This window comes from Oncorhynchus masou, chromosome 21 (genome assembly GCF_036934945.1).
Source record: "Oncorhynchus masou masou isolate Uvic2021 chromosome 21, UVic_Omas_1.1, whole genome shotgun sequence".
Classification (NCBI taxonomy): Eukaryota; Metazoa; Chordata; class Actinopteri; order Salmoniformes; family Salmonidae; genus Oncorhynchus; species Oncorhynchus masou.
This window is the reverse complement of record NC_088232.1, coordinates 27,797,677-27,941,855: the sequence shown is the minus strand read 5'-3', so window position 1 is coordinate 27,941,855 and position 144,179 is coordinate 27,797,677. Positions and strand designations below refer to the sequence as shown.

Below are 144,179 nucleotides of genomic sequence, written 5' to 3'. Positions count from 1 at the left end.
CAGCCGTTTTCGCCACCCTTTGGTAGAGTTTTCTGTCTGTGGCTATTCTTGTTATGTCGGATTTGGCCCACTCAAAGTAGTCACGCCACCGAGCGACCCTTTTACAGAAATAATTTGACCATTCACCAAGGTCTCGGCTTTTCTCATATTGAAAAAGAAGTGCGGGAGCGTCGTAACAGGCTATCAAACAACATACTAAGTCCAAATAAGTCGGGACCAAGCCAGGTAACCTAAGAAGGAAATTATTATTATTATTTCAAGGATATAGTCTGCCATTTAAGAAACCAATTGTGAAGCATTTGTGACACAGTACAGGCTGGCAGGAGCGCTTAGTATTTCAACAACTTATTAAGAACAGCACTTCAACTACATGCCTATGCATTTAGGCTATATAACATTAAATACTTAGAATGGCATAATAATTAAATGAAAATGCCTTATTAGGCCATACGGTCATTCTACAGTGCCTTTGAATTCACTTTTAGAAACACGAGTGTGGCCATCCTGGTTTGAGTATCATGTGGTGAGCTATGCATACCTAGTTTGTTCATTTAGCCTAGCAGGTGTTCTTATATTCCCATACCCTAATCACAGTCAACACAAATCTATTTTGTAACAACAACATATTGGAATAAAATATAATAAATTAGAAAATGATAGTTTCCCAAATGTTTTTTCCCCCACAAGTGCATGTAGGCCTATCTGAGGATATGCGTCTGCTGTGTTAAACAATGAATGTCCTTTTCTTGAATTCATTGATGATCAGATACCTCAGTTGCAACTGGTTCTGTTGCCTACATTTTTACAGTTGATAGACAACTTTAGCACTGTTAAGACTATCCTCTTTTTTAACAATAGCCAATGGCCATCCATTTTCATTTCAGAGAGATCCGATTTTCTCCAGGTATCCGTCATTATAAATAATGCACAGTCCATTAGACTACTAAGTATTTTTGAATCCTCCCGCTTTGGGCTTCATGTGTCAATGTACAGTTCATACATGCATAATCTATGATCAGAATTACTGTGTTACCTTTAATTAGCCAAGAAATCCCAAGTTTGAAAGAGACTGTTTTTCTGAAAGCTTACATTTTACCCCACTTGGGCCAGCCCCCAATTCGAGTTCTAGTCAATGAGCTTCAGCCCCTCGCCATTTGAGTGACAGCTAGCAAGATGCACACACAGCAGAGTGAGACAGAGAGCAATGACGTGGTGCACATATCTGCACATATGTGATGTAGTATGCAATTGTCAGGCACAACTTTTGGCTCGTCAGACTACTTTCAGAACTACTGGCTAAAAAGTATACAAAAGTATCAGAGAATCTCTTTAACCCATAGGAAGTTCAACCCTGATGAACATGTGTTGTGAACTACATTAGCATGAGCAACAATAGTGGAATCGGCAGTTCGCCTTCCAAATAAAAGCCCCTCGTTAAAATTGAAGCAAACTGATAAAAAAAATAGTGAAAACATGCCACAATTGGATTTAGATCATGTCCTAAACAAGGTTGGAATGTTGCTATATAAATTCAACAAAAGATAATTAGGCCTATTAGGGACAGAACAAGGGAAGTGCGTTTTTTCTCTGGTTCACATGGGGGGGGGGGGGGTCTGTTTGTCGAGATTTACATAGTCTATTTATTGTGGTGTTGAAAACCCAAAACATGACATTGAAGTGTCCAAAGTCGGTATGCTTTCTTTATTGGTTGTGTGGTGCATTGGCACATAATTTTTTTGTTGGAAAATTCATTGCATATATTTTATACACTTATTAATATGGCATCAAAATGTTGAAAATCTGATTTCCCCCTAGCTGATCAATGTCTGCAGCTGGCTATGATCGAAGTGTAAGGAAAGAGGCAGGGAGCGTGAGCTCGTATGTGGAGGCCTGCGAACCCTCAACCTTCTGGCCTGTATCCCTGTGTAGCATCAACTGTGCCACAAAAGCAAGCTGAAGAATTCCACGTTTTTAAACACAGGGTTGCTACAGTTATTGCTATTTTTGGTCATAAACATTATTTTGAGTTAATTATATGAGGGGAGAGGGTGTTCGATTTATGTTACAGTACAAGGGGGAGGGTCATTTTAAAGTACAAGGAGAGTTGGACCAGTAGGCTATTATCCCATTTCATGGGTGCACAATCCATAGGTTACGCTATACAGTGCATACAAGTAAGCCTCCAATGCAATTCTGAAGCCAAATACATCCACAGTGCGATTTAAACAGATTTTCTTTGGTCTGATTAACTAATAATTGTATTTTCTTTCATTTATATAACAACATGCCAGTCTTGTTTAGCCTTATCTTGTCCAACTGTGGCATGTTTCCATCAGTTTGCGTCAGTTTCAATGGGGGACTTTTATTTTAACAGCAAATCAGCGATTCCCCTATTGTTGCTCATGCTCACGCTAATGTTATTCATAACACACTGGTCCCACCTGACTACTTCAAAACCCTTCTCATGCTAAATCAGGCTTTTGGGCAGTAGAGTCCTCTATCTATCTCTATGAAGGGAACACACTGAGCGGAACAAAAGTAACCAACATGAATGTTCCACTACGGATTTAATTTCCGTTACTTCTGACTCTCGGGATGGTTTTAGCTAGCCGATGAATTAAGCTAATAATGTATGTTTGTGTCTCACAATGTCAATACACACACGTTTATATCGGTTACATGTATAACTTTGAAGGAATCTGCTGAAATTGTTGTCTGCCACAATGGAACGTGATATTTTAGATGTTCTGGAACAAATCGGGTAAGCAAACCACACTCCGCCATCTGATGGCATCACGGATTACGCTGCTCAATCAGCGATTAACCGCTAGCTAGCAAATGTACATGGGTGTTGTCAATATAGTGTATTCGTCCTAGACAGTGGTATTCAAAGTATATGCTCATTAGTTCGCAAATGCATCCATGCAAAATCCAAGTCCTATCATGATTCGATGCTAGCTTGCTTTCATGCATGTTCGGTGTGCTAATACTAGCGCATTACGACGTAAATTACGTATGTATGCCGCCCTGGGTTCTCGAGCTAAATTTGTATTTTTGTGCGCAGGTATGACGGACCTCTGCAGGAGGAGGAGACGCTTGTCAAAGCATGTGAAGGTGGACTGTCATCACCTGAGTATATCAACCTTTGCATGTGGTTTAAATCCCGTCTGACACCGTTATGTGACCTGGAAGAGAGCAGTACATCAGGTTATGGTGAGCCAAAATACCATCAGACATCATCACCTCTCACTGTTTTGTTAAATCACATACTACCCAGTTAATGTAACCAATTGGCCAGGCTTCCGGTCTAGAACCGTGGTTTCGACTGCATATACGGTCTTGCTCAGTACTGCAGTTTAACTGAAGTTCGACCCAGAAAGACAATTTCCATAGACGACCACATAGAGAAGTCAGGTTTGAAAATTCCAAATTAAACACTTTAGTCATTACCTTTGTGCACTAAACATCCATTGATTTTTTTTTAAAATTCCCCTGTCATTCACAGCCAAAGATATACAATTTTTATATTCATCCAATGTCTCCCATGTTTTTGGATGACATGAGCACGTCAGTGCTGCTCCCTGTGCGCACTGAGTGCTAGTGTGTGTGTGGAGTTGAGCCGTGCTAACCGGATGCAACCCGGATATAGACGGTCCATGAATCGCTTTATGCGATCATGAGTAGATTAGGTTGAAAACAATCAGCGTCTCCAGTTATTTCATACTTTAGTGATTGCCATGTTAAAGGAACCCCCCCAGAGGAAGTTGGCACCACCATTTAGATGTAGTTTCTTGTCCAAGAGAGGAAATGCATGTTTAGGTTCCACCTCCAAAGAATGACGAAGACTACTTCACAAATAGGGTGTGGAAATTTCCAGGTGGAATTGATAAACACCAACAAATAGGGCACTGTCAGTGTAGCTAGCATGCTAACCATATATAGCTACCTTATCTAGCTAGCTAATGTAGTCAATGAACAGTGTTTTTACATAGGAATTCCTTTTGTCCAGATGGGATAGGTATTCCTCTTGTCCACTGCCCTATGTAAAAATGCTGTTCATTGCCTCCAGCCCAATACTCAACACCATAGTACCCTCCAAACTCCTCATTAAGCTTGAGACCCTGGGTCTTGACGGGGGTAATACATAACCCTCATGTATTAACCAAAAAAGTGTTTAAATAATTTAACTGAGAGATTCTTCAAAGTAGCCACCTTTTGCCTTGATGGCAGCTTTGCACACTCCCAAGATTTGAAAGACACACGCACATTATCTGGCAACTCCCTTTTTCTATATTTAAAATTTAGGTCAGCTTATGCTGGTGTATGGAGTTTTTGGGGAAACCCAACTACTAAACCATCTAATGATGGGATTTCTAACTAAATTATCTGTGCTCCCAAAAGGACTGATCTCTATAATATATAAACAACTTTTGAAAATCTCATATTCTGACCTAAAGTATGGTCCACAGATCTAAGTGAATCTGAACAACCCTTTAACTGGACCAGAAAAATCAGAAAATATGACCTTGGCATCCCGTAATCTGAACCATCAACTCACAGCTCCCAACTGTTCACTGGATCTACTATGTTACTTAACAATGACAGTTTATTGTATCTCTCACGATTACTGCTGGCAGGCAGCACTGCAGCAAAACATGTATATGGGGGGTTGGACGGAGACATGTTGGGCTTGGGGAAATGTGATGGGGAGTTTATATACCAATTTTATTATTACAAAATCCTGTGTGGTCAAAATTATAATTTCTCTATTTACAATAACAGTCAAAAGTTTGTACACAGCAACTATTTCAAGGGTTTTTCTTTATTTAGACTATTTTCTACTTTGTAGAATAATAGTGTAGACTTCAAAGCTATCAAATAACACGTGGAATCATGTAGTAACCAAAAAAGTGTTAAACAATGTTTGAGCCACACTTTGCCTTCTCTGAAAAGACCTGAAAATAGTGTGCAGCGACGATAACCAAGCTATCTGTTCTTGTTGTCTTACAGCTGAAGCTATCATCAATTCACTACCCTGGTACTTTGTGCAAACCATAATGCAAAATACGCTGATTTCAAAGCTGATTGCCACCAAAACTTTATTAATTCACTTAATCTGTCTCTCTCTGACATCTCTCCCAAAGATGATCTATTGCCTCAGCAAACTGACTCCGTGCCGCCACCCCCCCCCCCTCTCGCCCCATGAATGATGTCATTGCTGTTTAAAGTTTAGCTACTTCTATGTACAGTTGAAGTCAGAAGTTTACATACAATTTAGCCAAATACATTTAAACTCAGCTTTTATTTCTTTCATCACATTCCCAGTGGGTCAGAAGTTTACACTCAATTAGTATTTGGTGGCATGGCCTTTAAATTGTTTAACTTGGGTCAAACGTTTTGGGTAGCCTTCCACAAGCTTCCCGCAATAAATTGGGTGAATTTTGGCCCATTCCTCCTAACAGAGCTGGTGTAACTGAGTCAGGTTTGTAGGCCTCCTTGCTAGTACACGCTTTTTCAGTTCTGCCCACAAATGTTTTTTAGGATTGTGGTCAGGGTTTGTGATGTCCACTCCAATACCTTGACTTTGTTGTCCTTAAGCCAATTTGCCAGAACTTTGGATGTATGCTTGCGGTCATTTTCCATTTGGAAGACCCATTTGCGACCAAGCTTTAACTTCCTGACTGATGTCTTAGGATGTTGCTTCAATATATCCACATAGTTTTCCTTACATTTACATTTAAGTCATTTAGCAGACGCTCTTATCCAGAGCGACTTACAAATTGGTGAATTCACCTTCTGACATCCAGTGGAACAGTCACTTTACAATAGTGCATCTAAATCATTAAGGGGGGGGGGGGTGAGAAGGATTACTTTATCCTATCCTAGGTATTCCTTGAAGAGGTGGGGTTTCAGGTGTCTCCGGAAGGTGGTGATTGACTCCGCTGTCCTGGCGTCGTGAGGGAGTTTGTTCCACCATTGGGGGGACCAGAGCAGCGAACAGTTTTGACTGGGCTGAGCGGGAACTGTACTTCCTCAGTGGTAGGGAGGCGAGCAGGCCAGAGGTGGATGAACGCAGTGCCCTTGTTTGGGTGTAGGGCCTGATCAGAGCCTGGAGGTACTGCGGTGCCGTTCCCCTCACAGCTCCGTAGGCAAGCACCATGGTCTTGTAGCGGATGCGAGCTTCAACTGGAAGCCAGCGGGGTGACGTGAGAGAACTTGGGAAGGTTGAACACCAGACGGGCTGCGGCGTTCTGGATGAGTTGTAGGGGTTTAATGGCACAGGCAGGGAGCCCAGCCAACAGCGAGTTGCAGTAATCCAGACGGGAGATGACAAGTGCCTGGATTAGGACCTGCGCCGCTTCCTGTGTGAGGCAGGGTCGTACTCTGCGGATGTTGTAGAGCATGAACCTACAGGAACGGGCCACCGCCATGATGTTGGTTGAGAACGACAGGGTGTTGTCCAGGATCACGCCAAGGTTCTTAGCGCTCTGGGAGGAGGACACAATGGAGTTGTCAACCGTGATGGCGAGATCATGGAACGGGCAGTCCTTCCCCGGGAGGAAGAGCAGCTCCGTCTTGCCGAGGTTCAGCTTGAGGTGGTGATCTGTCATCCACACTGATATGTCTGCCAGACATGCAGAGATGCGATTCGCCACCTGGTCATCAGAAGGGGGAAAGGAGAAGATTAATTGTGTGTCGTCTGCATAGCAATGATAGGAGAGACCATGTGAGGTTATGACAGAGCCAAGTGACTTGGTGTATAGCGAGAATAGGAGAGGGCCTAGAACAGAGCCCTGGGGGACACCAGTGGTGAGAGCGCGTGGCGAGGAGACAGATTCTCGCCACGCCACCTGGTAGGAGCGACCTGTCAGGTAGGACGCAATCCAAGCGTGGGCCGCGCCGGAGATGCCCAACTCGGAGAGGGTGGAGAGGAGGATCTGATGGTTCACAGTATCGAAGGCAGCCGATAGGTCTAGAAGGATGAGAGCAGAGGAGAGAGAGTTAGCTTTAGCAGTGCGGAGCGCCTCCGTGATACAGAGAAGAGCAGTCTCAGTTGAATGACTAGTCTTGAAACCTGACTGATTTGGATCAAGAAGGTCATTCTGAGAGAGATAGCGGGAGAGCTGGCCAAGGACGGCACGTTCAAGAGTTTTGGAGAGAAAAGAAAGAAGGGATACTGGTCTGTAGTTGTTGACATCGGAGGGATCGAGTGTAGGTTTTTTCAGAAGGGGTGCAACTCTCGCTCTCTTGAAGACGGAAGGGACGTAGCCAGCGGTCAGGGATGAGTTGATGAGCGAGGTGAGGTAAGGGAGAAGGTCTCCGGAAATGGTCTGGAGAAGAGCGGAGGGGATAGGGTCAAGCGGGCAGGTTGTTGGGCGGCCGGCCGTCACAAGAAGCAAGATTTCATCTGGAGAGAGAGGGGAGAAAGAGGTCAGAGCACAGGGTAGGGCAGTGTGAGCAGAACCAGCGGTGTCGTTTGACTTAGCAAACGAGGATCGGATGTCGTCGACCTTCTTTTCAAAATGGTTGACGAAGTCATCTGCAGAGGGGGGAGGAGGATTCAGGAGGGAGGAGAAGGTGGCAAAGAGCTTCCTAGGGTTAGAGGCAGATGCTTGGAATTTAGAGTGGTAGAAAGTGGCTTTAGCAGCAGAGACAGAGGAGGAAAATGTAGAGAGGAGGGAGTGAAAGGATGCCAGGTCCGCAGGGAGGCGAGTTTTCCTCCATTTCCGCTCGGCTGCCCGGAGCTCTGTTCTTCCTCATGATGCCATCTATTTTGTGAAGTGCACCAGTCCCTCCTGCAGTAAAGCACCCCCACAACATGATGCTGCCACCCCTGTGCTTCACGGTTGGTATGGTGTTCTTCGGCTCTTTTTCCTCCAAACATAACTATGGTCAATATAGCCAAACAGTTCTATTTTTGTTTCATCAGACCAGAAGACATTTCTCCAAAAAGTACGATCTTTGTCCCCATGTGCAGTTGCAAACCGTAGTCTGGCTTTTTTTATGGCGGTTTTGGAGCAGTGGCTTCTTCCTTGCTGAGCGGCCTTTCAGTTTATGTCGATGTCGGACTTGATCTACTGTGGATATAGAAACATTTGTATCTGTTTCCTCCAGCATCTTCACAAGGTCCTTTGCTGTTCTGGGATTGATTTGCACTTTTCGCACCAAAGTACGTTCATCTCAAGGAGACAGAATGCGTCTTCTTCCTGAGCGGCTGCGTGGTTTCATGATGTTTATACTTGCATACTATTGCTTGTACAGATGAACTTGGTACCTTCAGGCATTTGGAAATTGCTCCCAAGGATGAACCAGACTTGTGGAGGTCTACAGTTTTTTTTTCTGAGGTCTTGGATGATTTTTTTATTTTGATATTCCCATGATGTCAAGCAAAGAGGCACTGAGTTTGAAGGTAGGCCTTGAAATACATCCACAGGTACACCTCCAATTGATTCAAATGATGTCAATTAGCCTAACAGAAGCCTCTAAAGCCATGACATCATTTTCTGGAATTTTCCGAGCTGTATGTAAACTTCTGACCCACTGGAATTGTGATAGTGAAATAATCTGTCTTTAAACAGTTGTTGGTAAAATTACTTGTCATTTACAAAGTAGATGTCCTAACCGACTTGCCAAAACTATAGTTTGTTAAAAAGACAAAAGACAGTTTTAATGACTCCAACTTAAGTGTATGTAAAATTCCGACTTCAACTGTAAATGCTGTTGATCCGTTCAATAAAATAAGTCCCAAATGGACGCAATGCATGCACACACTCCTATTAAATATGCAATCATAAATATGCAATCATAATAGGCCTAGGTTACAACTTGATTTACCAAGTTTATCAATAGAGATCTACCATTCAAATAAATTATTACGATGTTATGTAGTTCATTTGGTAAAAACTAGGAATATACAATATATTGGAATCAGACAAATTTTAGCTAGCTAAGTCAGCCATTGGCTAGGACATCAGAAACATCCCCACTGTATTTGGGTTAGTGGCTCTATTTTTAACCTTTCTGAATGTCTAAACAATCCATAAGTTCTGAAATATGAACACCGACATACTGGACATTTTGAACTCTTTATTATGGTGGTGATTTGACAAAATTACAATCATGGTCTTGAATTAGTCTCGGGACCCCTCGGCCTTAAATCTCTCTCGGCTCCCCCCTCCGTTGTTGGCTCAAACTCGATTTGCTCTGGTCTTGGTCTGGAATCGGTCTGGATTTAGGTGGTCTCCAACACAACACTGCTTATTGGCTCATCTCAGCCGCAAATAGGAATAACGTTCCAGCTGTTTCTGATTATTAAACAATGCCATGCTAGTGGGTGGTAACATTTAAATAAAACCCAGCCCTGAAACGAAATATAGGCTGAAAACAATTTGTAATACCATAGGAAAAGACACCACATTCACAGATTTGCACCAAGTGATCAGTTCAGATTTGTCACTTCAAGCTCAAATATATCATACTTTGACTACAACCCAGACTTATTGACTTAAATTGTTGTGCAACATCATGGGTAAGCTCCGGCCATCGTCTTTCAGCTCGAAAAAGTGGATTTCTACTAAATGCCCACAACATTTCACGTTGTGTTTAGGTGATACTGATGGCCTTCGGTTTGAGATGAGTGGTATGCTGAAGGAGTTGGAGTGCCCCTATCAAGGCCTTGTCTCCGGGATTCTACAGGGAGGGCTGCAGAATAAAAAAGACCATCTAAAGCTAGTATGTAAGTACTGACGTGACCATTTGTTCAGAAAACGGGTCTGAGTACCATCATGTTATGATACCCTTTTGGTGTGTTGCTGATCTGCCATGGTTCTGCCATATATTTTACAGTTTCCATTTTACATGAATGCGATTTTTACCTGTGGCTCATATCTTTATTCTGCAGTGTTTTTAAGCTCAGAGGTACAAGCTGCACAGATTGTGAAGAGCCGACTTGTTGAGGACAAACAACACAAAGACAGAAACGATCTCCAGGCAATCTGTGAAACACTGAAGCTCCCACAGCCAAGAGGGCAGGAAGTAGTAGAGCTGTTCTCCGGGATAGAACAAAAGGTGTGTCTAAGTTAGTCTTGCACACCCGATACTTCCTCCCTAGGCTCAGGTCTGGTATAAAAAGGGCCTTCATTAACCCAATAGAAAGTCTGTGAGAAAGTGCCGCATGCATAGCCTTTGATTTTATCATTATCTTTGTTTTCAACAAATGCATTATCTGTATTTCCAGATAAACGCAGTGCTTCAAGAGCTTCCAAAGGATCACATTGGAAAGCCTGTGCTGAAGAACAATCTCGACAGTGAACAGTGGGTAAGCAGACTGCATTCAGACTTTAACCCATTTATGTGCAGGCAAAATTCAGAATTCCTGCTAAGGCATGAGGAGATGTCAAGTGTGTCCATTGACTCTGGGCCTTGTCTGTATCTACAGGAAAGGCTGGAGGAGATCAACACGGTCCTGTCCTCACAGTATGAGTGTCGGCGGAGGCTGCTGATCAAACGTCTGGACGTCACTGTGCAGTCTTTCGGCTGGTCAGACAGAGCCAAGGCAGGTGGAGTCTTTGGGTGCATCTCAATAGTCTAAAGCAGGCATAGTCAACTTTGATGGGGGTGGGGGCCACAAAAAAATCTGAAGTCATACCCACACATGAATATGTGGACAACTACAAATACCTAGGTGTCTGGTTAGACTGTAAACTCTCCTTCCAGACTCACATCAAACATCTCCAATCCGAAGTTAAATCTAGAATTGGCTTCCTATTTCGCAACTCATGCTGCCAAACATACCCTCGTAAAACTGACCATCTGACCGATCCTCGACTTCGGCGATATCATTTACAAAATAGCCTCCAATACCCATCTCAATAAATTGCATGCAGTCTATCACAGTGCCATCCGTTTTGTCACCAAAGCCCCATACACTACCCACCACTGCGACCAGTACGCTCTCGTTGGCTGGCCCTCGCTTCATACTCGTTGCCAAACCCACTGGCTTCAGGTCATCCACAAGACCCTGCTAGGTAAAGTCCCCCCTTATCTCAGCTCGCTGGTCACCATAGCAGCACCCACTTGTAGCACGCGCTCCAGCAGGTAAATCTCTCTGGTCACCCCAAAAAACAATTCTTCCTTTGGCCGCCTCTCCTTCCAGTTCTCTGCTGCCAATGACTGGAACAAACTACAAAAATCTCTGAAACTGGAAACACTTATCTCCCTCACTAGCTTTAAGCACCAGCTGTCAGAGCAGCTCACAGATTACTGCACCTGTACATAGCCCATCTATAATTTAGCCCAAACAACTACCTCCTCCCCTACTGTATTCATTTATTTATTTAGCTCCTTTGCACCCCATTATTTATATCTCTACTTTGAAATGGTAGATTTGCAGTAGAAGAATGTGCAGTGTTTTACTTGCTATATTGTATTTACTTCGCCACCATGGCCTTTTTTTTACCTTTACCTCCCTTATCTCACCTCATTTGCTCACATTGTATATATACTTATTTTTCTATTGTATTATTGACTGTATGGTTGTTTTACTCCATGTGTAACTCTGTGTTGTTGTATGTGTCGAACTGCTTTGCTTTATCTTGGCCAGGTCACAATTGTAAATGAGAACTTGTTCTCAACTTGCCTACCTGTTTAAATAAAGGTGAAATAAGTAAAAATGCAATCAGAGCCGGCCCTAGCCTATTGGGGGCCCTAGGCAAAATTGCTGCTACCCCCCCTCCACTGCCTGTGAGCAAAGCATTTTTAATGGCCCCCCTCTTGACAGCGGCAAGAACAAACAAAAGCATGTTTTCCACTTAATTTCCTGTAATTTTACACATTTTGCCATGGTGTGTAGAGAAAATGTTAGATCTAAAGCAAGTTTCTGCAATTCTGCACTTTGCCATGGGGTGGAGAGAAGATTTTGTAATTTTATAACTAATTGACTGTAATTATACACATTTTGCTAAAGGATGGAGAACAATGTTTGCAGTTTTTAATATAGCTGAGTGACCATGACTAAGAAAACCAATGGTTCCCCCCCGAGTCAGTAATTTGACCATGATTACTACAAGTTTAGCTAATACCGCGGCCAGCTAACTTAACAATCTACAAAATGTTAGCTGAAATGGGCTAATACATTTTCCCAAATGGTGTTACATTACAGCCTTATTCTAAAATGTATTAAATAAAACAATGTCCTCATCAATCTACACCCAATACCCCATAATGACAAAGTGAAGTTTTTTTGCAAATATATAAATAATAATAAACATCTTATTTACATAAGTATTCGAACCCTTTGCTATGAAACTTGAAATTGAGCTCAAGTGCATCCTGTTTCCATTGATCATCCTTGAGAAGTTTCTACAACTGGAGAATTGAGGGAAAGATGAACGGAGCAAAGTACAGAGAGATGCTTGATGAAAACCTGCTCCAGAATGCTCAGGACCTCCGACTGGGGTGAAGGTTCACCTTCCGTCAGGACAACGACCCTAAGCACACAGCCAAGTCAATGCAGGAATGGCTTCAGGACAAGTCTCTGAATGTGGCCCAGCCAGAGCCCGGACTTGAACCCGATCTAACACCTCTGGAGAGACCTGAAAATAGCTGTGCAGCGACTCTCCCCTTCCAACCTGACAGTGCTTGAGAGGATCTGCAGAGAAAAATGGGAGAAACCCCCCAAATACAGGTGTACTTGAAGAAGACTTGAGGCTGCAATCACTGCCAAAGGTGCTTCAACAAAGTACTGAGTAAAGGGTCTGAATACTTGCCCTACCAGTCAACAGTTTGGAGTGGACACACCTACTCACTTTATTTGTACTATTTTCTGCATTGTAGAATAATAGTGAAGACATCAGAACTATGAAATAACACACAGAATAATGGAGTAACTAACAAAGTGTTCAACAAATCAAAATATATTTGAGATTCTTCAAAATAGCCATTCTTTGCCTTGATGACAGCTTTGCACACTCTTAGCATTCTCTCAACCAGATTTACCTGGAATGCTTTTCCAACAATCTTGGAGTTCCCACATATGCTGAGCACTTGTTGGTTGTTTTACCTTCACTCTGCGGTCCAATTCATCCCAAACAATCTCAATTGGGCTGAGGTTGGGTGATTTTGTAGGCCATGTCATCTGATGCAACACTCCATCACTCTCCTTTGTCAAATAACCCTTACAAGGCCTGGAGGTGTGATGGGATGGCGTATCGCTGCAGAATGCTGTGGTAGCCATGCTGGTTAAATCAGACATTGTCACCAGCAAAGCACTCCCACACCATCACACCACCTCCATGCTTCAAGGTGTGAACCACACATGTGGAGATCGTCCGTTCACCTACTCTGTCTCACACAAAGACACATCGGTTGGAACGAAAAATCTCAAATTGGACTCACAAAATCAAAGGACAGATTTCCCCTGGTCTAATGTCCATTGCTCGTGTTTGTTAGTCCAAGAAAGTATCTTCTTATAATTGGTGTCCTTTAGTAGTGGTTTCTTTGCAGCAAGTCAACCATGAAGGCCTGATTCACGCAGTATCATCAGAACAGTTGATGTTGAGATGTCTGCTACATTAATTTATTTTGGCTGCAATCTAAAGTGCAATTAACTGAACTTATCCTCTGCAGCAGAGGTAACGTAGGGTATTTCTTTCCTGTGGCAGTCCTCATGAGAACCAGTTTCATCATAGCGCTTGATGGTTTTTGCGATTGCACTTGAAGAAACTTTCAAAAGCCTTCCAGGTGAAGCTGGTTGAGAAATTGCTAAGAGTGTGCAAAGTTGTCATCAAGGCAAAGGATGGCTACTTTGAAGAATCTAAAATATATTTTGATTTGTTTAACACTTTTGGTTACTACATGATTCCATATGTGTTATTTCATAGTTTTGATGTCTACACTATTATTGTACAATGTAGACAATAGTAAAATAAAGACAAACCCTTGAATGAGTAGGTGTCAAATCCCCCCCCTCAAAAGTTTGATGTTCAGGCCAAAAGGGGCGCCTTCTGCACATCCCTGGTCTAAAGTGATGCCCTTTCCCCATCAGGACACAGTGCTACTGGTGATACTGTCCTTAATCGGCAGGCTACACCCTTTCTGCCCTCTATGAAGAATCTCATTGTGCATGTCCTATGCTCAACAAACTACCCATCTGTCTTTTCTGTTAGGAGAGAGTTGACTGTATGGCCAGGGCCTACCAGCCTAAGAGACACTCCCTGGCCCAGATGTCGTCTGTGGGCATGGCTCACCTGCTGGCAGCCAGGGAGGACATATGCAACGTGGTGAAGACCAGCAGTGGCTCAAGCAGAAAGAATACTGCCTGTGCCGTCAATAAGGTACTGTGGAATGGGACCCAAAGTTCATTGTGTGCAAATGTCTGAGTGTTGTCTTTAGGACAAAGCATTGTAACTGACCAAATGAGGGTCCATGGTCCCCAGCCATTGTCCTGTCATTGACCTATCATTTGTATTTCACTTCTATAGATCCTGATGGGAAGGGTGCCAGATCGCGGTGGTCGGCCCTCTGAGATAGATGCCCCCCTCCCTGAGATGCCAGCCTGGCAGAAGAGACAAGATGGAGGTTTTGGCGGTCGTGGTGGTGGTCGGGGAGGTGGTGGTGGTCGGGGAGGTGGTGGTGGTAGTTGGGGAGGTGGTGGTAGTTGGGGAGGTGGTGGTAGTTGGGGAGGGGGTAAGGGTGGCTGGCGAGGAGGGGGTGGAGTAGGAGGGGGCGTTGGTTGGGGTCACGGAGGAAAGAGAGGACGTTATCAATACTAACAATGATTTATTTTTGACTGAAAGCCAAACAGTGTTAACTGAAACCTACTCATGTGTACCTGCTTCGCTAAGGGCAACAGTAAGGCATTGTTTATTTGGAGTGATGTGGACTTGACTGAGATTTACAGAATACTACTGTAGGAAAACTCCAAAATATTTGTCACCCATTTTTGTGTTCATTTTCAATACTGTTATGAACTGTGCTGCTGAGGATCGTTGTAGAAGCAACGAGTCAAACTCACTGCCCATTTTTTTATAGATTTATTCTATTATTTTGGTAACACTTTACTTGATACCCAGTGTTAACACGTTATGACACGGTCATAACCTGTTATAATACTGTCATGATGCATATATTTACACCAGTTGTGACATTGTTCTATTTTATTGCTGGTTATGACACCTACATAAGTGTCAACCCACATTTATTGAAATTAGATTTTCCCTGCCAAGAAATGTCCTTTCATTTGAAAGTTTCTCTTTAAATCCTTTGTTTTTGTTTAGTCATGTATTTTTTAATAAACGTTTTAACTTGTAGAAAATACTCTTTATGACAGTCATGAAGATTTAGGACCATCCTGTTTTTTTTTTTACTTGGACTAAGAAAATACACTTTATGACACTGTCAAGAAGCATTATGACCATATTATCACACAAGCCAGATAGGCCTATCACGTACATGCCCTTATATCAGTCAAAAGGAGGGTGTCTTGTCCTGCTCCTGAAGTCATCAGCAACCGAGCATGGGGCTAGGTGCATGTCTGACGTCAATGTGTGCACAATTACAATGATCATTTAACATGGTAAATATAAAATAATATACATCATAAACATACTGTTACATACAGCACCAGTCAAAAGTCTGGACACTCCTACTCATTCAAGGGTTTTTATTCTTATTATTTTCTACATTGTACAATAATAGGGAAGACATCACAACTATGAAATGACACATGGAATCATGCAGTAATCAATTAAAGTGTATATATTTTAAATTCTTCAAAGAAGCCACCCTTTGCCTTGATGACAGCTTTGCACACGGTTGGCATTCTCTCAACCAGCTTCACCTGGAATGCTTTTCCAACGATCTTGAAGTAGTTTCCACATATGCTGAGCACATGTTGGCTGCTTTTTGTTCACTCTGTGGTCCATTCTAAATAAACCACAGACAGTATCACTAGCAAAGCACCAAAACACCTCCTCCATGCTTCAAGGTGGGAACCACACATGCAGAGATCATCCGTTCACCTACTCTGCGTTTCACAATTACAATGATAATTTAACCTGGTAAATAAAATAAAAAATAAATACATAAACATACTGTTACATAGGCTATGGTGTAATGCAATGTTTTGCCTTGTGTGGTAGGTTTGGTGTGTTTTGACACATATGTCATAACCGGCCATAAAATAACGCAATATATGTCACGACAGTGTTATGACCAACTATAACAGGCTATGACAAGTTGTCAGCTGTTGTGACATGTCATGGTTATGACCGTGTCATAACGTGTTATGACGCTGGGTGTCAATTAAAGTGTTACACATATTTTCTATACTGATGTTATGTTGGTAGATTAAGCTAATTAAAATTGTTGGAAATTTGAATCATGGTAATTATTTTTTTGATTTGAAGACAATTCCATCCATAATCGCAGATGTTCAGCACCATAGTGTCATTGAAATTGAAAGATCATTTCAGATTGAGCTGACATACAGTAGGCCTACGTGGAGACTGTGAATGCAGTCTCCACGAACACAGGAACATGGCCTTTACCATCTTAATCGTGCTATAGCACTGTACTTCCGCAATCCAATTGAATCTAATCCTTAATCTGATTGATTTGAAAAATAAAATGTTTATCAGTTTAAAATGTCTAGGTTCCCTGTGTGTGTGTGTGTGTGTGGGGGGGCGACGACTGGATCTGCCTTTGTACGTTAGTCACACACGATACCTCAGACAGCGCTAGCCCGATTTTGACAAAACGTGGGTGTATGAAGTATGACACTGATTGGCCCAATGGGGGTGCTGTAGTAATCAACTGAAATTCCAAACGTTGAACAAGTATATCTCCTGTCCTGTTTGAGCGATAGTCGTAACATTTTGTACATACCACCAATTGGCCCGGGAGGAGACATGTTTAAGGTTACCTTGTTTACTTTAAACAAGAGAATGTACAGTATGAGTAATTATATACTGTACTGACTCACGATAGAGAGGGCTCTCCATCAATTGAGCTGAGTTGCCAAAATCCACAAGACCAAGTGTGCTAAAGGCGCCTGCAGATTAGGTTCTTACTGCTCCTAGTAGAACTCAAATAGGCAAAAGCTGGCATACTCCCTTAAAAGACCTTGAAAAGCAAGAACAAATCTCTATCCTTCAGAAAGACACCATAGCAACAACATAGCTAGAACACTTCCTCAAAATAGTCAGAATAATCTGTAATTTTGACATTTTTGCAAAGGAGGTCTTAGTAGTGCAATTTTATATATAAGATATTTGGTGCAGTATTCCTCAAGTGAAAGAATTTGCATGAAAACAAGTCTTATCTCATTGAATGACAACAACACTATGGATGGGATTCTGATATTAGAAACAACGTCACAAAATGTCATAATATAGGCCTATGTGCACACTTTGTAGACTTGGAAGCATACAGTAAACTTTAGGGAGTTTTGTAATGAGCCAAGAAAGCCAGATGGAGCAGGAACAATGAGTTCGCCTGCTAACTTTAATAAACAACCAGAAATACCAGTTGATTTTCTGGTTCCTTAAGAAAGCTAAACATAGGTATGTGTGTTTGGTTGTTAAGTCAATTAGAACATTCTCATTTCAAGCTTATCTTTCTAAAACACTAAAATGTTATTTCAGAATATTCAGGTAAGTTAGCTTGCTAACCTTGATCTTCCCCTCTGCTCCCTGGGAAGCCAAACACATGAAGCCCCGGGGTTAAACTGCATGAGAGCGGTAGGACACCAAGAGCAATGGAAAGTGTTAGGGACAGTTTAACATTTACTGAGGGGTGGGCTTTAGCCAACAACACAAGTATTTCAGCAGATTTTGTCTTTGTGTGGTTTAATTTGTGTGAAAATACACACATTTTTGTGCAACTTCATTCTTTTTGTGCAACACATTTTTGTGCAACTTCATAGGAAAACATTTTTGGGGGGTGGCAAACTTCGGAACAATCTTTTGAAAGTTATTGGAGCAATGCATTTTGGGCAACGGTGTTCTACACTGCTTTTTTTTGTGTCCCACTTTTATTTATATCAAATAGCAAATTTGTCAACATCCCAATATTTTTAATCAAACAGAAGATAACAAAGTTATAACATTTATGCAACTGTTTGAGGGGCTGAATCAAGAATATGAATGACATGTCATAATCATCGTTTTGATCGTCTGAAGTCAATGGCACGCAAATCCCTCAAATTGTCTAATCCACCTCTCCATTGTTACAACCTGTCTCAACTGAGATCATGGTTTTTACCCTGAGTTATCAGTGATCTGCACTGGTCTGCTGTACTCTATAAACTGGTGTTAATGCAATGTCACAGTTCTTTACCATCTGGGGGGGGGGTTCAGGGTTGGACTGACACCCATGATAATGTGATGTATCGTAGAATAAGTATTGCAACTGTGTATTGCAACAGTGAGTTGTTTTGTGAACAAGAAAACTGCCATACTGAATGAGACAAATGTACTTTTTTTTTTTCTAAAGGACATCATACCACTTTCCCCCAATCCGGCATTCATTTACGCCTGGCTTAAACTCAGGACCTATGCCTTGCAAACACACGTAATCTGAAGCTTCCAACCCATAGCACCACAGAAAAAGGCATATTTCAATGGCGAGACGGGAGACACTTCAGGCTGGGGAGGATGGGCTTGTTTCAATCAGTAGGGCTGAAGATCACCGTTGTTGTGTGATTGACATTTGAAGGCAATGATCCTGCGTTAGCGGAGACTGTATTCATGGTAAAGCTGCTTATGTCGGCTCAATTGAAAATTTGCTTTATATTTAAATTGCGCTATAACGCTGAACTTCAGCGATACAGATTGAATCAAGCCCTAAGTTTCACAGATCTGCAAAACATATGCATAAAATCCATTTTGGACAGTTTGTTGAAGACACACATATCAGTGCAGTTGACATGGAAATGTTGAGTATGCTGGAAAGACCAAAAATAATTTCTGATGAGATGTTTGTCAACACACATATTCCATTATGTGGAGCACTCAAAGCGTGTCTGTTGCCCAAACTCAGTTTCCTTGTTTCCGTAATGATGCCAGGATGAGTTTGCACTTTCAGGGTACATGTAAAACACTTAATTGTGAGACTAAATATAAGGGCTGGACATGCAGATAAATGAAAGTCAGATAAATAAAAAGTAGATTTTTCTGGGGTCGCTGGACTGATATGGTTAACCGTTTGACCGTGGCCAAAAGGCGATGGGATAGTGCTAGGGGTTATACGGTGAAGGTGAATCATGGTTAATAAATCATGTTTGTTGATGTGGAGTGTCCACTATACCTGAATATGTCAAATATTAGAGCTGCGCTTGATTTTGAGTTTTCCCAGTAGTCAACTTTCTAGTATTTGACATATTTGACCCAGGTCTGGTGTGCATATGGCACAATGAACACTTTTAGGGTTAGTGCTGTGATTAGTGGAGGCTATAAGATCCAAGTTGATACAACAAGCCACGGGTAGACAATGAAGTTACGCTGTTTGTTTTACGTTTTGTGCCTTGAAGGTGACCAGGCCACCTGTTGTCTTTCCTCAGGACCCATCAACAACCCCCACGATGCTTCACTTCTCTTGTTAGGTCAACAGAAAGACTTGTCACAGTTTCCATAAAGTGGACTATATTGTCACAACAAGGTTACCACAGATGTCATCTCAGCGAAAGTCGTGGCATTCAACTTCTGTCTTATGTGACAGGGCCAGAAAGGCCCCTATGAACTTTTTGTACCTTGGTTGTTGGTGGTGGTGGAACCACCTACTAGCATATTTCAAGGTGCTTCATGGTCATTCTATAACTGATCTAGCTAGCGACTGCATATTTGTTTTTAGTTTGAATTTGAGCAGAGGAAATGAGGGGTTGGACTGTAAATACTGGCGTGACAGGAATATGGAACAAATAATGAAAGGCCTTTGATAACGTCTCAGGCTGAAATATTGATAGTAAATGGGCAGAGGTAAAATCGCATGTACGGGAGTTATCTTTTCTACAATATGAATTTTGGGTCTAACTCCCTACAGCACAACAAAGGAAAGCATGGTAGTGTGTCTATTAACGCTTCACTTCTGGAGAGGAGAAGTGGACTTGAAGATGTTCAGTACTGGCTCACTGCAAACGTGTTCATCTGTATACCTTCCTCATTCACTTCGCTGTAATGTTCAAGGAAAAGGGATGGGTGATACAGAAACACATTCAGGTTGACTGATTTGTGTGACACAATAAGATGCATCGCAATTCAGTTCACTCACCTGATTAAATCACTATTTCGAAATCAGTGAATTCCCTATTATTTCCAATGAGAATATTCTCAATATAACGATTGATTTTCCAAATAATTCCCTGAATAAAATGGCCTCAGCCCTGGTACAGTATTGTACCATGTACAGTACACTTCGGATGCATAGAATGGTGGCTGTCTCAAACTCATACAATACCAACACACACCTAATGCTCGGAAAAAAATCTTTTGAATAGATTTGTCAGAAATTACTTTTAGAGGGAAACAAAGAGGGTCACAGAAAAACAATGTGTACAGTGGGGCAAAAAGGTATTTCGTCAGCCACCAATTGTGCAAGTTCTCCCACTTAAAAAGATGAGAGAGGCCTGTAATTTTCATCATAGGTACACTTCAACTATGACAGACAAAATGCGAGAGAAAAAATCCAGAAAATCACATTGTAGGATTTTTAATTCATTTATTTGCAAATTATGGTGGAAAATAAGTATTTGGTCAATAACAAAAGTTTATCTCAATACTTTGTTATATACCAGACAGAGGTAAAACGTTTTCTGTAAGTCTTCACAAGGTTTTCACACACTGTTGCTGGTATTTTGGTCCATTCCTCCATCCAGATCTCCTCTAGAGCAGTGATGTTTTGGGGCTGTTGTTGGGCAACACGGACTTTCAACTCCCTCCAAAGATTTTCTATGGGGTTGAGATCTGGAGACTGGCTAGGCCACTCCGGGACCTTGAAATGCTTCTTACGAAGCAACTCCTTCGTTGCCCGGGCGGTGTGTTTGTCATGCTGAAAGACCCAGCCACGTTTCATCTTCAATGCCCTTGCTGATGGTAAGCTTTGTTACTTTGGTCCCATCTCTCTGCAGGTCATTCACTAGGTCCCCCCGTGTGGTTCTGGGATTTTTGCTCACCATTCTTGTGATCATTTTGACCCCATGGGGTGAGATCTTGCGTGGAGCCCCAGATTGAGGGAGATTATCAGTGGTCTTGTATGTCTTCCATTTCCTAATAATTGCTCCCACAGTTGATTTCTTCAAACCAAGCTGCTTACCTATTGCAGATTCAGTCTTCCCAGCCTGGTGCAGGTCTACAATTTTGTTTCTGGTGTCCTTTGACAGCTCTTTGGGCTTGGCCATAGTGGAGTTTGGAGTGTGACTGTTTGAGGTTGTGGACAGGTGTCTATTATGAGTTGAGTTTTTACAGGGACAGTGCACATTAATCAACGTTTCAGTAAAAGTGCCGGTTTTAGCCAGCCGGCTAACTTTCAACCGCAGTCCCTGGGCAGGTTATTAAAAACAATTACAATATAGACAATAGCAACATAGAACAAGCAAGACATAGCAACATAGGACAAGCAAGACGTAGCATACAGACAGAGCAACATAGAGCAAAAAGCAGCAAGACAAAATTCATAAAAGCAACAAAGTGTTTCCACACCTCACAAGCTACAGACAACAGACAACATGGAAAGCGGCAACACACAGCTAGGGACCATGTTCACAAATCTGATTGACCTTTAGCCATGTCTTCAAGCATTTTGTGAAAGTGTGATATGTGGTGCAGTTATGTGTGTCTGATGGCAGTGTATTCCAGACATGGGAAGCTCTCACAGAGAATGCAGATTTACTAAAGGTGCTTTTCCTTAGGGGAACTATACAGTCACCTCTCATGGCAGACCTTGTGGATCTGCTGCCATATGTCTGGGTTTTCTGTTTAACAAAAATATTGAGTGGAGTGGGAGCCAGGCCATTAAGGATCTTGAATACAAGACATGCGTCGGTGTATTGCACAAGATTTTCCCAACTCAAGAGCTCATGCTTTCTAAGGATGTGACAATGATGATGGCTATTGGGCTTCCTATCAAGCACTTTGAGAGCATGTTTGTAGACAGACTGAATAGGTTTTAATGTTGTACAGCAAGCTTGGGCCCAACTAGTCAAGCAGTATTTTAAGTGGGGGAGTATCATAGAGTTGAAGTACAGTTTTGCTACCTCTGTAGTCAAACAATTTCGTATAAATCGGAAATTAGCTAGGTTGAATTTAGTTATTTGAATTACCTTTTTCACATGCTTTTTAAAAGAGAGGTTGGAATCAAGTATGATGCCAAGGTACTTAAAATCGGATACCACCTGGAGCTTCTCCCCTGACACATAGACATCTGGCTCAGTAGCATCTGTTGCCCTCTTTGTGAAGAACATGCAAACAGTTTTTTTCACATTGAGATGCAAACACGAGTCACTGAGCCACTTTGTAACCTGGACCATTACAGTAGTGAGTTCTTGTGCAGCTTGTTGTTTGCTCTTTGCATGCACATATATCACTGTATCATCTGCATACATTTGAACTTCAGACCCAGTACAGACAGAAGGCAGATCATTAATGTACAGGCTGAACAGGAGGGGCCCCAGTATTGACCCTTGGGGCACGCCCACATCATAGCTACGATAGGGGGACAGCTCATTGCTCACTCTGACACACTGAGTTCTGCCTTCAAGGTATGATTTCATCCATCTCAAGGCATCAGGGGAAAAGTTGAACTTTGACAATTTTGTGATGAGAATCTCATGGTTAACAGTATCAAAAGCCTTCCTTAGGTCCAGAAACACAGCCCCAACAGCACCCCCTTTGTCCATCTTGGACTTCACATTTTCCAGAAGAAAGCAGTTGGCCGTTTCTGTGGAGTGTTTCGCTCTGAAGCCAAACTGCATGGAGTGTAATGTGAAGGGGCTGTTGTTGAGGTGGGCAATCAGTTGTTCTGCTACACACTTTTCAACAACCTTTCACACCACAGGTAGTATACTAATGGGCCTGTAGTTACTCACGTCAGCAGGGTCGCCTGATTTAAAGATGGCCGTTATTATGGCCGACTTCCATACCCTTGGAAACACACCGAGACCAATAGATGTGTTGGTGACCTTAGTAATGGGGCCAATGAGTGACTCTTTGTAGTTTTTAAGAAAGGTAGAGTCCATCCCAAACACATCTTTGGCTTTAGAGTTCTTTAGTGAGCTAATCACCTTGTTCACCTTTGACTCAGAAACCTCCCTGATGATGAAGACAGGTTGAGTGTCATTCACTAGCACTGAGCCCAAGAAACCGGTGGAGGGGTTCTGTGTCAGTGCCCTGACAGAGTCAATAAAGTAGGAATTGAAGGCTATTGCTATTTCGACTGCATCCTGTGTTAGATTGTTATTCACCATGATTTCTAGTCTTTTTGCAGTGTTACTATGGTCTTTCCCTGTTAACTTTTTTAGATTCTCCCATATCAATTTAGAATTTCCCTTTGCTTCACCAATTATGTTAATAAAATTTTGCCTTGGCCTGTCTGATTTCTTTCATCACCTTATTTCTCAACATGGTAAACCTATGTCTGTCATGCTCTAATTTAGATTTTAGGGCTATTTTTAGAGCATAATCTCGTTCTTTCATCAATTTCCAGATTTCTCCATTTAGCCAAGGAAGAGTGCTCTTTTGGCTAGGTTTGGATTTGATTTTCTTTAGGAAGCCATTTATTGTAGTCTGGATTGTGGATAGAAAAACCTGACTATCAGCTTCCACATCTGTATAGGACAAGAGATCAAGAGATCAGTCCAGTTTATTCCCTTAATTGCTTTTTCAAAATAGTTTAATTCACTCTTAGGTATTCTGAGTTGATCCGGCTTTCTAACAGTAGAGAGGTTAAACCTGCTGATTATACTGATAACAAGTTCAAACAGGTGCCATTAATACAGGTAACTAGTGGAGGACAGAGGAGCCTCTTAAAGAAGGTATGTGAGAGCCAGAAATCTTGCTTGTTTGTAGGTGACCAAATACTTATTTTCCACCGTAATTTGCAAAGAAATGCATTAAAAATCCTACAATGTGATTGTAACTTTGTCTGTCATAGTTGAAGTGTACCTATGATGAAAATTACAGGCCTCTCTCATCTTTTTAAGTGGGAGAACTTGCACAATTGGTGGCTGACTGAATACTGTTTTGCCCCACTGTATATGTGGCTCAGTCTTTAGAGAATATCATGGACACAGAAATGTTACAGGGCAAGTTTATTTTTCCTCCTTCAGGTTTCATCCCATCACAACCTTCAAGTAATTTCTTCTCTCCATAGCTGCTGGAAGTAGGGGTGCTGAGGGTGCTGCAGCACCCCCTGGAAAATCTGAATAAAACATATAAATACGCCTCCTGGGTGGCGCGGTGGTCTAAGGCTGTTCCCCAAAGATTCTGGGTTCGAGCCCCGGCTCTGTCACAGCCGGCCGCGACCGGGTGGACCATGGGGTGGCGCACAATTGGTCCAGTGTTGTCTGGGTTACGGGTGTTTGGCCAGCAGGGATATCCTTGACTCATTGCGCACTAGCGGCTCCTGTGGCGGGTCGGGTGCAGTGCACTCTGACCAGGTCGCCAGGTGTACGGGGTTTCCTCCAACACCTTGATATGGCTGGCTTCCGGGTTGGATGTGCATTGTGTCAAGAAGCAATGCGGCTTGGTTGGGTTGTGTTTCGGAGGACGCATGGCTCTCGACCTTCGCCTCTCCTGAATCTGTACAGGAGTTGCAGCGATGAGACAAGACTGTAACTACTACCAATTGGATACCACGAAATTGGGAAGAAGAAAGGGGTAAATAAATAAATAATATGTATAAATACATTTCCCCCCCCCAAAAAAAATAAATGTATATTCCATTTTTTTCTTATCAAAAGTAGCGCTCTGGGCCTTTACAACTTGTGTATTAGCAGACCGATATAGCCATCTGCAGTGGAGGGGAAAACATTTCTCACAAAAGTTGTGGACTGGGCCTTTACTACTCCTGTATTCCTAGTCATTCTGCAACCCTAGGCAAGACAAAAAATATTGCACCCTGGACAAAACTAGAGTAGAATAGTCCCAGTAAGTGAAATTACAGAGAAAATATGTTTTAAAAAATAGGTATTTTCCAGACGTTGAGGTTAGATTCAATTTAGGTTCTGAATGAAAAATGAAAATACCTATTTGCAGGAAGTTAAAATCAGGTACATTTTCGATTCTGAATGAAAGGGTTCCTGGGTGGCACAGCGATCTAAGGCGCTGCATCTCAGTGCACGAGGTGTCACTACAGTCCCTGGTTCAATTTCAGGCTGTATTACATCCGGCTGTGATTGGTAGTCCCATAGGGTGGCACACAATTGGCCCAGCGTCATCCAGGTTTGGCCGGTGTAGGCCATCATTGTAAATAAGAATTTGATCTTAACTGACTTGCCTAGTTAAATGCAGGTAAAACTATTTTTATATAGAATTAATCTCTGGTTTGACAAGTGGAAGAGCTCATTTATTCGTTTGCTCATCTATCACTGCTCATAAACATTTAGCATGCAATACTGTAGCCTAAATCAAGTATATCATTTATCTATTGACTCACGTTGTTGCCTTTTATAGCCTTATATAGAGCCTGTACTATTTTCCTAGCGTCCCAATCCCACTGAAACCCCAAATCCTGACTCCTGTCCCGATTCATAACTTTATTCTGCAATACATAGGTTACATTATCAAAGCACATGTCGCCTATGTATGTAAAAATATGCTTTAACATTTCCCCCGTTTCTCTGCGCTGTCTTGTATTGCTTCCCATGAGAGCTTCTGTAGAGAATGTGTGATCAGTGATCAACAAACTGTATGAGAGTAGATATGTTTTTTTTTTAAACAGAGTTGGTCCTCGTTAAAATACCTTGATATTTAAACAATTTCCCTTTTTCAAACCCCCCGTTATTGATGAGCTGATCTGCTATCTTTATAATCATAAACTCAAGTCAAATAGGATATATTCTCTAATTCGTTGGAGGTTATCTAGCAATTTTAGCAACTGTAGTCATTCGACTTTAAAAAATAAACTTTTGTTACAAAGTTTGTATGATTCGCTATAGCGATAGCCTACTCTGGGTGCGCTTAGAACATGACGGTACAACACACCCTCCCTTATACATTTTACACCATTTAGCAGATACTCTTATCCAGAGCGATTTACACAAGTGAGTGCATACACTTCTCACACTTTTTCTAACTGGTCCCACGTGGCTATCGAACCCACAACTCACGGCGTTGCATGCGCCATGCTCTACCAACTAAGCAACGCGTCGTACATTACAATAGGCTCTATCAATTAGATATCTATCACCGATCTATAGATAGATAGGAAACATGATCACAGATTACAGCAATGGAAAACCAATGATCTTGCCCTCGTGACAACCAACGGTTCTAGAGCGTTTGACTTGGAAAGACGGAGAACGAACAGGTCTATCGGGATGGGGAGCGTCTTTTACGGGTGTCTGTATGGCACTGGTTGCCCCAGTGGAAGAAGTTTGCACCGGGTGATAAGTGATTGCATTCGTTTTGGAACCTCCCAGCCATGAGCCATCAAGGCAAATGGTGGCTACTTTGAACAATCTCAAATATATTTTGATTTGTTGAAAAACAATTGGTTACTACATGATTCCATATGTGTTATTTCATAGTTTTGTTGTCTTCACTATTATTCTACAATGTAGAACATTGTAAAAAATAAAATAAAATAAAAACCTGGAATGAGTAGGTGTGTCCAAACGTTTGACTGGTAGTTTATATATAGTTTATATTTATATATATACAGCCTGTTCTGTTTAGTGTTTATACCTTTGTACTCATCCCTGCTCCCTGCCTTCACTCCTCCCCTATATATATATATATAGGGGAGGAGTGAAGGCAGGGAGCAGGGATGAGTACAAAGGTATAAACACTAAACAGAACAGGCTGTTGTGGTGGGCATGGAAACAATGGAAGTCTACAAAGCACTCTGTTTGATGAATCTACTAGTTATATTCCTTTCAAAAGGTAAGAGACACGATTCCCATTATTCCACTGCTTTACATCTATGGACAGTTCTACAGGTGACTGGAGTTAAAGGGATAGTGTGATTATGCTAGTTGTAGGGGAGACCATGCTAGCTGTTCAGCATCACTCCATCATGGAAAAAATAATAGGCCTATTCTTTCTAAAAAACGATATCTACTTTTATATCAGGTAGTTTTGTATCCCTGGAAATAATTGGAATGCATGTAATCTCGAACACAAATTAATTTGACTTGTTGAAAATCAATTTTCTTTTTTACCTAACTTGCTTACCACTTTTTCCATGTGGTTTCTTCCTTCACAGACTTTTAGAAACAAGGGTAGCTGAACTTACCCCTTTGGCTCAATTTACCCCACTCTCCCCTACCTGTAGACTTACAGTCATTGTGCTAACCTAGTGGCTTGCAAAACGACCTACAACTTCTTTCAAACTGTAGAGACATAAAAACGGTATCCATGAGTTAATCTGACGCTTGGTAAAATCTTGCACTATCCCTTTAAGGAGTTGGTCAGGTTATGGAATGGTGATGGTGGTGAGCATAGCCAAACAAGACAGTCAAAGTCAATACAATGTCATGTGCCTTATGACACAGGAGAGAGACCTGTTAGACTGTTTTGGGCCTTGAGGGTGCTGCAGTGCGTGCAATGAGGCAGAACGTTGACATTTGTCTAACATGAGCATCATAGCAACACAACAGAAATGGTATTGAACATGACTGAAGAACACTGCAAAAGGTTCAGTGTGTATAGTGTTGAAGTGGACCAGCTGAAGTCATCTTTCAAAGCAGTTAAAGGGACAGAATTAGATATTTAATGAGATGAAAGTTGAATTGTACAAGGAACTTAAGTTAGGAACATAAAAAAATACAAACCGGTGAGTAACAGAGTAACTCTTGGCCAGGTCTTCCTCGTAAAAGAAGACTGACTTCATTGGGACTTCTAGGATTTAAAAAAAAAGGTTAAAAAAAAAGACCTCCAGTAAAACATTTTAAAAGCATTCCTCATTGATGTAATGAGTCTCATTAAACTACAATCTGACGCTAAGTAAAATGTTTATGAGAGAGAGAAAGAAAGAAACGAAAGGAAAAGGGTCTGCATGAAACCTCACTTTGATTATAGGGTGTCATGACAACTGATGATGGCATAAAGGAGAGACGCAATCCCTGAAATAAAAAAGACCACAGGCAATGTTCCTTTACATGTCATGTGTATACCTTTATACAAACTAAGATTCTCCCAGCCAGCCAGACAAATGCACACTGTATTTTGCATGAGAATTTGCATTTCAGAACAGCCTAAGAAAAAAAAAGCTAAAGCACTGTCAAGTAGAGACACCTACAGTTGAAGTCGGAAGTTTACATACACCTTAGCCAAATACATTTAAACTAAGTTTTTCACAATTCCTGACATTGAATCCTTGTAAAAAATGCCCTGTCTTAGGTCAGGATCACCACTTTATTTTAAGAATGTGAAATGTCAGAATAATAGTAGAGAGAATGATTTATTTCAGCTTTTATTTCTTTCATCACATTCCCAGTGGGTCAGAAGTTTCCATACACTCAATTAGTATTTGGTAGCATTGCCCTTAAATTATTTAACTTGGGTCAAACGTTTCAGGTAGCCTTCCACAAGCTTCCCATAATAAGTTGGGTGAATTTTGGCCCATTCCTCCTAACAGTGCTGGTGTAACTAAGTCAGGTTTGTAGGCCTCCTTGCTTGTACACGCTTTTTCAGTTCTGCCCACAAATGTTCTATAGGATTGAGGTCAGGGTTTGTGATGGCCACTCCAATACCTTGACTTTGTTGTCCTTAAGCCATTTTGCCATAACTTTGGAAGCATGCTTGGGGTCATTTGGGTCCATTTGGAAGACCCATTTGCGACCAAGCTTTAGCTTCCTGACAGATGTCTTGAGATGTTGCATCGATATATCCACATAATTTTCCTTCCTCATGATGCAATCTATTTTGTGAAGTGCACCAGTCCCTCCTGCAGCAAAGCACCCCCACAACATGATGCTGCCACCTCCGTGCTTCACGTTTGGGATGGTGTTATTTGGCTTGCAAGCCTCCCCCTTTTTCCTCCAAACATAATGATGGTCAATATGGCCAAACAGTTATATTTTTGTTTCATCAGACCAGAGAACATTTCTCCAAAAAGTACAATCTTTGTTCTCATGTGCAGTTGCAAACATTGGTCTGGATTTTTTTATGTCGTTTTTTTGAGCAGTATCTTCTTCCTTGTCAAGCCTTTCGGGTTGTCAATATAGGACTTGTTTTACTGTGGATATAGATATTTTTGTACCTGTTTCCTCCAGCACATTCACAAGATCCTTTGCTGTTATTCTGGGATTGATTTGCACTTTTCGCACCAAAGTATGTTCATCTCTAGGAGACAGAACGCGTCTCCATCTTGAGCAGTATGATGGCTACGTGGTCCCATGGTGTTTATACTTGCGTACTATTGTTTGTACAGATGAACATGGTACCTTCAAGCGTTTGGAAATTGCTCCCAAGGATGAACCATAACTCTGGAGGTCTACAATTTGTTTTGTTTTCTGTTTTCTGAGGTCTTGGCTCTTTTGATTTCCCCATAATGTCAAGCAAAGAGGCACTGAGTTTGAAGGTTGGCCTTGAAATACATCCACAGGTAGATCTCCAATTGACTCAAATGATGTCAATTAGCCTATCAGAAGCTTCTAAAGCCATGACATCAATCTCTGGAATTTTCCAAGCTGTTTAAAGGCACAGTTAACTTAGTGTTTGTAAACTTCTGACCCACTGGAATTGTGATACAGTGAATTATGAGTCAAATAATCTGTCTGTAAACAATTTTTGGAAAAATGTCTTGTGTCATGCACAAAATAGATGTCCTAACCGACTTGCCAAAACTATAGTTTGTTAACAAGACATTTTTGGAGTGGTTAAAAAACGAGTTATTGACTCCAACCTAAGTGTATGTAAACTTCTGACTTCAACTGTACATTCTAAAAAAATACATATATGTATATTGACACTTGCACCACATATGTGGCCTGTATGACGGTGGTTAGTTCTTAGATCTAATACAGCTGTAAAGCCAGTGCACCTGTAAAATGATGGACACTTCTTCCTGTTTGTGCCAGTGGAACTGATGTGAAAAAGGCACCTTTAATTAATTAGGCCTATCACTGATGTGTGCGTATGTGTGTGTTTTTGTGTGCATGCAACATTCCCTCTGAAGCGTATGGAGAGTTGAGCAAGACCATAGAATGGCTTTTCAACACGTCAAGGAAATGTTTCACCTTCAGCTGACAACTCCATCTTACTGGAAACAGTTAGCTTGAGTCACCAATGTAATCAATGCTTGTTGTCGTTATCTTAAGGACAGAGTACAGGGAGGAAATTGAGGTTCCAAAGTGTATCAAAATTGGTGTCGACAGGAAAGTTGTGCCTCAAATCAAAATGTTTGTTCTCACACACAACAGTTGGATGGAATACAATATTTGATATGTTCATTATGTAATGCAATATTTACTGCAATGAATTTGTAGAAATGTATAATTTTGCAATAGAGAAGTCTGATTTGTCGATTGTTATTTGCCTCTTTGTGTGTTGTATGCATTTATAAAAAAAAAAAAACATGACCTGATTTTAATTTAGTGGGTGGGGACTGAATGTGAAGCCAGCCAGCCAGACACACCCACAGAGCACACAGAACTAGGGTGCTTATCAGTAGTCCACAAGTCTCTCACGGTTCTGGTTGCCAATATCAGCAGTCCAGTGGATCCCTCACCTTGTCTGTTCTCCTTTATGGGTATGAAAAGACAGAGAGGTTGAAGTGTGAAGGCAGACATTTACCAGGGTTGCTTTCACATTGTCCAGGTCTTTCAGATCCCAGGAGAGGAAGCCACTTGGGAAGATTCAAAACATTAGAGGCAATAGAAGGGCAATTTGGGTTACGTTCTTTGTATTATTTTTGGTGAAATCCCCATATAGTCCTACAGCCACGATGACTCTGTTGTGACCACAACGCTTCCTTTACTGGATGATTGTGATTTTTTTATTCTTGTTATTGTATTGTTTGGATGAAATGTTTCCAGACGAAAATCCTGAATGAACAGTTTGGCACAAAGTTAACCATAACATTAACACCACTTTTAAAAAATATATATTTATCCTCCTAAAATGTATATACCGTGCATTCGTACTCAGACCCCTTGACTTTTTCCACATTTTGTTACATTACAGCCTTATTCTAAAATTGATTACATTGTTTTTTCCCTCATCAATCTTCACATAATACCCCATGATGACTAAGCAAAAACATTATTTGTATATATTTTTTTCAAATGTATTAAAAAACAAAACTGAAATATCACATTTACATAACTATTCAGACCCTTTACTCAGTCCTTTTTGATTCACCTTTAAGCTGGGCACACCTGTATTTGGGGAGTTTCACCCATTCTTCTCTGCAGATCCTCGCAAACTCTGTTAGGTTGGATGGGGAGGGTCACTGCACAGCTATTTTCAGGTCTCTCCAGAGATGTTTGATCGGGTTCAATTACGGGCTCTGACTGGGCAATTCAAGGACATTGAGACTTGTCCCGAAGCCACTCCTGCGTTGCCTTGGCTGTGTGCTTAGGGTTGCTGTCCTGTTGGAAGGTGAACCTTCGCTTTAGGCTGGGGTCCTGAGCCCTTCGGAGCAGGTTTTCATCAAGGATCTTTCTGCTCCGTTCATCTTTCCGTCGATCCTGACAAGTCTTCCAATCCCTGCCGCTGAACCCCCCCCCCCCACAGTATGATGCTGCCACCACCACCATGCTTCACCTTAGAGATGGTGCCAGGTTTCCTCCAGATGTGACGCTTCGCATTCAGGCCAAACAATTCAATCTTAGTTTCATCAGACCAGAGAATCTCGCTTCTCATATGTTCTTCTGCATTGACTTATTATTACGCACATCTGCACCTGCTTCCCGACTCACGGTGTTTTCTGTTACAAACGCACATTCGGGATGATGTTAAGTGTACAGTAATGTTCGGTAACATACGCAGTGATTAAATTAGTTTTGACAGATGGCGTTTTGTCAAACAATCCAATGACTCATGACAAGCATCCAGCATACAAAGTTCGCTCACATGGAAACTATGGAACGACACTAAATACACTGACTAATTGATTGACTGGCTTGCTGGCTGTGGTCTAAGACTCTATGTTACTACCATAGAGATCCTGTTCAATTATTCTAATTCCTTATGTGGCTGCAATTGTAAAACCAGTAGGGTGCAAAGAGTTAAGTTACATGTTGTCCCACAGTGTGCCAAAACCAAACTGTTCAACTGTTTTTCTCCTCTCCTGTTTTTAGGGTCTCACTCTCAGTTGGATGGTAAGTATTTTTCTCATTGAATGACATTACCATGCACCTATTCACTAACTAGTGAGGTTTCAATCTCTTCACTTCCTTTGTGTGCTCCATTTTGTAAACCTTCATCCATATGTGTCTCTGTTAGTATGCGGAACCACTCTCAACACTAGGATTGTGGGGGGTCAGGATGCTCTTGCAGGGAGTTGGCCATGGCAGGCCAGTCTGCACAGATTTGGCAGGCATTTTTGTGGGGGATCCCTAATCAACAAAGAGTGGGTGCTGACTGCTGCTCACTGCTTCTCCAGGTGAGGAATTGCAGGATTGCTAGAATCCCAACATTTATCTCTTACACCAAACCTAATCATAACTCAATTGAGCCTCCTTTTACAGCATTTCTGTTATCTTTTTATATATATATATATATTATCTCAGCCCCAGTACATCAAATTTGGTGGTCTACGTTGGTCGTCAGAACCAGAAGGGCTCTAACCCCAACGAGGTGGACCGCGGGGTCACTCAGATCATGTCCCACCCCAACTACACCAGAAGTACTAATGACAACGACATGTGTCTTCTCAAGCTCTCCTCTCCTGTGACTTTTACCAACTACATCCGGCCAGTCTGCCTAGCTGCACCAGGCAGCTCTTTTCATGCCGGCACTACTTGCTGGGTCACTGGCTGGGGCACCATCCGCAGTGGAGGTGAGATCTGATGGGAGAGACTAAATCTAATGCATGGGCAATAGACAATATGTAAAATATATTTGTAATATAATAGGAGTGATCAATTGTAACAAAATACATTTTCCTCAAATAAACCTTCAAAATGAATCGATCAAGTAATGCATTTCAAATCATGTTGTACTAACTGTACTTGTCTGAATGTGTCTCCCATCTCCTCAGTGTCCCTGCCCTCACCAAACACCCTACAGGAGGTGGATGTGCCAGTAGTGGGAAACAGGCTGTGTAACTTTAACTATGGAGTAGGTTCAATCACAGACAACATGATCTGTGCTGGTCTAGCAGCAGGAGGAAAGGATTCCTGTCAGGTAAAATCTCTTGGTTATTCTTTTTGTTTATTACATTGTGGGTCAATTACATATTGGTCCGATTCCCCGGACACAGGTTATACCTAAACCTAGTCTAAAAAGCATGTTCACATTGTAAATGGTTTCTCATCTGAGACTGTGCTTCATCTGGGAAACCTGTTTCATAATCCTGTGAAAATGCAATCTCAGTGACACTGTAAATCTGTCTATGCATAGGGGGACTCCGGAGGTCCGATGGTAACCAATCAGGGTACTCGCTGGATCCAGTCTGGTGTTGTGAGTTTCGGCAAAGGCTGTGCCCTGGCAAAATTCCCAGGAGTGTACACCAGAGTGTCCCAGTACCAGACCTGGATCAACAGCCAGATCAGCAGTGACCAGCCTGGCTTTGTCACCTTCTCCTCCAGTGGGACTGACTCTGACCTCAGTGTCTTCTGTACTGGTCTTTCAGCCCCTACAACCACCACTACCACTACAACCACCACTACAACTGCCCCTACAACCACCACTACCACTACAACCACCACTACCACTACAACCACCACTACAACTGCTCCTACAACCACCACTACAACTGCCCCTACAACCGCATGTACATACCTACAGTGCCTTCGGAAAGTATTCAGACCCCTTGACACTTTCCACATTTTGTTACGTTACAGTCTTATTCTAAAATTAAAAAAAATTCTCCCTCAATCAACCCCATAATGACAAAGCAAAAGCAGGTTTTTGGACATTTTTAAATAAAAAACGGAAATATCATATTTACATAAGTATTCAGACCCTTAGTACTTTGAAGTACCTTTGGCAGCAATTACAGCCTTGAGTCTTCTTTGTTGTGACGGTACAAAGCTTTGCACACCTGTATTTGGGAAGTTTCTCCCATTCTTTGCAGATCCTCTCAAGCTCTGTCAGGTTGGATGGGGAGCGTTGCTGCTATTTTTAGGTCTCTCCAGAGATGTTTGATCAGGTTGAAGTCCGGGCTCGGCTGGGTCACTCAAGGGCATTCAGAGTCTTGTCCGAAAGCCACTCCTGCAGTGTCTTGGCTGTGTGCTTAGGGTCATTGTTCTGTTGGAAGGTGAACCTTAGCCCCAGTCTGAGGTCCTGAGCGTTCTGGAGCAGGTTTTCATCAAGGATCTCTCTGTACCTTGCTCCGTTCATCTTTCCCTCCATGTCTCCCAGTCCCTGACGCTGAAAAACATCCCCACAGCATGATGCTGCCATCACCGTGCTTCACCGTAGGGATGGTGCCAGGATTCCTCCAGACATGATGCTTGGCATTCAGGCCAAAGAGTTCAACCTTGGATTCATCAGAGCAGAGAATCTTGTTTCTCATGATCTGAAAGTCTTTAGGTGCCTTTTGGCGAACTCCAAGCTGGCTGCTATGTGCCTTTTACTAAGGAGTGGCTTCGTCTGGCCACTCTACCATACAGGCCTGATTGGTGGAGTGCTGCAGAGATGGTTGTCCTTCTGGAAGGTTCTCCCGTTCCACAGAGGAACTCTGGAGCTCTGTCAGAGTGACAATCCAGTTCTTGGTCACCTCCCTGACCAAGGCCCTTCTCCCCCGATAGCTCAATTTGTCCAGGCAGCCGGCTCTAGGAAGAGTATTGGTGTTTCCAAACTTCTTCCATTTAAGAACGATGGAGGCCAGTGTGTTCTTGGGGACCTTCAATGCTGCTGAAATGTTTTGGTACCCATCCCCAGATCTGTGCCTCGACACAATCCTGTCTCAGAGCTATACGGACAATTCCTTCGACCTCATGGCTTGATTTTTTGCTCTTACATGCACTGTCAACTGTGGGAACTTATATAGACTTGTGTGTACCTTTCCAAATCTTGTCCAATCAATTGAATTTACCACAAGTTGGCTCCAATCAAGTTGTAGAAACATTTCAAGGATGATCATTGGAAACAGGATGCACTTGAGCTCTCTTTCGAGTCTCATAGCAAAGGGTCTGAATACTTATGTAAATGAAGTGTTTCTGTTTTTTGAAAACCTGTTTTCACTTTGTCATTATGGGGTATTGTGTGTAGATTGCTGAGGGAAAAACATGTATTTAATCAATTTTGGAATAAGGCTGTAACATAACAACGAGGAAAAAGTCAAGGGGTCTGAATACTTTCCGAAGGCACTGTATAGACTAACTTGTGCTTATGGCTACAACTTAATGTAAATCTTTACTTTTGTAACATATCTGACTACTGAATTATTCCCTTTAATTTGTCTCTCAAATGTTTCTGTCTCTCTCTCCTTCTGCAGCTGTGGTGTGTGGCAGCGCTAGCTCCTCTTTGAACTCTCATGTTGGTGGCGGAAGCTCGTTGGCGACAGCAGGTTTGTGGCCCTGGATAGCCAGCATACAGACTAATGGAAGGCACGTCTGCGGGGGCACTTTAGTGGCGGTAGACTCTGTCATGAGTGATGCCAGCTGCTTTTCTAGGTAAGTTAACTCTACCTGTATGTCAAAGTGGGAGAGTTAGTAGCTGGATTGAAATGTCAATCCTTACATGATTCTAATGAAATCTAGTCATAGAAACTACCTTTTGATTGGATTTAGATTTTTTTACAGTGCCATTACATTAACAGACGTTTAGAAACGTTTCCTTTTCAACCCTAATGCAAAGGTTAACCAAGATTAATACGTATGACATTTGTACAGTCATTGTGCTACTGAAAATTCTAGGAGGGGTAGCTGTCTATAAACAGCACCCATGTTTTACACAACCTTGGCTTCAGAAAGCATGGTTATGGTGTTCATCATCATGTCAACCAGTGTCTGGGTGACTCCATGGGCTCAACAGGCACTTACTGTGGTAGTTACTCTAGTGTACCAGAGGGGGGAGCCACCAGCCAACATCTCTTCCACACTACTGTTTTACCATCATAATCAGCTGGACAGTTTAACGTTTTGCTACCTTCACTAGGAATTTAGTGGCCCATTCAGACTTAGGATATCTATGACTTTTTACGTGTTTTGATTTAAGCACTTCTCAGTAGTTGGTATTCAGACTTACACTACATGGCCAAAAGTATGAGGATTCGACTGACACGTGTATAACAGAGCACACAGCAATGCAATTTCCATACAGTAGAATGGCCTGTACTGAAGATCTCAGTGACTTTCAACGTGGCACCGTCATAGGATGCCACCTTTCCAACAAGTCAGTTCATAACATTTCTACCCTGCTAGAACTGTCACGCCCTGGTCTTAGTATTTTGTGTTTTCTTTATTATTTGGTCAGGCCAGAGTGTGACATGGGTTTATTTATATGGTGTGTTTAGTCTTGTTTTTCTTTTGTAGATATTAGGATTGTGGTATAGTGGGGTTTTCTAGAAAAGTCTATGGCTGTCTGAAGTGGTTCTCAATCAGAGGCAGGTGTTTATCGTTGTCTCTGATTGGGAACCATATTTAGGCAGCCATATTCTTTGAGTGTTTCGTGGGTAATTGTTCCTGTCTCTGTGTTAGTTTGCACCGGCATAGGCTGTTTAGGGTTTTCACGTTGTTTGTATTATGTTTGAGTTTTTCCTTTATTAAAGAACATGAACACCAACTACGCCGCATTTTGGTCCGATCCTTGCTACACCTCCTCTTCAGAGGAGAGAAAACCGTAACAAGAACGGCCCCGGGTCATCTGTAAGTGCTGTTATTGTGAAATGTCAAGGAGCAACAACGGCTCAGCCACGAAGTGGTAGGACACACAAGCTCCCAGAACGGGACCTCCAACTGCTGAAGCGAATAAAGATCATCTGTCCTCAGACACTCACTACCAAGTTTCAAACTGCTTCTGGAAGCAACATCAGCACAATAACTGTTCGTCGGGAGTGACAAGAAATGGGTTTCCATGGCCGAGCAGCCGCACACAAGCCTAAGATCACCACGCGCAATGCCAAGCGTCGGCTGGAGTGGTGTAAAGCTAAATGATGCCAGGAGAACACTACCTGACTGAATGCATAGTGCCAACTGTAAAGTTTGGTGGAGGAAGACACCTGAAACCCCACCTCTTCAAGGAATACCTAGGATAGGATAAAGTAATCCTTCTCACCCCCCCCCCTTACATGATTTAGATGCACTATTGTAAAGTGGCTGTTCCACTGGATGTCATAAGGTGAATTCAACAATTTGTAAGTCGCTCTGGATAAGAGCGTCTGCCAAATGACTTGAATGACTTAAATGGAATAATGGTCTTGGGCTGTTTTTCATGGTTCGGCTAGGCCCGAAGGGAAAATCTTAAAGCTACAGCATAAAATTACTTTCAAGGAGATTCTGTGCTTCCAACTGTGTGACAACAGTTTGGGCAAGGCCTTTTCCTGTTTCAGCATGACAATGCCCCTGTGCACAAAGCGAGTTCCATCCAGAAATGGTTTGTCAAGATCTGTGTGGAAGAACTTGACTGGCCTGCACAGAGACCTGACCTCAACCCCATTGAACAGCTTTGGGATGAATTGGAAAGCCGACTGCAAGCCAGGCCTAATCACCCAACATTAGTGCTCGACCTCAATAATGCCCTTGTTGCTGAATAATGCCCTTGTTGCTGAATGGTAACAAGTCCCCACAACAATGTTCACATCCAGTGGAAAGCCTTAACAGAAGAGTGGAGGCTGTTATAGCAGCAAAGGGGGGGACCAACTCCATGTTAATGCCCATGATTTTTTTGAACGAGATGTTCGACGAGCAGGTGTCCACATAATTGTGCAGGTGGGTAGTGAGCTCTGCTGGTGTGGCTCCCTTGTTCGCACTGAATAAATGTAATTCATTTAAAAAGTTTTGGTTCAATTACTTTTTCTGTTTATCTTAAACAAATCCCTTGTAAATATTGTGTAGCTTTAATTTAATTTAGATCTGCACTAGACTAATTCATGTCTGAATTTCCCTTTAATTAATAATAACGTCAACTTCAAGACAAAGAAAAGATCAACTTAGTACAATAATGAATTATATCAAATGATGATAACATGAATGAAGAGTTGAGTATGAAGGGTGCCTACCTAGGGCATAACACATACATAACCCATACATATTACATAAGCAGTAAATAAACATTTAATAAGACACTTGGAATGAAGAGTTTAGTATCCCTCAATAAAGTAGCAGGGTGAGGCCGCTTGATGTACACCCCTTGGACAGGACGCTAGTCTGTCACAGGCAATGGAGGCTCCACAGAGAAGGGAGGGGAGGACCATCATCATCAGTAAATTTCATAATGTAAATTGTAAAACATTAAAGTTGTAATATTTTTAGATGAAACTATACTAAATATAATCACGTCACGTTCTCACCCCCTTCCATGGATATACACAGTAATTATGACAGCCTGGAGGACACCATCTTGAAGTTATCAGAGCTCTTGCAACATGTTGTCCACCCAATCAAAGGATCAGATAATTAATCTAGCACTGAAACCATAATCTACAGTTTGCTAGCACTGCAGTGTATAAAATGTGGTGAGTAGTTAACTCGGAGAAAGGCAATAGTTGAAGAGTTATTTTAACAAATGAATTTATTCTTAAATGAAGGAAGAGAAAGAGATTGAAAAAGACAGTTTCACTTACTTAGCTAGCAAATGCAGCTAGCTAGTTTAGCCTACTGAAACATCCTGATCAAACAGAGGGATGCTATGTTAGCTAGCTGGCTATGACTATCCAACACAACACTGGAACTCTTCCAAGTCAAGGTAAGCTTTTGGTATTACTAATTTATTGTCACCGGGGCCTGTCGGTGTAACTGCTTACTAACTTCACTGCATGATAGTAGCAGCTATACGAACGCATTAGTTCTATGAACTATGACGATACTTTAGCTAATATGGTGACAATGAAGTAGGCTGTGTGTAGAGTATTGGCTTGTAAACTCTTGTGTGCAACTGTTGGAACCTCTTTGGACTAGGGGGCAGTATTTTGACGTCTGGATGAAAAGCGTGCCCACAGTAAACTGCCTGTTACTCAGATATGCATACAGTGAGGGAAAAAAGGTTGAAAAATGTTTTTAATGCTTTTGTGTGCGGGGTGCTGTCCTCAGATAATCGCATGGTGTGCTTTCGCCGTAAAGCCTTTTTGAAATCTGACACAGCGGCTGGATTAACCAGAAGTTAAGCTTTTTTTCTGATGTATGACACTTGTATTTTCAAGAATATTAAATATGACTATCTGCCATTTGAATTTCGCAATCTGCAATTTCACCAGATGTTGTTGAGGTGGGTCGCTAGCACCACGTCTAACCATAACAGGTTTTAATGATTGCACCGAATATCAGCTAGGTGCAGGTAAGCGTGTGAAAGGCGGTATTTAATGTCACTGTCTGTCACCTCAAATTGTCTCTCGACCTGTGTGCACCTAAGTTGTAAACTTTCATTCATGAACTAGGTTGTAGCAACCTCATGATGGGTATAGGGAAAATTCCAGTATTATGTGCAGTTGAAGTCGCAAGTTTGCATATTCCTTAACCAAATACATTTAAACTCAGTTTTTCACAATTCCCTGTCTTTGGTCAGTTAGGATCACCACTTAATTGAAGAATGTGAAATAAGAGATTTATTTCAGCTTTTATTTCTTTCATCACATTCCCTCTGGGTCAGACGTTTACATGCACTCAATTAGTATTTGGTAGCATTGCTTTTAAATTGTTTAACTTGGGTCAAACATTTCTGGTAGCCTTCCACAACAAGTTGGGTAAATTTTGGCCCATACCTCCTGACAGAGCTGATGTAACGGAGTCAGGCTTGTAGGCCTCCTTGCTCGCACATGCTTTTTCAGTTCTGCCCACAAATGTTCTATAGGATTGAAGTCAGGGCTTTGTGATGGCCACTCCAATCCCTTGACTTTGTTGTCCGTAAGCCATTTTGCCACAACTTTGGAAGTGTGCTTGGGATCATTGTCCATTTGGAAGACCCATTTGCAACCAAGCTTTAACTTCCTGACTGATGTCTTGAGATGTTGCTTCAACATATCCACATAATTTTCCTTCCTCATGTAGCCATCTATTTTGTGAAGTGCACCAGTCCCTCCTGCAGCAAAGCACTCCCACAACATGATGCGGCCATCTCCGTGCTTCATGGTTGGGATGATGTTCTTCGGCTTGCAAGCCTCCCCCTTTTTCCTCCAAACATAACGATGGTCATTATGGCCAAACAGTTCTATTTTTGTTTCATCAGACCAGAGGACATTTCTCCAAAAAGTATGATTTTTGTCCCCGTGTGCAGTTGCAAACCGTAGTCTGACTTTTTTCTGGTGGTTTTGGAGCAGTGGCTTCTTCCTTGCTGAGCGGCCTTTCAGATTATGTCGATATGACTCTTTTTACTGTGTATATAGATACTTTTGTACCGGTTTCCTCCAGCATCTTCACAAGGTCCTTTGCTGTTCTGGGATTGATTTGCAGTTTTCGCACCAAAGTATGTTCATCTCTAGGAGACAGATCGAGTCTCCGTCCGAGTGGTGTGACGGCTGCGTGGTCCCAAGGTTTTTATACTTGCTTACTATTGTTTGTACAGATGTACGTAGTACCTTCAGGTGTTTGGAAATTGCTCCCAATGATGAACCAGACTTGTGGAGGTCTACAATCTTTTTTTTCTGAGGCTGATTTATTTTGATTTTCCCATGATGTCAAGCAAAGAGGCACTGAGTTTGAAGGTAGAACTTTAAATTCATCCACAGGTACACTTCAAATTATGTCAATTAGCCTATCAGAAGCTTCTAAAGCCATGACATAATTTTCTGGAATTTTCCAAGCTGTTTAAAGGCACAGTCAACTTAGTGTATGTAAACTTCTGAACCACTGGAATTGTGATAGTGTAATCTGTCTGTAAACAATTGTTGGAAAAATGTCTTGTAGATGTAGATGTCCTAACCAACTAACCAACTTGCCAAAACTATAGTTTGTTAACAAGAAATGTGTGGAGTGGTTGAAAAATGAGTTTTAATGACTCCAACCTAAGTGTATGTCATCTTCTGACTTCAACTGTAGTAGCCTAAACCTATCGCTGTTACATTGAACTGGGTGAATGGAATATGAATGAGTCATCCAATATGCTGTAATAGAAAAATAAGGCCATGCTCATGAGAAGAAAATAGCCCTCCCTCATTTTAAAGGGCACTGACCGCCAATGATCACAGGACATCACTAAACAGAGATGCAACTCATTATCTCTCCAGCCAGGCCAACGCCACTGAGTGGACCGTGATTCTGGGTCGCCTGAAGCAGAGCGGCTCCAATCCCCACGAGGTAACCCAGAACGTCATCAGCATCACCATGAGCAATGTGACAGGCAACAACGTGGCCATCCTCCGACTGGCCAGCCAACCCACATTGTCTGACTACATCCAGCCTATCTGTGTGGACAAGGGAACCAGAACCTTCAGCACAGGGACTCCGTGTTGGGTAGCTGGCTGGGCAACAGGTCAGGGTGGCGGTGAGTGGAAGGACTACTGTCTTTGTGTGTTAGTGAGAAATGTTCCCTGTTCAGAAACAAACGCTATAGCACCAAGGCATTTGTGTAGATCTGAAATAATTGGGTAAGCAATGGTAATAGGTCCACCTGTCTTCTGATAGGATAGGTGAGATTTTCACCATATTGCTTATAACCTATCCAGGCCTCTCAGATCTACACAAATGCCTAGGGTAGGAGCTGGCTGCACTGTAAGACGTTTCTGTAATTTCAACAGTAAAACACTGTAGAATAATACACAGTAATTATCGTGCATTGTGGGAAAATGTTGTGGGCAGGGAAAGTGTCTTTGGATCATAAATATATTGAAGGCGTGCATTGTAAGAGGCTATGTTTGTTGCACCTGTGAGTGAGAATGCTGTACACAGAATACAGTAATATACTCCATTTTAGAAATTTTACAAATCTTGTCCTGAAAATGGACAGTTATTTACTGTAATTCAGAATCCTGTACCATACATCATTTTTGGTGCGCCAAAAACCTTTTGAATAATAGTGGGTGGATGGTATTGTGTTTCTGACTAACATATTTTTAGGTGTGTCTTGTAAGAGCTATATTTGTTGCACCCATTAGGGTGAATCCTGAACAAATTTAACTGTATGTCTTAGTGGTCCCCTAACAATTTAATTTATATAGGGGACAAATCAGTGGCAGCAAGTCTCAAACCTTTAATAGTTGAATGGCTAGCCATGTCATTTTGATCTGTTTTGGCCTGTAGTTACTGTCAGCATAGAAGCCTTTGTTAAGGCATAAAGTGCAAGTGACATAAAACACCAAATATAGTGTGTTGTGTTTATTAGGTACACCAATCTAGTACCGGGTCAGACCCCTATTTGCCTCCAGAACAGCCTGAATTATTTGGGGAATGGATTCTACAAGGTGGGGAGTTCAAACGTTGCTCAATTGGCGTCAAGGAACCGAACGTGCCAGGAAATAACATTCCCTACACCAGAGCCATCAGCCTGTAATGTTGACACCAGGTAGGATGTGGCCATGAACTTATGCTGCTTACGCCAAATCCTGACTCTCCCATCAGCATGACGCAACAGGAACTGGAATTTGTCAGACCAAGCAATGCACTCAATTGTCCAGTGTTGGTGATCATGTGCCTACTGGAGCCGCTTCGTCTTGTTTTTAGCTGATAGGAGTGAAACCCGGTATGGTCGTCTGCTGCAATCGCCCATCCGTGACAAGGACAGACGCGTTGTCCGTTCCGAGATGCCGTTCTGCACATTACTGTTGTACTACGCCATTTTATGCCTGTTTGTGGCCTGCCTGTTAGCTTACACGATTCTTGCCATTCTCCTTCGACCTCTCATCCACAAGCTGTTTTCACCCACAGTACTGCCACTGACTGGATGTTTTTTGTTTTGTTACCCTATTCTTGATAAACCCTAGACACTGTCGTGTGTGAAAAGCCAAGGAGGACGGCCAGTTCTGATATATTGGAACCGGCGCACCTGGCATCGACGATCATACCATGCTCAAAGTCGCTTAAGTCACTTGTTTTGCCCATTCTAAACGTTGAATTGAACAGTAGCACTGCCTCTGCCTTCTTTAAATAGCAAGCCACGGCCATGTGACTCACTGTCTGAAGGAGAAAAACATTTGTGAATGGGGTGGTGTACCTAATAAACTGTAAGTTCATATGCTGTAATATCACTGGATTCACTATTAGCAATTGCAGTTTTTCAATACAATTCAACAAATTACTGTATTGCTGTATATTTAATGCAGCACACTGGTAGTGATGGTGCGTTGCATCCAGGTCTTGGACCCTCCGTCACTTGTGGTGTCCCACAAGGATCTATTCTTGGACCCATGCTGCTCATCCTGTACATGGTCATGTCATTAGCCAGAATGGAATCTCATTCCACTGCTATGCTGATGACACCCAGCTGTATGTAAAAACTACCCCAAGTCCGTCTGATGCATATTTCTCATGCCTTTATCTCCTCAAGCCTGGACTACTGTAACACACTCTTCATTGTGATCCCTGGCAGGAGTCTCCAAAAGCCCCACTACATCCAGAACAGCACTGTCAGGATCCTGGTGAGAGTGAAGAAACATCACCCCATCCTGGCATCTCTGCGCTGGCTCCCCGTCTCACTACGGATGTAATTTTAAAACCCTCTTGCTGACTTTCCAGCGTAGTCATGGATATCCCACTCCTTATCTCAAATACCATAACCCCACCCGCACCCTCAGGTCAAGCGATGGCCTGCTCCTCCACGCCCCCAGGACCAAGCTCTGCTCCTTGGGGAAAAAATAAATTAAAAAATGGGCTTTCAGCTCAACGATCCCGAGCCTCTAGAATACCCTCCTGGACCACCTGAAGGCACCACAGACTCTGAGCTCCTTTGAAAGGGCCCCAAAGACTGTTTAGGAAGGTCATTCTGTTGATAGCTGTGCTCCTTGGTGTCCTTGTCCCTTGTAGCGTCAGCTGGGTTCTTTGTACCAGTTGCCCTGTCATTTTGTTTTTTATTTGAAGGCAATTTGAGATTATTCTGTATAATGAAACACGCTTTACAAAGGTAATACATTCATTCATTCATTGTAATACATTCAATTCATTGCTGGAGGGGAATGAATCCCTGTCTCATGAACATATTTTAAGGCATGCCTTGTAAGTGGCTATAATTGTTTCACCCATTAGTGAGAGTCCTGTACTAATTTAAGTGATATGTGGTAGTAGTTCCCTAACAATTTAAAGGTATATTGAGGACAGATCAGTGACAGCAGATCTTAAACCTTTAATGGTTGAATATTTAATCATGTCCATTTGATCTGTTGCCCTGTAATCACAACCAGTTTGGAAGCCTTTTGTTTAGGCCTCTGGGCCTCATTTAATATGCTGTAATATACAAATGCCTAGCAGCCAATCTACTTACTCTAATCCCTTGTAATTACAGTAAAATACTGTAAAAATGACTTTCCTACAGTTCCTTACAGTATTGTACTGTGTTTTGTATTGCTTTGACGTTTTAGTAATTTACAGGAAGCTGGCATCAAGTTACCGTGAATCTCAGTAATGTATTGGTACTATCCAGAGATATATCATCATAAGATATCTTGTTGTAATTACAATTATTTTAAAGACCAGTATATCCTTAACTACAACAACATTTTCAGTAATGGTTATAGAAACATTTACATGTTATGACTGTGATATATATATATTTATCAACCTTGGTTGACTGCACCGATTTAAAGAGCGCCACTAAATGACCAAAATGAAAACACTGGGTAATATGCAGTAATTACAATTGGTACTGTAAATTAGTAACTGACGTGGTACTGTAAATTAGATTTAAGTAACATTTTCGGTACTGTTAAATTAATTACAGTAGCTGTAAAATAAATTACAGTACCTTTCTGGCCAATTGCTGCCAGTAAGTTTCTGTTCATTTTACAGGAAATGTTTTACAGTGTCGGTATTGTTTCCAGACAGGACAGTGGGGGTGGGTATGATAAGTAATAAACCCATCTCTCTTTGTCCTTAGCTGAGGAAGTTCTGCAGGAGTTCCAGACCTCTGTGGTGGAATGTGTAAATGTTTCATCTACGGACAACATTTGCACCAGAGCTGTGACACTACTGCAGGTTTAGTACAGATCTGTCTTACTATTTAGCTTGCAACATGTTGTTATAAGCACATAACATTATAACCATATTAAACCTAGTGTACTTCCACCCACAGGGTAATGCCGGTGGTCCTTTGATGTGTAAGCATGGCAACTCATGGTTCCAGACTGCTGTGTTGACTGTCGACAGCAGCAGCAACACCACTAGCAATAACAGCACCTACAAAGCACGTTGGAGTAGGGATCCCCGCACCTCCCCTATCCAAGTCTTTACCCAAACCTCCCACTTCCAAAACTTCCTGGCTGCCAATTTGGGAACCTTCCTATCCCCTGCCACCTCAGCTGGTGGCAGCAGTGGAGCTTCCCTGGCCCACTCCTCTCTCCTCCTCTTCTCCCTCTCCTCTGTCCTACTGTTGGGTTGGTACTAGGAAACTCCACGGCTATCATTGACAAGCCCTCTCTAACTTCCAACCAAAAGTATATATTTTTTGAGGAATTAATCCATTTTTGTCAGTGCCTGGTAGTGTGTCAAAGCCAGGATTCTAGTTTTGAACTCAGGGAGCCTTAATTTCCAGTCATTTGAATGATGAATGTTTCCAACTTCCTTTGTCTTTTTACTATTTTTGCTGTCAATGTTTTTGTATCAGTAGCATTTTCTGGATACTATTTTGTTATGACACTTACAGCATTGCTGTTTGAGACGCAATATGCAAGATTGTCTGTTAACTGTCTGGGTATGTGTAACATTGTAACATGACAATATCCAGATACCATGTAAAACAATGGAACATTATAATGTTGCCAGAGTTGACCCTTTCTAGCCTGAGCAAAATGTTCCATTTCTTGCAGGATCAAGACCTCTGCATATATTAATGGGTATACTTTGCTGGTGTAAAACCATGATAGGCATTTTGAAAGCTGAGAAACAGCCCCTTGACTGATTGCTATTGTATGTCACATTTCAAGAAATAACCTGTGAAAATATACTTCTTATACAAAAATCTATGCTTTCTCCCAAACAACTGCCATTCCCACAACTTTTTAATGAAGATGAGGAAAGAGAGCATATTGTCTTTGATAAGTGTTGAACATTTGAAATCAGAATAGAAATACCTTTTACTGATGTTGTTTTCAAAAGTTCTATGGAATATTCCTTGATCAGACACCATCTGGTTAGTAAATAAATAAAAATCTGCATCAAAACAAATTACAACTAACATTTAGTCTTACATAAGGAAATAAGTAATATAATATTAAAACAACTTTATTCTTTCAATGAAGTTATGGGGAATAGATTGTCATAACATTAAACTGATTTTTACCATAAAAATTGATCTGGAATTACAGTGCCTATAGAAAGACTACGATCCCTTAACTTTTTCAAAATGTTGTGAGAAAATAAGTATATATTAAAAATACAAAACTGAAATATCATAACTGGATAAGTCTCCACCCCCCTGATTTAATACTTGGCGGAAGCACCTTCGGCAGCAATTTCAGCTGTGAGTGCTGAAATAGGTTTCTACCAACTTCATATTTAGAACTCTTGACTTTTTCCACATTGTGTTACATTACAGCCTTATTGTAAAATTCATTCAATTCCTCAATCTATACACAATAACCCATAATGACAAAGTGAAAAGATTTTTTTAAATTCTTGTAAATGTATTAAAAATAAAAAACAAATTCCTTATTTACATAAGTATTCAGACCCTTTGCTATGAGATGCGAAATTGAGCTCTGGTGCATCCTGTTCCCATTGATCATCCTTTTGATGTTCCTACAACTGGATTGGAGTCCCCATGTGGTACATTCAATGGATTGGACATGATTTAGAAAGGCACACATCTGTCTATACAAGGTCCCACAGTTGACAGTGCATATCAGAGCAGAAATGAAGCCATGAGGTTGAAGGAATTGTCAGTAGAGCTCAGACAGGATTGTGTGGAGGCACAGGTCTGTGGAAGGGTACCAAAACATTTATGCAGCATTGAAGGTCCCCAAGAACACAGTGGTCTCATTTTTAAATGGAAGAAGTGTGGAACCACCAAGACTCTTCCTAGACCTGGCCGCCCGGCCAAACTGAGCAATCGGGGGAGTAGGGCCGTAGTCAGGGAGGTGACCAAGAACCCAATGGTCACTCTGACAGAGCTCCAGAGTTCCTCTGTGGAGATGGGAGAACCTTCCAGAAGGACAACCATCTCTGCTGCACTCCACCAATCAGGCCTTCTATCTCAAGGCCATCAGACTGTTAAACAGCAACCGCTAACATTGAGTGGCTGCTGCCAACACACTGACTCAACTCCAGCCACTTTAATAATGGGAATTGATGGGAAATTATGTAAAATATATCACTAGCCACTTTAAACAATGCTACTTAATATAATGTTTACATACCCTACATTATTCATCTCATATGTATACGTATATACTGTACTCTATATCATCTACTGCATCTTTATGTAATACATGTATCACTAGCCACTTTAACTATGCCACTTTGTTTACATACTCATCTCATATGTATATACTGTACTCGATACCATCTACTGTATCTTGCCTAGGCTGCTCTGTACCATCACTCATTCATATATATTTATGTACATATTCTTTATCTCCTTACACTTGTGTGTATAAGACAGTAGTTTTGGAATTGTTAGATTACTTGTTGGTTATTACTGCATTGTCGGAGCTAGAAGCACAAACATTTCGCTACACTCGCATTAACATCTGCTAACCATGCGTATGTGACAAATAAAATTTGATTTGATTTTATGGTAGAGTGGTCAGACGGAAGCCACTCCTCAGTAAAGGGCACGACAGCCCGCATGGAGTTGGACAGACCATGAAAAGGACAGACCATGAGAAACAAGATTCTCTGGTCTGATGAAACCAAGACTGAACTCTTTGGCCTGAAAGCCAAGCCTCACGTCTGGAGGAAACCAGGCACCATCTCTACGGTGAAGCATGGTGGCGACAGCATCATGCTGTGGGGATCCTTTTCACCGGGAGGGACTGGGAGGCTAGTCAGGATCGAGGGAAAGATGAATGGAGCAAAGTACAGAGAGATCCTTAATGAAAACCTGCTCCAGAGCACTCGGGACCTCAGACTGGGGGCGAAGATTCACCTTCCAACAGGACAACGACCCTAAGCACACAGCCAAGACAACGCAGGAGTGGCTTTGGAACAAGTCTCCGAATGTGCTTGAGTGGCCCAGCCAGAGTCTGGACTTGAACCTGATTGAACACCTCTGGAGAGACCTGAAAATAGCTGTGGAACGATGCTCCCCATTTAACCTGACACAGGTCGAGAGGATCTGCAGAGACGAATGGGAGAAATTCCCCAAATACAGGTGTGCCAAGCTTGTAGCATCATACCAAAAAGACTCAAGGCTGTAATTGCTGCCAAAGGTGCTTCAGCAAAGTACTGAGTAAAGGGTCTGAATACTTATGATATATTTTCTTAGTGATATTTCAGTATTTTCTTTCTTCACATTTGCAAACATTTCTAAAAACCTGTTTCTGGTTTGACATTATGTGGTAGTGTGTGTAGATTGAGGAAAAACAATTGAAACCATTTTAGAATTAGGCTGTAACGTAACAATGTGGAAAAAGTCAAGAGGTCTGAATACTTTCCAAATGTACTGCAGATTTGGCAATATATGATATGATATACAAAACCGTTCAAGCTAATTACAAAACCTTTCAAGCTAGGTCAAGTTCCTTGGGGAGTGTTGATGGACAGCAATCTTCAAGAAATGCCACAAATTTTCAATTGGACATGTATCTTTTTATTCCTTAGCAATTCCACTGTAGCTTTGACTGTGTGCTTCGGGCTGTGTGCTTCATTGTCATGCTGAAAGGTGAACTTCCGTCCCAGTATCAGCGTTCTTGCAGAGGGCAGCAGGTTTTCCTCAAGGACTTTTCTGTACATTGCTTTATTCATTTTCTCTTCTATCCTGATTAGTTCCCCATTCCCTGACAATGAGAAACATCCCCAGACCATTATTCCTCCTCCACCAAACGTGAGAGTTGGCACTATGCATTGGGGCATGAAGCATTCTCCTGGCATCCACCAAACCCAAATTTGTCCATCCATAGCTCCAGAGTCCAATGGCAGCGAGCTTTACACCACTCGAGCCGATGCTTGGCATTGCGCATTGTGATCTGAGGCTTGTGTGCGGCTACTCGGCCATGGAAACCCATTTCATGAAGCCCCAGAAGAACAGTCATTGTGCTGACATTGCTTCCAGAGGCTGTTCGGAATTCAGTAAGTGTTGCAACATAGGATTTTTACGCCCTATGTGCTTCAGCACTCCGTGGTTCTGTTCTGTGAGCTTGTGCGGCCTACCACTGAGTTGTTGCTCCTAGATGTTTCCACTTCACAATAGCAGCACTTACAGTTGACAGGGGCAGCCCTAGCAGGGCAGAAATTTGATGAATTTACTCGTTGGAAGGGTGCCATGTTCACAGTCACTGAGCTCTTCAGTAAGGCCGTTCTACTACCAATATTTGTCTCTAGAGATCGCATGGCTGTGTGCTCGATTTTATACACCTGTCTGCAACGGGTGTGCCTGAAATAGCATAATACGCTAATTTGAAGGGGTGTCCACATATTTTTGTTTTATATAGCGTAGTCTAGGAAGGGACGTTGCAGGCCAGCTCAGTGCTGGAATTGGTGGAGCCACCTTCAAGATACTGTGCCTACCCAAGGATTAAACAAACAACTAGAGCTAAACTGTTTACTCTAGTATACATAGTCCTTCCTAGATTTACCAATATATTGTCTTTTGTGTATTTCATTGTTCTGAGTTTTTGATAATCGCCAGTGTGCCTGCCTCCTGCCTTTTTTTAATACAACGTATTTTCTGCACGCAGCTCTGATAGGACGTGCATAAAGCTATCTTTGTATAGACAACATTATTGTGCCGTTCTTAATAATAATAATAATATATATATTTTTAAATATGTACATTTCATGATGCCTCTACAATGACGTGATGTATATTGATTTTGTATATAGCCTAGTTATTTAGGCCTGCCTGTCATGTGACATTTACTTGCCGGCTTGTCTCCACCTCTATTTCTAGAGACATGTCCACAAAGCTGCCTGGGAAAGATAAGTTTTCGAAACGTGTTGCAGTTATGCGTCCTGATGTACTATGATGACTGCTCCTATATGTATTATAGTGTAAGTATATTGTGTTAATAGTTAACTAAAGTTAATTGCAACGTCTTAGCCGTTTACTCGTCTGATTGCGAAGGTTGGCTGCCGTGCGGAACTATAGTCAAAAGTCCGACAATGAGCACTTAATGGTTTCAGATGGCACTCTATCCCCGCTCTTTCAAAGAAAAAAAAAACATTTTCTAAGTTCGATGCAGCGATAGCCCTAGTTCAAACACCGCTCTCTCTCAATTCAGTCTGTAAAGCTGAAGCGTTACAAATTATGTGATTGAAATGTAACGGTCATTTCTGATTGAGCCGATATGCAGCATTGCCCGTGAATGCAGTCTCAATTCATTTCACTAGGCCTGTCCCCCCCCCAAAATGTTCAATCAATAGCTATTGTTTTAATCTAAGAGCACGGTGATTTATTTATTTAGGCTATTCATATCATTTGGAATAACAGAGTAGCTATATTTCCATGTATTGTATATGGCATAAAAGTGATGGTGTGTAGTGTAAATGACGGTAGTCTTCCATCTGGTGCTGCATGATGATAAATGCGCTTTCCTATATGTCCAGCAGTTGGCAGGATGTACATGGTCTGAGTTAGAGAACACAAAAACAAAATATCGTATGCCTTCACGTAAAACTGTGATTCAGTTCAGCTGTTTCTTACAAAATACTCATATCACAATTCTTTCAAATACTTAATCTTAGCAGAAATTACTCCTTTAAATATATATATATTTTTTTTACAATGGAATAATTCGTTTGTTTCCTTCATTTTATACAGGTAATAGGTCTAAATTAGTTACAATAACATGGTGCTTTAAAACTGAGGATTTCAATGTGTACAGCATAGCAAACCGGTATAACATTCTTGGCAGATCAGATATGGGCCAAACTGTAGCCTCAGTTACAAATGAGTATCATTCTGTAACAACTCCCACAACATAAGACTCAAATCAATAATCAGCATGATCTTAAAAAAAAAAATGTAAAAAAAATTGAAGCAGCATGTACAAGGGCCTTTAAAATCCAGTTCTGTTCTAAGCCAAACCAATGTCCACTCAGTTTACGGGTTATGAGTTTTTTTCCAGTTCAATCTAATAAAATATGGTAAAAGTTTAAAACAGTTTCACACCTAAACAAATTCAATTCTCATTCTAAAGCCTTATCAAACCCACCTTTCTGGAAGAGAATATTACTCTTGTCAAAATCTTCTGGTTGCAATGTTGGAACCTGCTTTTGGAATCATCATTCCTGATAGACTGCTTTGACCAGATGGTCCTCATAAGGATATACATGTCAGTCAAAAATACTTTATGAAATTCTGACAGCAATTCATAAAAAAAGGATCCCTTTACAGTTCCTTTACAGGTACTGTGGCTATAGGCTAGCAAAAAGATCAGTCCAAAAATGGCACCCTACTCTCTAGTGCACTACTTTTGAAAACAGCCTCTTTGCACCCCTGTCAATGGTAGTGTAGGGAACAGGATGCCATTTGGGAACCAATTCGACCTGATATATAGGATCTTAACTCTGGTCCAGCATGTATTGGTTGTCACTGTGGTTAGGCCTGTTTTAACGACAGGATGTGTCTCTCTCTGTAGCAGAGGTGGGCCAAATGTCTCACTGGGGTGAAAACAAGCACTGTACCCAGGGTAACTGCTGCCAGTGATACTCTGAACCAATCATAGTCTACTAAACACATCTGTAATACAGCCCTGACACATACCTCCTTACACTAATGAGCATGGTACTGAGTTCAACACACCAAGCACTGCTAGGGAACAGGATGACAAAATATGATTAGTGCTTTCCAATGAATGTGTAGGTCTGAATTCTCATGAAATACTTGCTTTTCCTTGCCTCTTTTTGATCATGGCCGTGAACATAGGTGACATTAAAAAGATCTAACCCAATCATGTTCTTTCAATTTTAGCACTCAAAGGAGACAAGGAAAGGAAGCTATTTGTTACTATTGGGATGTTGCCTTCGTGAAGAGGGCCATTGAACATGGTACTATGATGTCAAAAGAAACTGATACAAACAATGCACGAAAAAAACATAGCAATTTAAAGATTGTCATTCACAACACAAATTCCAACAGTGTTGTTTCCTTCATATGTGCAATACATAAAGCCCTTTCAATGCAGATTTCTACACTTAAAAAATATATATGTAGGCACTTTTTTTCCAGATATAAAGAAAGCTCACTGTAAAGGGGTATTTCCTCAACAATAGTTATGGCACTCATTTTAAACACATTTTCTGTGTGTTTAAATTAGTATGGATCAGCAGCGTTCAGTCTCTGAACGGCTAAATATGTAAATCATCCACTACAAACCAAACCTTTCCTCCTCATTTCTCAATCCTTTTTCCATCTTGTACACATGAATCTGACTGAAGTAATCAATCAATGGCCATGTCTCAATACCTACCTCCTTACAAACTGCTTTCTAACCTACAGTGCATTCAGAAAGTATTCAGACCCCCCTTTGTTGCAGCCTTATTCTAAAATTGATTAAATAATTTCTCTCAATCTATACACAATAACCCATAATGACAAAGTGAAAAACATTTTTTTTTAAACAAATACGTAATTTACATAAGTATTCAGACCCTTTGCTATGAGACTCAAAATTAAGCTCAGATGCATTCTGTTTCCATTGTTCATCCTTGAGATGTTTCTACAACTTTGAGTCCACCTGTAGTAAATTCAATTAATTGGCCATGATTTGGAAAGGCACACACCTGTCTATATAAGGTCCCACAGTTGACAGTGCATGTCAGAGCAAAAACCAAGCCATGGTCAAAGAAATTGTCCGTAGTGAGGTGACCAAGAACCCGATGGTCACTCTGCTAAGCTTCTGGCTTCACATCCAAGAAGACTCGAGGATGTAATCGCTGCCAAAGCTGCTTCGACAAAGTACTGAGTAAAGGGTCTGACTAAATAGTTACACTACCGTTCAAAAGCTTGGGGTCACTTAGAAATGTCCTTGTTTTTTAAAGAAAATATTTTTTTTTGTCCATTAAAATAACATCAAATTGATCAGAAATACAGTGTAGTCATTGTTACTACTGTAGCTGGAAATTATTTTAAATGGAATATCTACATCGGCCCATTATCAGCATCCATCACTCCTGTGTTCCAATGGCATGTTGTGTTAGCTAATCCAAGTTTATTATTTTAAAAGGCTAATTGATCATTAGAAGGCCCCTTTGCAATTATGTTAATCAGGAAAACAGTTGTGTTAAAGAAGCAATAAAAAAAAACTAGACTAGTTGTGTATCTGGAGCATCAGCGTTTGTGGGTTCAATTTCAGGCTCAAAATGGCCTGAAAACAAAGTACTTTCTTCTGAAACTCGTCAGTCTATTCTTGTTATGAGAAATGAAGGCTATATTCCATGCGACAAATTGCCAAGAAAATGAAGCGCTCTCACAACGTTGTGTACTACTTCCTTCACAGAACAGATCAAACTGGCTAAAAATCTATTTAATCAATTTTAGAATAAGGCTGTAACGTAACAAAATGTGGAAAAAGTCAAGGGGTCTGAATACTTTGCGACTGCATCTGCATATCCTTTTTCAATTGAAACTGTCTTATCCCAGAGTCCACCAACCATTTAGGCACACATCAGTTAGAATGGAATGTACTTAAGGGTTCATCTGCAGTTACTTACATCCATCATTTTTTTTTACTTACAAATTAATGTGCCCATTGATTCTTGAAGAATATAAAACGTATAAATGCATCATGAGCTAAGTTCAACTGCCGTATCCCATCAGAACTTAAAATATAAGCTGGTTTTACTCCAATGTTTGTAAACAAAGTAAATGTAAAAGCCAATGTAAACAAACACGGTATAGCCTTAAAACATGGTTCAAACTATAATTTTGATATCATGGATGGTCAGTCCTTGCACACATGGCTCCGTCTATGAATTTGAGAGTGGTTACATTTCTCCAGTCCCATTCCTCATCTTTTTACCAAAACAGTGGCGGGGAAATCACTTAGTTATTATATCAACTGCGGATTGCACATTATGTGTGAGCCACATCTGGTATAGTGCTATATGGGAGACAGAATGGGTGTGTGTGTGTGTGTGTGTGTGTGTGGGGGGGGGGGTGCTAATGTAATACCATATATTCCAGTTATGTCCAAATACCTCAATGTGTGTGTTTAACAGTAAAGATTCTTTGGTAGACACCTGAATAACTCAACATGATGTGTGTAGCTATTGAATGACTTTAGCTCTTTGGTTACAAATACCCAGTTTTCCCCAAAGTGAGGTTTGTGGTACCATCGGGGGAACATAAAATTAACCCCACTTATAAATCAATACATGGTCTTAGTGTCAGGCCTATTGCTAAGCCAAATAAGAGCAAAGGAGAAATCCTAAACCACCACAGTAGAGACATGGAAACACATCTACACTCCTTAGATACAAGTGCAGTTCACCAAAGATGCCCTTCATTTAAAAAAGTGGCCATTCTCATCTTCCACGGTCAACAAACAGTAGTCCAACATAATCAAAAGTGTGATTTTAACTTCTTCAGGAATTCTCAATCAAAACATTAGTCAAGTCCTTTATAAAGACCATCATCCAGCACAGCACACAAATCGTCAAAACTAAAAATATGTGATAAACAAATATCTGTAATTAATGATATTGATATACAATAATCAGAGTGCTGGGTTTCATGTCTGGGTTTCAAGTGCTGGGTTTCATGTCAATAATTGTGTAGTGTAAAAATCCTACAGTCAAATCTCATTAATACTGCTCAAGAGGGGGACACGCACAAAGTCATGCGTTCCTTTCATTGTCAGGTTTTATCGCAGTAACGCCTCCATTAACACTTCGAAAAAGGACCATCCACCAGCACCATCATTTTGGAGCTAAGAGCCACAGATGCTTCCTCGTGGCCGACACAAACCTTTGGGGGGGGGGGGCTGCTGAGGCTTACGCTTAGATTAGCCTGGAGTTGCGAAGGAACTGGATAAGGACTTTGTAAATGAAGGTGTATTGTGAGATGGTCTGCACCATCATCATGCGTTGCTGCCGGAGCATGTTCAGGACGGTCGGGACGTCCAGCATCTGGAGGAAAGAGGGAGAAACAGGACACAGACACTTTAAAAAAGGAGTATGTTATTGGATTTGTTCAGGGGCCTCTTGAGCTAAACCAGGGATGGGGAACTTTGATGGGGGTGGGAACCACAAAAAAAAAAAAAAAAAAAAAAAAAATCGAAACTCATGAGGTGCCGCAGTTGAGCCCCATTGCGAGCAAAACATTTTATTGGCCCTCCTCTTGACAGTGGAGAGAAATGTTTTACATTTTAATTTTGTACAATTCTATTTTGCCATGGGTTGTAGAGAACATGTACTAGTTTTAAGGCAAGTTCGCAGCAATTCTATACATTTTGCCATGAGGGGAGTGAGATTTAGCAAATTTATAGCTAACAATGCAATTCTACTCATTTTTCCATGGGGCGGAGAGGAAAATTAGCTTTTTTACAGCTAATTTCCTGTAATTCTATCAATTTTGCCATAGGGTGTAGAGAAATGTTTACAGTTTTTAATAGATCTAATTGAGACTAACAAAATCAATGGGTGCCCCCGGACGGTAATTTGACCGTGATAAAACGTTTAGATAGCTGGCCCTAAACTAACTTAGCAATAAAAAAATTCTTAGCCGACATGGGCTAATTGACTATCACGGACTGCTGACATAAGAGAAAAACTGCTGATGCACAACCAAATTTCGAAATTGCACTTTGTGTATTTTACTAGTCTAACTTGCAACAGTAAGTTAATGAAATCAAATTATTATTTTTTTTTTTGGGGGGGGGATTGATCCAAGGGCCTTAAAAAGGGGGTCCCTTGAGCCGGCAGTTGCCCATCCCTGATCTAAACTGACCAATGCCTGCATTACTGATGGAATAGACGAGGGTTCAAGCCTGGCGACATGATTCACACTAACATAAAACAAAGAGAAGCATGAACCCTTACAGAATATTTTAGAAGTTCTACATAGCTCAACAATGTAATGGCAATTGGCAGATCCCACTATATAGCCCAGTAGACCATTACTGTAATGGTAATATACATAGACGTGCGCTTGTTTTTTTTTTACCTCGTTGTGTTCCAGACAGGCGATCATAATCTCAGTGAGTATGACCACCCCGGTGCGGCCCACTCCAGCACTACAGTGGACCAGCACGGGTAGGTTGGTGTTCTTTGGGTCGCTGGTGCTGTTGGTGTGTCTCCTCACTGACTGGATCTCCTCCAGGTACGCTGGGTAAAAAAAATAATAGATAAATGATTAATTATATTAACCAAACTCTTAATGAAAAAATAGGATTTTCAACAAAGTGCCAATTAATCACCCCTTCAAATTAGACTGGAACTGCCTTCTTGACCTTTCCCTTGGAATATAGATTGACAATCTTAAAGCGAATTCCTGGTTTGAATACACATTACATCTAGATTTCAACTGATCCACTCACAGAGGAAGCCTTTGAAGTCCTCGGGGCAGCCGTGGTCGGGCCAGTCTGTGTACTGCAGGTGCCATACGGTGCGCTCATGGCCCGTCAGCAGGTGTTTGATCTTCAGGCCCGTGGTGGCATAGCAGCCCGAGTCCGTTCTGAAGCGCGTAGTGATCTTAAAGCGTCCGTATGTCACCGTGTTGTGGCGAGAGCCCAGCCGTGGCCAGTAGCGGAAACTCTTTTCCCTGCCACCCTCCTGCAAAGGGGGTTAGAGGAAAAGGTTAAAGGTTAGCCAGAAGGATTGAGCTGAGAAACCTGCTACAGAAAGGTCAAAGGGTCATGTTACTGCTAGATCTGAGGACATTCAATAACAACTTACACTACTGGCAGACACAAAGATCAGTTTAACAAACACACACACACACACCTCTTCAGCTGTAACCATGGCGATGATGGCCACACCCTGCTCCCACACCATTTGCCAGAAGTCCAGACAAGTGTTCGAAAGAGGGCCCTGGGAGGCGATGTAGCTCCACTCGTCTCCACCCACCGTAATCTAGGAAAAGCCAGAGGAGAGATATGGTTAGTGACCCCATCTAAAGCCATAGCAGGTATGCATGCATGCTGCTCATTACCCTACCCAGCCCTGGGGAAGGAATGATTATCAAGGAGACAATGTCTGCACAGATGCCTGAGCAATCAGCAGTAATCTGGAATGAAGAGCATTTATATGAATGTTGTTTTTTAGGATGTGACAGTCAACAGTTGGAGGTAGTAATTTAACATCCAGCACTTATTACTGTGCTGAGGACTACTTCTGTCTGTAATAAAGCCCTTCTGTGGGGAAAAACTTATTCTGATTGGCTGGCTCCCCAGTGGGTGGTTCTGGCTGCCAAGTGGGTGGGTCTCTGCCCTCCCAGGCCCACCCAAGACTGCACCCCTGCCCAGACATGTAAAATCCATAGATTAGGGCCTCATTCATTTATTTCAATTGGCTGATTTCCTTATATGAAATATAACTGTCTTTGAAGTTGTTGCACATTGCATTTATATTTTTGTTCAGTATATTTTGGCACCTGATGTGTCAATCCTACACCACATAACCTTCTTGTTGTTCCCATGCACCATCAGTAAGTTAACATACAAGACCCTGAAAATACATTACATTCTGACTAAGTATGATTGATTACATCTGAAAATATTGACTTAAATTACTGGGTGCAGTAATGCTATTCAACACTGTGTTCTGTGCTGCCATAAGAGTAAAAAAATTAGGGCAAAAGGATAAAATAGACTTTTCTTTAAAGATCAATATTTTGGCTACAAGGTCCTTTTCAAATGAAGTGCCAATGGTACAATGCACGGTTGAAAACAGTTGATTAAGGTGCTTGATTAAGGGGCTATATCCTTTGGTTGGACTCAAGTCAGCATGAAATAAAATATCACTTCTGGATTCATTAAGTTTTTGTTGTCAAACTTTGTTTCTAAAACTACAGGGTGGGAGATGCAACATGGCCTTGAGAACAGCAGGAACTGTGTTGTCATCTCCTCTCTTGCAGGTAGCCTATGGTCTCATTCTTAGCTTTGCAGTAGCCCTTATTGAATAACAACAATTATAAACTGGGTAGTTCGAGCCCTGAATACTGATTGGCTGACATCCGTGGTATGCCCTGGATTTGACAAAACATGTCTTTTTACTGCTCTAATTACATTGGTAACCAGTTTATAATAGCAATAAGGCACCTAGGGGGTTTGTGGTATATGGCCAATATACCACGGCTAAAGGCTGTATCCAGACACTCCGCTTTACATCGTTCCTAAGAACAGGCCTTAGCTGTGGTATAGTGGCCATTACACCACACCCCCTCATGTATTATTGCTTTAGTAGCTTGTTATTCAACCTATTCTACAGACATTAAAACGGCATAAAATAAAGATTACTCTGAATCTTCTTCTGGTCTGTTGTAATTCAGTGACATTGTCTGTTAAACTGATTGGTCATTTTAGTAGTCATCTTTCATACCTCACATAGTGATGCTTATCTGTGGTTGTCATTCACACTCAGCAACTACTAATAAATGTGTGGATAAAAAAGCCAAATGTCAGTATGAGCCAATAGGTCTTACAATACTAAATTCAATGTTGTTATAATCTGTGTGTGTGTGTTGCAGTGATATACAAGGTCAGAGCGACTGGAGTGTGATAATCATTAGAGCATACGGTATGCGCCTTGAAGGGCTCAACAGGGGACCTGTCTTGCACGTACACATACAGTGCATTCGTAAAGTATTCAGACCCCTTGACTTTTTCCACGTTGTTACGTTACAGCCTTATTCTAAAATGGATTAAATATAAACATTTCCTCCACACAACACCCCACAATGACAAAGCAAAGAACAGGTTTAGATTTTTTTGCAAATTTATAAAAAATAAAAACAGAAATACCTTTTTAAATAAGTATTCAGACCCTTTGCTATGAGACTCGAAATTGAGCTCAGGTAAATCAGGTTTCCATTGATCATCCTTGAGATGTTTCTACAACTTGATTGGAGTCGACCTGAGGTAAATGTAATTAATTGGACATGATTTGTAAAGACACACACCTGTCTATATAAGGTCCCACAGTTGACAGTGCAGCTCAGAGCAAAAACCAAGCCATGAGATTGAAGGAATTGTCCGTAGAGCTCCGACACAGGATTGTGTCGAGGCACAGATCTGGGGAAGGGTAACAACACATTTCAGCAGCATTAAAGGTCCCCAAGAACACAGTGGCCTCCATCATTCTTAAACGGAATAAGGTTGGAACCACCAAGAATCTTCCTAGAGCTGGCCGCCCGGCCAAACTGAACAATCGGGAGAGAAGGGCCTTGGTCAGGGAGGTGACCAAGAACCCGATGGTCACTGACAGAGCTCCAGAGTTATTCTATGGAGCTGGGAGAACCTTCCAGAAGGACAACAATCTCTCCAGCACTCCACCAATCAGGCCTTTATGGTAGAGTGGCCAGATGGAAGCCACTCCTCAGTAAAAAGGCACGTAAAGGACTCTCAGACCATGAGAAAGATTATCTGTCTGATGAAACCAAGATTGAACTCTTTGGCCTGAATGCCAAGCGTCACGTCTGGAGGAAGCATGTTGGTGGCAGCATCATGCTGTGGGGATGTTTTTCAGTAAAACCTGCTCAGGACCTCAGACTGGGGGGGGGAGAAGAGGTTCACTTTCCAATAGGACAACGACCTTAAGCACACAGCCAAGACAATGCAGGAGTGGCTTTGGGACAATTCTCTGAATGTCCTTGATTGGCCCAGCTGAGCCCAGACTTGAACCCAATCTAAAATCTCTGGAGAGACCTGTAGCAATGCTCCCCATCCAACCTGAAAAAAGAGACAGAGGATCTGCAGAGAAAAATGTGAGAAACTCCCCAAATACAGGTGTGCCAAGCTTATACAGTCACACCCAAGAGGACTCGAGGCTGTAATCGCTGCCAAAGGTGCTTCAACAAAGTACTGAGTAAAGGGTCTGAATACTTTTTTAAATGTTTATTATTTACATCTGCAAATGCCTAACCTAAACCCATTTTTGTGTCATCATTAGGGGGTATTATGTGTAGATTGATGAGGGACAAAAACACAATTGAATCCATTTTAGAATAAGGCTGTAAAGTAACAAAATTTGGAAAAAGGGGTCTGAAAACTTTCCGAATGCACTTTATCCAAATGGTCTTAAGGTCACCAGAGTATTCTGGTTTAATAGATTGGAGGGTTTGCGCAAAGACTCAGCATATGCAGGTCACGTGGAGAACTGTAGGGATAACAAAAGTGACTGCACCCTGATAATCCCAGAGCCGAGAGAAAAAGTAGTGTCCATCACAGACCTGCAGGGGAAGGTGACTGCTGCCACAGAGGGAGGGAAGGTGACACTGACCTGTAGCAGCACTGACTGACATTACCACCTACACCTGATACAAGAATGTACAACCTCTGGATCAAGCCACACTCTACAGACAGTTACTGCTGTGCTATAAAATGCCACAGAGATCTCCACTCTCCTGAAGTGGCTGCAATGGGTTTTCTTTGTCAGAGCGTTTTTCATTCACTTCTGCTGGGGAGCGGAGCTCCTGCCAAAGTGAACAAGAGTCAGATAGTGACACTGACCTGTAGCACCACCTACACTCTGACTGACATTACCAACGCCACCTACACCTGGTACAAGAATGGATAATAAGAAGAGAATTACCCCAGAGCCAGGACTGAAGGGCTATGGCACAAAACCAATCGTAGGCCTCACACCTCTACTTTCATATTGACCTATGTGGGATGTTTTCTACTTTCAACTTTAGCCTAAGTTCATCTTTTTCTTTCTGGATGTTAATATAAAAATAAACTCTATATTGATTCATTTATTACAGTAATGGGATAATGCTTTCAAAGTTCAAGATTATGCTTCTGTTCTTTCTCCATGGGATTCACTATTTCCAGATTTATCACTGGGTAATGTACTCTACATGGAAAATATTGAAGACATATTAAAAAGCTATTTTGGCTTTTCGACCAAGTTGCTCTTAACTTATATGGTTTAGGTTTGTGCGTTCACATTTGTTTTTATGAGACACAGTTTATATTACATTGCGATAAAGGTCAAAATCCTGTTTGAAATAAAAAATTTAGAGAATATATTTAAGCATATGGTGTATGTAGTCTGTAACATTACCCTGATGTGCGAGGCGTTGATGTAGCCTGTGTTGTTCTCCTTGGTGGGCACCAGCTCCACACGCGTGTCGTCGTAAGGCAGCACATCCTGGAAGCGATTCCTCTCGCCGCTCTCTGGCAGCTGGGCGATGCTGCAGTCGCCTGTCGGACGCCGCTTGGCCACCTGCTCGTACTCTGTGAACACCATGCCCTGCTCCATGCGCTGCTCCAGCACCTTACACTGAGAGAAACAGAGTAAGACACATTGGATTGATCAGCTTCTAGACATGAAATGGGTATAGAGTTGAAAAGCTATAGCTTTGTGTGTGCAATAAGAAAGTACATTTTCCTGATGGTTAGAAACATGTAGTAGCAGTATATGTTGTGCATAAGAAGGAAACATATCAGCCATTGGTGAAATGTGATTAAGCCCTACAGTACATATTACTTAAGATACACTAACACGTGCAGGAGTTTCTACTAAAACAGATAAACATCAGCATTTACTTGGTAGACCTGCTCTATTTATTTACGTCACCAGTATCACTCAACGCCTTTGTTCTGTTTAAACTCCGGTACTGTTTGGATCTCCATAAATAAAGTCTTATACAACGCATGATGTAAAACACAACCCTTTGTTCTGTTTAAACTACGGTACTGTTTGGATCTCCATAAATAAAGTCTTATACAACGCATGATGTAAAACACAACCCTTTGTTCTGTTTAAACTACGGTACTGTTTGGATCTCCATAAATAAAGTCTTATACAACGCATGATGTAAAACACAACCCTTTGAATACAGGTGACATGGATTTACAATAGATGTTAGAAAACTCCCAACAGCAATTCTTTTAGACAACATTTACTCTGCCTGCTTGATCACCTGGTAATCAAAACCACTTACACATCCCAAGTAAACTATGCAAATGTAGGGCAGTGAGGAGCCATGTCTGTTTCTTTAAGGGCTGGGTTTTATTTCTAATGTTCCCACCTACAAGCATGGCATTGTTATTTAAATCAGAAACACCTGCAAAGTTCAGAGTCGCGACTGAGCCAAATAGCTTTTCTTCTTAGCCTACACTGAGCTATAGGGGGTGAAAACTTGTTATCCATTGGATAATAAGTCAATTTCACTTATTTCTGCATTAGTCTGTATTAAATATTAATATACACACAGAGTACAAAACATTAGGAACACCGGCTCTTTCCACAACAGACTGCCCAGGTGAAAGCTATGATCCCTTATTGATGTCATCTGTTAAATGCACTTCAATCAGTGTAGATGAAAGGGAGGACAGGCTAAAGAACGATAAGCCTAAAGAACGATAAGCCTCGAGACAATTGAGATACGGATTGTGTATGCGAGCCCTTCAGTGTGTGAATGGGCAAGACAAAATATTTAAGTGCCTTTGGTATGGTAGTAGGTGTCAAGAACTGCAATGCTTTCAACACCATGCCCCAACAAATTAAGTCTGTTCTGAGGGCAAATGAAGGTGTTCCTAATGTTTTGTACTCATGACAGTGCGGCTTGGTTGGGTTGTGTTTCGGAGGACGCATGGCTTTCGACCTTCGTCTCTCCCGAGCCCGTACGGGAGTTGTAGCGATGAGACAAGATAGTAACTACTAACAATTGGATACCACGAAAATGGGGAGAAGGGGGTACATTTTATTTAAAAAAATAAAATAAAAAAATTGCAAGCTGAGATCTACTGGTCTGATTTTTTTAAAGCCTATGCAAGATTCACCTATTAAAAACAATACCGTAGCAATGAGGTTTTTGCAGTAGGCTATAGGCCCAATATATCATCAATGCATTTTGGCTATGCTTGTTGTTCGGACCATTTTCGGTTTTTGTATTACTTGAGGCACAGCTGAGTGAGCATACATTTAAATAATTAGCTTTTTATTTTACTGGGCTGATGGTCCCTGCATCTGATGGTCAGTGTCAGCGGAAGGGGAGAGAGTAGCAGACTGAGGGTCCGCCTCTCACCGTCCGTCCTTTCCTCTACTGACACTGACCAAAAAAGGACACCGTCTTCCAGCTGATAGTGAAACTCGAGTCACACCGCATTATTTCTGCCTCATGCACAAATTCATGTTGCTACTCCTATGAACAGTGAAAGTGAAATATTTCTAGATATTAAAAAGATAATAACAAACTTATCAATACACTTTCCTACTCATTCATTACAGCTGCAGTGCTGGTTGTAGCGCCAATGGAAGTAGGAAGAACACACATTTTATGGCTTATAAAAGTGTTGAATTAAGTGTTGACAGTGCTGAGTAAGAACTTAAACGTGAAATCACTCATAGAAACAACAGCTCTTTGCTTTATTCGTTGACAGTTTCACTCTAGTTGACTATGCCTTAACTTTCGTTTACACCTCCTATGTTACTGCAGACATTGTAATCTGAGCCATCCGATTGGCCAGTTGTAGGCCTATTGTGCACTTGATTTGCTCTCCAGGCCCTCTGGGAAGGTAGAGGTTGTACTTTCAGACACATGAAATGGGAACACTTAGCCTACCCGGCGCGTCTGGCAGCTGAATCAGGTGCACCTACCGCAAAACAAATAAATAAAAACACGAATGCAAGGCTTTATCGTTGAGTGTTTACGGAAATGTTTGGCGATCGACTAGGATTGCCTAGGAGATCGACCTTTCGATCGTGATCGACCGGTTGGTGACCACTGCTGTAGCCTATCATTTCACTTCCCCTGTGAGGACCATAAGCACGGGCTGACTGGCTTTGCTGTACTGCAGCCGAAGGAAGCCTGCCAGCAGCCTACCTACCAAAAGGCTGCACTGTGCCCATTACAATGTAGAAAAATGCATGGCTTATTGAAGATGAAAAACTTGAGATAACAATAGACGGCAAAGTCAAAGATACTGATTTCCATCTGTGGAAAAGTTTTCCCAAAATGCTTATGACAAATCCAGCACCAGAACCAGCCAATGCAGCTAGCTAATCTTTTGAATATTGTGTATCAAAAAAACTAAAACGGCAACAGATAACATTAGCTAGCTAGATAAGGTTAGCATACTAGCTAGCTACACTGACAGCTGTCAGTTCCCCATTTGTTGATCTTTCTCCACTCAATGTGGAATTCACCACAATGTCCAATCCTACCCCCAATTCGTAAATATGTATAAGTAGCCTGTGTCATTCTTCTGAGGTGGAAACGTAACTATTTTGCTCTAGTGCAGGAATTACTCTGAATTAGGGGACGCATTGCTCCCTGGTGGGCACCTTTAAACTAGAGCATTGCCCACTGCCAGTGCCTACCCTCTCGTCGTTGGAGGCCTTCTCAGGTTGGTCCTTGCCTCCCTCGTGCATGGGCAGCCTGGACAGGGTCAGGCCGTTGAGGGCCGCCACCTTCAGGGGACCCATCTTCTTCAGCTCAGCCCGCTTCTTCATGCCCTGTTGTGACGGAGGACAGAGAGAGAGGTAGAGGGGAGAGAGAAAGAGTGAGTATGGCTGAGGTTGACCGAATGTCTAACGAAGTTAGGGGAGGGGCAGTTATGGCTCAGCCTAGTTTGGTGCCGTATTTTCCCATGGAATGCGACCGAACCAGCTACTGAGGTCGCCTTGCAACATTCCTTTCAGTTACAGGTGCACAAGGTGTCATTGTGAATCGGTCTCCCAACCACCATGAAACTACACAAAATACCCATGCATTGGTGGTTCAGTGAGTTTAGGAGTGATTGTGATGTCACAGGTTTAGTCACCTGACCAACAGATAGAGTTTGTTTTTTAAATGTATTTAACTAGGCAAGTCAGTTAAGAACAAATTATTATTTACAATGACTGTCTACTCCAGCCAAACCCTAATCTGGACGACGCTGGGCCAATTGTGCATCGCCCTACGGCAGTCCCAATCACAGCCGGTTGTGATACAGCCTGGAATCAAACCAAGGTCTGTAGTGACACCTCTAGCACTGAGATGCAGTGCCTTAGACCACTGCGCCACTCGGGAGGTTGAAATGAACATGGCCAACTTCTGGCCTTTGGTATATTCCACTATTGTGTTGTGTGACAGTCCGTGATGGGAATGTGAGACATTTTAGCTAAGAGGAAAAATGTATCTTAATTAACTGACAGAAATTAAAAATAGTCTCCAAGACAATGAGATTGGGCTGTTCCTTGAACAATGAAAGACACACTGACACGTCTAGTCAAACTTAGTAGTCAAATTTGCTTTTAAAAAACAATTCTAAATACACAGGCATGTTTGGGCAGCGAGTAAGGCAGTGGAGACTGGGGCTACTATGGCAGAGGAGAGGGTGCATGACTCACGGCAGGAGGCAGGCCATCAATGGGTTTCTTCCCAGCAGGAACGTCTGACACAGGCCTCTTCTTGATGAAATCCTTCTTGGTCTTCGGTTTGTTCTGCCCACTGATGTCACTATCCGACATCGAGGGCACCATCCTGCCAGTCTGTCCGCCCTCAAACAGGTACAGTGACTCTGCCTCCTGGATCAGTGGGTGCACCTGATAGGCCGGGAGACCAGACAGGACAGGGTCAAGGAAGGATCCAATGGGATATGCGGGCGGGGGCTCCAGGGGAATCTGTCCCAGATTGGTTAGAAGCTGCTGCGGGTCAGGCCCGGACAATAGTGCATCGTGGGATTGGGGTGTGTGGCGTCCGCTCTCATCCTCGAACTCCTCTTCCTCGCTGCTGTGCACCAGCATGGTGGCGTCTGACAGGGACTTCTTGTGGCCGTAGCGAACGTCCTCTTTCCCCTCCCCCCCGTCCTCTGACTTGGTCCGCTCCAGGAACACGTTGAGCTGGGAGCCTGAGGAGCCATGAGGGACCAGATGGGGGCTGTCTGCGGCTGAGGCAGATACAGTCCTTTCCTTGACCCTCATACCCTCCAGGCTGTAAGCCAGGCCAGCAATCTCGATGGAGTTGCGTTTGTGTGCGTTGTGTTGGTGGGGGTGGTGTTGTGGGGGTCCAGCCAGGAACAGGGGCTCAGATACCTCCTGCAGGGAGTGGGCTACAGGCAAACTGTCCTCCTGGAAGGTCTGGACCGAGTGGTGCACGCGCCGCGTAATGATCAGGTCCGGGTTGCTGCTGCTCACATACAGGTGGCGAGACAGGTCCGGCGTGCTGTTGGCGGGCCGTGGGTGGGCGCCGTATGGGTAGGGGGGTGGAGGGCGGTACACTTGGGTCCTCATGATATTGGCTGCAGGATACTCCTGCGCCTGCTGCAGCTGGACGTTTGTCAGCTCGGGCACACTAACCGCCCCCACCACAGGCCTCCTCTCCGTGGGGTAGGGGTACGGCGAGGGGCTGTGGAAGCTGGAGTTGAGGTGGAAAGGGTAGTGGTGGTGCGCTCCTCCTCCACCATGCTCTCCTCTGATCTCCGGCTGGCTGTAGACCAGGGGGTCCGGCCTGCTGTAGGCATACGAGTTCCCAATGTTCAGGTTCCTCATGGAGTGGCTCTGGCGGTGCTCGTGGCCATGCACCATCCCTCCTCCACCTCCCCGGTTCTTCTGCCTCATGACCGTCTCGTAGTCCGGGGTGGCACGGTAAGAGGGGGGGATGAGTGCGCTGTGGCGGTGTGAGGGCACGTAGTCGGGGCGGGTGATGTCACTTCCTGTGATGGAGGGGTTGGAAGACATGGGCGAGGGCTGCATGTAGTGCTGGGGGTTGGTGAGGGAGCTGGTGCTGTGGGCGCTGTACACGCTGCCGTTACGCAGCCGCCCGTTCCCACCGCCGCTGTTGCCGTACTCGAGTGGTGAGCGGTCCAGGCTGGTCTGAGAGTGGTAGTAGTAGCCGTGCTGACTGTTCATGTACAGGTTGTCTGAGAGAAAGGACAAAGACAAGGTATTTGAGAACAACAGGCATAGGAAGAACAGACCCTTTAATCTAAGCATTGTTGCATGACTAAGCAGTGAGCGGACATTCACCTTCCTCTCTTTGGTCATTAGGGCTCAGATAGGTGCATGATGGTGGTTGAAACACCAGTGATCCTGGTAAGGGCAGGCCTAACTCTATAAGTACCTTGTGAGGATGTGTAAGGCTCAGTGAAGTGACCATTGTAGTGCATCTGTGGCGGGGGCAACATGTAGGGCGGGGGCTTTGGCTGCATAGAGAGAGAGAGAGAGAGACCAACCAACAACACAATTTAGTTACTGCACACTTGATCTTCACGCAGCGCAACAACATGGAACATGGAATTCCACACAAATCTAATAGTCTGCTGAAGCACTGGCCAGAGTCTGAGGTTTGTCATGTTCTGCGCTCCACCGGCCATAGCTTAGAGGGAAAGTGTGTGTGTGTGTGTGCAGTTCACTGGCAGCATACCAGAGACATCCTGGTGGAGGACCGGCGTCTCACTGGGTTCACAGCGGTTGGCTGGGTTTGGCTGAGAACAGGAACACAAAAACAAAACACAGGTAGTAAAAACAAAAAGGCTCTCTTTCAAGTTGAAAGAGACTCGGGGGGGGGGGGGGGGTAGTTTTAAGGAGGCTGAATAGCTCAGATCACCTCTTCTCTGTTAAATTAAATCTCCCTTTATCGCAGTGAAAGATATAAACAATATCCAGAAGAGAACTCATTTTCTTAAGATTGGACAGCATTGCTCACCCCTTGTTAGAAGGCAGAAAAGGAAAGCGAGGAAAGGAAAGAGTGAGAATGGACTTCTGGGAGCCCTCAGAAGGCGAAGGGGGGTCAGACTCCTCTCTGGAGAGAGGAGGAGAGGGGACAGGAATGAGGAGAGAACACACACACAGGAACAGGGCTAGATTCCTTAAGAGAGACACTTACAGGCTGCTCTTGTTAATCTTATAAAACTTGTGCCTGGCCAGACACATCCGGCACACATATTTGGAGGTTTCCAGGTCTTCCTGTAGAGGGAAAAGTAAACATCCACAGTGTTAGACATTCAGTACACTGGTGGTGGTGTTCTATTCATTCACCTACTCAAATAGAACTGCATGGGGCTTTAGCCAGCGGTTGTTGACTCTATACGCATGTGGCATAGTTACCGCGATACAAGTACACATACACAAGATCACATGTTTATCTAGAAAAGGTCAATACACATTCACACAGCATGCACTGTGAGAGCATAGAACGCCAGTGCATGTGTGGGACAATGTGTATAATGGGAAGAGGATAATTGCGGTGCGTGGTGGTGGTGGTTTGAGACTCACGGTCTGGAACTGCACGCTCTCCTCTTTGTTGGTCAGCTCCAGGGCAAAGAAGGACTTATTGTGAGTCATGTTGTTAATTTCATTCCACCTACACAGTACATTAAAACACGGGAGCATGAGGCAGTGTCAGTGGTCACAAAACCTCAGTTTCTGCAGCCTGCTGTGGGAGGGGAGTGACGTTAACAGAAACCATATCTGAGTCAATAGTTAGAGAAGTGTTTACATTCTACACTCTCAGTAGCATTTGGACTGGGATATTCTACACAAAATGAGACTTCCCTCGGGGTAAAATTGAAGTCATGTGACCTGATCAGAGGCCTAGAGTTTCTCCTTGCCAGGTCACATGGTCAGAAAAAAAAATCCCTGACCCCAACTATAGAACATACCATCTGATCCAAAATAGCCAGAGACGACCATGCCATCTAAGAATAGTAGCTAGCTGCGGACTGAACCAGACTCAATATGCTGAGTCATTGGATCTAACACAATTACTGCTTCATGTACACAAATTGCAGACAGGATTTTATTCAGACAGCTCATATTTCGAAGTAGAACATATTGCAGGCCTGGGGAAATACTGTAAAAAAACACATATAAAAATAAACTCAATTCTTTCCTGTCTTACTTGAATACAAGGGGTGGCCTGCCGTTTTTGTGCTTGACAAAAATGCCGTCCAGACAGGCCCCAAGGAGGATATCAGTGCCTTGGCTGTCCTGTGGGGGATGGGAAGAGAGAAGAGGATTAAATGGAAGAACTATAGCTAATGAAAAATGTGGACCTCACTGGGCTTTTTTGTCCTCTGTGCTGGGGGCGGGGGTCTATATTTATACTTCTATGAATATATTCCAGAAGATCAGCACCTGCATCTGCTGAATTTTGAACTGAAAAACCATCTGTCCCTTGATTCATGTCATCACACATACATCATGTTGAACAATAGAGGTATTGATAGAAAGTCAATAGGACTGGATAGCAATGTAGTAGTGCAGTAAGGCTTTGGTGGAGCAGGTACTGTAGGTTGGTGTAGCTGTGTTCACCTTGGCTGGGGTACTCTCCTGGCCATAGCCCTCCATCTTCTCCACCTCCTGCATGTACAACATCTCAGCCTCTGGGGCAGGCAACCCCCTGAGAGAAACACACACAGCAATATAAGTTAACAAACAATACACATGTCCAAAGCAGACAGACACAAATGGAGACACCAACATCCATTAACCAGCACAGACAGAGTACACAGACAAACCCACACATACTTAGGTCACATTCCGAAACAAGATTCATGACATGACACCCAGGGCTCCAGACTAACATTTTCCCCTGTTGGCACTGGTGCCACTAACTCTTTCAGTTGGTGGCACCAACCCATGATTTCACTCCGTGACACAATAGAAGAAATAAGGAATCCTCTTATTAAGTCATTCAAAGTGCTTTATTAAAAAGGTGTACTAGACTACTGTTTGAGATTTTATTCAAGAAATAATTTGTTTCATCTAACATGTCTATGCAGGAGTAATGCATGATTCCAGCTAATTTTGGGATGATAATTATGTTATCGTTATATTACTGTTAAAATAGGGCCCCATCATTTTGAGCGTTTCAGCATCGTAGCTGGTGAAACCCTATTGTATTTATTGTATTTCTGCCGATTGGTGATAAAAATGCATATTCTTGTGAGATGGTAAGGCCGAGGTCAGGAGATTGCAACTTTGCATGATGGTAAAGGAGCAAGGGCCACACTATCATGCAATGCCATATGGCCACATGGTGGCACTAACAAGTGATTGAATATGCAAAATTTTAAAATCGCACACCCCTCATCCTGTTTGAGCTAGAGTCCTGACATTCCGTAGATAGGTCCCTCTCCACACAAGGAACAAGTGTGCTTCAAGGACCCATAAGGTCCACCATGATGGATTTTCTGCCATTTAGAATTGTGAGAAAAACAGTTAACTTAAAACACTACTTATCTGGCACCAAATGACTGATCTGCACAAAACATGGCATCAATGGAGCAAGCAAGCTGTCACAAATTAGTTTTTTTTCCAGGATAGCGTCTCAAGCATTGGCTACTGACCAATAAAGAAATCACGTGGGCGTGGTCTGGCAAAAATGCATTTAACTCCGACACAGATATTCACATTGTAACTAAATTTGGTACACATCAAACACTGTCAAGACTCAACATATCTAAGCACATTCAGCTCAACCACACAGTAGCGCTATATTGGGCACGTTTATAAATCGCTTGATCGGATTGACTCAGAGTGATGCAATTTGGCACAAATGCTCAGGGATATGAGCCTGGTTAACCTGTTAAGTATGGTTCAGTTTGGCTCCATGGTGGTGCTGTTGAAAAAAAATATATAATAATTCATGCACACTCATTGGCTAATAGCAAACATATGGTTTGAGCAAAAGTCTTGAAAAATCGATCGGACCAGTGGTGCTTTAGAATAAATACATTTGAAAGTTGTAAACATCCTTCAAAATACATCAAACGGATATTACACTGCATGATCAGTTTAAATTTTGAGTTCTGATATTTGGCAAGTGTGGTAAACAGTACAGAAGTAATTCATCTTAGGGCAATGTGCCCAATTACTCCTGATGGTGACACAGTGGGCCAATTACTGAACCCTGTCTTTTGTTCAATAAAGATACATTTGTCTACATCTACTAACTTTTGGGGGGCTTATTGACTAACTGAATGTGGAAACTACAAACACATTAGTTAGATCGCTAACTCTAAACATAATAGCCACTGATGTAAGCCACGTATTAATCTAAAAGCTTTTTTTTATGTAAAACAAAACATTACTGTGGTAGCCTTCTACTCAATGGAGTCCCATGAACTTACAATGGACAATGCACATGTCTTGTGCTGCATATCTCAAAGCCATATCAAATATTTTGGTTGTAAAATAGTTTCTATAGAGCTCCATTATCAGAAAAAAAATATGCCTACAGAAAGCTGAGAAACTCTTCAACAGTGACGAAAGTAGTTGCTTCCAAGGTTGTATTTTTCCCGCAATTGAGTTAAATGATATTGCCTACAATCTGAGCACGTGGAGAGGGAGTGAGTCACTCGCTCTTCACAGCAGCAAGCTCCATCAGTACAGGCACAGATACTTTCATTACAGGAACCACAAGGATTGGGGCCGTCCCCGACAAAAAACAATATTATTTGACCAAGAGTTGTCTGCTCTTTCGAACCAATCGGTTGGTTGCTGACTTAGTTGCTGAAGTGGCAACATAAATGACAGCAATTTCTGACTGAAAAGTTTAGGAAAAACATTCCCATTTCCCTCATCCCTTGCTCCATTTGTGTGACACATGTACGCATTGCATGCACGTGACCAATACGGCCTGACCTATTGCATATCATAATCACATCAATAAACAAACTCAACATCGTTACACATGTGACAGCAGAATTTATCCAGAAGACGTGACAAAAACAAAACGGGGAAAGTTTACTGGTTAATCAGAATGTAAAGGGGAAGTCAGGTGTGTGGAATAAATTTCACTAGTTGTCGAAAATATTGGCGTTCAAGAACAAAAATAAGGTAAAGCGCAAGCATATTATGTGTGCCAAACATGTGCTGTTAGATTAGAATATCCTTTTACTGACCGTTTGGAACAATGTAAACACAAAATACATTGCAAGCCTACCAGAGAGTCCGTTGTAACATGTTTGTTTTTGTAAAGCCTTTATTACAACAATGACTAAAAACAGTCGCATTCATTGGTGAATGCAATTTGCGAAATGGAATAGTTTAGGCCTAATTATTGTTTACGTGAATTATTTAATGGTCGCTTTGTTATTTGAAAACTAAAATTCTTGATTGCATTTCAAAATCAGGAATTTCCCTTCTAGGCAGAGTTGAAAAAAAAAGCCATATCTCAGACTGGCTAATAAAAAGAAAATATTAAGATGGAGAACAGACACTGGACTTTTGAACGGTAGTGTAATATGGACGATTTATAAAGGCAGGCACATTTATCAGTTAGGCTATTGATTATAGACCTAATTAGGTTGGGGTTTCCTCTCTCCTCACTTGTTTAGACAAACAGATGCCTAAAAAAAAGTTAAAGGGCTGTTTTCTTGCCTCCTAACTCCGTTGCTGCCTCTGCCGCATTGTTCAACACCAATATGCTGGTTAACTTTGCTATTATGCACATTGCAACATGGTCTAGGAAAAGGCGCTAATTGAGTGCACTAATGCGTTTCAAAACAGCGGACAATGACGACTATCCGCGGGAGAAAACGCATTGGTTATAAAATAATATATTTTTTATTTGTTTTGCACAATTGTTCTTATGTAATATAACCATATACAGTTTCAGTATCACATTTCTTAGACTGATGGACTGTAATCCCCACAGCCTCCACAATGGATCAGACCACTCAAACAGCCTCCTGGGGGGGAGGGGGGGAAGCATTGCATGTGACAAATTATTCACTAAACCTCAACTAGACCTTGTAATGAATAATGTGGAAATTGAGCGAGTTAAGGGGACTAAACTACTTGGAGTAACCCTGGATTGTAAACTGTCATGGTCAAAACTTATTGATCGGGAGAGGTCTGTCCAGAATAAAGCTAACATCAATATGCATGTCAATCTCTCCTGGCTCAAAGTAAAGGAGAGATCGACTTCATCACTTCTTGTACTTGTGAAAAGTATAGACATGTTGAATGCACCGTCTGTTTAAACTACTAGCACCCATGCAAAAACAGATAAAAATACACCTTATGGAACAGCGTGGTATGTGAAGAGATACCCACACAGACATACACCATAACATACGCATAATACACACATGTACACATGGATTTTGTGCCGGAGGGCACACACCTAATGTGCTGTGAAATGTATTGTAATGTTTTTAAAATTGCTTTAATTTTGCTAGACCCCAGGAAGAGAAGCTGCTGCCTTGGCAGGAAATACTGGGGACGCATAATAAATACAAATGTAGAATGTGCAGCTCGTACCCATGCAACCACATTTACTCACACAGCCAAGTCAAATGGTAGCAAAATGCATCAAATGGTCACAGTCTGGAGCCCTGACAACCCTTCTCAAACTGAAAATGTCAGTCTAGTTCAACCTCCAGCAAGATCAGCTGCTGCTATGTGCTATCCCCCATCATCTCCATCTTCTGTTCATCTGTGTCACTGCACTTCGTTTGACACACACAAAGCAGTGAAACCATTTCATACACACCAACATTGAGGCAAGCATCAACTCCTCACCTCAACTACGGACCCCCCCCCGTAGCTGGGGCCCAAAACAGCTTTTTCCATCTATCTATCCAGTGAGCAGAAGGCTGGAAACCTGCAGGTTGGGATGGACGGAATGAAAACCAGCTGGCCTTGGAGGTGGCTTGGTGCCAGGCCGGCCCCGGCTCGGGGCTTTTCATCCATCTGCCTGACTGTAAATTAGAGCTGAGGACCCCTGGTCAGATGGGTTTATTTTCGGCCTGCTGAGGCCAGATGAGAAAGAAGCACCATGGACTGTCCCACTGCATGGATCGAACCTGGACTCAATTAAAAGGCCCTGCGAATGCCAGCCTCTGAAGATGTGAAGGGGGGTTCCTGTGGAGAATATAAGGCATGTCTTCTTTTCCACAGATGGAAAATCTGATGTGGGAACATCTGAAGATTTCTCACCTGTAGTTCTGGTAAAGCACAGCCACTTTCTGAGTGGCCTCTTCCAGTACTCTCTCATCCTGGATCCAGCCCTATGAATAGATGGGGAAATCTAGATTACATTGTGCACATTAATAAACTATAGATCGTAAAACAAGAACTTTGAGACGCAAAGCCATAGAGAAAAGAAAGAAACGGCTTACGATAGGAAAGAGCACAAACTTCTGAAGAAACTCCTGCGAATCGTAACGATTGAAGTCTCCGAAGTCAGCTGACACAGAAAATAATAAAATACAATCGCAATTTTAGTACACTGGGTGAATACATATAACACAGTACAGTAATATTTTTCCTAGCAGTGAATACAAGTAAAAACCTTAAAATAGGTGAAAGTCTAATGTGTCTATTTCTGCAGTTAGTACGAGGCAGACAAAGCGTCCATGGATTTTCAGAATGGTGTGATGCTTATTTTAGAAAAGCAGGGGGACCCGTGTGTTATGACACGGGATTGCTTTAACGTCTGAAACTGTAGTGGTCCAACGTTAACAGCAATCTCTTTCTGCACGCCAGCTATGTTCACAGCTATGTTCAGTATCCCAGGCATTAGCCATGCTAGCTACGGCTCTACCGGCCAGGCCCCCACAAACCCTAACCCCAGCAGCTAGGTAAAAATAGACCAACATCTTCCAAGCAAAAACCAAAAGCAAACTTAGCAGGGCTTTTTTAAGTCAACAAATAGAGGTTTCTTAAAGCTTTTAGTATTACTGGGATGCTATTTTGATCTAGCTTGCTATGCAGTTTGGGCAGCAATAGTTTGGACCTGGGTTGCACCAGTAAGTGATCTCAGTTGCTGTGCAATGTTAACACCTAGGCCAGTAACTTGCACTGCCTGATATAACTTTGCCAGTAATGTTTGAGATTCTTCTGGCTGTGCAAAAGTGGGAGTCCAGAAATGTCAAGCTGGAGACTCATGCAAAGGGAGTTTACACTCCCTGAGCCTGGCCAGTTTATAAGTTGGTTTGGGCTTGATGTTGCTTGTGTCCTACATTAACAGACTTGTGAAAAGCTCAATAAACCCAAAATAAAGTGCTCGACTCAGCTTTTATACAAACAAGGTTACTTAGGATTGTAGAAAATAGCCTTACGTTTGTACAATGAGACATCAATGATGTTCTCTTGAATAGCAAATTAAAATATTCAAGTTTAAAATTTTTATTTTCCCTAGGTATGCTTTGAAATCATATGACACATCTGACGAGTCCCGAGCTGAGATTCAGTAATGATCCTCGAAACCATACTCTAACAACTTCTCTCCTGTTGCATTGGTGTACGGTCACCAGCTTTAGGTTCAATAAAGCATGAGCAGTGGAATTTACAACAGGTCATGACATCAGCGTGTGAGTGTGGTGCAAAACACTTGCTGTGGCCACCTATGGCAGGACCTGACCTGTCACCACAGTTTGAACAGGTGGCGATCCTCAGTCACCCCATCAGTAGATAAGTGTGTACGGAGTTTAATTTCCCGTTGTTGCATTCAGAGCCCGTGTTCAGTATTCACATTACCTTGCACTGCCAAGCCAGCCAGGCGGATGGCCTGTTCTATAGAGCAAGGGATTCGGCCTTCGAGAACATCCTTCTTCAACTGGAGATAATACTGATATCTGTAGGGAGGTAGAGGAAGTTGGTTAATCTCAAGGTGTGGACAGAAGACAAACATGACTTGGTTTGACACCTCCATTCAAAAATCAGTCAGTGAGAGATGTGATGTCATACTGTAGTGGGTGCCAACACAGAAAGAACAGTGGTTACTGGACTGAGTTGCTCAATGCTCAGTAAGTGTTATGGCATACGGAGTATGGCAAATCCTGTAGCATGAAGGATACACATGCATTACATTCCACTACTTTTGACTGATCCAATAGGAATGGATAGATTAAATCAATTTGGTGGGAACTGTGTGGCTTAGAGTTAACCAAGAAATACATGAAGGAGACAACATTTTGGCATGAGAAGCAACCTGAATGAGTGTCTGGTGTCTCACTGTGTTAAGCGGATATCTGACCTAGTGATCTCCTGCTGCAGTTGGCCTACGGTGGGCACGTAGAAGACCACGCCGAAGTAGACGGTGGGCTCCAGGCCATACTTGTCCAGCTGCTTCTTCAGGGGCTTCTCCAGATCGATCCAACGCTGCTGGTTCTGCTTGTTGAAGTACCATAGGCTGAAGTACGTTATCTAGTGGGGGGGAGGAAATGAAAAGTGGGGCTTTAAATCGGGGAAACAGGAAGCAGTCTATTGAAAGATGAGGCGATTGTGAAATCGTTACTTGTTAATGAAATGACAGTAATATGGTATTTTGGTTTACAATGACAATAGCTTAGGTTAAATTACCTACGCTAAATTATAGAATACTTAACATGTTTGTGCTTCCTTCATAAACATGGCGATTCTACTACACATAGCTTGTATTCATCTGAAACATGAATGTTGACACACAAGCCCAAAGTAAAGTTAAAGGTTCCTTTGCTGCTGCCACTCCCTGTCCAGTCTTGTGACTGTCTGCTGGGGTGGAGCAGTGTGCATCACACAATGAACAGTGGTTCTGGAGTTGACCTGTATTGTTTAGGATGAAGGGAGTCTGGCCACAAGGCTCACAGCGTGATTGCTCTGACTACAATTATACCATTGCTAACCCATTTACAACATCTGAATGTCTATTTGAAGCGTTGGAATTTATATCAGAAATCACTGCTAGTCAATTTAAACCCTCCCCTATTGCAAACAGTTCACACAAAGTTTGTGGTAAAGATCATCAACGTCGGAGAGAGAATCAAGACTTTCCAACAAAGAGCATATTCTAGAGATTCTCTGATGGCAAAAGTCAGGCCAAAACATAGGCTACAAGTCTACAGATTTTGAAAGCATTTCTATCTTCCTTTTATATATTGCATGGTAACAGATCCTTCAACCATCAGTGTCCTTTCCTATATAGGGCCCTATAAAATCTGTAATTTATTTGGGCCTGATACCATTAAGTTTTTCCCCAAATTCAGTTCTCTGTTTTGTTTTAAGCTAAAAAATAAAATAAAAAAACACTTTTTGAATAAAAAAACAAAATTGTATGTTCAAAGTCCACAATATAACTTCAACCATGAGACCACTTTTGAGGTCTGGGAAAAATCTAAAGAAATGTAGACTTTTTGGTTGTAGTTACCAAGAGAAGTTTCTATAGTGCTCATGTGATTGCAGTTGTCCATTCTTCCAATCAATCGACTGGTCTACATTATTTTTTAAATGTGTATTTTCCATTTATAGACCCACCCTATGTGTTTTAATAAAATCAACTATATGCACTGAGCGATGCTTTAAAACTTCTTGTGGCTGCAGGGGCAGTATTGAGTAGTTTGGATGAAAAGGTGTCCAGAGGTGCCCAGAGTAAACTTCCTGCTCCTCAGTCCCAGTTGCTAATATATGCATATTATTATTAGTATTGGATAGAAAACACTGAAGTTTCTACATATGTTTGAATGATGTCTGTGAGTATAACAGAACTCATATGGCAGGCAAAAACCTGAGAAAAAAAATCCAACCCGGAAGTGGAAAATCTGGGGTTGGTCAATTTTCAACTCAGACCCTATTGAAGTTACAGTGGGATATTGGTCATCTTGCACTTCCTAAGGCTTTCACTAGATGTCAATCGTCTTTAGAAACTTGTTTGATGCTTCTACTGTGAAGTGGGGCCGAATGAGAGTGAATTGAGTCAGAGGTCTGGCAGCAGTCAAAGGCATTTCACATGAGAGGTATCCCCCGTTCATTTGCTTTTCTGAAGACAAAGGAATTCTCCGGTTGGAAAATTGACGATTTGTGTTAAAAACATCCTAAAGATTGTTTCCATACATCATTTGACAAGTTTCTACGGTCTGCAACTAGTGAACGAGCTTCGTGAGTTTTGATTTGTTTACAAAACGCGCTAACAAAAGTAACTATTTGGATATAAATGGACATTATCGAACAAATCAAACATTTATTGTGGACCTGGGATTCCTGGGAGTGCATTCTGATGAAGATCAAAGGTAAGTGAATATTTATAATGTTATTTCTGACTTCTGTTGACTCCAACATGGAGGACATATGCATTTGTTCTCTGAGCGCTGTTCTCAGATTATAGTATGGTTAGCTTTTTCCGTAAAGCTTTTTAAAAATCTGACACATCGGTTGTATTAAGGAGAAGTATATCTTTAATTCCATGTATAACACTTGTATTTTCATCAACATTTATGATTAGCATTTCTGTAAATTGATGTGGCTCTGCAAATTTACCAGATGTTTTGGAACTACTGAACATAACGCACCCAATGTATACTGAGATTTATTTTATATAAATATGAACTTTACCCAACAAAACATACATGTATTGTGTAACATGAAGTCCTATGAGTGTCATCTGATGAAGATCAAAGGTTAGTGATTAATTTGATCTCTATTTGTGCATTTTGTGACTCCTCTCTTTGGCTGGAAAAATGGCTGTGTTTTTCTGTGGCTTGGCTCTGACCTAACAATCATTTGTGGTGCTTTTGCTGTAAAGCCTATTTGAAATCAGACACTGGTGGGATTAACAACCAGATTACTTTTAAAATGGTATAAAATACTTGTATGCTTGAGGAATTTTAATTATGAGATTTCTGTTGTTTTGAATTTGGCGCCCTGCACTTTAACTGGATGTTGTCATATTGATCCCATAAACGGGATTTCAGCCCTAAGAATTAAGACAAATGACTCAAGGAAGGAGCCAGAGATCAAGACAAACAAAATAACAAAAACCTGTACCCGACCATCCTCCTCCCGCTCCTACTGGCCTTTGCAGATTCTGCCGTTACACTCCTGAAGTTGCCGGTAGGCTACACAAACCTGTTTCATGTCGAGTGCCAATTTCTCTTACCATTTCTACATGCCAGTTCTGGTTTTAATATGCACAGTCTCAAACGGTTACATTTAATTTTTAATGATGTCTTCGCATCTCATAACCATTGTCATGTTGTTAATGAAAATTTGAACTAAATGAAAATTATACAAATCTAAAAGTAACTTCTATTGCCAACCATGTAGAAATATCCTATATAAAGCCAACAAATATTGCAGACTGCAGGTAGAAAATATCATATGAATCACATTGGCTACACATGGCGTGTCTGCAAGGAACTTGAAACATTGTAGCAACTTGGTCTGATGCTAGCAAACTAACAACACTGTATACATATTCTGGGCCCTCAGTTTCCCGGGTCAGACACAGCTGTAGGCTTTTTAAGCAAGGGATAAGAAATAATCACGTTGGCCTATTTTATGAAGTTTCCACTGGATCAGAGCATTGTTTTATTTTGCAGAGTAGTTATTGAGCTGTAAAGATTTTTCAAATAGTCTACACTGAGGAACTATTGTCAATGGATGTAAAAACAGACTGTATATTTGCTGTTTGAGATTAATAAAAAATTACTTTGAGATGATCCACAGCTCATTAGTTGTGGTGGGTTAAGACAATCAGAAATACTATCAGATACCCTAATGGGCAAATTTATAGCCCTACATTTGCGCGCAGTCCAAGTAGCCTATGCCGACTTCTATACGCAATCAGGTGCGCGTCCTTACTCAACGTTGACAGGAGGGCTCCAAACAAAAGACGATTAATAAATTGGCAAAACTCCTAAGTATAGCATAGGTTTTTGAGCTCTGCAAACAATGTGACCACTCTGACAATGAGAACAGTAAAAGACTGTCAAAAGAATAATAATATATTGAATACATTTAATGACAATAACCAAACAAACATTGTAGATTAGAAATTATGAGAATTAACGGTAAATGTACTGGTGATAGTGATGTGCCATCCCCGCGGCCTCCACAATGGATTAGTCCACTGAGCCTATCGACCAAACAATTTACCAGTCGACTAAATGGGATCAGCCATTAAAAAAACGGCCACTGGATTTATGTTAAATACTCATGATATAAATTCTGCCAGGTATGCTTAGGCTACTTTATAGCTAACATTTGATTGAGTCTTGGAAAGCCTTTCCATCCTTACCAGAAGATGAGTATCATTAGCATCATTGTTAATGGCTACACAAAGTATAGACATACGCAAGCACCGAATTAAAAACACAATATTTTCTTTATGCGGATTCTGGAATATTCACATGACACTATTGCCAATTAGAGGGAAACCTAGCTACCGAGTCTGATTCAGATGCATATTGAATCACAGCACAGGTGTGTCCACTGTGTCCACAGCAGAGGTGGGTCCACTTGAGCAGCGCATGCATGGCCTACGTGATTGAAGAATGACTAGGTCAATGTGGAATGACTTTGGCTGAAACAAATTATTCTTTCCATACCCTCAAGACAATAGGATATAGGATAGGTTCTAGGTTTCTGATTGTTTTATTATGACAGGACTATCAGGTAGGCTGTTGGAGAACAGATCATAGACCATGATAACTTTAGCCTAAATGGCCACTCTCTTGAGAAGAGTAATCACAAACAAAACGACAACCATCAGTGTTTCAGTCATCTTGAGCATACATACCTCTCGTAACTCGAGTCTCTGTGCAACTGCCTCCAAACATTCCTGGCCGGTGCTCTCCACAGAAAGAGTAAACTCAACAAATTCACCATTGAGCAGCTGAATGCGTGTGACCAGACAACTCTTGCTTGAGACAGTATACCTTCGAGTTCTTTTGAGTTTTAAGCCGAATGGCAAGGGCATGTTTCAAAGTCCTTTGGCAAGGAGTACTTCCTTGATCCAGAAATATATGTCCCGTTGTCTCTAAACTTTGCCCATCAAAAATGTAGTGGATAAGAGGCCATCCATGAGTTGGATACATGTATCCCTGTGAAAACAGAAAGAGAAAAATTGTTATGAGACAATATAAATTATTTCATCATTCCAGATAACATTTTCAAGACAAACATAGCAAGCAGTAATATACTATATGACATGTTATTCGGAATCACCAAATTTGGTTCTGGAGAGCAACAGTGTGTGCAGGCTTTTCTTCCAACCCAGCACTAACACACCTGATTTTAATGTTCAACATTGATAAGTTGATTCAGTTACGTAGTGTGCATGGCTGGAACAAAAGCCTGCAATCCCTGACCACCGGCAGAGGTAACCAATCTCAGAACATAAAACAGATGCCCTTTATGAAACAACCCATCTTATTGGTAATCCACTTAGCTAACGAGACAGGGAGCATCTAATTTCTTGGTGCAAATCAGACAGTCGAGTGATTATTGAAAGAGCTCCAAATACCAGTAGCTTGCTAATGGTTCTCCATCCCAAAAGTTATCTGTAGGACACTTCCATTACACTGGAATAACAGAGATCAAAATTGAATGTTGATAGACAGTGCACTGGGCTCCAGTCCAGATTTAACTAGTAAACTAAAGTAGTTTGTTACAAAAGACATCAACGACTTTTACGAGCCAATAGCCAATATACTAGATGACAATGTACAATACATGATATTGTAGAGACGGACAGTCTCAATCAGATATGAGCATATATTTTTTTACGTTAGTTAGTCCAGTTAGCAAAGTCAGGTGGCTAACTAGCAGTGTTAATTGAGTTAGCTAACGTTAGCTCATTAACGCCATCAAGTTGAAGCAACAAATTACTTCGGGTTACACGAAAAACAAACAAAACACTACTTTAAACAAAGCTAGTTATACGGTTATGAAAAAGAGATGCTCCCCAAAAAAGCCTAAACATAGAACCAAAGACAGTACTGTATGTTTAAAAACTATCCAGTAAGTTACTTCATGGTTTCCCAAGCTCGGTCCTGCCACCATCCTCCGACTGCACTTTTTGTGTTTTGTCCTAGCACCACACAGTTGATCCAAACAACCAACTCATCACCAATTTTTGATTATTTCAATCAGCTGTGTAGTGGTAGGGCAAAAGTTTGGGAAAGCCTGCAGTACACTAACTTTAGCTAATTAGCTTGCAGGCTAGCATAGCTAACGTCGTCAGCGTCAAAATGGGCTCTCCATCACCATAACACAATCCCTGCAAATAGCCAGATAGACAGACATTAGCATCTTTACCTTATTGATGTCCGCCAAAAGCAAATTAGTCCATTTGTAAATTGCGCATATCCAAAGCTGCCGCCAGTCATTATAGGTGATAGTTATGTCAAATATCGAAAAGATTTAGTTTGGAAGCTGCATACAGAAAACCAACTCAGCTAACGACGTGCTTCACTTCCTGCCGAAAGAGCAACAAGTGTGTATGAATCTCTACATCCGCGGATCTATATTATCCTCTTTTTTACACAACCGTTTTCCTATTATGTTGATTTACATAGACAAACAAAACTATGTACATTTACATTAAATATAATATTTTCTTCAGGTCCTGTATGAGTTTCAACGGTTGTATTTCTTTATAAAAGTTTGAGTAGTTCTTCAACAGCGGCGTGATACACGGCAGATTTAGAGGCAATGACATCAGACAGCTGGAATGCCAGGCAGGGAAAATGACAAGAATGAGACAGCTGCCACCCTGCTTACGACGTACGTTATTCAGCCCCGTATACCGAAAACCTATATTTCTGCTCATGTTATACTCATTTGTGAACTGTCCGTTTACTTGACTAATTTATGAATGTCAGCTGAGGTTGCTGTAAAATAGTGTGATACTGCTGGATGAAAATAGACGCACACACACCCCTCCCACTGGGACAAAGCGGGGACAAGTTGACTTTTGTGCAGAGTGCATGATGAAAGAGGAGGCGGGTTCATAACAACATAACAAAACATTTTATTGTAAACATGAACAACACTGTTAGGCAGTCACAGCAAAGGTCACAGTTAACTAGGCTACATGTTGCAGAGAGCACAGTGCCTCTTATTAAAGGTATTTCCTAGAATATTCACTGATACTCTGTTATTTGAAACCAATAGGCTACAAAGTGAGCAATACATTGATAAATATATAAAAATACATTTCTGGTCTAGTTAATTCTCATTATAGTGTAACAATAATCAAAATACATATTGGTCAATACTTTGTACCGTAAATCTCCATGGCAATACAGTGTCCAGAACAGGAATGGGCATTTACAAAAAGTATGAAATATACAGCTTCCATTTATAAAACACATTTGAGATTCAAAAACCTCAATATCAAGTTGCTCGTAGCGAAAATAGCATCCGTTGACTTCAAAGCTCATTAAACTAATCCTTAAAATACAAATAAAATCAGAACTCATCATCACTGAAAGAGGCTAGAGTGTTTATATTCTCAATGACTCCTGGCGCTGGGAAATCAGATTCATTGGACACGTGGAAAGACTCTTCCAGCTCTTTGGACAGTCCACCACGATTGTCTTCTAGGTTGATTGTGATCCTCCTCAAGGGGCAGAGGGGTATTTTCACCAAGTAAAGACAACAGCCTTTTTCCCTGTCATAATCCTGCTCATCAAGGCCCTCTGTACCTTCATCAGCATCAGGTGAACTAATAGACAGACACAGAGTCAGTCCTCTCAGGAGGAGGGCTACCATGTAACGGTGTGGATACTGACAATGGAACAACATTCTCCAGCCCACCACTGTCCTTGTTACTAAACAATGCATAGGGAAAAAGGCAATTGTCCTCTTTGGTTTCTGATGGTGATCCTCTGTCTAGAGATTCCATAGCATACAGATGACTATGAAGAAGGTCAATCTCTGTCTCTTCACCAGTCTCAGGCTCTGCACCACAGGTAGATGTGTTCGCTGGACTTTACAAGTCATTGCGCAAAGTTTCCAGAAGATGGCGCATTTTGTCCTTAAAAATAACAAAACCAAACTTATTGAAAAAATGTCACTGTGTGACTGAGTAATTCTCTGACAGATCTCTAATTTCACGTACAGAATGTATCAGCTAGTTTGATTTCCTTTTTGCCATTTTGTATGTAGCATGAGTGTAAAAAAAACAACACAATAAGGCTGCCAGTGCAGATGCCCATGTAGAGTTGAGATACTCACCTCATCTAGTCAATGTTTGTTCTTGTCCACATGATGTTCAAACAACTGCTCTAAGACCCGTTGGAAGAAGAAGAAATTAGTATGAATACCTACACGTGGTAACAACACATTCATATTCACAAGGACACAGGGACCATTTAATCAACATCATTAATGCCCCTTTTTAAAGACCTATTACAGGTTTCATGAGGTGGGATTATTACGAGTAACATCACTTGTGATTTATAGCACAGCATCAATACCATATGAGGTGCTGTCGACAAGGTCTCTCATGTCCTGGGAAAAACAGTTAATATAAAAGTGGCATACACTATACAGTGCATTCGGAAAGTATTCAGACCCCTTCCTCTTTCCCACATTTTGTTACAGCCTTATTCTAAAATTGATTCAAGAAAAAAATTCCTCATCCATCTACACACAATATCCCATAATGACAAAGCAGAAACAGGTTGTTAGAAATGTTTAAAAAACAGAATTACCTTATTTGCATAAGTATTCAGACCCTTTGCTATGAGACTCGGAATTGAGAATGGGTGTATCCTGTTTGCAGATGTTTCTACAACTTCATTTGAGTCCACCTGTGGTAGATTCTATTGATTGGACATGATTTGGAAAGGCACACAACTGTCTATAGTCAGGTCCCACAGTTGGCATTGCATGCCATTGCACAGTGACAGGATGCCACCTTTCCAACAAGTCAGTTTGTAACATTTCTGCTCTGCTAGACTTGCCCCGGTCAACTGTAAGTGCTGTTATTTTGAAGTGGAAACATCTTGGAGCAACAATGTCTCAGCCCCGAAGTGGTAGCCCACACTGTGAAGTGGTAGGCCACACAAGCTCACAGAACGGGCCGCAGAGTGCTGAATTGAGCAGTGCGTAAAAATGCAACAGTTCAAAACTGCTTCTGGAAGTAACGTCACCACAAAAACTGTTCGTTCGGGAGCTTCATGAAATGGGTTTTCATGGCCGAGTAGCCGCACACAAGCCTAAGATCACCATGCGCAATGCCAAGCGTCGGCTGGAGTGGTGTAAAGCTCGCCGCTGTTGGACTCTGGAGCAGCGGATGCCAGGAGAACGCTACCTGCCCCAATGCATAGTGCCAACTGTAAAATTTGGTGGAGGAGGAATAATGGTTTGGGGCTCTTTTACATGGTTTGGACGAAGCCCCTTAGTTCCAGTGAAGGGAAATCTTAACGCTACAGCATATAATGACAGACTATTCTATTCTTCCAACTTTGTGGCAACGGTTTGGGGAAGGCCCTTTCCTGTTTCAGCATGACAATGCCCCCATGCACAAAGTAAAGTCCATAGAGAAATGGTTTGTAGAGATCGGTGTGGAAGAACTTAACTGGCCTGCACAGAGACCTGAACTAAACCCCATCGAACACATTTGGGAAGACTTGGAAAGCGGACTGCATGCCAGGCCTAATCGCCCCACAACATCAGTGACCAAACTCACTAATGCTCTTGTGGATGAATGGAAGCAAGTCACCGCAGCAATGTTCCAACATCTAGGGGAAAGCCCAGAAGAGAGGAGGCTGTTAATGCCCATGATTTTGGAATGTGATTTCTTTGACGAGCAGCTGTCCACATACTTTTGTTCATGTAGTGTACCTTTCAGAGTACAGGCACCTGGACAATATTTCATTTGTTACATTAGCAATACATTCAAGGTGCATTAATTATTTCTCCCTGTAGAGAAAATAATGGTAAGCCGGAATTGTTACTTTACAGGGGAACTATGTACTGTAGGTGAGACTGCTAGGAGCTGCTAGGGCTCTGAAGTGATCTTGAATTGATTATATCTAGCAGCCTATTTCACACTTTACCATCTTCTCCTATATTTATAAAACCTTTTAAAGCAGTAATTAAAAGTTTGGGAAAATCATTCTTACTCTGCAAAAAGCCCTCTTCATGATAGGAGATTTCATTATTTCTGGTGAAACCCTAGAAGACAACAATCAAGACAAAATACATACTTTTTCACAGAACGCACAGCATTAAAAACACAACAAATACAGTCTGAAACCAGTATAAACAGTACCTGTATGAGAAAATGAAGTGATCGCTGCTTCTGCTCCTGTTTCTCTTGCTTCGTTGTCCAAATGCTGACAGATTCATTGTATGGGACTCATCGTCTGTGTCCGAGCGCTCACGCTCTGTACCATGTCCATATAATAACAGAGTGAACAATTCATTCTGCTTTAATTAGTCTCCATGTGTTTAATTAAGCTTTCTAAACATTTACAAGTATAATTTGCTCAAAACATGTTCGTTGTTAATGAGTTTTGGCATTTTTCCCCCCTTATTTAGACCAGAGTTGTTTACTCTGCGTCTGAAATATTTGTGACTTCAATAATATTGACCTTGCAGCACAGCTAGTGTAATTCACCTCTCTCAATTTGAAATATTATTTTTATTGGATTCTGTTTCTTGCTACTCTCAGACAAACCAGGCTGTCAATATGATGGATGCTGCCTTAGTCATCTCCCCTTTACTATTACCTTATGGCACTGCGTACAGATCAATCACATTTGTCTCTATTCTAGTCAATCCTACTTCTTGTCTATCATATTCTTAGCATAACATACACCACTTCAACCTTCTAATTCTAATAGATGCTGATCTTGCGTTGTCTTTCATTTGTGGTAGTTGCTCTTGAATTATTTATTTTTTAATTTCCTCTATTCATACTACTTCATACTCTATTTAACAGCAACAAAACTCTATGAATTCTACCACACTTTTTTCAGAACTATATTGTATAATACTGCAATATGTTCCTCCAGGATTGAAGGGTTTAATCCAACCTCTGTGAATGTGAGCGGGCTGACTGAGGACTTCTCTCAGAGCTGGCATCTTTCCTCAACTGTTACCGCCATAATGAGTCATTGTCTGTGAATGTACACAAAGATGATTAACTAAATCAGGTCATATCGCCTATGTGCGATTTTTTTTCTTCTTGAATTTTGTGATCGATTTCAGGCCACTCTGGTAGGCCTACATTATGATCAAATAGCAACAGTAGCCTACTTGGCCACGGATAAAAACTTATAGCGGGCGTTCACAGTAAACGTGTGCTGGAAGTTACACACAATTTTTACAACTTTCAAGTTTGCGCTCAGCAGACCTGAAATTTGCTCAGTGCCAAACAAAATTATAGGGAACATTGGCCAGTACATCTCTGGAGCCGAGCTCCATGCAATCCAGGACCTCTATACCAGGCGGTGTCAGAGGAAGGCCCTAAAAATTGTTAAAGACTCCAGACACGCAAGTCATAGACTATTCTCTCTGCTACCGCACGGCAAGCAGTACCGACGCACCAAGTCTGGAACCAACAGGACACTAAACAGCTTCTACACCCGACCCATAAGACAGCTAAATAGTTAGTTAAATAGTTAACCAAATAGCTACCCGGACTATCTGCATTGACCCTGGTCCGGTTGAATTAATTGTGGTTGAATTAATTGTTTGTGTGTTCTGATTGGTTGCAGCAGTTATGACTCTGGAGAATGCACCTCCAATGGTTTCCTACAAGATGGTGGTGTTTTACTGCGTTTCCTGCCACAGGACAGAGAGGGAAAGACATGGCAGCGCTGCAATTGTCTCCAGACAGCTAGCAAGGTAATTCGTGAGAAGTGAAAATTGCATGTAACTGGTAATCACGGAATTATTGTAGCAGCCCTGTCGTACTGAGTATTTTGAGACTAAACCTTTAACCTTTAAACAACATGCCTGCTGTGGCAGTCCAAGCCCACCAGCATACATCCCTGATTTTAAAGGGTAGGTAGTATAAACGTAACCACTTGTAACATGGATTTGCATTAGTATACGCATCAAAAGTCCCAATACAAAGTTACACCTCACTTTTTGATTTTGGGGGTTATTACATAAAACATATCTGAATTCTGAAGAATGCCGAAGTCATGTCTGAAAATGTTTTTCCAGGTGTGATGTAATATGGAGGACCCTGCAAGCCAGTTTATTCACTACAATATAAACAGGCTGAGTTAGCTACCAAAGCAAGGGGGAGGAGTATTTCAACATGAGGCCAATGGTGACATTAAACCAGTTACAGAGTTTAATGGCTGTGTAGTTACTCCACAATACAAACCCAATTGACAGAGGGAAAAGAAGGAAGCCTGTACATAATTAAAAAAAAAAATCCAAAACATGCATCCTGTTTGCAACAAGGCACTAAAGTAATACTGCAAAAAAGTTGGCAAAGCAATTCACTTTTTGTTCTGAATACCGAAGTGTTATGTTTGGGGTAAGTCCAACACAACACATTACTGAGTACCATTCTCCATATTTTCAAGCATAGTCGTGCCTGCATCATGTTATGGGTATTCTGTAATAGTTACGGACTGGGGACTTTTTCAGGATAAAAAATAAACAGAATGGAGCTAATGTAACAGCTGTCCAGTGAAGACAAGTACGCTGGTCTCGGCACCAGTGTAACAGATGTAATCGTACTTAGTAACTTATTGCGTTGTGTTTTTAAAGAAAGGACTGTCAATCAAGCGATCCCAGTTGTTTGGTGTTTTTTCTGACAATAGACACAAGGAAGCACATTAGATATGCAGGACAACAGTATGTGGATGGCTGTAGATTCGTGATAAATCTGGAAATAACTATGAATTAGCAGGGAGCTAATGTGTCCATTACAATTAGAGCATGTTAGCTAACTCATCTCTTCCAGCAATAATTGTACAAAGCACATCCCAGAATGCCTCCAATATCTAACAGGTACCTTACAGATATATAGACACATCAGAACATGTACATAGTGAACTTTGTGTACACATTGTAAATATGAAAATAGAATACAGTATTTCAGTATGTGACCTACCGCTTGCATGTCAAAATCAGACTGGGAATAATGTACGCTTGCGATTTCCCCCTATCTGCAAGCATGACCAATGACATAACACCTTATTGACATCTGACTTGAACCAACCAATTAGAATACATAAACATAAAATACATATTTATGCAGTGTCAAGTGGAAAGATAACCAACCCTGTTACACTAAGCAGTCAAAATCCAAGAGGAAAACCTGGTTCAGTCTGCTCTTCACCAGACACTGGGAGAGTAATTCACCTTTCAGCAGGCTTACCAAGTAGGCTTACCAAGAAGACAGTGAATGTTCTTGAGTGGCTGAGTTACAGTTGACTTAAGTCTACTTGAAAATCGATGGCAAGACCTGAAAATTGTTGTCTAGCAATGATCAACAACCAATTTGACAGAGCTTGAAGAATTTAGAAAACATTTATGGGCAAATGTTGCCCAATCCATGTGTGGAAAGCTCTTAGAGACTTACCTAGAAAGACTCACAGCTGTAATCGCTGCCAGAAGTGCTTCCACAAAGTATTGACTCAGGGGTGTGAATACTTATGTAAATGAGATTTCTGTATTTAATTTTCAATAAATAAGCAAACATTTCTAAAAGCATATTTTATTTTGAATTCAGGCTGTAACACAACAAAATGTGGAATAAGTCAAGGGGTATTAATACTTTCTGAATGCACTGTAAGTACATGTTGATTTCAGAAAGCAATTATCCCATACCATTAACAGTATAGGCCTATACCAGTAGTCAATAGATGGGGTCATGCCAGACATGACATCACACACTTACAGTAAATGGTCTCGCTCAACAGCAACGGCCAATCAAAGATACGGTGATAAATACCCCTTCTCCAAACACAAAGAAAAAAATAAAATCTGATGAACACTATTTTGAGTACTCTTTGGTCAAAGGAACATGCTGTCAACAGCATATTGCTATTGCTGCCATGTTCCTTGTTTTGTTTAAGGGACCTTTTGACCCAGTACCGCCCATTATGAGCAAAGTATTATGATTTATTTTACAGCTGTGTGGTGAAGTACACAAGTGGGACAGATAACTCTCCCTCAAGGCTGAAGTGTTGGCAGTGTTGGGCAGCCCACTTACATCATAAACCAATGTTCTCTACTTTTACCAATTTGCTTGATATTTCCTCTCAGATTCCTGAGTAGTGATCATTTATGAGCCTCAAGCTTGAAACATCTCTCTTGAAGTGTTTAAAGGCAAAAACTCTTAATTTGTGCAACTCAATATTAGGAAGGTGATCTTAATGTTTTGTACTCTGTGTAGCTACTTGTGTAAAACATACATATTTAAATGTTCAGTACATGAACCATAGGGACAAGGGTCATGTCAGCTATACATTTGTATTAATGACAACTTTGTGTACAACATTCTATCCTCAATGTGTACATGTCATTGACATACGGTAGGCTATATGCAGGCAGAAACCCTCTTGTTAACCTCTTAAATGCAGATGTGTTAATTCTGAATAATGTCCTCTGACATGCCCTAGTAGTTGTTCACCTCTAATTTTGCAATGGGGTTTTGTACTGTGTATTTGAATATTGTTTTCTTACACATATTGTATTTCTACTACTGTACATTGCTTTTTAGTTTATACACACCACATTGTATGTATATACTGGATTCTTGACATAGCTCACTGTAATATATATACTGCTGTACATGTCATTCTTCCTTTATCTTGTGTAAATTCATCCTGTCTGTATACGTGTAGATTGCATTTGGATTACTGTTAGTGCTATTTGGGTTGTTAATATAATTCGTTATGACATTTCTTGATTTATTTTTATGTTTAAAAAAATATATATTTGTGCACTTGTTTGACGTTTTACTGCTTTGTTTGGGAGCTAGTAACATACGCTTTTCGCTGCACACGGTACAACATCTGCGAAACTGTGTGAGCGAACAACAAACTTTGATTTGATTTATTCACAAATCTATGTTCACAATATGATGACTACGATAGTATATCACCAACCAATGGCTTGCTTTCCTTGCAGACAGTTTTTACGCTTGGTATGCCAATTCTATTTCAGTTTAAAGTCAGACAGCTGTCTATCATAATAACTGGTTGAAGGTTCTTGGGGAAGCATTGTCTATAGCAACTACAGCCGCTCAGTGTTTCTGGAGGTGCACTTTTCTCATTGTGGAATACCATTGTAATGGTTTCTCTGGATAATTATACATTTGTTAAACAACAGTGAGATGTTCAATGAACTGTATCAAAATTAAATTATGATTTATCCATTTGTTTGTTTATTTTTTTTTTTTTTAAGTGTCCACTAGTGGTTGAATGATATGCAATTATACTACTCAAATGCATAATTCAACACATAATATGCAAATCATAGGACATTTTGATGTTATTAACATCAAGGCAAGGTGCTTCGTTCAGCAAGGCCGATCCACTGCAAAAATAACAATAATTTGATTTAATTTCAGTTTTTTGAAAACAAAATGTAGCCTACTGACTGAAAGCGCGTGTTGTATCTTAAATGCATTTCAAGCACCCATATAAAATAAGTGCTGTTTATCTAGAACCTCAAAATATCAGCGCAAGATTTAATGGCATCTTTTTAAGGGGCACAGTGACAGTATTGCAGAGATTACTGGTCTCGATGTAGGCTATTGATTTTGATACATTATGTATGATTTCTCCAACATCGGATGATGTAATGTTTTTTTTAGTTGTCTATGCTTGAATACATCATTTATGAATTTTACTCCCGCGCCATGTGCCTACACGCCGGTACCCAATCGTGATTGGAGTGGAGTGGGAATTAACTGAAAAAGGAGGATAGACGCTATCCCTCCCTGTCACAAAATAGTAAGTAAACCATTTAGACATTTATTAATTAGCATGTATATAATGAGACTACAGTATTAGTGGTAATATCATTAGTACTTTTAGAAAATCGTCCATTGATGGAGAGATGGACTACTATCCAAGAAACGTCGTTCTTCCTTTGTTGGGGTTACATCCACATCCTTGTGTGAAGTTCGTTGTTCTAAATGCGTTCGTTGTCCACTTCTGTTCGGAGCCTTCTTCAAGTGGTCTGGCGTGCGAAATGTCTTGTAGCCCATAGGGTGGTCCTGAGTGGTGCGACAGACAGTACACATACATAAACCTCATTACTATCAACCGCTGGGGTGCACCCACCCATGTCAAGCTGAGAAGGATAGGCAACATCTATGGCTTCAGACCCTGTCATTGCTCCAGACACATTTTCGCCTTACTTTTCCGGTATATTTTATCATGCCATTCGAAGCAACAATAATACATATTTGTGACAAGGGCGCTGGCACATTTGTTTTATTTTTCTACATTTTCTCAAGCGCTATTGAGCAGATCTATGGTCTTTGTGTTTATTGAGAAGAACAATAGCTATGAAATTTCCACTGGAAAACCCTAGAAAACAAGTCAATTTGGACCCGGAACAACAAGGTTAGTAAATGTACATTTTACTCTAAAAGTGGAGTTTGTGTAATGATAGCTTTGTGCAAGGATGTTCTATGTTGACTGAAGAACCTGGGTATACAGTTGTCTCAGCATCTTTACTGTGTGACTTGGACGAAATTAGTTACAATGTGAATATGTGCTATAGCTTTTCTTTCAAATAATTTATTTTGTGTTTATTTAATCTAAAATAGGAGCTTTAATGCCATTTACAATCATGCAATGTGCTTTTTATGACACCAGGCGGTTGGGAGTGGATCTCTTTCTTCTCCATCCCTTATGTGCTCAGCTGTGTGGTAGGCTACAGTGTGCTCTTCGTTAGGGATAGATAGAGGCGGGGATAGGACAGCTGCTGGGGAGATGTCGTTCAGGCCAATTGGGAATTACTGGGCAGAGACAGAGCCTTTCTACTTACATTCCGCATGCTATTATCTGATTCAGTATTTGAATGTGGTCCTCCACTCTTAATCTCCATACTGAACCCACACAGACAGACTCCTTTCATGTGATGTTTCCCCATCTACAGCTGCTAGGCTGGATAAATCAATATTCTGGCCTCCCACTGTGCCACTTGCCTGGCTTCCCAGACTCCTTGTTCCAGCCAAACGCTACGCCACGCCCACGGATGTTAGCTTCTTCTCCACAATGAGTCTGGATCATAGATTTATGATAGACATCGCATCATTGTATCTGTCCAAGTATGGCGTATATGAGAGCATGGGCAGCGCCATTGAGGCCATCTCCATTTTGAAGTAGTACATTTTCTTCTTCTACTACTTCAATGACTTTGCAACGAAACTGAAAGGGTGCACACTGCCACCTGTATATTGTGTTATTTGAACAGGTATAAAGTCAAGGTTGGTGATTTACTGCCACCTGCAGTTCTGGAATGTTTGCTCACGAGTATAATTAATTGGCCGATCCAAAGACAGTACAGTATGAAGATAGGCATAAACTGCTTCTCCAATAGAACTGCCCAATCATGCTTGTAGGCGATGCCATGGCAACGCTGGCTAGCTAAGCTCATGCGCAGAAACACAAATTGGGTCTAACAGTCGTCTCGTGCTGAACTGCACATGTACAGGCTATCAAATCAAAGGGAATTCTTCAATATAAAGTTGGTTTTGACAAAAATGAAAACTTGTCAATTTTTCACTTTTCCAAAGGTTGGAGTAATAACACATTCAACTACCATTATCCCAGAAAACCTAGACCCACTCCAATTTGGATACCGCCTCTACAGATCCACAGATGATTTCATCTCTAATGCATTCCACACTGCCCTTTCCCACCTGGACAAAAGGAACACCTATGTGAGAATGCTATTCATTGACTACAGCTGAGCGATCAACACCATAGTGCCCTCAAAGCTCATCACTAAGCTAAGGACCCTGGGACTAAACACCTCCCTCTGCAACTGGATCCTGGATATCCTGATGGGCCGCCCCCAGGTGGTAAGGGTAGGTAACACATCTGCCACGCTGATTCTCAACACAGGGGCCCCTCAGAGGTGCATGCGCAGTCCCCTCCAATACTCCCTGTTCACCCATGACTGCATGGCCACGCACAACTCCAACACCATCATTACGTTTGCAGACGACACAAAGGTGGTAGGCCTGATCACAGACAATGATGAGACAGCCTGCAGGGAGTAGGGAGGTCAGAGACCTGTTAGTGTGGTGCCAGGATAACAACCTCTCCCTCAACGTGATCAAGACAAAGGAGATGATTGTGGACTACAGAAAAAGGAGGACCGAGCACACCTCCATTCTCATCGATGGGGCTGTAGTGGAGCAGGTTGAGTTCCTTAGTGTCCACATCACTAACAAACTATCATGGTTCAAACACACCAAGACAGTCGTGAAGAGGGCACGACAACACCTATTCCCCCTCAGGAGACGGAAAAGATTTGGCATGGGTCCTCAGATCCTCAAAAAGTTATACAGCTGCACCATCAAGAGCATCCTGACTGGTTGCATCACTGCCTGGTATGGTAACTGCTCTGCCTCAGACCGCAAGGCACTACAGAGGGTAGTGCATACGGCCCAGTACATCACTGGGGCCAAGCTTCCTGCCATCCAGGACCTCTATACCAGGCGGTGTCAGAGGAAGGCCACAAAAATTGCCAAGGACTCCAGCCACCCTAGTCATAGACTGTTCTCTCTGCTACCGCACGGCAAGCGGTACCGTAGCGCCAAGTCTAGGTCAAAAAGGCTTCATAACAGCTTCTATCCCCAAGCCATAAGACTCTTTAAAAGTTAATCAAATGGCTACCCGGACTATTTGGATTGTCCCCACCCCCCAATTTTACGCTGCTGATACTCTCTGTTTATTATCCATGCAGTCACTTTACCTCTACCTTATTTGTTATATATATTTATTTTTTCTTAAAACTGCATTGTTGGTTATTAAGGGCGTGTAAGTAATCATTTCACTGTAACATTTCACTGTTGTATTCAGCACAGGTGATGAATACAATTTTATTTTAAAGGGATACTTCAGGATTTTGGCAATGAGGCCTTTTATCTACTCCCCCAAAATCAGATGAACTCATTGATACCATTTTTATGTCTCCGTATCCACTATTTAGGAAATTAGAGGTAGGTTTCATGATCCAATGCTAACTAATGATTGGAAGTCTGTGGGTATCTGCTAGCATGCAATCAGATACCCATAGACTCCCAGTTATTACGCTAACGCAGATTAGCAATGCGCTAGTGCAACTTCCTTCAAACAGCATGCAGACATAAAAATGGTATCCACGAGTTCATCTGACTCTGGGTAGGTAGATAAAAGGTATCATTGCCAAAATCCCGAAGTATCCCTTTAAGACATTGACTCAAACATATGTTGAGCAACTGGATGCATCTGGTTTTCAGGGGAAATGGAAGGAGAACCTGTGACACGACTTCCACTTTTGGGCATTAATAAAGCTACACTCTGTCATAACTCCTCCTCCACATTTACTGGATCGGTTCGTCAAGATCAGAAGTAATTAAATGCCGCTCAGGCGTTTCTTTTACACCTGCTATGTTAGGTTACGGAACGAATGCGTACACATTCGGGGATATCTGATTGGTCCAGAAACCGATGGGTTGGGCCAGAGCAAGAACACGTGGGTAAAGCACTGGTTTGAAAATTCGTCATTGGCTTTGATTTTCTGATGGTTTAGAGATAATCCAATTGCTGATAACTTTGTTTTGTATAATGCCTCTCGTCACCACAAACGACTTCAATGATGGCAGTATCAGACTAAAGTATGTAACGCATAGAGAATGATAGAGGCCTCTAGTGGCCAAAAGACCGATTTAGCATGGGCAACGCCATTGAGGGCTTCCACCATTTTAATGTAGTTAACTGGGTGCAACTTCCAACTTTATTGGCTGACCCCTCTTAATGACCCCGTTGGAGTCATGTCCAACTGGCTCATCAGGAGGGAGCAGCCAATCGTGAAGAAAAAAATGGACTACTTCAAAATGGAGTTTGTCTCAATGGAGATGCCCCCTGTACTCACAGATGTCATAATGGGAACTATATAGGGTTGCTCTACTATTCTTTGAGAAATCGACAGAGCTGCAGAATAATTGAGTTTGTGTAGTCAGGCTACTGTGCCCCAACAGTATACAAAAGTTTTAGGTGTCAGATTTAACACTTGCACTTTGTGTGGCTTGGCATAAGATATTTCTATTGTAAACATGGATAGGAGGTATGAAATGATCATATCATGATCTCCAATCATCATCATAATGGCCTGTGGATGGCATCATCATATCCAGGATTTACCAGCCAATACCAGCCAATCAATCAAGAAAAAAAATCATCTTTATCATCCATGCAGTTTAATTTTGCTTTTCTTTGAAGATCCTCCAGTGCATCACATCACACTTATTTTCGTCCTGTCAGCTTTGTATTCCTCTGGTAACGTCTGGATGAGAGACAGAGAGATCGGTGGAAGATGGGGAGGAGGAATGTATTGGATAAAAGCATTAGCCTACTCTCCTGCATAATCAAATCTTGTGAAACTATGGAACTCAACAGGAGGCGGGTTCAGTGCTTTGAATACTATTATATATTTTGTGAAAGCTGAACTTGGAGCATAATATTAATTTCAAAGCCACAGTATGTTTCAAATCTAGATCGCCATTACAACCATGAGTTATGCTAATAATGATGGAACCATTTGTGATTGGAATTGAATGGCTATTTTTAGACGGATGCAGATTTAGTGGTAGAGAAATAGCTCAACCCCTTTCATAAAGTACTCGTCCAAGTATGATAAACTGTAGTGCCCATTTATTCCATTCCACTCATTTATCACAAACGATGCAAACCAATTCATGGTTTTGTCAGAGGAGTCAAGATACTTGAATGGGTGGGCTGTAGAGTTGGATGTTCTATAATATCCATCAGCAGGCCCCTTTCTGTAGCTTGCAGGTCTAAAAATATTACACAAAATGTCTTCCTAAAAATAATCCCACCCACCCTAAGAAGTTAATTGTGAATTCCTTAATTGTGAAGTTACTCTTTTTGGGCCAGTTTCCCAAACTCCTAGTCTTGGACTAAAAAGGAAGCTCAATGGGGAATCTTCATCGAAAGTAGTTTTAAGTCCAGGTCCATACTTCATCTGTGTCTGGCAAACTGCCCTTATTGTCCTAAAAATAGCTTGAAAATGTTTTCCTAGGCACCGGTAATGTGGTAACTCAATGTGGCCACGTTGGTGTTGATGTTGGTGAATCTCCGGCTGTGTGTTCCCGTCCTGATGACAGTTTGTTTTGATCAATTTAAACTGTGATCCATGCCAAAGGATGGACTAACATGATTTCAATCCCTGTAAGTGAGTGAAACTTCCTTGATGTCCTTGAGTCTTCATGACAGGTTGTGTTGGTGTTCATACTAAAGGATGCTAGACAGTTGTTCCAGGAACATAGTATGTGGTAGTGTAGTAAATGTATAATACAGTAAAATACACAAAAAGTACAGTTTAAATAAAAAATACAATTCTTCACAAATTACGCATATTCTCCCAGATATGTATTAAATGAATACATTACATATAGTATGCAAAGTATGACATATCCTGCAAACAAGGCTTCTTGTTGCAATTACACAAACACATATTTAGTACAATAAGATATTTGCTTCTAGAATACTGACAGGGGCTTTTTAGATTGTGTCACTTTAAAAATAAATAAAAAATGGGCTAGCACGTTACACAGCCATATGGCCAGTCAATCTCTCAAATTAAACAAAGAAGCACCTCCCTATGAACAATGAGCTCTTTTTTAAAACAGAGTGTTAGGTATTGCATCATGGTGAAACCCAGCCAGGCCCCTCCCACTCTCCCTGGGGCTCAGTCAGAACAATCTCCCATAGGAGGAGATCTAAATATGGATGCCTTCTTGACAAAGTCCCCCACCTTGGGTGACCCCACCCCCCTCCCCATTCACATGCATTTATTGCACACCCCATTTGCAAAGCAATGACCCAGTGGCAGTTATCCCCCTCTCTTACTGGCAACGCTTGTCTATTAGAGAGATTGAATCCTGCTTTCGGAGAGGAAAGCGTATACATTTTTTAAGCACACTCTTGTCAATGTTCTTCGTGTCTCTGTGTGTCAACAACAACTTGTCCTTCCCTTGATATCAAAACACCCACCGCATAATGCCATTTAGATACGGCTGTGGAAATTAGAATTGAGGGTTGAATACAGAACAATTCTCACTGTGGTAACATTATTACATATCGCAATGGCCTGCTGGGATCTCAGAGAGAGAGAGAGAGATGAAACTCTATTCTACCCTAGGGTGGAATGGGGCATTAGTCCAGGGCTGCAGGCTGAGTACTACACTAATGTCTTCTATCATTAGTCTGCTCCGATAGATGAATACAGTTATCCCATCTGCCTCGCCATTAATGTCTAGAACGGCAGAGGACAATGCACCATACTTGAACTTTGACTGTTTTGGGGTATTATTCAGGGCAGGTAAGGTCAATGTCAACATTGTCAAAATGCCCTGTAATAACAAACTAAAATGCTATATTCCTAGAGGTTAATTAAAACAATAGTTTGCTAACACTTTAACTCTCTCTCCTCCTGTTAGTGGCAGTCCAAACCAACTTGGTCCCTCCCAAGAAGGTCCAGTCAGGGATGGTCCAATCCAGCCCTGTCCAGGCCAGTGTGGCGGCCATGCAGAACCCGATGGGCTGTGATCCCAAGGGGGCCAACGGCCACTGCCCCTTACCCCGGCTCTCCGTCTCCTCCCGTTCCGCCAGCGTGGTGGCCAGCATGGATACCACCGGTGACCTCTTGGCCCTCCACTCTGTGATGAAGTGGAAGACGGTGGTGGCGGTGTTTGTGGTGGTGGTGGCCTACTTGGTGGGTGGCGGCTTGGCCTTCCGGGCCCTGGAGCAGCCTTTCGAGAGCAACCAGAAGGACAGCATCACCCTGGAGAAAGCTTTGTTCCTGCAGAGGCACCGCTGTGTAATGCCTGCTGAACTGGAGGCACTCATCAAGGTGAGTGTTGGTGGTGGTGATGGTTCACTACATGTGGACACCTTCTTGTCAAACATCTCATTCCAAAGTTATGGGCATAAATATGGAGTTGGTCCCCCCTTTGCTGCTATAACAGCCTCCACTCTTCTAGGAAGGCTTTCCACTAGATGTTGGTACATTGCTGCGGGGACTTACATACATTCAGCCACAAGAGCATTATTGAGGTTGGACACTGATGTTGAATGATTAGACCTGGCTTGCAGTTTGCGTTCCGATTAAACCAAAGGTGTTTGATGGGTTTGAGGTCAGGGCTCTGTGCAGGCCAGTCAAGGTCTTCTCCACCGATCTCAACAAACCATTTCTGTATGGACCTCGCTTTGTGCACGGGGGCATTGCCATGCTGAAACAGGAAAGGGCCTTCCCCAAACTGTTGCCACAAAGTTAGAAGCACAGAAGCGTCTAGATTGTCATTGTATGCTGTAGGGTTAAGATTCCCCTTCACTGGAACTAAGGGGCCTAACCCGAACCATGAAAAACAGCCCCAGACCATTATTCCTTCTCCACCCAACTTTACACTTGGCATTATGCATTCGGGCAGGTAGCGTTCCCCTGGAATCTGCCAAACCCAGATTTGTCCGTCAGACTGCTAGATGGTGACGTGTGATTCATCCCTCCAGAGAACGCATTTCCACTGCTCCAGAGTCCAATGGTGGCGAGCTTTACACCACTCCAGCCAACGCTTGGCATTGTGCATTATGATCTTAGGCTTGTGTGCGGCTACTCGTCCATGGAAACCCATTTCATGAAGCTACCGACGAACAGTTATTGTGCGGATGTTGCTTCCAGAGGCAGTTTGGAACTCTGTAGTGAGTGTTGCAACCAAGGACAGACCATTTTTACGCCCCACGCGCTTCAGCACTCGGCAGTCCCATTCTTTGAGCTTTTGTGGCCTAACACTTCGCGGTTGAGCCGTTGTTGCTCCTAGACGTTTCCACTATAATAGCACTTTCATTTGACCGGGGCAGCTCTAGCAGGGCAGAAATTTGACAAAGACTTGTTGGAAAGGTGGCATCCTATGACAGTGCCACTTTCAATGTCCCTGAGATCCTCAGTATGGGCCATTCTTCTGACAATGTCTGTCTATGGAGATTGCATGGCCGTGTGCTCAATTTTATACACCTGTCAGTAACGAGTGAGATTGAAATAGCCAAATCCACATACCTTTGGCCATGTAGTGTATGTGCGTGCGTGTGTGGCTGACCTTCATAAGGGATCAGTGGGATGTTGAATAGTGATGGTTATAGTGAATTAATCATTTATGTGATCTGGCAGATAATGGGATCTGTTTATGATAGATGATCATGGGATCCTCATAGAATTCTTAGGGTCAACATGTGCTTACAATAAGTATTGGTCTGTTCATATGAACACTAATCTTTTCAAATTATATTCTATGTTCTGGAGCAATTATGTTATAGTGAATGGACTTCGGTATTGTCATATCTACAAAGTTCTGGGTGTGCAGCTTTAGTGCAAAGGTACATATATGTATGATGAGTTACATAGATGCCCAGCTAGAGAAATGTAAAATAGGGTTGTTTGTATCCATATTACATTTGCAATCCTGCTTTAGTAGCTCATTATATTTCCTCCAGCTGTCCATGAGTCATGAGATATGAGTTAGGAACTAGCTAGCTAGTCAGGATTGTTATCGGTAGCTAGCTTAGCCAGCTAACTTTCTTAGCTAACTAGCTTGGAAATGAAACAACTCCCTGATGAACAATAACGTTTGACACCTGGCTAGCTAACATTAGCTAGCAACAACTCTTACCCCTAAACTCCTGCTTGCTTCACACAAAGTAGCTAGCTAGCTTGATAAAATATGTTTATTAATATCTGGTACTTCATTCAGCTGACTAACATTAGCTAGCTAGTAAATAATTGAAAGGACAGCAAACATTTGATGTTCTGACACTACACTAATGTTAGACCTACTGTGTAAATTGTTCCCTTACCTCAGTTCTTTTGAAGTCTTTCATAATAAACAAAGTTAAGTCTTGTTGTTGAAATCACAGCTAATATTGCGGGGAGGCTTGACATTTTTTTTGAAAGACTGTGCTAAAAGAATTATGTTAGGACAGTGAGTGGATGTCTAGCTAACTGACACTGAAATTCATTATATTCCTGCCCCAACGTGAGTAGTACTAGCCAGTTGGTCGGGTGTATACTGACGTGACGCTATGAGGATTATCACTAGTTACCACAGCTACAAATGGCTAAACCCTGCCTTTTTCTACAAGTTTTCTTAAAATATGACTTTAAACAACCTTAATCACACAGCTAACCTTATGTCTAAATCTAACCTTAAATTGAGACTAAAAAGCAGAACATGTTCAAGAAATGTTTACAATATTGTTAATTTTTACTTTGTGGCTGTGGCAACTAGTGACAACCCTTTGCAAGCGCGAGTGTCATGCAGTTTACACACCCGAAAATGTCATTATGTTAATGCCCAATAATGAGTATATGATCCCAGAAATCCTTGTTAATGTGTAATCGAGAATGTACGGTCCCGGAAATACTTATTTTCATGCAGTGCATGGGAACACACCCTGCTGACTACCCCCTGGTCGGCTGTGTGTTCTGTCACGAACCGGCTCGTAGCCCTTAACAAAAAGGGAGACAACGCAGAGATCAAGGGATTACAAAAATATATTTTATACCTATATACAATGAATGATGATGTGTGTAGTCAGTAATGTAAGTGAATGGTTTTGTGTATAGATGATGATAATGAGGGGTGCTTAGAGGTGCCAAAACAAAGGTATTTATCCCCGGGGACACACCGAGCCCAGATGTGTCCCGTTTAGCTGACGACCCGGCCGGCGCTGCCCACCGACATCCTATTAAGGAAAACAAGATCACAGAGAAAGAATTCGGCAGACTGATTGCATCCACCCACAAGTTGAATGACAAATCCACGAGAGCAGCAGCCAGCCAGCACCGGAGTTGAGGTAAGCAACCTCTTTGCATCCCCAAAAGCCTGTTGACAGAGGAGACCAGAGGAGACCACCTTAGCTTTCAGCAAGTCTGTCATCAGAGTGATTACGGTAGAGAAGTTCCTACAGAAATTACAGTAATAACCAATCATTCCCAAGAAACCCATCAGTTCCTTTTTAGTAGTTGGCGGTGGGAAAGCATCAATAGCCACCACTTTAGCCCGAACAGGATGCACTTCACCCTGCCCAACCACCTTACCAAGGTACGTCACAGTCGCCTGAGCCAACAAACATTCATCCAGATTGATAGTGAGGCAACCAGCAGCCAGGCGGTTGAACAAGGCTTGAATAAGAGACAGATGCTCCTCCCAGGTATCTGCATAAACCACTACATCATCCAGATAAACAGCACAACCGACCAGACTGGAGACAACCCTGTTCACAAGGCGCTGAAAAGTGGCAGGTTCATTATGCAGGCCGAAACTCATAACCAAATAAAAGTACAGACCGGAGGGTGTAATAAAGGCAGAGATGTCACATGCCCTACTCGTCAGTGGCACCTGGCAATAGCCCTTTAACAGGTCAAACTTGCTCACAAACTTAGATGTTTCGACCTGATCAATGCAGTCCTCCATCCGAGGAAGAGGAAATTAATCTGGCTTAGTGACACGGTTTACCTTACAATAGTCCGTACAAAATCTGTTTGCCCAGAAGCCCAGCTGAAGAAAGAAGACGGCAATATCAATCTCAGCATCCAGACAATGCCGTTTCGCTCAAAAAACGACAGAACCGCTGACGGATGGGGTCAGCATCCCCAATGTCAATATCGTGTTCTATTAAGTTTGTACTTGTAGGTGTATCAGAAAACTCAATCAGACCGACCAACTCGTCCCGCCTATCAGCAGGTAGATGAGCGGGAAGTCTATCCAAAACATCCAGTGACTGAATTTTTCAATCTACCCTGCAGTACGCAATCATCAGGACCAGGGACATCCTCCTCACCATGCACGGATCTAGCATGACAAAAAGAAGAACCCAGCAATCCAACAGTACCGGCCAAAATAACAGGTTTACTGTCCTCTGTGGACTCCCAGTTCGGCCCCAGAGGAATGTGCATCATAGGGCTTTAGCAGATTTACAGTTGGCACAGTTGGTGCGCAGATGGCACAGTTGGTGTGTTTTCCTCCATTCCGGAAAACTAGATAGTTTTGCTCAGTACACTGGTGCACAACCGTATATGGACCTTGAAACATGACTTGAAAAGGAGAACCAACAATTGGCAGCAGAGCAAGAACCTGGTCACCTGGACTAAAGTGACGAGGCTTAGCTCGCTGATCAAATATACCTGTCATCCTCCCCTGTAAAGATGATAGCTTCTCTTTAGCCATCTCACCAGCGGTGTAGAGGCGTCGCCAGAAATCACACACAAGATAACAAGGACTGAGGTGGCTCAGGAGACTTCCAGTCATCCTGAAGGACCGCTCCTCCATCTCCGTACAATAAGCTCTCAACAAAGTGTTTGATGGAAACATTCCAGCGGTCCTTGACTCTGCGCCAAATTGTGTTTAATATGGAGCTGTTGGAGAACCTGACCAAACAGATTAGAGGTGAAATTAGAACCTTGGTCACTCGGAATGACCTTAGGGATTCCAAACAGCGAGAAACTGAGTCAAGCTTTTAGCACAGACTTAGTCGTGATAGACCAGAGAGGATAGGCAGCAGGAAACCTAGTGGTCTGACACATCACAGTGAACAAGTAACTACTACCATTCTTAGAGTGAGGTAGAGCTCCAACACAGTCAATAATCAGATACTCAAAAGGCTGGCTGAGTACGGGAATAGGAAACAGCAGTACCTGCTTAATAGCTTGATTAGGTTTACCCGTTAATTGACTGGTGTTACAGGTTGATGAAGGCAGAAACATCCCTCTTTAACCTAAGCATGTCTCAGTATGTAATTATAGGTTTTCCTCACACCCAGATGTACAACAACATCGTCGTGGGAAGTTAACGCCAGCTCAGGAAGCTTAGCTGGAAAAACAACCAGACTAATAACCTCCACCAAAACTACTATAAGGCACCCACGTTCTCATCAGAACATTGTCCTGGAGAAAATAGCCATGTGACATCTCCCAACTGTACCACAGCCACAGTTTGGTAATGAACTATTCTCATGTAGAGTCAGCCTGTTGCTCCGTGTTTAGATCAGAGCGGGGCACAGATAACGGAATAACAGGGAAAGTAGTGACAGATTTCTTTGTAAGGTCATCATTAGCCGACGCAGTGACCAGGTCGCCACGGCTCATGGAACCCATTACGCGCACGCAGAGAACACCTCTGTGTGGCTTAGTGGAAACCATTGTAAATGAAGACACGACAGGCCACACACGCTCACTAGCCAAGTTATTCCCATGGATAACGTCGATTCCCTCAACAGGCAACGAAGGACGCATCCCTAAAATAACCTCACCTTTCACCAGTTAAGAATCCAACATCAGTTTATGCAAGGGAATTGACAGCGTGTTCAAACCGATTCCCACAATTAAAACACTATTCCCCGAATTAAAACACTATTCCCCGAATCAGTCTCAGCAGATTGTACTAACCTCCTCGGACCAATGTCCCAACAGCAAGTACTAGATAGTGCCTTTTTGGATCATACAGCTGTAACACAGAAAATGTAACAGAAACATAATGGGGATATTGTATGTCAGATAATGTCAGGTTATTCGTCTTAGACAGCTCTTTTTCACTTTCAACTGATGAAACTGCAAATGTCACACTGTTTTGGTGAGTGTCTGCTGAGATCTTTGTTATTATCCTGGAAACAGATGCTCGTTACGGTAATTTGAGACAGAGTCAAGGGTCTATGTGTGTTGACCCTACCCTCAACACAAGCTATGGCTGCGTGTTTATGTGAATCCAACCAAACTCCAACATACAGTTGAAGTCTGAAGTTTACATACACTTAGGTTGGAGTCATTAAAACTCATTTTCAAGCACCCCACAAATATATTGTTAACAAACTATAGTTTTGACAAGTCGGTTAGGACATCTACTTTGTGCATGACACAGGTAGTTTTCCAACAGTTGTTATTGCACTTATCACAATTCCACTATCACAATTCCAGCAGGTCAGAAGTTTACATACACTAAGTTGACTGTGCCTTTAAACAGCTTGGAAAATTCCAGAAAATGTCATGACTTTAGAAGCATCTGAGTCAATTTGGAAGTGTACCTGTGGATGTATTTCAAGGCCTAATTTCAAACTCAGTGTCTCTTTGCTTGACATTATGGGGAAATCAAACAAAATCAGCCAAGACCTCAGAATTTTCTTTGTAGATATCCACAAGTCTGGTTCATCCATTGGGAGCAATTTCCAAATGCCTGACGTCACCACGTTCATCTGTACAAAACATAGTACGCAAGTATAAACACCATGGGACCACGCAGCCGTCATACCGCTCAGGAAGGAGACGCGTTCTGTCTCCTAGAGATGAACGTACTTTGGTGCGAAAAGTGCAAATCAATCCCAGAACAGCAGCAAAGGACCTTGTGAAGATTCTGGTGTAAACAGGTACAAAAGTATCTATATCCACAGTATAACGAGTCCTATATCGACATAAACTGAAAGGCCGCTCAGCAAGGAAGAAGCCACTGCTCCAAAACCGCTGTAAAAAAGCCAGACTACGGTTTGTAACTGCACATGGGGACTAAGATCATACTTTTTGGAGAAATGTCCTCTGGTCTGATGAAACAAAAATAGAACTGTTTGGCCATAATGACCATCATTATGTTTGGAGGAAAAAGGGGGAGGCTTGCAAGCCGAAGAACGTCATCCCAACCATGAAGCACAGGGGTGGCAGCATCATGTTGTGGGGGTGCTTTGCTGCAGGAGGGACTGGTGCACTTCCCAAAATAGAGGGCATCATGAGGTAGGAAAATTATGTAAATATATTGAAGCAACGTCTCAAGACATCAGTCAGGAAGTTAAAGCTTGGTCGCAAATGGGTCTTCCAAATGGACAATGACCCCAAGCATACTTCCAAAGTTGTGGCAAAATGGCTTATGGACAACAAACTCAAGGTATTGGAGTGGCCATCACAAAGTCAATCCTATAGAAAATTTGTGGGCAGAACTGAAAAGGCGAGTGCGAGCAAGGAGGCCTAGAAACCTGACTCAGTTACACCAGCTCTGTCAGGAGGAATGGGCCAAAATTCACCCAACTTGTTGTGGGAATGTTGTGGAAAGCTACCCGAAATGTTCGACCCAAGTTAAACAATTGAAAGGCAATGCTACCAAATACTAATTGAATGTATGAAAACTTCTGACCCATTGGGAATGTAATGAAAGAAATCAAAGCTGAAATAAATAATTCTCTCTACTATTATTCTGACATTTCACGTTCTTACAATAAAGTGGTGATCCTAACCACGCTCTGTAATTCACGTGATGAATGAGAATTTGCAGAGGCAAGCTTCACTTTTCTCTTCCTGAATAGGTTCTTCATTAGTCTCAGCTTTTAGGTAGTAAATGACTCCAGTGAGTATCGAGGTGCCCGTCTTTCTTTTGCCCGCTTTATTTATATTATTTCCACACCCAGTTACATTCAGATTAGTGGAGTATCATCTTTTTCATTATCTCTGCAGTGGCTGATTTGAAAACAGGTGAACTAACCAACTGCTGTGTTTGTAGAAATCAATGGCAGTATTTCCTGAAGAAGGTGTTGACATAAAAAACATTTAGCATGGTGTGCCTAGAGGCTCCATTGGGAATCTATTATTCATTGCATGGGCCGCCAGTCACAGACCTTCCCCATAAGCAGCAGCAGCAGCATCAGCCAGCTGCATCAACATCTGACCCAGCGGAGAGCATTGGGAATCTATTATTCATTGCATGGGCTGCCAATCACAGACCTTCCCCATAAGCAGCAGCAGCATCAGCCAGCAGCATCCACAGCTGACCCAGCAGAGAGCATTTATTCAGCATTACCTGTGGTTTATAATGGTATTGAGCAACTATAGAGATTATTTGTGAATGCCATAGTATCCAAAAGATATCAAGGATTTGGGAGAAGTGCTATTTTGCTTTTTTTTGCTTCAGTATAAAGGAATTCTTTGGAAATATGAGGTTGAGTCAGGGCTGTTACGGTGACCGTATTTTTAAAACATTTTTATTTCACCTTTTATTTAACCAGGTAGGCCAGTTGAGAACAAGTTCTCATTTACAACTGCGACCTGGCCAAGATAAAGCAAAGCAGTGCAACAAAAACAACAAAGAGTTGCACATGGGATAAACAAACGTACAGTCAATAACACAATTGAAAATCTGCATACAATGTGTGCAAATTAAGCAAGGCAATAAATAGGCCATAGAGGCGAAGGAAATACAGTTTAGCAATTAACACTGGAGTGATAGATGTGCAGATGAGGATGTGCAAGTAGCAGAAAAAACAAATATGTGGATGAGGTAGGTAGTAGGTTGGATGGGCTAATTTACAGATGGGCTGTGTACAGCTGCATCGATCGGTAAGCTGCTCTGACAGCCAATGCTTGAAGTTAATGAGGGAGATATAAGTCTCCAACTTCAGTGATTTTTGCAATTCATTCCAGTCATTGGCAGCAGAGAACTGGAAGGAAAGGCGGCCAAAGGGGTGTTGGCTTTGGGGATGGCCAGTGAAATATACCTGCTGGAGCGCCTGCTGCTGGTGGGTGTTGCTATGGTGAGCTGAGATAAGACGGAGCTTTACCTAGCAAATACTTATAGATGACCTGGAGCCAGTGGGTTTGGTGGCGAATATGTAGTGAGGACCAGCCAATGAGAGCATACAGGTCGCAATGGTGGGTAGTATATGGGGCTTTGGTGACGAAACGGATGGCACTGTGATAGACTTTTTCCAATTTGCTGAGTAGAGTGTTGGAGGCTATTTTGTATTACCACCACACCAGCAGGTGTCATATTACCACCACACCAGCAGTCATGAGTCATGACCACAGTCTAATTCCAAGTGACCGTTGGTGTCATAGTAATCTCCTCCTCCTATGCAATTTGTACATTAATGGGGCTGATGCATTTGTAGTACCCAACTCGCTAATGATCGGCAGGACTCTAATGGCCTGGTACACAGCGCTCTATTGTCCCTCTAATCCCTCTGACGTCAATGCAAATGATATGTGGATCTTGTATCAAAGTTAAACACAACATAATGGCCAATTATTTCTAAGGTGATGATTAATTCAAAGCATTTAAGACCTTGCATGTAGAACATGCATACGCATTTTGGAACTTATGCATACTGTATGCATAGGCCAATGAGCCCAAGCCCAAGCCGTTATACAACACATAGCCTAATAGCCTACTACTTAATACGCACGGCAGAAAGACACTTTGGTACATAATTGGTCTAGCCTATACTCCAAAATTGATCAAAATGTAGTGATCGCTTTTGTGTGGACTGTATTATTATGTATACTGGATGGACTGGTTACCTTATGCTACGCTCCAAACATTCTATCCATATGGCTGGGATAGAATGTAGGCCTATAGGCCTTGGTGATGCTGTTGGTTCATTGATTGTGCAGGCCGGCATACTGAGTTAGCCTACAACTATAGTGAATTTGTATTTGATTTTAAATTGACTAGTACTATTTTCGAAATTAATAGGCTGACATTTAGCTCCAGAATATCTCACCGCCGTGCGTTTTCATCTCCTCCTCTCTCTCCTTCATTCCTTTATCGAGTGCACAGTTAGAGGGGCTGTAAAGAGTTTAATGAAAAATGTTTTGTTGTAAAACATTTTTTTATACTATCGATGTTCCTGAACTGATTACACTTAGTTTACCAAATGAAGCGCTGGGTAGGTTGGCGAGCCCATGGCATACAGAGTTTGGGTGAAATATCACCTGTCACGTAGCAAAGGCTACTACTCAAACAGTGGTTGATGCGTGGTGTGAAATAAGGGTTCTTATAAGCCCAGACATTTCTATATGCAATCTGGTGTGAACGTTTTAATGGTAACCACTAAAAAGAGGAGGATCTCAGCTGCTACTATATTTATTCCTCAGCTGCTAATATTAAGCACATTGCCTACCCGGCATGAGTGAAAAAGGAAGCATGGGAAAGTGCAGCCTCCATTCGCTATTCGAGTGCATAATGATGACATGTCTTTTTCCCCTGCCCATTGCCCTGTCCATTTGATAATGGCCCATTCTAAATCCAAACTAATTTCACATATTAGTAAAGACAAGATTAAATTCAGAATAGTCTCATGGGTGAGAGTATTATTACTTGATGAGAGAACAGCGTGTGCAGCCTGACTGACGCAAGGAACAGAGCGCAAGCTTTTTTTGTGACTTTTTAAATGAATCAATATAGGCACATCATGCAACCCATATGTGTTTTGATTTTTAAGACATGCTAAGGTTTGTCATTCACAACTAAAGTTGCCAAATAGACTAATTGTAAATCTAGCGTATAGGACCTGTTTCAAATGATCAACTTTATGCTCAACTTAGCCACTACACTAAGGAATGTGAAGAATATCCTTTCTGTTTTAGTCATCAAAGTTGAATTATATTCTTCTCACTATAAAATTATATAATATAAAATAATGGCTTGGGATTTATAAGCATATCTTGTCTGCTAAATGAACTAGCCTACAGCCTAGGCTGCCAATGGCATGGCAAATAGCCAGATAACATACATGTACTCACTGACTCAAAAGATGCTATTTTGTTCTTCTGAAATACATTTCCTTCATATCATAATGTGTCTTTATACCTGCCTAAAATAAATAATGGTTTTATTGTGATGGTGTATAAAAAATACCTTTAAAAAAATAATCTAAATGCGCACATCAGTGGCTTGTATGTGTGGAGGCCTGGAGATGCTAAACGTGTTTATGTGAATTAACGGTCAATTAATGTGGGACCGGCAGTCATTTGCATGACAGTTACCAGGCTGACAAAATTTCAAGACCGCCACAGCCCTAGGTTGAGTCACTCCTTAATTGATGACGGAGCAAACAAAATGCATTGATTTCCAGTACATGTTGTCATGACGTGCCCCTTTTGGGTGAGGATCCTAGCCCCCCCCCTCTCTCCCACCACAGGTGGTTATAAATACCGAAACTCCTTTCCCCACTCTGCCCGAAATGAAAGTTGAGAATCCCTTTGTTAACAAAGAGAGACACTTGGACATCAAAAGGATAAATAATTGAACAGTATTTCTGTAGTCCAAGCAGTTGGAGTGGTCCGTGGACACTTAAGGAACAGTTATGTCGAGTTTGTTTCATTTGGTGACCTCATGAAGGACAGGAAACACACATTACTGTTTCTTTTTTTGTATCCACTTCTCAATTATCGAGTTTGCATCTGAATGTTGTATAAAATGAATGATTGTGTATAGGAATACATTTGGAAAGATGTAATGTGATGTTAGTCTTCTAAATGAGAATTGTTTTTCATAGTAACTTATGATCAGTCAGTGGCCACGCCCCCGTGAGTACAGACATTTACATCAGTGTCATGGAACACCCCCTTTTCTACTCCAGTATAAAAAACACTTATGACAAAATGTACATTAGACAAGAAAACATGGAGCTGTCGCTACATGTTGAAATGGTTGGCAACTCTACCAAAGGACAAGACCAGAGAACGTGGAGATCATTCCCACTTTGAAATGGCTAAGAAATCTACAAACTACAGAACAATTATTCAGGTTGCAGCTGTTTAAGTACTTTAGTCTGGTAAACGCAACCAGTCGAACTGCTTAATGGTACTTTGACGTATCCATTATAACAAGCTAAAACTCCGAAAGACTTTGATATCTGGTGGACAAACCAGAGATTTCTGTCAACAGTCTATCCAGCAGACGGACCGGCAATCGCAGAGAGGGATAACAAAGGCATACACTCGTAAATATGTCAATTGCAATTTATTTTCGAATGAGCGGTTGTTCATGTTCAAAGTATAAGCATTTCTATGACTGTAGTGTATATACGGGGTTCCACTCTGAGTTTTCCGCTCCTGAGCTGGCCCCAACCCTTTCCTTTGTCTACCAAGCTGTCATAATGGCTTAGCCCACTAGGGACTTTTCAGTGTATTATGTCAGTAACCAATGTATAAGTATTGTGTGTATGTTTATGTAATTCTGTGATTGATTAGTTAGTTAGTAAATAAATAATTAGGCCAATTTGTATATCGCTGATTCATGATTTGATGCTAGGGTTCGTGCAGATATCCAATGGTTTACAACATTTAGGAATGAGATTGATGAGGTAATAATACATTGATAGAAGACTGTAATTGATAAGATATGAAAATATCTGAAGATTTAATTCAGGAAATAGAGACTCTATAAACATTTTCCTGCGGTGCCCCGACATCCTAGTTAATTAAAGTTACATGATTCGTTTAATCACACAAGGAATAATTACACATAGAGAATTGATTTGATAATATAACAGTCTTGACATTTAATGATAGTCAACGCTACGACAATGTCCATCTTCTATAACAAGTCACATCTAGACATTAGCCTTCATTTGACAGATACATCCATGTCTGAAGCTCAGCAAATGGAGGCTACAGTAAAAGCAGTAACTCTGCCCACTTGAGAGATGTCCTGTGGGGCGTGCACTCTTTAAACAAGCACTCCATCAATATGACTGGGATTTATCTGTTCCCCTAACAGCTTTTATAGCCCAGCCATTAGTGCTGTGTCAAGCATGTCATTCAGCCATCATTCATCCTGATGGCCATGGGCAGTAGCCCAGCTTTCGGTGTCTCACTGTTGTCATGCTGTTTGACAGGGGCGTCGGTTGCGAGATGGCAATTTCGAGAAGAGTGTGTGTGCATGCGTGTATGCATCAAATCAAATTGTATTTATCACATACAAGTGATTTGGAGATGTTATTGTGGGTGTAGCGAAATGAATAGTATAGAAAACAGTATATACATATGAGGTGAGTAATGCCAGATATGTTAACATGAAGTGACTAAGATACCGTAGAATAGTATTGAATACAGTATATACATATGAGGTGAGTAATGCCAGCCAGATATGTAAACATTAAGTGACTAAGATACCGTAGAATAGTATAGAATGCAGTACATACATATGAGATGAGTAATGCAAGATATGTAAACATTAAGTGACTAAGATATCATAGAACAGTATAGAATACATGTGTGTGCGTGTGTTTGTATGTGTGTCTCTGAAGTGTGTCTGCTGCCCACCCACTGTGTGCCCACCGGGACGTTGGGCCTAATTGGCAGTGCCTGGCAGGGTTGGTATGACTCAGTGTGTGTGGCACAATGGGACTTCATGGTGTCATCCACTCCAATCAAGACCTGTTGTTTTTCTTATCTAAGAGCTTTAGCTCTGAAATATAGCTTTTGAATGTTATACTGTCCACAGGCAGTTGTTTTTTATAGTAAATATATTATTAGCCCTAAACTGTCTTTACTGGGTGGAAAGCTGTAATTTACAGCACAGCTATAATGGGTTGTATTACCATATAATATAATGGGTTGTATTATATAATGGGTTGTTATAATGGGTTGTATTACCAGTTACTCAAGCATTTCCTCCTGCAGGCATGCACAAACACATTCCTGCAACATTACAATGCCCTTGGTAAAGTTGCAGTCACTGTTTGTGGCACTAGTCACTGATTAATTTGATTAGCAAAATAAGCAATTGATTAAACCCATGTTCAAGGTTAAATCCAGGTGGAATGATTGGTTACCTTATCTCTAATGATATGTAGGTTTAATGTAGGGTTAAAACCAGTGCTAACTAAGCATGAATCACATGTCTTAACAGTAAGGATATTCTTTTGTCACACTAATGTATTCCTTTCATCATACAGACATCAAACCATACAGCTTAAATGATGTAGCTAGCGGGTTGATTAATCCAGGTGAGGTTTTGTGAGAACTAAAATGAATCAGGAAGACAGAGAGGAAAAGTGAATAATTTATATACTGATTGTATGTATCACTGTGTTAACTAACCTCCAGACGAGCTTCATTGCCATACAACTCTCCTTCCGTGGCCTCCAACTGCTCTTAAATGCAAGTAAAACTAAATGCATTCTCTTCAACCGATCACTGCCCACACCTGCCCGCACGTCCAGCATCACTACTCTGGACGGTTCTGACTTAGAATATGTGGACAACTACAAATACCTAGGTGTGTGGTTAGACTGTAAACTCTCCTTCCAGATTCACATTAAGCTTCTCCAATCCAAAATTAAATCTAGAACCTGTTTCCTATTTCACAACAAAGCATCCTTCACTCATGCTGCCAAACATACCCTCGTAAAACTGACTATCCTACCGATCCTAGACTTCAGTGATGTAATTTACAAAATACCCTCCAACACCCTATTCAGCAAATTGGATGCAGTCTATCACAGTGCCATCCGTTTTGTCACCAAAGCACCATATACTACACACCACTGCGACCTGTATGCTCTCGTTGACTGGCCCTTGCTTCATATGTTGACAAAACCACTGGCCATCCAGGTCATCTATAAGTCTTTGCTAGGTAAAGCCCCGCCGTATCTCAGCTCACTGGTCACCATAGCAAGACCCACCCATAGCACGTGCTCCAGCAGATATATTTCACTGGTCACCCCCAAAGCCAATTCCTCATTTGGCCGCCTTTCCTTCCAGTTCTCTGCTGCCAATGACTGGAACAAACTGAAAAAATCACTGAAAAAATCTATCTCCCTCACTAACTTTAAGCACCAGCTGTCAGAGCAGCTCACAGATCACTGCACCTGCACATAGCCCATCTGTAAATAGCCCATCCAACTACGTCATCCCCATACTGTTATTTATTTTATTTATTTATCTCCTTTGCACCCCAGTATCTCTACTTGCACACTCATCCATCACTCCAGTGTTTAATTGCTATATTGTAATTATTTTGCCACCAAGGCCTATTTATTGCCTTACCTCCCTTATCCTACCTCATTTGCACACACTGTATATAGACTTTTTCTATTGTATTATTGACTATGTTTGTTTATTCCATGTGTAACTCTGTGTTGTTTGTGCCGCACTGCTTTGCTTTATCTTGGCCAGGTTGCAGTTGTAAATGAGAACTTGTTCTCAACTAGCCTACCTGGTTAGATAAAGGTGAAATTATTTTATTTATTTAAAAATAAATAAAATTTAGTCCTGAGGTACTCAGGCTGTGCTGACAGAGCTAAAACCAGACATTTCATGTCTAACCTTTTGAGCCTCTATAAAATAGAGTGCCTCTCACTGATGTACTACCCTAAGTTTAATGATGTGGAGATTGTAATGCACATTTAAGGAGAGGGGGAACTCATCCTTTCAATATGTGGTTCCACCTATAACAATAATATCTGTTAGTAAAACCTGGACAGAGATTATATTCCAGACTGTGCCGCTAACAACAAGGGATATGCTCTCAAGGAATCTATTTCCTCTATTCTTCCTCTGTGTCACGGCTGTTGGAAGGAGCGGACCAAGGTGCAGCGTGGTGAGTGTACATTTCCTTTATTAATCCAAACAAAACAATAAGCACTACAAAAACAAACCGTGAAGCTCACAAGCAAAGTGCTCTAAACAAAGTCAACCTTCCACAAACACAGGTGGGAAAAAGTGTACCTAAGTATGGTTCCCAATCAGAGACAACAATAGACGGCTGTCCCTGATTGAGAACCATACCCGGCCAACCACAAAGAAATAGAAAACATAGAACACAAAACATAGAATGCCCACCCCAACTCACGCCCTGACAAAACCAAAATAGAGACATTAAAAGGATCTCTAAGGTCAGGGCGTGACACTCTGTCTATTATCAGTTCTTTTGTTGCTCATATTTTAGATGTTTTTCTTCATACCTCTATTTATCGATGATAGGTGATTGAGAATACATTCTCCTTTACAATAACCTAGTGTATATATTCAACTGCTCAAGTGTGAAGTTGATCTTGGCTTAGTCAAGAGAAGTAGGGAAATAGACAACTAAACTTACCTGGGCAGTGGAGCCTACTGCTGTTTTAGCCTGGACAGCACCGGTATCATTGGTCACACTGAGAGTCTAAACCTCAGCGTCCACGTTGCCTTATGCTTTATCCCTAATAAGGCTGCATTGCGTAAATCTGAACATGACATATTCAGACATACTGGGAGAAAATGTAGTTGTTGCGTTTGGTCTTGAAACATATGCATTTCTATCCTATATTGTGATGTATGGGTGATGTCCAGATTCATTGGAGTACAGTACAAATTATCTTAAAAACTGCATGTTCAATCATATGCTATCAAGGGAGGTTTTTCAGTCCCAGGCTCCAGAGCTTGGTGAAGGTGTTGAACGCTGAGTTGTAGTCGATGAACAGCATTCTCACATAGGTATTCCTCTTGTCCAGGTGGGAGAAGGCAGTGTGGGAGAAGGCAGTGTGGAGTGCAATTGAGATTGTGTTGTTTGTAGATCTGTTTGGGCAGCATGTCAGTTGGAGATGATGTGTGCCATGACCAGCCTTTTAAAGCACTTCATGATGACAGATGTTAGTGCTAAAGGGCGGTAGTAGCAATCCAGGTAATCAGGTTTATAGAATACACTGGGTATTTATGTTTTCAATACTGAACGCAGCCCAATTAGATACACACCATACTTAATGTTCTGCGTCTTATTTCCAACACATGTATATATATTATAGGGCATGTGCAATGATGTGTATAAAGTAGTGCTCCTCTGCTGAAGATGTGCTGTTGACTCTGTCTCTCTCTGTATATGTGACAGCAGGGTAGATAGATCCATATTCACGAGGGAGTACTCATCACTACCACCTGACAGCATGGAGGAGAAGTGAGGAGGTGTTTACTAGGCAGGCATGGGTTGGTCTTGTATTTGTATATTCCCATGTATATTCCCAAGGCTACAAGTGCTGAGGCAATTTCATTCTAATCTACGATTCCCTCTTCTGAAATAGCTCTACTTCAGCAGAAGTGGAGAATGTAAAGGTTCTTTGGGGCGGCAGGGTAGCCTAGTGGTTAGAGCGTTGGACTAGTAACCAGAAGGTTGCAAGTTCAAACCCCTGAGCTGACAAGGTACAAATCTGTCATTCTGCCCCTGAACAGGCAGTTAACCCACTGTTCCTAGGCCATCATTGAAAATAAGAATTTGTTCTTAACTGACTTGCCTAGTTAAATAAAGGTGAAATTAAAATTTGTTATAACTCTTGTTGGTGGTAGAAAGAGTTGACCATCTTCTTTATTTTAGATGAAAACCCAAAAAACGATCAATGAATGTAAACTTCTGCAGGGCTAGACAGCTACTGTGCAAAAACAAGATCCCACAAACTCAGGTGGAAAACAGGCTGCCTAAGTATGATTTCCAATCAGAGACAATGATAGACAGCTGCCTCTGATTGGGAACCATACCCGGCCAACAAAGAAATAGAAAACTAGAATGCCCACCCAAATCACACCCTGACATAACCAAATAGAGAAATAAACAGGCTCTCACATAAACATTGTGATTATATAATGGAGAAAATGGAGATAATATACTACTTTGTTTGGATACTTGCTACAGTACAGAATAAGGAGACAATGAGAGGTGGCAGGAGACTGTAGTTCTCTAACGTTAATGCTCTGCCTCTGACAGAGCAGGAGAAATAAGTCAGGGACTTAATAAGACCTGAGATCGGAGAGAAAACAAAACATAAAAGTCTTCCTGTAGGTGACTGTCTCCGCGGACGTTCGCTGAGTGTAGGAGGAAATGCCAAAACACTAGTATTTTAAGCTTGGCCACACACACACAACAAACCACCAGACACTTTGAACAGTCTTTGTAGTAGAGGAAGTTATGCATTCCTGTAAGAATGTGCTAAGTATGGGGTTGTATGGTGTGAGCATTGACTGTGATACATTAATGTTGTTGATATTATGGGCTAATCCAACATTTGCTATGCAGCCATCTTTCATCCACCACTCAGTAAATAAAAAAACATGCCCTGATAGTAATTATTGCAAAGCAAGTGTTCCTTATGGATGTGCCCTGTGCCCGGACAGTGGGTACCCAACCCTTCAGATATACTGACTCTGACTCTCACACACCTGGCCAGTTCAGCAGTGCAGAAGTGCTGGGGTGGACCACAACTGCTGCCTGCCTTGCACGCCACAGCTAGCCATCTGGACAGTGGAAAACCCTGAACCCCCCCCCCCTCCATCCGTCTATCCAGCCCTCCCTCCCTCCCCACCATACTTCCTTCTGCCACTGGTGACCTTTAAATTTCATCTGAAGAGGTCGGCACAATCATCAGACATTCGCTCTCAAGTACATTGCATAACCCATGCTGTGTATGGCACACACAGGGGGCGGACGTTTATAGTGGCAATTAAATGCAGTCAAGACAAATGTTAGGCCTATGGTTTTGTCTTTCCACCAGCTGAGGGCTTAGTGTGGCATGGTACTGTCCTCTTTACTGTATGTAGCATGTGTTGAAAGACCAAAGACAACACAGGTTATTCCATTGGTGCCAAGATATCAAAGGGCTTGACTGTGGTTGGTTCTGGGTTCATTTTGTTCACCATCTGTCTGTTTAAGCAGATGAAGTGCACATTGAACTGTGTGGAATCGCTATGTAGCCTACCAGTTTAAATAACCAACCCTATACCCTGCCTGTTTCTCTCTTTGTTAGCATTCCATCGACGCTGTCAGTGCAGGAGTCAGTCCGATCGGAGACACGTCTTACAACTCCAGTCACTGGGATCTGGGCAGTGCTTTCTTCTTTGCTGGAACCGTGATCACAACGATAGGTACTCTCCATCATCAACCTACTAACTCATTACTTGCTCCTCTTAACTGAGTAGAATAAAGCAATATCACTTTAACGTCAAAGTTTATGAGGTAACCGTGACTCGCTAATTCCAGTGCAGTTCTGTCAGCATTACACTACTGTAATGTAATGTGTGCTATTTATCATGAGCTTGCTGGGAAATGGATAAAACAAACGTCATTCACAGGATGCTTTATGCTAATGTCTGTGTGTGTGTGTCTTCACAGTACATGATTTACTGATGATAATAGCATCCTATCGGGAGGTGGGAATGAACAGTGCACAAGGGTGTCTTTTTAGCATAATATATGAATATCTGTTTACACAATTTGGAGAGGGATACATATCCCACCGTGCTGGTTTAGATACAGCTGTGCCTTAGTCATCCCTGCCCTGTTTTGTCTCTCCATTCACTGCAAGTTGTAATTCATGTCATGTTCTCTGAGCCCAACCTGATTATTTTCTCTCTTAGTGCTTATTTACCTCCAACTGCAGGAATATAACACAGGCTTTACATAACAAAACACCACTGTGACAGGTTACGGGAACATAGCACCCAGCACGGAGGGAGGGAAGATCTTCTGCATCCTGTACGCCATATTTGGCATCCCGCTGTTTGGGTTCCTCCTGGCTGGCATCGGAGACCAGCTAGGAACCATATTTGTCAAGAGCGTCTTGAGGGTGGAGAAGATATACAGGGTAAATTGGATTACTTGAGAACTTTGGGTTTTGTTATGTGCAGGGGATTTACTGGAACTGCATAAGCACATGATGCTTTCAGAGATAAGTTGGTTATAGTTAACTTTCAATATGTTTATTCAAATTAATTTAGACACACCATGTTTGATTACTTATTTTGTGAAGAAAGGGGTCTTTGAAAATGAGTATTTGGGGCATGTTATATACAGATGTAGGATCTTAATTTGAGCCAGTTCGCTACAACAGGAAAATAATCCTGGAGCAACAGGACATTTGAAAATATTATATTATAATAGACAGTTTTGTAGGGCTTGATACATTTTTCGTACACCAATATGCTACCCACAGTGAAAACCAGGCATATTACCTCCAACCTATAAATCACCCCATTCACTGTGAACAACACAGCAAATAGGGTGATTACAGCGTGATACAGTCATCCCTGTAAAAGCTATGTCTGTTATCCAGGTATTATACCAGGCTCAGTGAATGGTTTTGGACTCTTGTAGTGAGGGCAGAGGTGTTTGATGTAGTGTGGGAGCAGTAGAGGTAGAGGGCCAGGACCTATATTCTGTGAGCAGGCTGTATGTATCAAGCATCTCAGAGTAGGAGTGCTGATCCCTGTCCATGTAATCTTGTTTATTGGGAGCTAAAAGCCAAAATGTAGAGCTAAGCCCCTCTTCAGACTACTGAAAGCCCCAGGGGACTTGAGTTTCTGTGACATAGGGGGAGTTTGGGAATTAGGATTTACCTGCTGGATGAATGGAAGGGTGGTTTTGTATGGTTTTCTTTCTTGGTGCCTGGGGTGCTCTGGAGTGTTTTGGCTAATAGGTATTGATACATGAAGTAATTGATGAAACTGCATCTCTTCAAGCTGGAAATGTACTGTGTAGAGCTAACTTTTTTTCAATAATTTTTTGGGCAACTTTGTTTTTTGTTGACTTACTGTCGTCCTCTGACCATGTTTTGTTTGTACTGCAGCAAAAACACAAACAGATCAGCCAGACCAAAATCAGAGTCACCTCCACCATACTCTTCATCATAGCTGGGTGCATAGTCTTCGTTGGCATCCCGGCAGTCATTTTCAAACACATCGAGGGATGGACGACTCTGGATGCTATCTACTTTGTCATCATCACGCTATCAACGATTGGCATAGGAGACTATGTGGCAGGTATGATAGTGTTACGGTATAACAGGTTTATGTACTGTGACTTTATTTATCTGAAATTATCCATTGGATTCTCCATCAACTCAAGGTTTTATTTGCGTGTGTTTTGTTGTGTCTGCATTACATTGACAATCCCTTGAATAATGATGCTAAAATTGACTGCCGGTAATTATGTCTCAGGAGGATTTATCTAGGGGAATATTATGGCAAGAATCATCCAAAATAATGCTGATATAACATAAAGTCTCTTCAAAACCCAATTACAAATGTTGTGTTTGTCAAACTGAACCTTTCCACCTCCCTTGTCATACTAATCTGTCTGTAATGACAATATTTTTTGGGTGGCAAATGTTTTATTGTTGACAATAACTTGGTGGTAACAGGCACATACATACATACATACATACATACATACATACATACATACATACATACATACATACATACATACATACATACATACATACATACATACATACATACATACACACACACACACACACACACACACACACACACACACACACACACACACACACACACACACACACACACACACACACACACACACACACACACACACACACACACACACACACACACACACACACACACACACACACACACACACACACACACACACACACACACACACACACACACACACACACACGAAATGTAACAACTCTCCCTCTGTTGTTCCAGGTGGGGATCGGAAGATCGAGTACATGAAGTGGTACAAACCTCTGGTCTGGTTCTGGATCCTGGTGGGCCTGGCCTACTTCGCTGCTGTCCTGAGCATGATTGGAGACTGGCTCAGAGTGCTGTCCAAAAAGACCAAAGAGGAGGTGGGTGCTGCTCATTAAATTACACTGCCTGTCATTACATTATCTAAAGCAGTGGCAACTAATAGGTCAGTCCTTACTAGACTCATCTCTTACCCTACCCACCTTTCTCCTGTGTCTGTTTTGCTATTATGCCTTTTTGATGCCCCTGTCTGGAGCCCTTGAGACACTCTCGACAGACCGCTGTGTGTGAGAAGTGGTTAGAGATGCAGTCATTAGTGTTCAGGCTGACATGTTAATAGTGAGCTTACTAAGCTATTTATCTGTACATAGAGTATGGATGGATACTGTGGTATTGGCTTTCCATGGAAGGAGCTAGGCTTTTGTCTGAAGGGGAATTTGTAGGAGATCCTTTGATGTCATGCACCCCTTCCACCCTCCTGTCTCTAATGACTCTCCATCTCTGTGTAATTTCAGGTGGGGGAGTTCAAGGTCCATGCGGCTGAGTGGAAGGCCAATGTGCGGGCCGAGTTCCGAGAGACGCGGAGGCGGCTGAGTGTAGAGATCCACGACAAGTTGCAGCGGGCCGCCACCATCCGCAGCATGGAGCGCAGGCAGCTAGGCCTGGAGCAGAGGGCCCACTCCCTGGACATGCTCTCCCTAGAGAGGAGGGCTGTGTTTGCCAGCCTGGACCAGGGCCGCTTCAAAACCTCCTCCCAGGAGAGCATCGACACCAAGCTGAATAACTTGAGGTCGAAAGGGGCAGGGGATCTTTGTTATGACCAGCGGAGAGGCAGCGAGCAGACACAGCAGGCCTCGTCAGAGGATAATCTCTTCAACCTCCGCTTCCGCTCCCTCACCAAGCTGGCCAAGAGACACAAGAACCGCGACCTGAAGAGGAACATTCCTGAGGACGTGCGGAGGGCCTGTGAGGCGATGGAGAGGAGGAAGGAGGAGGAGGGAGTGGACAAGGAGGAAGAGGTGGAGGAGATGGAGGTGGAGGAGGAAGGGGGAGAGAGGAAAGAGGGCAATACCAGCTCAACAAATTTTGAGTATGCAGATGAATGCTGAGGCCAAAGAAAGAGAGAACGATAGAATATTGAAAGAAAGAGAGCTTGAGCCCCAGAAAATTCCCTATTTTGATGTCTCAAATTGTGCCTGGTTGTTTTTTCTTTTCAGAGCACCCTACTTCCTATCCAACCCCACCCCACCCCCAACCGACAAAAAAGCAGACGCAATGTGGGATAGCTTCTCTTTTTTACCCAAGGCTTATGTGAGCAAGTAACCCAGTGAACTAGTGCAGAGCTTCCTAAACCCGGTCCTGGACCGAATCTACTTTTACTGATGAGGTTTTGATGGCCATTGGACCCAGTTCATTCTGCACATCATAGGAACAATTTATTAGTGTGACATTTTGTTACTTTATTCTGTCATTTAAGATTGATTATGAATTTCATGTATTTTTTAAATTGTATTTTACACAGCATGTCTGTGTACAGTATCTATGTAATATAATTTTCTGCAATTCATTATTTTTCACAGTAAAAGGGAATACAATTATATTTGTCCACCATACGCTACATGTATGTGTTAGTGTTTTTCCCTCACACAGTATTGCATTTACCTATACTGAGGCAGGAACTTTACCATATGGGTTGTAGCCACTTTACAGTTGACTAATGTTTTTGCTCCTTTGCTATGTTTTTGTCATTGATGTGCTTCCTAAAGCTTTACCTACTGGGCAAAAACTAGTTGAATTAATGATGTTTCCATGTAATTTCAACCCAAGAAAATCTATGTGATGTCATTGAATGAATGTGAAAAACTTGTTGGATTTGCAAAAGTCATCAACGAAAAGGAATTACATATTTTTTCCACTCAACTTTGAACCTAAATCCAATGAACTGGTGACACGTTGATTTCGAAACTAAACGCTGAACTGATGTCTGTGCCCAGTGGGTACTCAGTAATCAAAAACACTAATTATGTGAATGGTGGTAACAACCGTTACTCTATCAAATACAATTACATAATGGTTTTTGGTGTGAATGAGCTAGCCTCTCCATTATTTAATAAGGGAACACATGATTATTGTATTTTTGGTAGTCTAGTTATGTTCCTCTACGGTGGAACATTGAATTCTGTCTTTGGTCCCTCTGGTCTTCTGCATAGTCAAAGAAGGAACAGATGCTGTCGGGACTTAGGTTCACCCATCATATCAACAACAACAATACATATTAGATAGACTGAAAAGCTTGTAGTCCTGATAATGAATAATGTAAGTACTGGTTGTAACCTCTATTTCTTGAATTCTATCATAAAAATGGCTTACCATGATAATGACCTTTCTAAGAACCAGAATGGATTTTCCTTGCACAGTCTTTTTTGTGCAAACATTATATCAAATGAAGTGAGTGGCTTTCTGGGAATAAATATCACTAAGGAAAATTAAGCTGATGTTGTGAAATGGCTTCTTAACACTCGTGTCATGTGAGACTCCCAGAAGTATCTTAAAGTCCCCAACCACCATTATTTCCAAACTTGTAATTAACAGACTTAAAAAGAGACCATAATTCGATTTTCTGCTGAAGGAAATGATCAGATTTGACCACAGCCTATGCCTGATGTAAGTATACTGCTGTGTGTGAGGACTTTTTAAAGACACACAGACATTCTGTGTTTAGGGGGTGTTCCTGAAACACATTATTAATTGCAGTCTATTATCACTCACATGCTGTACTGCATGTGAAAGATGCTGCAGAACAACATCTGCAAACCAAAAGGAGGGCCAAGTGAGGAACCAGAGAGAAAAAGTAGAGAAGATGGTTTGAAATGAATTCGCTTAGTAGCTTACGTTATACAAGTTCAGCCTTTACAAAACAAATGATAAGGGATCTACAAGATACCAGTTAAAAGAAACAGCTTAATGCTAAAGAAATTACAACATAATAATGTATAATATGTTACATAGGTAACGACAGAAAGAATATCTCCTGATATTGTGCAGAACATCGCTAACTGCTGATAATACTCTGGACCCCATGGCTCTGACGGTGTCTCTTACAAGCAGCTTGGGTCACGCGTGGCGTCTCATGCTGGATCCAGTAAAACCGGTTGACTGCAACAGAAAGGGAATAGAATCTGGAGAGAAAGCCATAACTGGGGCAGCAGGTAGCCTAGTGGTTCGCGCGTTGGATTAGTAACCGAAAGGTTGCAAGATCAAATCCCCAAGCTGACAAGGTAAAAATCTGTTGTTCTTCCCCTGAACAAGGCAGTTAACCCACCGTTCCTAGGCCGTCATTGAAAATAAGAATTTGTTCTTAACTGACTTGCCTAGTTAAATAAAAAACATTCTATCTAATAGAAGGGGTTGGGTTGTCAGAGAGGTGGGGGCTGCTGCTGCCTTCAAGGTTGAAGTGTCCTCCACTTGCCTGCCTTCCCTTGTCTCTGTCCCTCCACTGATAAACCAAGATGAATTGGCTGGTGCTCTTACAACATTTATTTTGTGTATTTATTTATGTATTGAAACCGGTAATCAATGGTAACAATGAAGCAGTAGCAGGTGCCCCGACTACCCGGGGAAAAGTCAATGTGCTGACAGAACACAATCACCTTGTGGAGATTGGGGAGGCACCTTGGGGAGGCATTTGCTGATGTTATTGGCTGGATAAATAATCTATGGGTGTTAGACCCATTGTAATTATCTGATCATTACTGGTAGTAGTTGGCATATAGATCAATTTGATTATCAATGTCTGTCTGTTTTTTTGTCTGCCAATCTAACATTATCTTCTGGTCAGTTCCCTTTCCCTATCAGTTCCTTTGCTGTATCTAGGCTGTAGGCTTAGCTGCTGAGCATAAAGAAACCCCAGTGGTTCATGGTGGTATATTTAAGCAATAAGGCCCCAAGGGGTGTGGTATATGGCCAATATACCACGGCTAAGGGCTGTTCTTAAGCATGACACAACATGGAGTGCCTGGATACAGCCCTTAGTCATGGTATATTGGCTATATACAACAAACCCCCGGATGTGCCTTATTGGTATTATAAACTGGTTACCAATGCAATTAAAGCAGTAAAAATAAATGTTTTTCAAATAAAAGGCCAAAGCCTCTGCATGTGATAAGCATACTGTGGCAGACTGGAAACAATGACAAATTAATTCAACTATTTCTTGAGACACAGAAAGTGCTTCAGACACAAAAAGCATAGCAACAAAGTTTTGGGGGTGGAATTGTGATTTTACAGTCCTCTTCGATATTGGTTCAGTCTGATGGGACCACATTTGAAAACATGCCCCCAAGCTGAATATGAAGCTATGATCTCTTTATGCATTCCACTGCTTATTGTAAAGAAATGACTCAATTTTAAAAAGGGTCCTTGATTAAAGTCAAACAGAAGTGAATGATATTCATCATGCTAAGTCACTGCAGTGCGGGTGGCTCACGGTTGCTCCTCCATTAAAGGGATGTAAATGACACTGAGGGGATGGGACCATGCATCGGACCAGGGGCTGCAGAGAGAGGGAGAGACAGTCCTTGGGCGTCTCGGACACATTACCAGCAAATATGGTGGTGCGTGGCTTTGTCCAGTGGTGTTTCCATGCAAGCCCTCATGAGCACATCCCACTCAGTATTCACCCTATCCTGTTGACTATGTGTTCAGGTTTACTAGTGTGATGGACTGAAAATCCATTCCAACTTTCTGATGGAAATATCCATTACAAATTTAGAAAGAGGGAAGAGCTAAAGATGCACAACAAATTGTGATAATACAGGTATCTTTACTTTTACTCAAGTATGACAATTGGGTACTTTTTCCACCACTGAAAACTTCATCACATGTGCTACAGAAACTCTGCCAACCAAACAATTTCTTTGATTTTCTTCCAGACCTAAAAAGTGGTCTCCTGATGTAGTTTAAACATTGTTATGGGTTTAGAACATCCAATTTGATAGTTTTTCTATTACAAAAGTGTGACTGTGAGAGCGAAATCCTGAAAGAAATTAGAAGAATCAGAAACCTGTGAATTTCTGACTCAGTTGACAGCCTCATTCATCTGTTTCAATAGTAGGCCTACTATTAGCCTATTTGCACAGTGCAGCTTAGGTTGGCCTGACTGAATTATCAACATGGGCATTATAATTTTAGGTAATTCAGAGTTGCATATCACTGTTCCTCATATAACATATCCTTCGCCAGGCAGGCCATTTGGGAGATTTTTAACCCCCAAAATTTAACCAAACAAAAGTCACACTTTTGTTTGGTTAACCACTTCCAGAGGCACCATTGTTCTAAAATGTATTAAATATATTTCTTTCCCCCTCATCAATCTACACACAATGCCCCATAACGACAATGCAAAAACAGGTTTGTAGAAATGTTTTCAAATTTACTTAAAAAAAACAGAAATATCACATTTACATAAGTATTCAGACCTTTTACTCAGTACTTTGTTGAAGCACCTTTGGCAGAGATTTACAGCCTCGAGTCTTCTTGGGTATGACGCTACAAGTTACGTACACTTGTATTTGGGGAATTTCTTCTATTTTTCTCTGCAGATCCTCTCAAGCTCTGTCAGGTTGGATGAGGAGCATCACTGCACAGCTATTTTCAGGTCTCTCCAGCGATGTTCGATCCTGTTCATATCTGGGTGCTGGCTGGGCCACTCAAGGACAATTAGAGAGACTTGTCCCAGAGCCACTCATGCTTTGTCTTGTGCTTAGGGTCTGCCACCACCATGCTTCACCATAGGGATGGTGCCAGGTTTCCTCCAGATGTGAGGCTTGGCATTCAGGCCAAATAGTTCAATCTTGGTTTCATCAGACCAGAAAATCTTGTTTCTCATGGTCTGAGTCCTTTAGGTGCCTTTTGGCCAACACCAAGCTGGCAGTCATGTGCCTTTTATTGAGGAGTGGCTTCTCTCTGGCCACTCTACCGTAAAGGCCTGATTGGTGGAGTGCTGCAGAGTTGGGGGTCCTTCTGGAAGGTTCTGCCATCTCCACAGAGGATATCTGGAGCTGTCAGTGACCATTGGGATCTTAGTAACCTCCCTGACCAAGGCCCTTCTCCCCCGATTCATCAGTTTGGCCAGCTCAAGGAAGAGTCTTGGTGGTTCCAAACTTAATCCATTGATGAAGGCCACTGTGTTCTATGGGACCTTCAATGCAGCAGAAATGTTCTGGTACCCTTCCCCAGATCTGTGCCTTGACACAATCCCATCTCAGAGCTCTATGGACAATTCCTTCGACCTCATGGATTGTTTTTTGCTCTGACATGCACTGTCAACTGTGGGACCTATATACAGTGCCTTGCGAAAGTATTCGGCCCCCTTGAACTTTCCGACCTTTTGCCACATTTCAGGCTTCAAACAAAAAGATATAAAACTGTATTTTTTTGTGAAGAATCAACAACAAGTGGGACACAATCATGAAGTGGAACGACATTTATTGGATATTTCAAACTTTTTTAACAAATCAAAAACTGAAAAATTGGGCGTGCAAAATTATTCAGCCCCCTTAAGTTAATATTTTGTAGTGCCACATTTTGCTGTGATTACAGCTGTAAGTCGCTTGGGTTTATGTCTCTATCAGTTTTGCACATCGAGAGACTGAAATTTTTTCCCATTCCTCCTTGCAAAACAGCTCGAGCTCAGTGAGGTTGGATGGAGAGCATTTGTGAACAGCAGTTTTCAGTTCTTTCCACAGATTCCCGATTGGATTCAGGTCTGGACTTTGACTTGGCCATTCTAACACCTGAATATGTTTATTTTTGAACCATTCCATTGTAGATTTTGCTTTATGTTTTGGATCATTGTCTTGTTGGAAGACAAATCTCCGTCCCAGTCTCAGGTCTTTTGCAGACTCCATCAGGTTTTCTTCCAGAATGGTCCTGTATTTGGCTCCATCCATCTTCCCATCAATTTTAACCATCTTCCCTGTCCCTGCTGAAGAAAAGCAGGCCCAAACCATGATGCTGCCACCACCATGTTTGACAGTGGGGATGGTGTGGTCAGGGTAATGAGCTATGTTGCTTTTACGCCAAACATAACGTTTTGCATTGTTGCCAAAAAGTTCAATTTTGGTTTCATCTGACCAGAGCACCTTCTTCCACATGTTTGGTGTGTGGTGGCTTGTGGCAAACATTAAACGACACTTTTTATGGATATCTTTAAGAAATGGCTTTCTTCTTGCCACTCTTCCATAAAGGCCAGATTTATGCAATATACGACTGATTGTTTTCCTATGGACAGAGTCTCCCACCTCAGCTGTAGATCTCTGCAGTTCATCCAGAGTGATCATGGGCCTCTTGGCTGCATCTCTGTTCAGTCTTCTCCTTGTATGAGCTGAAAGTTTAGAGGAACGGCCAGGTCTTGGTAGATTTGCAGTGGTCTGATACTCCTTCCATTTCAATATTATCGCTTGCACAGTGCTCCTTGGGATGTTTAAAGCTTGGGAAATCTTTTTGTATCCAAATTCGACTTTAAACTTCTTCACAACAGTATCTCGGACCTGCCTGGTGTGTTCTTTGTTCTTCATGATGCTCTCTGCGCTTTTAACGGACCTCTGAGACTATCACAGCGCTGGTGCATTTATACGGAGACTTGATTACACACAGGTGGATTGTATTTATCATCATTAGTCATTTAGGTCAACATTGAATCATTCAGAGATCCTCACTGAACTTCTGGAGAGAGTTTGCTGCACTGAAAGTAAAGGGGCTGAATAATTTTGCACGCCCAATTTTTCAGTTTTTGATTTGTTAAAAAAGTTTTGAAATATCCAATAAATGTCGTTCCACTTCATGATTGTGTCCCACTTGTTGTTGATTCTTCACAAAAAAATACAATTTTATATCTTTATGTTTGAAGCCTGAAATGTGGCAAAAGGTCGCAAAGTTCAAGGGGGCCGAATACTTTCGCAAGGCACTGTAGTACCAGTAAAGGTTAGGACACACCTACTCATTCAAGTTTTTAGTGTTTTTTTTTCTTCTTCATTGCATAATAATAGTGAAGACATCAAAACTTTGAAATAACACATGTGGAATCGTGTCATAACCACCTCCACACTCTTGGTATTCTCTCAACCAGCTTCATGCGGAATGCATTTCAATTAACAGGTGTGCCTTGTTAAAAGTGCATTTTTGGAATTAATTTTCTTGTTAATCCGTTTGAGCCAATCAGTTGTGTTGTGACAAGGTAGGCGTGGTATACAGAAGATAGCCCTATTTGGTAAAAGACAAAGTCCATATTATGGCAAGAACAGCTCAAAAAAGCAAAGAGAAATGACAGTCCATCATTACTTAAAGACATGAAGGTCAGTCAATGCGGAATATTTCAAGAATTTGAGCGTTTCTTCAAGTGCAGTCGCAAAAACCGTCAAGCGCTACGGTGAAACTGGCTCTCATGAGGACCGCCACAGGAAAGGAAGACCCAGAGTTACCTCTGCTGCAGAGGATAACTTCATTAGAGTTACCAGCCTGAGAAATTGCAGCCCAAATAAATGCTTCACAGAGTTCAAGTGACAGACACATCTCAACATCAACTGTTAAGAAGAGACTGCCTGATTCACGCATTCATAGTCGAATTTCTGCAAAGAAACCACTACTAAAGGACACCAATAAGAATAAGAGACTTGCTTGGGCAAAGAAACACAAGCAATGGACACTAGACTGGTGGAAAACTGTCCTTTGGTCTGATGAGTCAAAATTAGATTTTTGGTTCCAACCGCCATGTTTTTGTGAGACGCTGAGTATGTGAATAAATTATCTCTGCATGTATGGTTCCCACCGTGAAGCATGTAAGAGGAGGTGTGATGGTGCTTTGCTGGTGACACTGTCAGTGATCTATTTAGAATTCAAGGCACACTTAACCAGCATGGCTACCACAGCATTCTGCAGCGATACGTCATCCCATCTGGATTGCGCTTAGTGGGAATTTATTTTGTTTTTCAACAGGACAATGACCCAACACACCTCCAGGCTGTGTAAGGGCTATTTGACCAGAAAGAAGAGTGATTGAGTGCTGCATCAGATGACCTGGCCTACAAAATCACCTGACCTCAACCCAATTAAGATGGTTTGGGATGAGTTGGACCGCAGCGTCAAGGAAAAGCAGCCAACAAGTGCTCAGCATGTGTGGGAACTCCTTCAAGACCGTTGGAAAAGCATTCAAGGTGAAGCTGGTTGAGAGAATGCCAAGACTGTGCAAAGCTGTCATCAAGGCAAATGGTGGCTAGTTTGAAGAATCTTGAATATAAAATATATTTTGACTGTATTTTGAGTTTTTTAATAAAAGTTCTACATTTGCTTTATGAGTAGTGAGTGATCCTAGGGTGGCAACACATACATTCTTAGTGATTTCAATTAGGCTTTCTCAATTCTGATTGTTTTATACTGTTCAATTCAACTACAACCGTAACAAATTTCAGCACTTTATAATTTCTGCATTTCCTGCACTCAACTGCAGTGGTGGAAAAAGTACCCAATTGTCATACTTGAGTAAAAGTTAAGATACCTTAAAATAAAATTACTCAAGTAAAAGTGAAAGTCACCCAGTAAAATACTAATTGAGTAAAAGTATTGTTTTAAATATACTTAAGTATCAAAGGTAAATGTAATTGATAAAATGTACTTAAGTATCAAAAGTAAAAGTATAAATCATTTCAAATTCCTTATATTAAGAAAACCAGATGGCACCATTTAATTTTTTTTAAACATTTATTTATGGATATCCAGGTGCACACTCCAACACTCAGACATGATTTACAAACAAAGCATTTGTGTTTAGTGAGTCCTCCAGCTCAGAGGCAGTAGATGACCAGGGATGTTCTCTGGATAAGTGTGTGAATTGGACCATTTTCCTGTCCTGCTAAGCATTCAAAATGTAACGAGTACTTTTAGGTGTCAGGGAAAATGTAAGGAGTAAAAAGTACAGTATTTTCTTTAGGAATGTAGTGAAATAAAAGTTGTAAAAAATCTAAATAGTAATGTACAGATACCCCAAAAAATTACTTAAGTAGTACTTTAAAGTATTTTTACTTAAGTAATTTACACCAATGCTCAATTGAGATAATTTCCACACTGCCACGTACATTTACATTTACATTTAAGTCATTTAGCAGACGTAGAGCTGCACGATATGGGCAAATAATCTAGGACTTATTTTTGACTAAATGCAGGGGTAGCCTAGTGGTTAGAGCATTGGACTAATAACCAAAAGGCTGCAAGATCAAATCCCTGATATGACAAGGTAAAAATCTGTCATTCTGCCCCTGAACAAGGCAGTTAACCTGCTGTTCCGAGGATGTCATTGAAGATAAGAATTTGCTCTGAACTGACTTGCCTAGTTAAATAAAGGTGAATAAAAATGTTGCAATTTGACTTGTGAATTAGAACAAAAATGTTGGAATCATGGAAATAGAATGACTATTCTAATTCTATAGTTAGAATATAATAGTGGGCACTTTTGTATAAGTGTTTGAGATGACAATAAATTAAAATGCCAGGGAGGAGTAATTGTGACAGGGTCGGAACTAAAGCGCTGACAAGTGTTTCCTAGGGGTCCCTATAAGCTTTGGCTTCATCGAATCCTTAAGCTGACTAGGTGAAAAACCTGTAGATGTGTCCTTGAGCAAAGCACTTAACCCTAATTGCTCCTGTAACTTGCTCTGGATAAGAGCGTCTGATAAATGACTAAAATGTAAATGAGGAAAATAGGAGTTGGCCTACTGTATGTTGTTATCTGGCTATGCTTCATGCCATAGGCTTGTTCATTTAGCTGACATAATATGCTTATAAGTCCCGTGCCATTATTTTACAGTGCCTTCGGAAAGTATTCAGACCGCTTGACTTTTTTCACAGTTTGTTACGTTATATTGCCTTATTCTAAAATGGATATAAAATAACAATTTTTAGCAATCTACACACAATACCCCCTAATGACAACGCGAAAACAGGTTTTTAGATTATAATTTTTTTTACAAATGTATTACATATAAAAACAGAAATAACTTATTTACCTAAGGATTCAGACCCTTTGCTATGACACTAGAAATTGAGCTCAGGTCCATCCTGTTTCCATTGATCATCCTTGAGATGTTTCTACAACTCGATTGGAGTCCACCTGTGATATATTTAATTGATTGGACATGATTTGAAAAGTCACACACCTATCTATATAAGGTCTCATAGTTGACAGTGCATGTCAGAAAAAACCAAGCCATGAGGTCGAAGGAATTGTCCATAGAGCTCCGAGACAGAATTGTGTCGATGCACAGATCTGGGGAAGGGTTCCAAAAACTATCTGCAGCATTGAAGGTCCCCAAGAACACAGTGGCATCCATCATTCCTAAATGTTGGAAGTTTAGAACCACCAAGACTCTTCCTAGAGCTGGCCACCAGGCAAAACTGAGCAATCGGGGGAGAAGGGCCTTGGTCAGGGAGGTGACCAAGAACCCGATGGTCACTCTGACAGAGCTCCAGAGTTCCTCTGAGAAGATGGTAGAACTTCCCGAAGGACAACCATCTCTGCAGCACTGCACCAATCAGGCCTTTATGGTAGAGTGACCAGACAGAAGCCACTCTTCATTAAAAGGCACATGACAGCCCGCTTTGAGTTTGCCAAAAGGCACCTAAAGGACTCTCAGACCATGAGAAACAAGATTCTCTGGTCTGATGAAACCAAGATTAAATTATTTGGTCTGAATGCCAAGTGTCACATCTGAAGGAAACCTGGCACCATCCATCCCTAGGGTGAAGCACGGTGGTGGCAGCATCATGCTGTGGGGATGTTTTTCTTCGGCAGGGACTGGGAGACTGGTCAGGATTGAGGCAAAGATGAACGGAGCAAAGTACAGTGAGATCCTTGATGAAAACCTGCTCCAGAGTACTCAGCACCTCAGACTGGGCCAAAGGTTCACCTTCCAACAGGATGCTGACCCTAAGCACAAAGCCAAGACAACGCAGGAGTGGTTTCAGGACACTTCTCTGAATGTCCTTGAGTGGCCCAGCCAGATCCCAGACTTGAACCTGATCGAACATCTCTGGAGAGACCTGAAATTAGCTGTGCAACACCACGCCCTATCCAACCTGACAGAGTTTGAGAGGATCTGCAGAGAGGAATGAGATAAACTCCCCAAATGCAGGTGTGCCAAGCTTGTGGCATCATACCCAAGAAGACTCAAGGCTGTAATCGCTGCCAAAGGTGCTTCAACAAAGTACTGAGTAAAGGGTCTGAATACTTATGTAAATGTTATATTTGCTAACATTTCTAAAAGCCTGTTTTGATTTGTCATTATGGGGTATTGTGTGCAGATTGATGACACACAAAAAAACAAGGTTGTAATGTAACAAAATTTGGAAAATGTCAAGGGGCCTGAATACTTTCTAAATGCACTGTATATTATATGATTTTATAATAAGAAAATATAATTGAACTTAGCTGAATAAAATAGAAAGGATATTTTTCCCATTCTTGAGTAAGTGTGCATATGAAGTAGCTATGTTGAGCATAAAAAGTGATCATTTCAAACAGGTCCTATAGACTAGATTTAGAGTTATTTGGCAACTTTAATTGTGAATCATACAAACCTTACAATGTCTTAAATCTAAAAATATATGGGCTGCATGGTGCAACTATAGGCTATTGATGATTTGTGAAAGTAAAAAAAAGAAGCTTACACTCGGTTCCTTGTCTCAGCCGTCACAGCTGTTCTCTCATCAAGCGATCACATTTTCACCTATCAGACTATTCTCAATTTAATTTTGTCTTTACTAATATGTAATATTAGTTTTGATTTAGAATGGCCCATTATCAAACGGGCAGGAAAAGGGTCAGGGGAAAAATATACGTCATCCCTATGCACGCGAATAGCGAGTGATGGCCACACGCTTTCCAGCAGGTCCGCTTCTCAATGATGCTGGATAGGCTACTTTGGTTTTATCGAGGAGTATGAGCAGCTGAGAAATAAACATATGAACACATCTCAGTCCACGCGTGAATCACTGTTTGAGGAGCATGCTTTCGCTGCGCAACAGGTGATATTCCGCCCAAGCTCTGTACGCCATGGGCTCCCCAACCCTGTTGCTGCAGCTACCCAGTGCTTCATTTGGGAAACCAATTGAAATCTGTTCAGGAATATCGACAGTAACAGGTTTTTGCAACGAAACATATTTCACTAAACTGTTGACAGCCCCTCTGCACGCCCGAGAACGGAATAAATGAGATAGAGGAGATGGACATGCATGGTGGTGAGATATTCTGTACTTTCCGACCTTAAGATCACTGACGCCATGATTTGAACTTGCCCCCCCTCCCCCATTAGTTATTTATAATAATTGCGCCATTAGTTCTTTACAATAATTGTGAACTTGCAAAGGTGCTCGCGTGCGCACTCTGCAGGGAGAGACGTCATACCTAAAATGAGAACAGCTCGAGAGGCAAGCCTTTCGTATATACTCTATAGGGAACAATTTGGTGGTGGTGGAATAAATGAAATTGCTTAAAGACATTTAGCATGGAGAAATTCATACGTAATAGCCATTTTGTTTTTCATTAAACAATTTACTACAGTAGGCTGCATAAAACAGATGAAGAATAAACAACATGTAAAGTAGGCTGCATGAGCAGGTCAAATGTTTCAATCATAAAAAGCATATTCAAATCTGTAGCACTCCTTAGAAGTGAATTGTGATCGGTTTCAATGTACCACACAGCCAGGTATAGGCACTCTGTTCCTCTTCCCCAAGTGTCCTCTTGCTCACATGGTGAATTGCCTATAGGCATTCAATCTGTAAAGACTGAAATATGCATAATGATTATTAAGTGCGCCCTTATTGTGAGAAATTCACGAGGTCCTTACAATAGAATGCTTGACTGTAACAGTAATCAAAAGTATGGTCATAAGATAATAGCTAATTATAGATTATCAGACTGTTCGCGATCTTGGAATGGATGCAAGGTAGCCTACAAAAAAATAGGCACTGAAAGTGGATTGTGTCACGATCTGTAAAATGTCAAACTCTCCTGTCATTACAGTCGCCAGCAAAACACTTTAGAGTGTTTGTAAACAACTATCTAACTAACAGTCTTGGCAACTTGTGGAGTCGACAATTTACCAGACTTCACTTAGTTATTTCGCTAGCTTTCCTAGCAAACAAACTCACTGCCTCAGATTAGGTTTTGTTTACATTCATTGCCGGTTATGACATCTCCACTTTCACTCAATCAATACACATCAATACGATCAAACAGGGCTGTGCCAATGCAGGATAAACTATATTTTGCTAGCTAACTCCTTACTAGCGCTTCGAAAATGTAAACAATGCCTAGTACGTTATGGGACCTGCTGTTTATTGGGCGCTCTAAACTTTCTGCCCGTACGTCCTTTCAGAGATAGCATAGCCACCTCCAAAAGGACTCCCTGTTCACAGAGCATGGCGAAGAACCTGTGGTTAACAATACAAGGTAGTTGTCCTGGCTCACCACCTACACCCAGGTCATGTAGGGCTGCTTATTTGCAACATATCGACACTGTGACCGTGGGCATCGCAGTGCAGTTGACACAAGTGTACCACTCGCAATTGTTCAGCCTGCAGTGTAATCTGTCTACAACTACATTATTTTGCGCAAAAGGACCTGGCAGCAATACTAGGGGGTAACGACGAACAGGTTGAAAGGAATATGCCAGGGAATGAAAATGGACAGATTGAATGTGTCGGTCTTCTTCGTTTGTATTCTTCTTCTGCTTCTATGGGTTTTATGGCGGATTTACAACCCAAAAAGGTGTATTGCCGCCACCAACTGGACAGGTTGAAACCTAAACAAGGTACAAAGAAAATTCATACGTAATTGGGAAACTAACTTAATCCACCCAAATAAACATAGTACATTGACAAAACAAAACAAAACTCAAACTTCTTCCTTTCAAATCTCCATATCTTACTTCTCAGGATGTAGGGCCCGGGAGGGTTGTACTGCTTGTGAATATATTCCATGTAGCTCCTTCACCGAAAATCTTTCAGCTCCAGGAATCGCTCCGCCACATCCACAATAATTTCTATCTTCCTGGACCTGCTCTCCACCTTGGCAGTGGCATTTATCACCATAACTATAAATGCCACCTTCTTAACCTTTAAAATGTCTGGATCCTGCTGGTGAAAGTCAACCCCTGCAGCTTGCAGTGAAGGCTTATCCACCACCATGGACTCTCTTCTGGTGCACCATTCAAACCCTCAGCCCTTTTAACAGCTGCTGCATATGGCATGCTCTGTACAGCCCTGACTTTGGCCACCTCATTCTCTTTCACTCTTGCGGGGCATTCGAAAGACGTGGCTTCATGGTTCCCACCACAATTGCAACATATCTCTGTAGTTTATATACCCCAACTGCATTTGAGTAGGGGAGACTCCAAAAAACTAAAAGATCAGATAGACTCTTCAATTTTTCACCATTCACCACACGATTCATCTGAAGTGCTTCAATCACTCCAGGAATATTTTTAATCTCTTCAAAACGGACTTCCCACGAGATGCCAGATATAACCCCCGTGAGGGATGCCCTGTTCCGAAGAGACACAAACAACACTTCAAACTTATCAAATTGGTTAAGACACAACGCACGTTCCTTCTGATCCGCAAAAAAAATCTAAACCAGCCTGCCTCTCGTGATCCTCACATTCTTCACTTTACCAAGCACTCTCTCCACCAGTTTAGATAACTCAAATGGTTTCTTCAAGATTGGTACTCTGCTCAGCTGCTCCTCATTAACAAACCATACTCCTAGATACAAAAAGTCATTCTCATCACTTATCATAGTTGTTGCAAACACCGTTATACCAAAGAAGGGATGTGGGAGAGCTGGTGAAACGAAAGATGGTGGAAGCGGATGATGAAGTGGATTCTGAATACAATGGCAGTAGAATCAAGGAGAATTGGAGTGTTGTCCAAAAGAATGGAAAATGAAGCAATACTCCAATTCTCCTTGATTCTACTGCCATTGTATTTAGAATCCACTTCATCAACCGCTTCCGCCATCTTTCGTTTCACCAGCTCTCTCACATCCCTTCTTTGGTGAAATGGCATTCGCAACAATTATAGATGCATTCCGCCACCTACTGTACAGATGGATAAAGATCCAAAAAGGAAAAAATTGCAGGGTAAAAAAAATAAAAAATCATACAAACTATCAATCATGAAATAATAATTCAACTAAATCAGCCTGCTTTTTTTGTTTTAATCAGCTCCCCACACAGACTATATAAATGCTACAAAATCCACCTTCTTCACAATGAGTGTATCCAGATCACGTGATTGACATACAACATTTGCCACTGGTTGAGGTGCATCCACCACCGTATCTTCTTCAGAACTGTGGCCCTTTGCCCCTATAACGCTCTTCACCACCACATAGGATATTTGCTGTACAGCCCTGATACTGGAGCCCTCAACCTCTTTCACCCTAACAGGCCACTCAGGGAATTTCGAAATATCATCCCCACCACAGTTGTAACATTTTACATTCACTGACTCTTCAATAACATATTCCTTCAGTCTGCAAAAACTTGATACATGGCCACACTTTTTACACTTGTTGCATTGCATCGGGTTTTGCGAGAACACTCTTACAGCGTATCTTGTATATCCCAACTTTACATAGGGTGGTAAATACTCATCAAACATCAATAATACCGTAACATCTGCTTCCAACTCACACCCTCAAACACGTAGATCCCCTGAACGCAGCTCACTTTCCAGCTCACACTCTCAAACACCTTGATCCACTGAACGCGACTCACTGAAGTTGCTTACCAAGACGACATTAAATGTTCCTGAGTGGCCCAGTTACAGTTTCGACTTAAATCAGTTTGAATATCTTTGGAAAGAGCTGAAAACGGCTGTCTAGCAAGAATTTTGAATAGAATAATGTGCAAATATTGTACAATCCAGGTGCGCAAGCTCTTAGGAGAAAGACTCATAGCTGTAATCGCTGTATTGACTCAGGGGTGTGAATACTTAAGTAAATGACATATTTCTGTATTTCATTTTCAACACATTAGACAATCTCTAAAATCATGTTTTCACTTTGTCATTATGACCTATTGTGTGTAGATGGATAAGAAATGGTTTAATCTGTCAGTAATGTGTGTACCTTTAATTGGTTCTATTGTTCTTATTTGAAAAGTGTGTAGCTCAGTCCTTGAGCTGCTCTTGTCTTTTGATGTTCTGTATTATGGCATGTTTTATGTTCTGTGTGGACCACTGGAAGAGTAGCTGCTGCTTCAGCAACAGCTATTGGGGATCTGAATAAAATACAAAATACTAGAATATTTATCAAATTATTTCTTGTAACAACATGACTCCAGGGTTCTGATATTGGCTTGCTAATGTGGCCAAAAATGAGACTGAAAGTTGATCATGGAAGCATGGGGTGTTATTATTTCCCATATGAAATGCCCATCAGCTCCAACTGTTGTGATCAAACGTGGATCGTGGAGAAACGGAGTCATCCACCTCTGATAGAAGTGATGCAAAGCTGAAATCCAAAACATTAAAAGTGGCGCCATGGTGAATGAGTAAATACATAGTTTCCCGGTTCTCCTTTTAGCCTTGACATTTATGCCAGTCAATAAATCTAATCCTGACGTTGCACATCTGAGATGATCTGAATAGGACCATGACACAAGGCATCAATGGCCAGACTCATTCACTTTAAATTGTGGTGAATTAGGCTATTCGAGTTTGTCAGCAGTAGTGGCAGTTCGCTGCCTTATAAAGAAGTGATGATTAATTGTTTATAGAACGCTAGTTCACATATTCCGTCTTGTATTTTAACCATTATCTAACAGCTTCTTTAAAATCCTCTCAGCTTTCAGCTCTGTTGAAATCCAGAGCAGTTTTAGTAAAATCACCTGCGAAGATTACAGTCTTTTCATCCATCATCCTATAAAGCCTGTCTTTTATCGCAGTGTCCGAAGGTGATCGAACGAGACAAGATAAATCACCTTATCACAACAAACATGTAGTGTGTGTGCTTGTGTCTATATGAGAGGGAGAGAAAGAGAGGCAGCTCCTGAAGGTGTGGAACCTGATCTTATCATCAGGGTCCTGTGGCTTCAGTGGTCTGTACCAGGAGCAGGAAGGTCTACAGGTGTCTCTTAAACCCAAATCAAAAGGAAGACGTGCGTCAACGGCGACATTATTGCGCGCGGAAATTTGAGCGTGTCAAATCACACTAGGCGCGCAACTACTGCACACGTTGATCATTGTTTACAAATATTTAGACAGCCCTGCTGGGAATTTGCGCTGAAAACACTTCTTCATGTGTAAGTGAGAGTTCAACTCTGTGTAAATAAAAAATATGTCTTGATGATTATCTTTCTACAAGTATCTTTAAAAACAGAGCATGTATTTGTTAGCTAGCTAGCTGTCAATGGGATCTGATAATACTAGCAAATCAGTGCCTGCCCTTGTGAGTAATACAAAAACAAGGAATAGCTACATAATAGTACAAACGTGATTAACATGGCATACCTAAGTATTTCTGATTTAACCGTTTGTATATGAAATAGGATTTCTCTTCTTTTTTTTAAACAGAGGAAATCTTGACCGAAAAATAGAAGGTGTTATATCGGGCTAGGCAGCCCTAACCAACATCTCCAATCTCGTCTCATTAATTGGACTTCAGGTTAGCTGACTCCTTACTCCAATTCGTTTTTGGAAAAGTCATTAGCCTAGGGGTTCACATACTTTTTCCAACCTACACTGTGAATGTTTAAATGATGTACTCAATAAAGACAAGAAAAATACAATAATGTGTGGGTTATTAGTTAAAGCACACTGTTCGTCTATGGTTGTGACTAAGATGAAGATCAGATCAAATTTTATGACGAATTTATGCAGAAATCCAGGTAATTTCAAAGGGTTCACATACTTTTCTTGCCACTGTACACAATCCATGTCTCAGTTGTTTCAAGTGATAAAAATACTTCTTTAACCTGTCTCCTCCTCTTCATCCACACTGATTGAAGTGGATTTAATAAGTGACATTAATAAGGGATCATAGCTTTCACCTGCATTCACCTGGACAGTTTATGTCATGGAAAGAGGAGGTGTCCTTAATGATTTGTACACTCAGTGTATACCAAGATGATAGTGGCCTTATAGTGGACTACAATGCCACTATAATAATAATTTGGTGGGTGCTTGTATTTGTCCTGTTTCAAGTGTGTATTATACTCATGTTTGAAATGGATTTGTTTTTTGCATATCCCAACTCCCTGAGACACCCTCGGAGAGTGGGGTCACGGCCACTACAATGTATGAGGATATCCTCGGGGCAAATAAAATGCCAATTTATAACCTGTGGGACAGTATATCATCCAGATTAAATTACATGATTTTGGTTGATAGCAGCTGTCAGGCAGCTATCTTGTTTTAGAGTCTTTGCCTCCAGTGTGTAGTGGCTGCACATATAGACAAGAAGAGGGTGCCAAATACATACAAATAGAGATCCCACTGCTTTCCCAATGCTGCTACTTGATGGCTTCCGATACCACAGTTTACATGCTGCTCTACTGCCAGTGTTACATTTGACATGAATAAGCAAAAACACTGGCACAGCATGAAGGTTGACAGTTATGACAAGGATTTGGTCAAATAAGAATGCTGACCGAGTAATGTGGTTAAGTTCTATTTTTGGTGATATTAGTACACTTGGTCTCCTCTGAAACACTAGTCTGTAAATGTATTAACAGCAAGACAAAACCTGAAGTGAAAGTGGAATGAAGTTCATCCTTCTGTAGTGTCACGAGGAGGGATGAACGCAGTCACATTAGCCTTGAACGGTTCCTTTCAGAAAAACACGTCTTAGTAGTGATAGCCTGGCACGATGATCCAAACCACAGCACAGTATGTATCCACGTTGGTATAATCTAACAGTCCTTCACATAATACATTTTGGAATGGAGTCTTGACAAAGCATGAGTCAATATTTGTCACTCACAAAACAGTATGAGTCTCTCTCTTAACTCCTCCAATGTTCTGGTTTGTGGTTGAGTATCACTACACTACACCACCTCCTGACTGGTCCCCTCTCTCCTCCCCTGGAGGAAGTGTACCACCTGTGTGACGTTGGCCTTGCCTAGTCTGGTGATGAAACAGTAGAGGAAGGGGTCAGCCAGGCTGTTTAGAGCTGACATGGCCATGCTGATCTTATAAGGCAGGAAAAGCCAGGAGGGTCTCCGACAGTGCTCCAGAAGATCCCACAGGAGCATAATAACGTGGATGGGTCCGTAGCAGAGCCCCAGGGTGAGCAGCACCACCCCCAGGAGTCTTGACACCCGTCTCCTCTCCTGCTCCTCTGTGGCCCGGTTGGAGCGGACCGCTACACAGATGCCCCGGCAGCAGAACGACACCAGCAGGACAGGAAACAGGAAACCCAGGACAAAGCGAGTCAAGTTGACCTGCACCAGCCTGTCCCTCAGAGGATACATGTCGAAGACCTCCAAGTCGTACGAGTCTATCCAGGTGATTGTGGCCGCGTTGAAGGAGATCACCAGCACCCAGATAGCTACGCTGATCACAATGGCCGTGTTCAGCCTTCGCAGGACTGGGTATTTCAGCGGGTGGACCACAGCTAGGTAACGGTCCAGGGCGATACAGCAAAGCAGCCCATCGCTGGTGTAGAAGTTTGTAAAGAGGAGGATGACAGAGATGACGCACACAGCCTCCCCGTGAAGCCAGACACCGCGCCAATGCAAGTACACCCACAGAGACAGACCTATGGTGAATAGGAGGTCAGACAGGGCCAGGTTAAACAGATAAACACCCAGCTCGTTCCTCTGTCTGATGTGCTGCCAGGACACATAGAGGGAGAAGGAGTTGGATGGAATCCCAATGATAATGATGACTAGGTACAGAAAGAAAAAGGGTTTCCTCTCCTCAGGGTAGTCAGCTGGATAACACAGTTTGTCTGAGTCATTTGTGGTGGTGAGGCTGAAATTCTCCATTCCAGCAGTGAAATTCATTACCTTTAGGAAAACAAGGCAATACAACACAACATGACTTTCTATTTCTAAAGTGTAGCAACAATAATTTCGAGACTGTGCATTATTTACCCAAGAAAGTAAACATCCCCCTAAAAGCTTGCATATGGAACATAGCAAGGACATCTCTAAAGCCATTAAGAATCAGTCAGATTTTTTCATAGAAAAAGCCATACTCACGGTTTATACAGGAGAGCAGCCGATTGGACCATACTTCTAATGTAGATTAAAGTCATACCATTATCTGGTGTATCTCCCAAACGATAACCCTCCACACAGACACAGTCCCCACAACACGTACTATAATTCAGAGGATTGCTCAACGAGCTCAGACAAACAGGAAAAAGAAACCATTGCTTCCTGAGACCTTTACTACCGTATAGATATACATGTATATTGAGTTCAATCCATAACATGACAGACAGAGAGAGGTCTAGTGGACCACACTGTACCTATAGTTATAATCTCTATGTTGAGCCATTAACTACATGCTCTCTCCCTACAGTATTGGTTTCACAGTATACACTGGTTATATTAGTTTAGCTTGTCTTGACATAATTGTTTGCAGTGTGATAAAGGATTATGAACAAGCCTTATTGGGAACTTCCTCGTGATATTTATCTCATCCAATTTCCATATAAAAGTCAAACAATGGTTAATGATCCAGCATGTGTACATAGAGATACTTAGGTTTTCCATATTAAATAGTTGTAGAAAATAGGATACTATATCTTCATATTAACATATACTATTTAGGCATTGTACCTTTACAGGAATATGGGTTAGGGTTTGAATAGCTATACATTTGCATAGAAAACATTTGAACAACATTTTTATAGAGTAGTGGATGCTTAAACAACACGCGTGCTGTACTATTATAGCCTCACAAGGCATCAGTGGAATATATTGAGGCAAATACGTTTCCTTAATTACTCTATCATGGAGGCTACTGTCGACAATGTGAGGAAACACACGTATACAAGAAAAGCTAGTTACAGGTCCCAATTCTGAAACATAATTTCAAACTAGCATGCGAGCATATAGCCATTGTTACAGTTTTATTTAAAAAAACAAACAGATAAAGCAACACATCGCGAAACAACTCCTCTCCCCTATTTGACCTAGATAGTTGGTCTGTATGCATTGAGATGTAGGCTACGTGTGCCTTTATGTAGTTCTGTCCTTGAGCTGTTCTTGTCTAGTGATGTTCTGTATTATGTCATTCTGTTTTATGTTTCATGTTTTGTTTTGGACCCCAGGAAGAGTAGCTGCTGCTTTTACAACAGCTAATGGGGATCCTAATGAAAGGAGGAGAAGCCCTGCAGCGCTCCCGTGTGGTGAAGAAGGTAGATGTGAATAGACAGTTCGACACAACACAGCGCTCACTGCCACTGCAGTACGTACCTGCCGTACCCAGTAAAGAAGGTAGACCAAGGTCAGTTAACGATCCACTGAGATGCAGCAGGGGAGATCAGACCCAATGTAGAAACTATGGTACATCACCACAGACACGAGGCTACAGAGGGTGTCCCATATGGGCCGACCCAGGGCCAGCCCCATCCACACCAGCACGGAGATAGTGTAGAGGAGGTCTGAGATTGACAGGTACACAGCCTACTTGTTGCCTTTCCTCATTAGCAGCCAGGCCACCTACAGAGACAGGCAGTTAGCCGGGGAAGCATACAAGGAAGAAGAGGGAGTACGCCGCTACAGTATGTGGCGGTCCGCCCATTTTTGTCTTTAATGCAGGAGTCAGAAAGGTTAGAATTGGTCTGATTGCGTGGTGCTAATGTTGGGTCCGTCTTTGCCTTCTCTGAGTTGGATGACTGCATGCAGGCTGTAGTCAACTACTGTACTTGTATGGTTCAATGAGAAAAGGGATGTTAGGATCCACTCTATTCCATGTGAATTCTATGCATGCAAATTCTTTTTCTGGAACTTGTGAGAATGGCTCTACCAGTGTTCTTAGGGCATACCCTACTTATTTTTTGAATCAATAACACTTTTTGTTCTACAGAATATTGTTAAACTACTAGATGACAATTTAGTGGTTAGTTGAGTAATGGGTATCCAAATATATAAATAAATACTGTAAATGTTACGTATGCATTTGAAGCACATGCATATTTCCCTGT

The 144,179-nt window shown here is 41.7% G+C and overlaps 5 protein-coding genes across 10 annotated transcripts in view; 3 read left to right on the top strand and 2 right to left on the bottom strand.

Moving 5' to 3' along the window:
• fam98b (family with sequence similarity 98 member B) overlaps positions 1–16,644 on the top strand; it is a 16,846-nt gene extending 202 nt beyond the window's left edge. The window contains exons 1-8 of one of the 2 annotated variants that reach the window (XM_064927959.1): positions 2,573–2,761; positions 3,065–3,213; positions 9,608–9,736; positions 9,902–10,068; positions 10,238–10,318; positions 10,439–10,555; positions 14,166–14,333; positions 14,481–16,644. In XM_064927959.1, the coding sequence (XP_064784031.1) occupies positions 2,724–2,761; positions 3,065–3,213; positions 9,608–9,736; positions 9,902–10,068; positions 10,238–10,318; positions 10,439–10,555; positions 14,166–14,333; positions 14,481–14,771 (1,140 nt within the window). In that variant the 5' untranslated portion in view covers positions 2,573–2,723 and the 3' untranslated portion in view covers positions 14,772–16,644. Of the gene's footprint in view, positions 1–2,572; positions 2,762–3,064; positions 3,214–9,607; positions 9,737–9,901; positions 10,069–10,237; positions 10,319–10,438; positions 10,556–14,165; positions 14,334–14,480 lie in introns of those variants that run through there. The other variant, XM_064927960.1, reaches the window with a different exon arrangement.
• Positions 16,645–26,960: 10,316 nt separating this feature from the next.
• LOC135508048 (testisin-like) lies at positions 26,961–47,221 on the top strand. Of its 5 annotated transcripts, none has more exons than XM_064927957.1 (10): positions 26,961–27,092; positions 32,456–32,476; positions 32,601–32,760; positions 33,036–33,156; positions 33,358–33,503; positions 33,720–34,092; positions 35,761–35,938; positions 41,644–41,900; positions 45,441–45,538; positions 45,636–47,221. In XM_064927957.1, the coding sequence occupies exons 3-10, from the start codon at positions 32,665–32,667 to the stop codon at positions 45,945–45,947; spliced, it is 1,581 nt and encodes a 526-aa protein (XP_064784029.1). In that variant the 5' UTR covers positions 26,961–27,092; positions 32,456–32,476; positions 32,601–32,664; the 3' UTR covers positions 45,948–47,221. The 5 variants fall into 5 exon arrangements, with proteins under 5 accessions (XP_064784029.1, XP_064784028.1, XP_064784026.1 ...); XM_064927956.1 differs by having other exon boundaries at positions 32,888–33,156; positions 33,720–33,936; XM_064927954.1 differs by having other exon boundaries at positions 32,888–33,156; positions 33,720–33,942.
• Positions 47,222–52,742: 5,521 nt separating this feature from the next.
• On the bottom strand, positions 52,743–83,018 carry ptpn21 (protein tyrosine phosphatase non-receptor type 21). The gene is made up of 19 exons (XM_064927952.1): positions 82,775–83,018; positions 81,255–81,558; positions 76,740–76,909; positions 76,241–76,338; positions 74,881–74,948; positions 74,699–74,769; positions 70,064–70,151; positions 69,651–69,739; positions 69,026–69,113; positions 68,637–68,716; positions 68,175–68,235; positions 67,872–67,953; positions 66,161–67,671; positions 65,150–65,284; positions 61,886–62,104; positions 57,605–57,733; positions 57,199–57,433; positions 56,826–56,986; positions 52,743–55,789 (listed from the first exon to the last, which is right to left on the bottom strand). Exons 2-19 carry the CDS (start codon positions 81,432–81,434, stop codon positions 55,661–55,663), a joined length of 3,594 nt encoding a protein of 1,197 aa, XP_064784024.1. The 5' UTR covers positions 81,435–81,558; positions 82,775–83,018; the 3' UTR covers positions 52,743–55,660.
• A 9,942-nt stretch (positions 83,019–92,960) lies between these two features.
• Positions 92,961–123,433, top strand: LOC135507373 (potassium channel subfamily K member 10-like). Its single transcript, XM_064926926.1, has 7 exons — positions 92,961–93,018; positions 99,132–99,544; positions 118,210–118,327; positions 118,886–119,046; positions 120,028–120,220; positions 120,923–121,065; positions 121,480–123,433. Exons 1-7 carry the CDS (start codon positions 92,961–92,963, stop codon positions 122,071–122,073), a joined length of 1,680 nt encoding a protein of 559 aa, XP_064782998.1. The 3' UTR covers positions 122,074–123,433.
• Positions 123,434–140,460: 17,027 nt separating this feature from the next.
• On the bottom strand, positions 140,461–142,312 carry LOC135507372 (psychosine receptor-like). The gene is made up of 2 exons (XM_064926924.1): positions 142,225–142,312; positions 140,461–142,029 (listed from the first exon to the last, which is right to left on the bottom strand). The coding sequence occupies exon 2, from the start codon at positions 142,024–142,026 to the stop codon at positions 141,067–141,069; it is 960 nt and encodes a 319-aa protein (XP_064782996.1). The 5' UTR covers positions 142,027–142,029; positions 142,225–142,312; the 3' UTR covers positions 140,461–141,066.
• Positions 142,313–144,179: the final 1,867 nt, after the last annotated feature.

What these genes read in the sequence shown, in the direction of transcription:
- ptpn21 (XM_064927952.1), bottom strand. Translation starts at nt 81,434, where the DNA reads ATGCCCTTGCCATTCGGCTTAAAACTCAAAAGAACTCGAAGGTATACT. An exon ending in AGAGACTCGAGTTACGAGAG is followed by an intron (nt 76,910 to 81,254) that starts GTATGTATGCTC and finishes CCCCCCCACTAG; the next exon opens with ATAACGTACTTCAGCCTATG. An exon ending in TCAACGCCTCGCACATCAGG is followed by an intron (nt 57,734 to 61,885) that starts GTAATGTTACAG and finishes GGCTTTTCCTAG; the next exon opens with ATTACGGTGGGTGGAGACGA.
- LOC135508048 (XM_064927953.1), top strand. Translation starts at nt 27,026, where the DNA reads ATGGAAACAATGGAAGTCTACAAAGCACTCTGTTTGATGAATCTACTA. An exon ending in AGTTATATTCCTTTCAAAAG is followed by an intron (nt 27,093 to 32,455) that starts GTAAGAGACACG and finishes TCCTGTTTTTAG; the next exon opens with GGTCTCACTCTCAGTTGGAT. An exon ending in GCTGCTCACTGCTTCTCCAG is followed by an intron (nt 32,761 to 32,887) that starts GTGAGGAATTGC and finishes ATATTATCTCAG; the next exon opens with CCCCAGTACATCAAATTTGG.
- LOC135507372 (XM_064926924.1), bottom strand. Translation starts at nt 142,026, where the DNA reads ATGAATTTCACTGCTGGAATGGAGAATTTCAGCCTCACCACCACAAAT.
- LOC135507373 (XM_064926926.1), top strand. Translation starts at nt 92,961, where the DNA reads ATGAAATTTCCACTGGAAAACCCTAGAAAACAAGTCAATTTGGACCCG. An exon ending in AACCGTGATCACAACGATAG is followed by an intron (nt 118,328 to 118,885) that starts GTACTCTCCATC and finishes CCACTGTGACAG; the next exon opens with GTTACGGGAACATAGCACCC. An exon ending in CATAGGAGACTATGTGGCAG is followed by an intron (nt 120,221 to 120,922) that starts GTATGATAGTGT and finishes CTGTTGTTCCAG; the next exon opens with GTGGGGATCGGAAGATCGAG.